At 48.1% G+C, this 139,708-nt stretch overlaps 1 protein-coding gene and 1 long non-coding RNA gene across 2 annotated transcripts; both read left to right on the forward strand.

Annotated features, from left to right (window-relative positions):
- Positions 1–1,806: 1,806 nt before the first annotated feature.
- Positions 1,807–10,892, forward strand: LOC119444210 (uncharacterized). Its single transcript, XR_005190514.2, has 4 exons — positions 1,807–1,889; positions 4,810–4,904; positions 8,202–8,373; positions 10,407–10,892. It is a non-coding gene; the product is annotated as an uncharacterized LOC119444210 (long non-coding RNA).
- A 15,335-nt stretch (positions 10,893–26,227) lies between these two features.
- On the forward strand, positions 26,228–52,580 carry LOC119445262 (ubiquitin-like modifier-activating enzyme 1). Its single transcript, XM_037709580.2, has 14 exons — positions 26,228–26,326; positions 29,319–29,392; positions 32,870–33,038; positions 34,734–34,868; positions 36,976–37,082; positions 37,181–37,271; positions 39,821–39,953; positions 40,085–40,182; positions 40,326–40,472; positions 41,528–41,698; positions 43,487–43,591; positions 44,526–44,606; positions 45,552–45,704; positions 52,323–52,580. Exons 1-14 carry the CDS (start codon positions 26,228–26,230, stop codon positions 52,578–52,580), a joined length of 1,821 nt encoding a protein of 606 aa, XP_037565508.2.
- Positions 52,581–139,708: the final 87,128 nt, after the last annotated feature.

Consider the following 139,708-nt stretch of genomic DNA (forward strand, 5'->3'; position numbering starts at 1 on the left):
TTAATGTTTCCACAAAACCGGCCGGAATACGCAGTTTCAAATAGATAAACATGGTGGTACTGCAGGCCCAATCTTTGTAGGAAGGGAGAGTGTACAGAAATCAATGTACCATTAGATGCAATTAGTTCAATGGATTATTTATTCCATTGTTGTAAACTCCTAAGCAGCAGTTCAAAAAAAATTAAAGCCTGTCGCTAAAGTGAGACAATGACGTCACTAAATTCCGGTACATTCTGCTGCGAAGTCACTATAATTGTCGTTAAATGTCTCAGTGAATTTTAGGTGCCGTAGATGTTTTGGAACACTAAAATATTCCACTTCCATTCCACCCTTCGGAAGTGGATGTACGGCGAAGCAGTTGCGGACGTTAGACGACGCCACACAAGCACCACCATCACAAGTGACGTACGTGATGCGCGCACTGACGTGAGCAGAAGTGCAGCGTACATCCTCATTCGTCTAGGCTGTCCGCCAAGCGCAAGTACGCTATTGAACTAAATTAATGTTTAAGCCTCAGAAAATGCGTAAAGTACGATTTGAACACAACGTGCAGACATGATAGCTTCGGATGGTTTTTCGAATATACGAGAAAACATAATACGCAGAAACTGAAAGACAACGCCCTTTTCCAGCTGTTATTTGAGCTCTGTCTGAGTGGCCGCTGGGTGGCGGTACCGTTAGCACAGCGTAAATCCTCATTGTTGTAGGCACTCCGCCTGGTGCAAGTGCGTTTTTGAACTAATTGAATTTCTCAAAGTAAAATGTATCAGAAAATTCGTAAAGTACGACATACGCACAAACTGCAGACGTGAAAGCATCGGATTGTGATTCCATTATACGACTAAACATAATTCTGTTAGGCGGAAACTCAAACACAAGCCCCTTTTCTAGCTGCCTTTTTTTTTTTTTTTTTGGAAGAGCTGGCCACGAAAAATAACGGCCAGCTAGAGGCTAACAGCTTCACTGTTATATAACAGCTTACGTGGCGTTAATAATATACCGAACGTTTCAGGTTTGTCTTGGTTCCATGTGGGTGAGAAATAAACAGTGAATTTACAGCAGGGCTAGTCGGCGTATAGTTTACGATATAAATACTGATAATGTCACAAGAAATTCTGCGTTCACCTTTAGATTTTGAGGTTGCAAATGGTGGCAGGATTCAAAAGAACACGAGTAATATGATTTTCCTAGGATGAAAAGGCACTTGGTTGGCACATGAAAGGGAACATGAAAAGTCGCTAAAATTTCGCCAATCGTTCTTTCACGTCGCTAAGAAAAGTCACCGGTCGATAAAAAGAAAATATTGTCGCTTAACAGTCAAGAAAGTCGCTAAATCTAGAAACAAGATTGCTAAAATGGCAACACTGCAGAGGACATGGTGCGATGATTACGTAATCTATCATGTTACAAGTGGGCTGCGTATTACGTTTGGCCCAAAGGCTACTTTAGAACCGCCGCTGATGCCAAGTTGCGATGGCGTTGCGCTGGTAAGATCGAGGTCGGGGTTTCGATCCCGACCACGGCAGCCGCATTTCGATGGAGGCTAAATGCGAAAAAGCTCGTGCGCTTACATTTAGGTGCATGTTAAAGAGCCCCAGGGGGTCAAATTAATCCGGAGGCCCCCCATTATACGGTGTGCCTCGTAATAAGATCGTGGTTGTGGCAAGCGAAGCACAACCCAATTTTTTTTTTCAAAGGTTTAGTGGTGTACTCATGCGTGGCATGTGTGTGCTATGCAGAAGTCGAGTGAATTCAACGCGCGCAGCTTAGCCTAATGCACTGTCCTTTCGATTCTCCCGCAACAGTTTCGTGACCTTGAGTTTTCCCTGTGGACAAGCCTTGACATTCAAGGCGAGCTCACCCTTCAGAACTTCCTCGAGCATTTCAAGGTACGTAGGGGGGATTGATAGATTGATTTATCGATTTATTGATTATGTGTTTGAGTCTCACAAATGTTTATGCCAGATAATAAGGGCGCGATTACCATGCCAGAAGCTATAGATTTGAAGGATAGTTAACGAAATGTCAATCATTCCGCATTGAAGACCTATCAGATACACCTGGAAGAAAGGTGGCCTTAAGGGACGGAAGTACGTAAGAGAAACATAACTTTGTAAGGTATGACAGTACTTTTGAAGTATGATAGCTCGTTAGCAAGAACCACGGATCTTAAGCACCTTGAATGGGCGCCGAAGAAAGGTATAAAGAACGAGAAGGTAAAGAACAAAGCTTGTACGACGAAGCGACCCCGATACATAGCTTCATCAATTCGGGCCCTCTAAACCTGCTGTTTGTTGTAGCTCATACGAAGTATGCGAAGGCTACCAAAATAGTTTTAAGTGCGAAGCACTTTAGGGGCCCGGGCTGTCGGCGTGCAATGTGATCTCATGTCGTCGTGTTCATGCGCAAAAACAAGTTCTCAAAACAGCGAACAAGTGCAAAGTTGATCTAAACCAGTTCAAAGTAGACACGATTCAGAATAATTTAAAACATAGGAATAATCAAGCATTAAGCGCATTAATTAACAGGAACTCGTGAAAATCGTGTAATGTGATCTCACGTCGTCGTGGTCACGCGCAAACTAAGTTTTCAACACAGGGCCAAAACAAGTGCAGAATTGATCAAGACCGGTTCAGAATAAACTAACGTGATTTAGAATAATTGGAAAGATAGGAATAGTCATGAATTAATGGAATTCACAGATATTCGTTAAAATCGCTTCCATCATCAGTAAAGGTTTTGGCTCCATGTGCGTGTAGGTTTGACTCTATGTGCGCGGTGGTTTCCCACCAGCTGTGCCTTAGGTGTCAAAAACAGATGATGGATTGCTAAACACAAGATAAACACAGGATAAAACACGATAAACACAAGAAAAACACAAGGCAAACACCTGCGAATTGCTGTTTCGCACTTCCCCAGCTTTCACGATGAGTGGAAATGCATTTCCGCCGAGTTTACAAAGGCCCCTGTCCCGGACCGGTACCCATTTTTTTTACAGCGAAAGCTGTATATGGCTTGGCGAAACAAAAAAACCGTTCGTCCCATGTTTCGCTAAAGGTCTGCATTGGTTGCGCCGTTGGTGACGTCATTCTCTGCGTCGTACCTGCTCTGCCCGCAACGCCGGCTCCTCGGCTCGCCATTCGATATCTCGAGTTAGCTCGGCGTCGTGGTTAGCAGCATCCACCCGCCATTGGCACTTGCGTTCCACTTCGCGATTTCAACGTGGACGTTTCGTCGCAGCCGAAGCCAAAGTACCGCTCGAGAAACTCCCGCCGAAAGCGGGCGTTGGCCCCGACGATCGCGTTGCCGCCATTGCCACGTTGACGCTGCTCTGTCCGCAACGCCGCCTCATCGGCTCGCCGTTGTCGCATGCGTTCGATGTCTCGAGTTAGCTCGGCGTCGTGGTTAGCAGCATCCGCCCGCCATTAGTGCTTGCGTTCCACGAGAAAAAAACGGCTAACCAAGAATTGAGAAACGCTTCAATACAGCGTCGGGATTAACCCACTGCAAACACCGGGGTCGCACGTTTCAGCTTCGCTGGTTAACCATCTGTACGGACATCTTGGGCGGTGTTTTTTCTTTATTATTTTGCTGTGCATTGGACTAAAGATAAGAGATAGCACCTAGGTCTCTTGCCAGAAGGCCACAAAAGAAACGTTTTCGAAAACATGCATGCAAACTAAACTAAATCCTACACATGTTTGTTTTCATTGCTGCATCAGGTGCCGCCTAATAGCATCTGACATATACTGTATATGCCGTGCTTATTCTAGTTCGTGCCTAAAATTATTAGCGCTTATATCTAACTGTCCTGACGACAACGTGCTATAACCAGTAGGCATGTGCCAATAAGTATTTTAGATATTCGGTGCGATAGCGTCAGAGGAAAGGATGGATAAGAGGTGTCAGTCCACAGCTACAGCAGTGCAATGTGGGATCTTGTAGTAAAGCAGGTTTATTTCGAACATCTGAAGTTTAAAAGATATCGGTGTACGTGAAACACTTCGGCTAATTTTGCATTCTCTCTCGGGTGAAATTAATTTCTCTACGGAACCAAGCAAGCACATTGCCTTGTGCCTATAGCAGCAGAAATACATAGCCGCTAAGTACCAGCAGCGACAGAGATGTTGACGATCAGCCTGTAAGTTATGGCAAATTGGTTGATTCAAGTTCTGAACGCTAAGCAAGAAAATGAAGATGCAAAAAAAAAGGGGGGGGGGGGTGGAAGGAGGGGGGGGGGGGGACTTCAGGTTAAGTGAACAACGCAGATTTCTTTTTCCTTGCTGAAAATAAATGGGCATATTGAGAGTGTCACATAATTGGTGGCAAAATTAACCTTGAAAATAACCACATTCTTGTCCACGTTGCGTTCACTGACACGATTATATATGCTAACCCTCGATTGGTTAGAAGAATCAAGGGGACACCATCGCAAATTTTGTGTGTTCGTACGCTATCTGCCACTTGACTTACCTCCCGCATTGTCTCATCACTGTTTCTACCTTGGATTACGCAGCGATAAAGATCTGGTCACCGTGCTTTACATTTTCATTGTACTTGCAGCGTATATATGTTTTTGTATGAGAAATTAATTTATCAGTGTCAGTGCTATCTATCTACATTGTAGTTCCTTTACTTGTACACCTTCGCGATGAATGTACAGCTTGCGGGGCGGGACATAGTGGCAGCAGCACCATCGAGAGGTGTTCCAGGGTCTATAACCTTATCGTCTATTTGTCACAGCCTTCCTTTGTGCTTTTGACCAGTGAGAAGTGGCACAATGTATGTGTTCTACTTCATTTCTTGCAGAACGAGTTCGAAGTCGAAATCGTCATACTGTCGGAGGGATCCCGCTTGTTGTACGCCAACTTCATGGCCCCACCGGCGAAACGTCTTAGGATGACGTAAGTACAGCCGTTTTATTTTTAACGTGATAGGGCCCGGTGTCGGACAAAATCCGGCGTCGGCGTCCGCCGTCAGCGGTGTTGTCATTGAGAAAAATCATCCTGAACCACAACCACGCAGGCCCTCAAGGTGGCGCATAGGCGTTACTGAACTAATTGCATTTCTCAAAGTAAAATGTGTCAGAAAATTAGTAAAGTACGACTTACGCACAACCTAGGGACCTAATAGCGTCAGATTGTAATTTTGATATACGAGTCAACGTAATTTTGTTGCGCGGAAGCTCACACACAAACCCCTTTTTGCTTGCGATGAGTCATTGCTTGTAGCCCCTGCCTTACGGGAGTATGAGCCATTTCTCTGCCATGTGCAGCCACCGGGATCGGCCAGCCGCTGTTTGCTGTCGACGTTACGCCACGGAGAAAGCTGCGCTGTAAAAAGAAACAGAGCTGGCCAAGCCATGTAATGTGTAGGGCAGATAATCGGTGGGCCATTAGAGTTACTGAATGGATGCATCCATTCTGTGACAGCAGAAAGTTAGGTGGGGGATGACATGATTTAATTAGCAAGCGCAAGCTGGAATCAGCTAGCGCAAGACTATCGCGTTCCACTCTTAAATGCGAAGCTTAAGCATCTTCCAAGTTTTTTTATCAGTGTAACTTGTCCATGCGAGATTAGCGACGCTGAGTTCGGGAAGTGGAGTGGTACTCCAATATGGAGACATGGTCACGTGATTTTGTTTTATTGCGATAGCAATTATATGGACACTCCAAAGCAGATTTCTGCCGTCGCCGTCGCCGTCGCCGTCGTCGTGAGGTTCCGTATGACGTCAATGGAGATGAAATCGTCGCCGCGCGCCGCCGAACGCTGTATGTGCGAGTGAAAGGGCGCGAGGGACGCGCGCTTTCACGGGGAGTGAACGCACGGCGGAGAACAAACGCGCGTTCTGTGCCGTGCTCCCTTAAGGGCTGCAGAAGTAGGCGTCTCTTTCCTCCTTTACAATCACCATGTATGTAGAGCAAACGCGCCTTCTGACGCACGAAAGGCCGTGGGGGGGGGGGGGGGGGGAAGGGAGGGGACGTTTAGCTGCGGCACCAAGTACCTATTTATATCAGAGGCTCCGGCAACAGTCACCAACGCCGCACGCATTTTGTGCGAACGTGGGCAAAACGCCGACGGCGTCGACAACAGTTCTGCGTGTTGCCGGTGCTGCTGCATGTCCAAGTTTATACAGCTGATAAAGCTACTATCATTACTCCGTATAGCTCTCTACAAATTTGCTATCGCAATTGATGCTTCGCCTTTCAGGTGAAACTGCGACAACTTTTTTATTGCGATAGCAATTATATGGACACTCAAAGAGGATTTCTGCCGTCGCCGTCGCCGTGAGGTTCCGTATGACGTTAACGGCGATGAAATCGTCTCCGCGCGCCGGACGCTGTATGTGCGAGTGAAAGGGCGCGAGAGACGCGCGCTTTCACGGGGAGCGAACGCACGGCGGAGAACAAACGCGCGTTCTGCGCTGTGCTCCCTGAAGGACTGCAGAATTAAGCGTCTCTTTCCTCCTTTACAATCACCATATATAGAGCAAACGCGACTTCTTCCTTCGCGCCTTCTTTCGCTCCCACTTACCCCTCCCCGTTGGCGCTGAGCCGTGCTCCCTCAAGGGCTGCAGAAGATAGCGCCAACCTTTCCCTTTCCCTCAAGAACCACTTATCTTCGCGCAAAAGGCCGTGGGGGGAGTCATTTTCCTTAATAAACCACTACTACTACTACTACTACTACTACTACTACTACTACTACTACTACTACTACTACTACTACGGGAGGGAGGGAGGGAGGGAGGGAGGGAGGGAAGCGACGTTTAGCTGCGGCACCAAATGCGTATCTATATAAAAAAATGTCACAGTTTCGCCCTAAGGGCGAAGCAATGAATGCGATAGCAACACAGCAATGTCATACGAAGTAAGGTGAGCGGCTTTGGTAGCAATATGAATTGTAGTAAACATGAGCTGATTAAGTAAGCAGGTGTGCTGCGGCGTAAGTAGACCGACATGAAGAGAAACTCGATGACCACGAGGAGGCGCGTGTGAAACGGTGGTGTTGATGAGAAGCGCTTCCCGTGGGCAGCGCGTGCGAAGGGACACACCTGTAGCGCTGCACTGCCGATCCGGGCAGCATTGCATGTGTAGCGTGCGTTGGAAAATGTGGCCCGACTATTACTAACTGAATGAACAAGCGTGGTGTGAGCGCGCACAAACAAACATGAATATATCACACTGAATGACTGCAGACAACGACTGTCAAAACGCTGGCAACAAGCGCATACGCCGCAGCGGGCGAAGGTACGTGCGGTCTATCGCTTCAACGGAAACTGAGCGGCGAATGCACAGCGCATAAAGGTCAGAGCTGTGTGGAGATAAGAGACGGTGCGGGCGAGCGACGAGCCCCCCCCCTCCCCCCTCCCCCGCTCCCTCCGGCGCAGGCTTCCCGCTTCCTTGCTTGCGCGTGGGAGATTGAGTGCGTTCGCTCTCCGTGATAGCGCGCGTCCCCGCACGCTTCCGCTCGGGCATACGGCGCACGGCGAAGATTTTATCTATAGGGAACCTCACGGCGACGGCGACGCCGACGGCAGAAATCCGGTTGAAGTGTCCATATAATTGCTATCGCAATAAAACGTTGCGAGGCGAGATGGTGGTAAAGACTTCCGACGCTGCTCGACAAGTTTTCCGTTCTGATCTCGTCGAAAACCTCCGAGCCGCCCACAGAGGCCCTGGCAACAGTAACCTTTGTCCTTTAATGTCCTTTGTAAATATAAAGAAACAGACCTTTCTTGTTTACTGAGTTTACCCACTAAAAAGGATCGAAGCTCGTATTCGTAAGAAAGTTCCTCCCCTTAAAAGGTCCGTAAGAACAATGATGGATCGGTCGTGATGGCAAACATGAAGAGCTTTTAGGAATGCAAGATCCAAGCCGTTTGTGTACGATACAGGGACATTGGTGCATCACTCGTAATATAGTGTCGATGACGTTGCACCTGCGAGGAGCCTATGGTCTTTTGTATACAGGATTGGTAGCGTTCGCTAACTATCTGTGTGCTCTTTGTAAAGCTTCTTAATGTTATCGACCACCATAACAATGAACACACTTTGGGAATGAAAAGGTCCAATTTGGGCCCGGCACGATACCAGCGCGCTAGCTGTTTGGAAACTTTAACTACATCTCGGAGCACTGCCTTCACATGTTGCCAGAGTATACCCTGCATTTTCAAGTCAGTGTCTTTTTTTTTCTTTTCGCAGCATGAGCGAAGTGGTGCAGGACGTGTCGAAGGAAAAGATCGACCCGGGCAAGCGCGCCCTGATGTTTCAGCTCATGTGCAACGATTTGGACGGAAAAGAAGTAGAGCTGCCCCAAGTACGCTACTTGCTGCCCAAGCAAGACCAAGAGGCTGCAGACCCTCCAGTCTGAACGGTATGCTCGCCTAATTGAAATTTTTGCATGCCTTGCCATGAACTCTGACGTTAGGGTAAGATGCGTTTCGCGGCCGGGAGAAATTTAATAGTTCGGATAAAAGCTAAAGGTAATAAAAGCAATCCTAGAATTAGTACTCGTCACTGAACATGAAAGTGACACTCGAACATAAAAATCAGCGTCTAAAACCTGTCCATAAAACCGATTAAGAGAAACTGCACAGAAAAAGGCAGAGATGCAAAACAGTAACGAAGATAAGGACAAGTTAGTAAGGATAACATCAGCGCTCTCCTGTTGAAAAGGCGTTAACTTGGTGAAGGGATTTATTATGCAGAGCCGATAGAATGAGGATGGCAAAAACAAGATTGGTGGATGCAGAGGGACGGTGGGAAAAAGAGTTGAGCTGTGTACAGTGACGTCTGCATAAAGGCGAACAGCGTGTTCATTCGGGCTAATTTGTACGTCTTGCCAAGCAGCAAAATTCTCAACAGCGCGACACCAGGACATAGAAAAGAGACAAAGGACAGAGTATTGTGTCCTGTGATTCTTTGTGACCTGTGTCACGCTGTCTAAAATTCTGTTGTTTGCATGAAGGCTGTCGGCGTGACGCAGAGAAGCTGTAATCTGGGAACACTCAAACAGCTTTTGTCCTGCGGTAAAACTTAACAGGGTGTCCGAGAGTTATCGCGATGCAACCTGGTTCACCACAAACTCCTTCTCGTGACTTGACTCTGCGTATTCAACTAGTACATGAACACTGCATGAAATATTTATGCTGAACTTCATAAAAGTTCGCGCCAGTGGTTGAAACAGGAAGCACGCTATAGCTTCTTCGCTTTCAAAAGCTGGGTATACTGATCTAGGCACATTGTTCAAGATTTTTCGCGCTGCACCATTACAACTTCTAACTTACGCTTTGCTTGGAAGGTGTGGTTCTGAGGGACTGCATCAAGAGACTGCCTTACCACTTCTTTTGAGTATTTGTGTATTTGTAATGCACACGCATACACAAATGCCCAATAAAGTTGATGGGAAAGCGGGGCGTTGGTATTCAATTGGTCGAGCATCGCACGCGTAATACGAGAAATGTGAGTTTAGTTTCTAACTGCGGCAAGTTTTTTTCGTCCATTTTGACTTTCCTTTATTTTATAATTTCTACATTTCAAGTGAAACAAGGAATTTCTCATATGCTTACCTTGGATTCATTGCGTGTTGGCTTCATGTGGTTGTGAGCATTAGGTGTTGCGTTTTAAAGTAATTTTGCAGACATAGGATGCAGTCGCAAGGCTGGGATTAATTGGAGGTCGCTCGGAGAGGTCTTCGTCCTGCGGCGCACATAAATTATGGTGGTGATGAAGCTGCCGTAGCGTAAATGTCAGTATCAGGCGGCGCGGTAAAGACCACTGTTCAAACTTCTCACTATCACGAAACGAACACCCGTGTTTTTAAAACAGCCTCTACTAAACGCTCTTCCTCGATTTCATGATGCTGACAGTGATGTTTTCTGACAGATTCTCCATTGAAACGGTTTGGTTAAAATAGTCGGTTAGTCTGCGTTATCTAACGAGGATTTACGTTGTCTACTGCAGCTTATTTAGAGTTTCGCCTATCTGTTCTTTATCTTGTAAAGTTATGCATGCGTTTAACGACCCCGGCCACTGACCCTTGAATGGAGCACAGCGCTGTCCCTCAGCTTAAGAAGAAACTGCACCACAAAAACAATGTTGTGTGATGGCTACGACAAGGAGTTGCTTTGGAAACGCACCTTTGACACGGTGATTTACGGTTGTGGTCACAATTACCTGGCTACAAAAGTTTTTATCAATGATTTACGTGGTGCGTCATGAAACCCAGTGACACTTACAGTTGAACTACCAGCACCACAGGCGCTGCCGTTCCCTTTCTTGTGTCTATGGGAAGTGTGGGGCAGAGAATCGTTTTAGAATACAGAAGTGACAGTATTGGTTTCACCGCTACAGGGACATTTTAAGCCTTTGTTCGTTCTTTTACAATTCTAAACATCTTTTTTCCAGGCGCAGAAGCCACTGGCGAAGCCATTTCCACCACGCCACTTCACATCCCGCATCGATGACTTCTTGAAAGCCAAAGCCAGCAATAAGCCCCTTCCATCTCATCGATGTCCGCGTCACCTGTAATTGGAAGTTCTCCACTAAGGCCCCCGCCCCTTCGTATTCAAATTGATACAAATCACATCAGTGAAACCCGAGCATGTGGTTCGCTTTGTTGAGTGTCTGCTTCTACCAGCGCGTGCATACTTATTCACATTTTTTATTTGCTGCTGTTACTGATGCTGATAAAGCGTGAGCCAAAAGCCCCCAAAAACAGCGCTTACAGAAATTGACAGCTTGCGTATACACAATGACGCCCCACGAATCCTCTTTAACCTTTGGCGTTAAAGTAAATACTAGACATTTTATTGGAGCGCTTTTCACTTGTTAATATACCGTCGAATATGGCTTTCATTGCCTAGACGCGTATAATATGTCGATTGAACCTGAAATAAAGCGAATTGAACTAAAAGTTCACTACGTGTCACTTAGAGAATAAGGTTACCATCATCAGGCAAAGCCATGCCTTTAGCCTCAGTGCCACTGGACATTTTTATAAATGTCCAAATAAACTACTATGCTAATAAACTAGAGCTATTGAAATAGATCCACCAGTGGGAGTAGAGAGGGCGTGTCATCGCCTGCCATTGACGCTTGTATTTTTACGACGCAATATAACACGGCGATTCGACGTCTTCTAGGTTATGCAAGTGTCAAGATGAAGTCAACGCGGCATTTAGGATCCTTCTATTCAAGTGCACGCACTCTAATGCAACTTTTATTGCGATAGCAATTATATGGACACTCAAAAGCAGATTTCTGCCGTCGCCGTCGCCGTCGCCGTTGCCATGAGGTTCCGTATGACGTCAATGGAGATGAAATCGTCGCCGCGCGCCGAACGCTGTATGTGCAAGTGAAAGGGCGCGAGGGGCGCGCGCTTTCTTGGGGAGTGAACGCACGGCGGAGAACAAACGCGCGTTCTGCGCCGTGCTCGCTTAAAGGGCAACTCCGGCGATTTTTCGATGTCAACGGATGTCGATGAAATTCGCTGGGTCTGTTCCTCTGAATACCTCCGTCATGTCCTAAATAAAGCAGGCTTGAGAGTTGCACAGATTTTTTACAAATGAATTTAATTTATTGCCTCGAGCACCCTACCTTACCCCCTCCTCAGTTATAGGCCACATTGTGTATGACGTCAGGAATGGTCCACGCAGAGCATGCCGGGATCATGCAGACGACAGCGACGAGAGCGTGCAGGAGTCGACGATCGTGAGCTAGCGCTTGGCGTGAGATGTTGCTGTCGCGAGAAGTTGCATTCCCTGCGGACGGGCAAGTGATGCGGGGTGGCAAGCGGTGTTGCGTTGTTGGCTGCACGAACTTCAGCCCTCGCCATCCGCAAACACAGTTTGAGCCGATGCCGATCGCGTTCAACCGAGGTTAAGCCTATCACAGTGGCCAAGTTCGTGCGTCTGCTGCTTGCGGACCAGACCCACTGATATGAAGCTAATTAAGCTATTAGGATGAGGAAAGCTGCTTCTGAAGTTCAGTTTTGCTACGGATTTGAAATAAACCATTCCTCATTTCGTACAGTGCACACGCAAAAAGCTAAAAGCGACAACACGACGCGCAATCAACATCCGTATACGTTGCCGTTCTCGAATGCGGCCAGTCGCACTCGCCGGCGCTTCCCTAAATGAAATGTGACTACGCAAATCCATGGGTCTATTATTACCCATTGTTATGCTGACATTATTTAGCTTACGAGGTGCACTGTTTGCCTGGTATCCCAAATGGGCAGTAAGCGGAGGCCCCTTCGGTACAGCATGCGTAAACAACCGTCTCGTTCAGCTGCCAACGATGTCATACTTCATGACATCGGCGTTTCCGCGAGAAAACTATACATTCTCTAAATGAACGATCATACGCGCAATGTCCCAATCTATGTCTACTTTACGGAACACCAATTGTGTGCATGAAGAGAGTACGAAGAATAAATAAGCAGGCTGCACAACGCTTCCCTACTATACGCGGTCTCCCGCTCGCTGTTTCCGAAGGTGCGTGGTCGCACGTATCAGCGCGACCCAGAGTGATGTAACGGTGCTTACATGCACAAAATCGACGTGTTTTGATATGTTCTGACATTAATTGATGTCACCGATGAGCGGCTATCTCAAGCGAACGACGTACGAGTGGTCGCTGTACCTGCAGATGTAAACAAATGCACCGGTCGGTGCTTTGGACTGTCAGCGGCGTTCTTGTGGGATACAAATGCGGAAAGTCGTGCTCCACATCTTACAGTGAGCATGCGAAGCGGTTCCCTGGGAGGGGTAAAATACCTAAAATAGCAAGCAGCACGTATATGAGTGGTTAGGGCTACCCTTGGTCTTCATGTCGCAGGGCGATATGTTGCGCATGGGTGCTGGCTCTAGTGGTGGAGGACGGCGATTCGTGGCTATTGAATTCTTCTGAATCATAACTGCCACTGTTTGACAGATCCGAATAGGTGGTGCAGCTTACATGCAATGTCACCCGAAGGTCCCCGAAGGTCCGGCGCGGTCACGAATAAGCTGAGCGTCTGCTCTTCGCCGGTTTCGTTCACCCCGCGGGCGAGACCGGCATGCGTTGCGCGCCTTCCCCGCCGGGGATACATTCGTGACGTCACACGCAGAGGTTCGCTCGGCTGCTTGCTCAGGTTTCGGTTTCGTTTTTGCGCTTTTTTGCTTATTTAAAATTATTTTCGAATTTGCGGAACAATTCTCCTATCAGGTGCGTCACAGGAGGGTCTCGGGAACCTAAATATTTTATTAGCTCGACATGGTCAAAAAATCGCCGGAGCTGCCCTTTAAGGGCTGCAGAAGTAGGCGTCTCTTTCCTCCTTTACAATCACCATATATGTAGAGCAAACGCGCCTTCTTCCGACGGGCGAGAGGCCGTGGGGGAGGGGGGGGAGGGAAGGGAGGCGACGTTTAGCTGCGGCACCAAGTGCCTATTTATATCAGAGGCTCCGGCAACAGTCACCAACGCCGCACGCATTTTGAGCGAACGCGGGCAAAACGCCGACGGCGTCGACAACAGTTCTGCGTGTTGCCGGTGCTGCTGCATGTCCAAGTTTATACAGCTGATAAAGCTAATATCATTACTCCGTATAGCTCTCTACAAATTCGCTATCGCAATTGATGCTTCGCCTTTCAGGTGAAACTGCGACAACTTTTTGAAATAAACGTCCCGAGGAAGCTCCAGCAACTGCGCGAGCTCAAATTTCCCTATTCCAATACATGCGAAACACAGAACTACTCATTAGACAACCACTAAACTTACAGCTAATGAAATTTGTTTGCTTAAGAGAGGAAGCTGATGAACTGAGATGAGTTCTGCCACATTTTTTTTTTTTTTTTTGTCTGCTCTTCAGTGTGCAGCGCCCGCACCGAGGACTCGGGCCATTAGGCCTATGTTGGTGTCCTTGGACAGAGGAAAACGAAGTCTCTCGAGCAGCAGCACCAATAAAGCAGACTGGCTTTTACCCTGGCAAGGGTAAAAGCACAGTGATGACCTTGAATGGCGGAACATAACACTTCCAACGCAGAAACCGCGTCCACCTCGTCCTTTCCACTGGCCGTTTAAGCGGCCATGGTTCGGCTTCCTCCTATCTGGGCGCGACATCCCGAAGTCTGGTTCGTAGAAGCTGAAGGACTGTTCCGCCTACACCCTACCACTTCTCAACATGCTCGTTTGGCCCACATCTAGTAGTTACTCTCTAGCGACGGTCGCGCTGGAAGTGTACTCCAATCCACTCCACACAAATGAGTACGACATTCTCAAGGCAATCGTTCTCGAGCGCACCATGCTGTCCGAATGTTATCATCATCAGCCTATATTTATATCCGTTGTAGGACGAAGGCCTCTCCCAGCGATCTCCAATTTTTAAATATGGAGTTTTACGTGCCAAAACCACGATCCGATTATGAGGCACGCCGTAGTGAGGGACTCCGGAAGTTTGGACCACCTGGGGTTCTTTAACGTGCACCTAAATCTAAGTACACGGGTGTTTTCGCATTTCGCCCCCATCGAAATGCAGCCGCCGTGGCCGGGTTTCGATCCCGCGACCTCGTGCTCAGCAGCCCAACACCATAGCCACTGAGCAACCACGGCGGGTAATCTCCAATTGCCCTTTGTTGCGCTAGCTGATTCCAACTTGCGCCTGCAAATTTCCTAACGTCATCCCCCCACCTTATTTTCTGCCGTCCTCGACTGCACTTCCCTTCCCTTGGTCCACCCTACGCATTAAATGGTCTGCCCAGCTCCATTTACCCTTTAATGGCAACTAGAATATCGGCTATCCCCGTTTGCTCTCTTATCTACACCACTCTATTCGTGCCTCTTAACGTTACGCTTAACATTTTACAGCGAAGCTGTTATAGGATAGGTTCCAGGAGATTGCGTCCATAGAAAACGGGAAGTGTAGTGCACAACAATTTCAGACACGTCGCGCAACCTCGTGGAGTCGTATGAAAACGCCGGGTTGGCGGCGTTTTCAAACTAAGGATTATAAAAACTGTGTATTATAACTTGGTTTTCGCCGGATCTTACGTTTGCTTATTCTTTACGTGACGTAGGTCACACTGGCGACCACGTGAGCGCGTTAGCGCTTGTGTGTGTGCCGCGGTTGGCGTAGCCGTTTTTAATAAAACGCTTTTACGGTACGGTGATCGCGACTGTGTACGTTCCCCCTGCAACGCCTACGAAAGACATCGAAACGTTCATGATAGACGTTCAATTGTGCGATGCCCAACGACGATACGCCCACTCGCATCCTGGGGCCAGTATTCACTGCAGCTGGTCCACCATAGTCGCAGCTTCGCTGGCTATGGCTATCTTCACAGTAGTGGAAGGGTTTTGAATTTTTTTGTTCCATCGCCCTTTACGCGGACCTTAACTGTCCGAACGTAAACGTCTCAAACAGCTTATTTCCGAGGAGGAACTCGTTGACCGCCGACCTACACAACTGCGTCACTTGCAAGCCGTTTTAAGAAACCGAGCAGCAACTTGTGAACCACCAGCTCCTGCAGGAGCTTTTCCTGCAGCGTCTACCAGCGTCCGTTCCATCCTAGCCATGGTGTCTGACCTCTCGATGTCGGCTTTGGCTTCCACTCTTACAAAATTCTGGAGGTTGCCGGACACTCTTCCGTCACACCAGCTGTCTCATCGGCACGTGTTCCTGACGTTCCTGTGGTTTCGCCGCACTGCCCATCTCAGTCTGCCTCACCTAACGATATCATGGCACTGCGCCAAGGCTTCAACAGCCTTTGACAACTTTTTGTTTCTGTGCTTCCACAAACCCAACCAAAATGAGCTTTGGATCCTCCAGGCGATCTAACACACGTCACACCAACTGACGCACTCGATCCCCGTTCCCGAACCATTCACTCAGCCCGCAACGCGGCACTCAATTTTACTGGTACGATCAGCGTTTCGGAGCTGCACACACTCATGCGCCTGGCCGAAAACGAAGAAAGGGACCAGTAATGGTGACGAGTGGTTATCTCGACACTCCAATCGCCTTTTTTACATCGCCAACACCCCCACCGGAGTCAAGTTTCTTCACGATGCTGGCGTCAAGGTTTGTGTCCTGCACACAAATTTTGTCGACCGTAACCTTTCCCCCATCCGTCATCTTCAAGTGGCGCATGCTACGAGCATTCCTTGTACCGATGCACATCGCTGCTTGTAACTTGCGCCAATCGTTCCATTCGAACGTGATTAAGTCAGCTCAGTTCTGCATCATATATATTACACCACCTAGGTGTTTGATAGGCCATTAACCGGTACATTCAAAGCAAAACCAACCAATAAACCTTTTCTAACATTTAGTGGCATTCGAATATCCGTAAATCAAGCTTGAAGTGTTTTGAAATGTAATTTTAATGTTCGATGCAATGAGTAAATGTCCCTTGCAGACGCAAAGAAAGCAATGGCGTCTGCGTAGACACACACTTGTGCTTTATCGCACAGTGGAAGTGAACTTAATAATACGTTAAATAAGAGATGAGAAAGATCAAAATACTGAAGTACCTCCCTTAACTGATTATATTCTGACGTCGAAAAGCCACGTTGGGAGCAATAAAAGTCCCTGTTTATTTAAAATTCAAATATGCAATTTGTAATATAACGAGGAAAACTCTGGTTGTTAGGACATTGAGAAGGATGACATCTTCTAGACTGTAGTGTAGTTTACCAAAATCTGTGCGTCATGCGATGATGTATAGCCATTCAACAATTTCCCCCTCTCTTGCTGAAGAGGCGCGCCCTAAGCGCGCTCCCGATTGCAGCGCCAACACAGCGTTGCGCAAGACACGCAAAATAAACACAGATTGCATCTCTGCGTTCGTTGCGTGCGGACGCGACTACTATAGCTTGGCGACCCGGACGTGAGACGCTGGTCGTGGCAGCCTCCGCTAGGCTCCTGGCAAGCTCGCCGCCTCTTGAGTAGGAACGACGGCACGGCTAGTTCGCCGCCGTCACGTTGATTCCTACATTGGTGACCCGGACGAAGAACGCCGGCCACGAGACCACGGCGCTCACCAGACCACGGCGCTCACCGGCCACGGTTTCAGCACACCGGTCACGGTACGAGCACGCCGACCACGGTCTGGCGCACCGGCCACGGTACGAGCACGCCGGCCACGGTACGAGCACGCCGGCCACGGTACGAGCCCATAGTACGACCACGCCATCCACGGTACGAGCACACCGGCCACGGTAAAAGCACGCCAGCCACGGTACGAGACGCCGGCCACGGTACGAGCCCACGGGACGAGCACGCCGGCCACTGTACGAGCACACGGGCCACGGTACGAGTACCCCGCTCACAATACGTGCATGCCGGCCATGGTACGAAACCGCCTCAGTGAGACGCCGGCCACGGAGCGACACCGCTTCGGTGCGACGCCGGCCTCGGTACGACACCGGCCTCTTCAATAGCCGGGGGCCCATGTAGGAACACCAGCAACGGTTGCCCGCGTTCGCACCGAACGCGCGCGGCTTCCGTGATTTTTGCTGGTGCCTCTGGCGGCGGCTCGGAGCTCTTCGTCCAGATCAGAACCGGACACTCATCGCTCGCAACGCCCGAACGCCATTGGTTGACGAACTTCCCCTCGTGAAACATCTTTGTCTTCCATGGGGGGGGAGCCTTGTAGGGGCGCGCCCTAAGCGCGCTCCCGATTGCAGCGCCAACACAGCGTTGTGCAAGACGCGCAAAATAAACACAGACTGCATCTCTGCGGTCGTTGCGTGCGGACGTGGTCGCCCGTCGACGGGGGAGCGGTGGCGGGCGACGCGACTACTATAGACCTTTTCACAAACCGACGTTAGAGCAGCGCCATTTGCCGACGCGGGCGACGTCTAGCGTCAGAACATGTTATGCCGCCATTTTGGACTGTGCGCCTTGCGAGAGCAGGCCAGCCGCACTTCGGTTGTGTGACCTTCGCCGCGCATTATTTCGATTGTTTTCTTCCGTTTCGCCTGTCTTGTGCGGCTTGACTTGTTACATGTTTCACGTACTCGCATGAGCGCTCAGTGTGGTGTGCCATGGCAACAGCAAGCCCAGCCAGTGGATGTGGTGTTTCGTCGTTGGTAGCGGCGGCAGCCGCGTCTGCTTCGTCGAGACCTGGCGTGCTAATCAGCTGTATATTTCATTGTTATTGCTGGACACATGTGACCGTATCGTCGATTGAATCTGATCACCATTAGGTTTCGCGGTTGAGGGTTGCCTCATTTAGCGAAAGCAGGCGCGTACGTAGCTGTCGGGCAATGCTTAGAACCAGGCGCCGGCGGCCCGACGACGCGTGTCAGTGGTTGGTAGATATGCGGTGGTTACTCCATACGCTTCCGACGCAACTGAACAGCTCAATCATGCAAAATTTATTGGATCTGGTGTGGTGCAGTGTGCTTATAACCAAATGTCAAAGCATAAGCGTGGCGATCGAGCAGTGCGGTACCTGCAGCGAACCGACGCGCGACAGTGATCACAGATGCCAGCGCAACTGATACAGCCCAGGCGCTAGATTTTTATTTTCTATCAATCCCAATAGGGATTATAACAGGACTTGTTATAAAGATATATTTGTTTACCTATATTTTACGTTTGTTTACCTGGAATGGCTTTTCTTTCGAATGTCTGAATTTGGAACAAGCTTCGCTCACGGTGAACCTTAACGTATAGATCGTGCGCGAAGTTTGCATTGAAGATATCGCGTACGGCAAGAATTGTTCGTGTGCGCTATCTCTGAAGCGAAATAAGCCAATAATATTGCAGCGTTAGGGCCATCTCTGCTCTTTCTCTAGTTTCTGTGTAATGTTCATAATAAAGCAATGTCGAGTCTTAACAATTGTCGAATCAATACATATGCATATGACTGTAAACCACTACTGACCGTGAGTGAAAAGCGCTTAGTGATCAGCGAAGCGGTCACTGCACGCACGTAAGTATTTCACCTGATTGACTGTGCGAATAATTAATTTTTTTAGTTACTGTTAGTCTTGCAAGCATGATGCTATTGTCCGCGCGTACCCATGCGAATACAATTTTTTACGTTCTAACTTGCGCGGGCTCATTTAGCGCGTTTCTACACCATGCACAGTTAGCGCATTACGGTTCCCGAACTCTAGCACTGGCGCTAGGCCGCGCTGATGAGGTAGACACGTTCGTTTTTGCATTCTCTTGCTGCCCAAGCACATAGACAAAGCTCGAAGATGGGTGAGCTCGATGCAGCACCACACTGTTGAAGTTATTAACTTTATGGGCAGGGCCGCGCAGGGTGCGTGTGAACGCAGAGACAATGTTTTGGTGGACACAGGGTATGCATACATCTTCCATAGGACATGATTTTTCCAGATCGTTGCGAAGTGTATTTACCGACTAGTTCTCTCGCAGAGTTCTTCAATTTGTCTTATACCGGTGTCACACGGCCACTTTTTATAGCGATCGAGACTGATCTGGATCGTAATGTTCGACCGCGATTGGCTCCCTTCCGCAGATTGAGCAAAGAAGCCAATCGCGACCAAGAAATTCGACCCAGATCGGCCTCGATTACGATCAAAAGTGCGCCGTGTGGCCCCTGTATTAGGCACTGGAATGAAGTCGTGTTTGAAAGAATAACAAATCTAGCCTCTGCCACTACATACGAGAAAATATTGCATCGATGAGCTGACAATTCTCGCAACCTATTGGGAAATGTGCCGAAAAAGGTTTGCCACAATGCGTTATTTTACTGATCTGTGCATTGGTTCACATTAGACTGAAATGCTTAGTCCTCAGGTGATGCAGGAAACCGGCGAAATGTGAACATATCACATTGGCAGTGGTCTCACGGAGTGCTGTGTTGTGGACACACTTAGTCCCCAAAATCTTTATTTTCCGGTGGTTGTTTGTGCACCCATAAACTGCACAGTGCTGGCCTGTAGCCTTTTGATGAGTATATATGCCATTATTTACGAGCGTAAGTCATTCGTGACAAAAATAAACGGAAACATCGAAGGAAAGCTACCACTCCGCAATGCAAGCGCAAGGCAAGCTCACAGTCCAGACCGAAGAGGCAACACTGACACATACTCTGCACGCCAGACCGTCGGAAGCGCCCTCGTGAAAACGTCTATAGCTTAGCGACCCGGACGTGAGACGCTGGTCGTGGCAGCCTCCGCTCGGCTCGCCGCCTCTTGAGTAGGAACGACGGCACGGCTAGTTCGCCGCCGTCACGTTAATTCCTACAAATTGAATCTTGGTTCATGAATCATACATGAAGGATGGCGGGAGTAAAAGCTGCATAATAGCAGCTTGACTAGCTCCCACTACCTACAAAAGGGCTGCAAAGCAGTGACATCTAATAGTAAACAAAACATAATATACCAAACAGGATATATGCTAACTTTCACAATAACAATGATTCAGAATTATTACAAAAAAGTTGTCGCAGTTTCACCTGAAAGGCGAAGCATCAATTGCGATAGCAAATTTGAAGAGAGCTATACGGAGTAATGATAGCAGCTTTATCAGCTGTATAAACTTGGCCATGCAGAAGCACCGGCAACACGCAGAACTGTTGTCGACGCCGTCGGCGTTTTGCCCGCGTTCGCACAAAATGCGTACGGCGTTGGTGACAGTTGCCGGAGCCTCTGATATAAATAGGCACTTGATGCCGCAGCTAAACGTCGCCTCCCTTCCCTCCCCCTCTAGCCCCCCTCCCCGCCATTGCCTTTCGCGCGTCGGAAGAAGGCGCGTTTGTTCTACAGTGATTGTAAAGGAGGAAAGAGACGCCTACTTCTGCAGCCCTTAAGGGAGCACGGCGCAGAACGCGCGTTTTTTCTTCGCCGTGCGTTCACTCCCCGTGAAAGCGCGCTTCCCTCGCGCCCTTTCACTCGCACATACAGCGTTCGGCGCGCGGCGACGATTTCATCTCCACTGACGTCATACGGAACCTCACGGCAACGACGACGGCGACGCCGACGGCAGAAATCTGATTTGGAGTGTCCATATAATTGCTATCGCAATAATAAATAAAAGTTTGTTCCTCCTCCTTGAAGTCTTGTAAGCTTATCAACGCTTGTTTGTGTTGTGTCAGTAAGCATAGGATACAGTAGTGAGCATAGGATAGAAATAACGAATGGTAAATGATAAGTATTGTTTCAACGGAAGTAGATAATGGTTGCGATAAATTATACCAAGTATACGTGCAGTTTTTGTTACTACCTGCTGTACATGTGTGTCCCATAACATGTTATTCGAAAACTTAGAGGGAATATACTTACAGGAAACCCTTACGCGTATTGGAATTAGTCTTTCTGCACTTGATATATTGTGTTTTGGTGCGAGCTGTCTGGGTCGTGCCCGAAATAAAGTCTGTCACTTTCTGCACGACTATAGATATTTGTTGTAGGGAAGTTGAAGTGTTAAACGCCTAGTTATTACCATTTTATTCACATTTACTTCACACACATTGACATTTTATTCACATTCACATTTCACATTTCACATTCACATTTATTCACATTTTATTTGTGTTTTTCTTTATCTCGGACGGTTCCATCAAAAATCGACATGTTCACTTTTCAATTTCTTTTCTTCCATTCCTTTTTGAAAAACTGTTAATAGAGAGGGCATGGCACTTGGCTGACAAGCATGATGCCTAAAACGCCGTTACTGCTGTTGCAGATGCTGCCGTGGTTCCTCGTCGGAATGTCGGAGAGGGACAATGGATGCCTCTTTTTCGTCGTCGATGCGCAACCTTGCAGAAATGCAAGCTTGGAGTGCGCATTTTCCGGACTCGCTGCCACGGGTGTGACGTCACCAGCGACCAGTCTACAAAAGGAGCAACGCGAGAACATCGGCTTCAGAGGGCATGGCACTTGGCTGACAAGCATGATGCCTAAAACGCCGTTACTGCTGTTGCAGATGCTGCCGTGGTTCCTCGTCGGAATGTCGGAGAGGGACAATGGATGCCTCTTTTTCGTCGTCGATGCGCAACCTTGCAGAAATGCAAGCTTGGAGTGCGCATTTTCCGGACTCGCTGCCACGGGTGTGACGTCACCAGCGACCAGTCTACAAAAGGAGCAACGCGAGAACATCGGCTTCAGAGGGCATGGCACTTGGCTGACAAGCATGATGCCTAAAACGCCGTTACTGCTGTTGCAGGTTAGTTACTACTCTACGTATCGCAGTGATAATAGATGCTTGTTCGTCCTGCCATGCCCTCGTAGATGTTGTGCTATTTTGGTGGATTGCTGGTCAATACTGCTGTTGCTGCTGATGGCCGGGGATGTTGAGGAAAATCCAGGCCCAAAAACTGCTGAAATCTTGCAGGAAATTCTGGGAAATCAAAATGCATTGGATCGCAAGATAGATGATATCAAGAAAGAAATTGCAGAAGTGAATGCTAAAACTGATAAGATGCAAAGTGTGCTAGCCATGTTCGACGAAATGAAAACTAGAATAGATAAATTGGAGACCACCGTACGAAAACAGTCTGAAAAGTTAATCGATTATGAAAATAGAAGCAGACGAAATAATCTTGTGGTGTTTGGTCTTACTGAAAGCGCGAACGAGTCTGCACAAGTGTTAAATAAACGCGTTGTAAATGACATTTTTTCTAAAGTTCTTGGCATAGAAATCACTACAGTGGAAAGAATTCACCGAATTGGCAAAGTAAATCCTGATAGACCAAGGCCTGTGATCTTGAAATTTTATGACTACAAGGAAAAGAATACCGTCCTCAAAAGCTGCGCAAAGCTAAAGGGAACTTCAATCAGGATAAGTAATGACTATGCGAAGGAAACTGTGCTGATACGAAAGAAGTTATGGGAAAGTGCTGCCTTGGACAGGGACGCAGGCGCAAAAGTAGTTCTTGTGCACGATAAACTTCGGATAAACGATCAGTTATACGCATGGGATGACGTCAGAAACAAGCGCTACTTGCTCTCGGGCAAACGTGATACTGATCAAATGAAGCGAAGTGAGCGTGTTGTATCAAGTAAGTCAAATGGATCTGATAGCTCATGCAGCTCATTTGAGACACCAAAAAAATAGCTAAGATTGCTCTCGTTTAATGCGCGCAGTATAGTAAACAAGACTACGCATCTTGAGTATTTATTGCTTTTGCACGACCCTCACATAACCACCATAACCGAAACATGGTTGCATGGAAATGTACCGAATGATTGCATTGTTCCTCCCAGTTACAACATATTTAGAAAAGACAGAGACTCACGTGGAGGTGGGGTGTGTATAATAGTTAAAAGTTCTCTGAATGCTTCGTTGATTGATTGTGAAGTACCAGAAACTCTCTGGTGTAAAATAACTCGTGAAAGTACTGTTTTTCTTATCGGAGTTGTATATCGGCCACCCTCAAGCTCCCCTGAGTTTCTCGAAAACCTGAATAAGTTTTTATATTCTCATGTAAATAGGAACACTAGGTTGGTAATGACTGGAGATTTTAACCTACCGCATATAGACTGGAAAAATTTTTCGTATAGTGGTGTGGATTCAGTAAGTGCTGAAAAAATACTAGACATTATGTTTACGTACAATTTGAAACAAATCGTGCTTGAAGATACTAGAATTACACCGACGTCAAGGTCAGTACTAGACTTGGTGTTCCTATCAAATAAAATAAATGATTACAGTGTGACGGTAGAAGATGGTATATCGGATCACAGGATGATCTGTCTCGATGTGCCTATCCGAGCAACTAGAAAAGTGAAGAGCTATGTTCCAGTAAAAATTAAGGACTATGCTAGGGCTGATGACACTTCGATTCTTGATTTTTTGGAGATTCAATTTGATACTTTCAAGAGTACCGCTGGTCTAAAAACAGTAGAAGAATTATGGCAAGAATTCAAATGTGTTATAAGTCATTGCATAGACAAATATGTTCCATCGCGGGTTAAAAAAACAAAGCAGACAAGTCCTTGGATCACTCGAGATATAATTCATATGAAAAGAAGAATTAAGAGATGGCGTAAAAGGAACACGTCGCCAGTGGTCTTGGCTAATCTAAAAACTGAACTCAAGCGTACTTTGGCTAAATCTAAACAAACATTCTTTGAAAAAAACCTCAGCGATTTCCTTAGGTCCTCACCACAAAAATTTTGGCGATATTTTAGCGACAGGAAAGAAATGGTTGACGAAATTCATGTTGGAAGCAACATTATAAGAGAAAAGGATAAAATAGCAAGCAATCTTAACAATTTTTTCCAATCTGTATTTACCGTCCCAGAAACTACTGTGAGTATAGAAGAAGCCTTACATATTCCCCCTACTGTTCCAATGGAAACACTTGAAATCAACCAGCAAGGGATATTTCAGCAACTACTCAAATTAGATACGAAAAAATCGAGTGGACCCGATAATATACCTGCTGTATTCCTCAAACGATACGCAGAATGGATGTCACATTATCTAACTATCATCTTTCGAAAATCATATACAACTTGCTCACTGCCGCAAGACTGGCGCACCGCGTTCGTGATACCTGTATTTAAAGGAGGTAACCGAAGACAGGCAACAAATTACCGTCCAGTGTCACTTACTTCAGTTACTTGCAAAGTCTTCGAACATATAATAGCAAAACACATACTCAGGTTTCTAGATCAGAACAACTTACTATATCCTTATCAACATGGCTTCAGGACCGGGTTATCAACTGTTACACAGTTAATAGAAACAATTCACGACTTTGCAGGTGCAGTAGATATAAGACAACAGGTTGATGTGGTTTGCGTGGATTTTGCGAAAGCTTTTGATAAAGTGCCTCATGTCGAATTAATCTTCAAATTACACAATGCAGGAATAAATGAATGTGTAATAAAATGGATTGAAGCATATTTAACAAACCGTACGCAGGTAGTTAAACTGGATGACTATGTATCAGATTCATTAGCTGTACTCTCAGGAGTGCCCCAAGGCTCAGTATTGGGACCACTACTGTTTCTCCTTTATATCAATGACATCAGTAGTGTGGCAGAAGAGGGTGTTCAGGTTAAGCTCTTCGCAGACGACTGCTTAATTTACACCACAATTACTAAACTAGATGACCAGCTTAAAATTCAGAAATGTTTGCAAAATTTAGATGATTGGTGTAAGAAATGGAAAATGGAAATAAATTATTCCAAATCTACATATACACACATCAGTAAAAAGAAAGCTATCTATTCCTTTTCTTACAGCATTGCCGGACACTTGTTGGAGAATGCGCACCAGTTCAAGTATTTAGGGGTAACAATAACACGAAATTTGACATGGAACCAACATATAGATAACGTCTGCATGACAGCCTATCAAAAGTTGTACTTTCTGAGAAAAAAACTAGAACATGCATCGCGTAATGTAAAACTTATTGCATACACCACCTTCATCAGGACGATACTAGAATATTCAGCCGTTGTTTGGAGCCCCCATCAAGTGACGCTTAAGAGGAAGTTGGAAAGGATACAGAGACTGGCGGCACGTTTTATTTGTTCGACGTACCGAAGGAAGGAATCGGTCACGCTGATGTTACAGCGTTGCAACTTGGATCTTCTAGAGGTTCGTCGAAAGAAATTTAGGCTGAAGGTACTTTATCAAATAATGCAGGATCAACTTAAGATTGATAAGCTCAAATATCTACATGCTCCAGGCAAAAGAAACCCGCGAACTAACCACGACTACGTCATAAAGCCGTTCCAAACTAACAGTGATACATTTCGATACTCATTTTTTCCGGATGCGATAGAAATGTGGAACCAATTGCCAAACGCTATTGTTAGCCTAAAAGATGTCACCGACTTTGAAAACGCTGTTGAGGCGTATTTACGGGAGTTACCAATTTAGTTTGAAGTGCCAAGTGATATGTGCGACTTGGTGTTCATTGTACGTATTTTGTAAATGACATGTGTGTGCTGACCAGTATTCAAGTGAACATCTTATTCACTGTGAATTGACTTTGCGTACACTGACATTGTGCATATTTCTTGTGTGTAATTGTATTGTCCTCTCTGTTATGACCCTCTATGAGGGTTGACAGTATTAATAAATAAATAAATACATGGCATTAAGTTAGCCGGATAAGTGACATTACATTTTATTTCCATTGCGATCTTGGCCAATCTCCCCTAGTGGGTGCGTGCCATATATAAAAGGTAACAATAACAAGAGCAAAAGTTCGCGAGCGTGGATCTTGGCGTGGACGGCGTGGGCACAGCTTCAGGGTGGGGGGCGGGAAGCCGGGTGACCGAGTGTACAAGTCGCCAGGCCGAGTTCTATGGCGGCTGCCATTGGCGAGGAAGAGGACCCCACCCCTCCGGCAAAACGACGCAGGAGCGACGATGATTCCGACATCGACGCGTTTGAAAAGGCCAGTGTGAGTGCACGCTATTCGTCTATATTAGGCTTGGCTCGGGCGCAGCTCTTCGGGCTCAATAAAGGTGTTCGGAGCATTGGAGTCATTGTCAGGGTTGGTACGCGTTAAGCAGAACTGCGCGGCATCTTCAGGAGAGGGTTACGCCGACCTATGGTATTGTATAGTTGCTGGTACCCTCACATTATAATCTGAAATATTGTCACTTACGTGTGACTGTGCGCTTTAAAGAGAACTAAATCTTGCGACACAATTTTGGTTATGTTGTCAACACGGCAATTACAATTAGGTGACTTTCATATAGGTCAAATGTTACCTTTCCGCCCCTTGATCTACCTGAAAGCTCCGTGAGGTATTGATTTTTTCGAAAGCCGTTAGCAACGGAGACGGTGCATTCAGATTTGCGTGACCGGACCGAGCCGCTCCGATATGTACGCGTTTCTACAGTTTATCAGTCCTATTCTTCTGCTGCTGTGTTCTAAACCTCGCATAAAATTTATGGCAGCAAGATTTGGCCATTTAATTTACTGCTACGCTTGCAAACGTCCACCAATCGAACATACTTGTTGAAAATACAGCATCCATAGTGTTGGGAGCCATTTTAATTGGCTTCATAAATAATGGGGAAAAAAAGGTGGGGGGGGGGGGGGGAATAAGAACTTGCATTTTGCGACCAAAATATGAAGCCTATGGTCACTATGAAACATATGGCCTCAATGAGTGCAGACCACTGCTGCTTCGCTGTGGTCTCAGAGCCCACGCTCCCAATACAGCCAATTTAGGCAGCCTTTCTTTAGCTTTTGAATAATAGAGAGCGTTCTAGAATGTCATTTTCAAAGCTACTTTCTTAACTTTGAAATAACTAAAATGTCGGCAATTGGTCTGTCGCGTCACTAGAAAAGTCGCTGGTCGCTAGACAGACCCAAAAATCGCTACATCTAGCGACAATATCGCTAAAATGGGAACACGGCACGGTTCAGGGCCTTGAGGAGGAGGATGCTGGAGCGTTCGCCGGATTTGCGGAGAAAGAAGAGGGTGGGGCGAACGGTTCAGAGGTAGCGCTCACCGGTGTGTTTGGTGGGCTGTGCGAAGAGGGGGAAAATCACGCGTCATTCTGCACCTGTGAAGGTGGCTACCAGCGAAGCAGTTTAGCACGCGACATAGAGGTGACACAGAATTTAAATCAAATGTATGAGGAAATTTTGTTTCTGATGAGCGGTGATGGCGGTCATCCCGAAGACACGCGTGCACACACAGTTATTTTGATCGGCGGCATACACTCGCCTGGAAGACTACCGCCACCTCGGGGATCTGGAGGAAACTGAAACATGTGACGGGACTGCTATTCCGGGAGAGCGGAAGGAAACTAGGCACGCAGGCACTTGGAACGATGACAAAGAGAGGAAAGGGAAGTGCGAGCGTACACATGGCCGACGTGGGTCGCACGGCGGCAAATGTTAGAGAAACCCGCAGTATCTACCTGAGAGTCTACTGATCTTGAAAATGGTGCCTATTTATATCTAATCTACTGAAAATGCATATGCAAGTGATGAGACGTATAAGCTTTCGCATAGACTGAAGCGATCTTGGATCAAATTTGGGAGCCGAGTTTTTGCAGATGCAGATCTGTTGATGGACACAAAATATGACACCCTAGCCATAGGCATCTTCGCTGTAAAAATGTAAGGTCTGCACAACGTGACGAAGAAAATAATGAAAAACCATGTAATTATGTAGCACTGCATTATATCTAATGCCTCAGTTTTAGTGCTCATAAATACATATATACCATGTACGTCAACCTTCTCTTATTTTGCGTCGATTTTGGCTGCTAAGCCTTTTTTATGAAGCGACACTAATCGAATGCTAGAAAAGTATTTTGATTCAGCTGTCCAGGGTGCTCAATATGCAATGCCAGTTGCTTCCGTTGGATAAAAGTAGGAACGCCAAGACATTTATGATGTAGTTGTCGGTGACAATGTGCGCACGACGAAAAATGTAACGTCTTTACCTTCCTTCGCGCCATGTGGCACGACCTTCTGCAGCTCGCAGCCACTGCAATTTCTCGTGAAACAATAGGCCTCGGATATTTTGAAGGAAAGTGAAAGGTTTCGGAGGACGAAGCAATGAGGCGAACTTGAAATGCCGTAAGTTTGGGCATGTTGGTGTTTCATTTCTGCATCTAGCGCTCAACACAAGACGAGGAAAGAGTGAAAACCGACGAAGACAGGCGCTATAGCACTTGTCTTTATCGGTTATCACTCTGCCATTGCCTTGTGTTGAGCCCTAGATGGCAGCAATGAAGCGAATTGGCTAGCACAAGCTTATTCGTTGTTCCTCTGCGAAAGCTTTCACCATAGTCTACCTCGCCGATCATGCTCTCCGAGGCGTAGCTATGTTCGTGGTACACAATGCAGCCGGGTATGGGGTGCGTGCAGAACCGAGGTGTGAATCCAGGAGGAAAGGAGAGGACAACGTACGGCCACCGCGACACCATCGAGTGGGCATGAAAAATTATAAGAGGCTATGGTACTAAGCGTAACATGGCTGTAGTCAAAGCGTATTTAGATGTCACTCGCGCTAACGTCGCCTGCGACCTTCTTCAGAACTTGCGTCTAATTAAAAAAAAAAACAAATTGGAAAAAACCCTCGCAAAAGTGATATATGACATTCACTTGCATCTCAATACAAAATATACTGCCAACAAGAACTCAACATAAACACAACAGAATTCCTATAACGTAATTTGCAAGGAAAAACAGCGGAAGGGCGATATCAGAAGCACAAAACATGATGAAGTTAAAATAGAAAAACCTTACCACTTGCATGAGTGCATCTGTTTTTACCAGAGTGTGAAAACTTCCTTGAGTTGAAACTTGAGCTGTAGTTTATTGAATCGCGATTCATTGCCTCCATTTTCCTTTGCTCTCATTAAATTGTTGGTTTTCTTTTGTGAAGTCGATTCTGGGTAACCTCAGCGGTTTTTTATGCACAGGAACATGGTAAAAACTCGGACTCATCAGGACAGAACCCGCCCTATATCGACGAGAGCCTGTATTCCAGACAACTGTGAGTCAACTCGCCGCGACTATATACGTACAGTTCATGTGCTTGTGACACTAACAGTCCGAATAAGTAAAGTCAGTGTCTTCGAAGCAATTTACAAAAATGCGATAGCATGTGTCGACGGGCAGAGGAAGGCGAGCTGATCCTGGCGCCTGTGCAATACAGTGTGGATGGACCGATCCTGATATATTCCAGTGGACTACGTATGTAAACACCATGGTTTTAACGCGATAGCGTTGTACATGTAAAACATGATCTTAGGCATTGTAGAGGGACGATGTCCTCGTCGGGAGGAGCAACTGGCGGTGTGTTTGAGAGCGCTGGAGCGGGAAAGGAGGAGATGAGCGGTTTGACGTACAGACACGTGAGTAGTGGATTGCGCAATGTTTTCCGCCACACTGTTGTGTATCGAGGTGGCCCTAGTAAATTAAATGTTGATGGCCTCTCATCGCATCGCATGATAGAACGTATTACAGCTGCTCAGGCGGATTTATCAGAGCGCCCAGCTGTCACTTTAGGTCTATAGGGTCCAAAGGGCCGTCAAGTTGCATCCCACAGTATGAAATTCTCACAGCACGCCGCTTTTATCGGGCAGAGCGTGCAGGATGTAAACGTAACACTGTTCATACATCATGGCTCTCGGTATGCTACGCGTTATTTGGGAGCAAGGAGTGCTGGGTAAAACATGTTTAAGTACCGGCGGTGTTCCAACAGTGAAAGTCTCGAAGCACATCAGATTTAAATTTCTCCCATAAAATAAGCGCTTCCTTATCGAATGGTCCACCGAATATTTTCTGGCTTTCTCAGAATGAGGAAAAGATCATGGAGTGGAAAGGCAGAAATAAACTTTTCTCTTTAATACAAGTTTTGCGATACGCAAGTCTGTTAAATTGGAAAGCTTGTGAGCTAAAAACGTCGCCAGGATTTCACGTTGACTTGCAACGGGCACTGGCACTGTGCTCAAGTGAGCCGGTTCACGACATTCATCGACCTTTTGCGCATAAAGGACACAAAGAACAATGCGTGTCCAATCGTTCTTTCTTGTGTCCGTGACCGTTATTGCCAACATTGTACACACTTATGGCATGCCAAAAGGCCCGATTAGCTACCTTTGCCATGGCAAGCAAACACCAATACTTGTAGTGATCCCGTATATTCGGTCATAATGAAATATTTGAAGAAGCCGATTTTTATATTCTTGAATGTAGTACTTCGATTAGAAACAAAACAATCATTTCAAATTCAAATATTCAAATATTCGCACGCTCAGCGATAAGTACGCGTAAGTACATCATAATTTCAGGACAACTGCTTCGTGATACGGGTAAAACACCAATGGAAAACACTTGTGTGTCTTGCACTGTTCGTCTAAATTAAGTGAGGCTTTATACACCTTTCCGCCCGCCAAGGACAATTCTTCGGCAAGCCCCCAGGCTCGAGGCCTGGGAGCGTGCGATCAAGCCGGATAACCCCGAATGACAAGTCAGGCTGGCAGAGTGTGCTAACCGCGTCGCGGCCACACGGCCACCACGCTAGCTCCTCTGCCAGGGTCTCACCTACTAATTCACGCCTCCAATAAAGTGTACTTCTCTCTCTTCACCTCGCTGCTGGCTTACGGCTGTCACGTGCAACTTACCGCGCGCCGCTACGGCTACCTCGTACATAGGACCTCGTAGGGTTCAGAACGCCTCTAGTGTTCGCACGTATATAGTTCACATCTTGAGGCTCAATTTGTTGGGTAACGCCCTAGGTTCAAAACTGCTGACGATGTCCTCGCTTCCTAATGTTTGATATAGGGCAGTAGCGCACCCAGGATCTCTGCCAAGGGGGGCGGGGGGTTGACAGTTTGCCTTCGTTTGCCAATACCATCTAAACAGCGCTAATTTCAATTTCTTCACGGGAAATTGTCAAAAAATGCGCTTCTTGCGCAAGTTTGCGAGTGTGCAGACGCTTGCGCGTCTTACTTCTTAGTTGCAGTACTCAACGGCGCAAGGAAAGACAAGGGGTTAAACAAAATCCCCCCCCCCCCCCCCCCGTCGGTGCGCCACTGATATGGGTATCATATTTTATCGTCGGCATTTGACAATATGGCGGTGATAATCACAAGAAATATGCCATATGGCGATAACATGGCGACAGTGACGACGCTGACGCGGCTGAAAATTCCTTTTGACAGCCATAGCTGCAAAAGCGTGACATAGAGGTGTACCGAAAGTGAAGCCGAACAGGCGGCATCTTGGAAGCCTCTCCTACCTAAAGCCGCAGCTTCTATAGCAGCATAAAGAATTCTCTTGACGCTTCGATAGAGTTCTGATTCACAAAAACCAGGATGTATGTATCTTATGTATGTAAACCTGCTTAAAATCCCTTTGGGGATTGCAGCATCTGTAAAAAAATAATAATTTTTCGACATATGTTTTTCTGTCACAGATTTTAATCTAATGTCTGAACCGATAGGTACGAATTTTATTCACGAGGAAACTAATATGCAACCAGAGTAAAACGGTTCTTTATTTTTAGTCAACATAAAATTTCTCTCTCGAAAAACAAGGGCATGCGCTTCAGTGCGACCATCTTCTTAATTCGCGTAAGAATATAATTGTCACTTAGTTCACGGGACATTACAGCTGGCTGCAAGAGCTGCCGCGCTAGATATTACAACCACGGAGGTGGTTGAGGCTTCCATTAAGACGCAGCATTGTGAACAGTCAGAGCAGTAATCGTATTAAGGCGCTCTGTAACACGCGCAGACACAAAAAAAGAAAAAAAAGTATAATTAACACCGGCGTAAAATACATCACAACTCCGAGTAGCCTCATGTCATTATGAAGGCTTCCTATTCAAGTAGTTTCTACACAACTATGCCCGTTTTCAACAAAATAATTCTTCAATGAAAACGGAATCTGACAGTGTCATCATTATCATCATCACCATCATCATCATCAGCAGCAGCAGCAGCAGCAGCCTATATTTATGTCCACTGCAGGACGAAGGCCTCTCCCTGCAATCTCTAATTACCCCTGTCTTGCGCTAGCTGATTCCAACTTGTGCCTGCAAATTTCCTAACTTCATCACCCCACCTAGTTTTCTGCCATCCTCGACTGCGCTTCCCTTCTCTTGGTACCACTGTCGTTGAAAAGAGAAGTGTGCAATCATTGCATTCTACCGGTGCTAACATATGGGGCAGAAACGTGGAGCTTAACAAAGGATCTCGAGAACAAGTTAAGGACCGCACAAAGAGCGATGGAACGAAAAATGTTAGGCCTAACGTTAAGATAAAGGAAGAGAGCGGTGTGGATCGGAGAACAAACGGGGATAGCCGATGTTCTAGTTGACATTGTAGACGGAAACATTGTAATTATTTGTCAGTTCTATGACAAATCCTAACAGTATCATAGAATTGACAAATAATTACAACGTTTCCGTCTACATTAATAGACTAAAAATATTAACTGAGGCGAAATACACTTTGCTTTGCAGCTACGTGCTCGGGCGCGACGCCATGGTGCGGATGGCCCAATCGGACGTGCTCATTTCGGGCCTGGGCGGCCTAGGAGTAGAGGTAGCGAAGAACATCGTTCTAGCTGGCGTTAGGTCGGTCACTCTGCACGATGAGATGGTGTGCACCCGGGTCGATCTCTCATCGCAGGTGAGGACATTCGCGAATTAACACGTCCTATAGCTCGCTCGTAGCAGATGTCGCCACTGCTCGAGTGCAATGAAGCTTGAATTTCCCGAGCAGCCGTTCTTTGCCGAAACATTGGAGTGTGAGTGCGGCACTGCTTACTGCCGGGCCGCTATGACAACACACTGGTAAATAATTAGAACACATCTGCGATATATTTTCGATGACTTCCGACGTGCCGCCACCATCGGTTATCGGCGCGTTTATCTATACCTTTGCACGACAGGTGCGCTGTTATCACGGCCGGAAATGCGTACCACCGACTTTAACCAATCTAGTGCTTAACTTCGTGGGGCACATTTCAACCGGGATTGCAATGCGATCATCTCACAGCATGTTATCATCGACAATTTTTTTCCCCCAAGTGGCCACAAAAGGCAAAAAGTGACTGTCACTAGTCTGTTTCGGTAGTAGGATGATTTAGCTACACCACAATCAGCTACCATTACCGCTACCTCTTCGGCTCCGTACCGACTGCACTAACTATCGGCACCTCACTATACTTGCGCAAATTGTGCCACATCGCACTTGCGCAGGCTGCACCTGGCCGAGGTACTAATCACAGCTGCAAAGCTACGTTCAGACTACGATCGTAGCATTCACAAAGCAATCATTTACTGTATATAGCGGGCGCTAGTAACACTGCGATCGTAAACGCAGCAGGTCGTTCACGTTGCGAACTGCGCACCGTTACATATCAGTACCTGCCAATCAACCTTCAAGGGGGTCAGTCGATGGCTGCGCAGTCGGGGGGTCGCACAAACAAGTTTGAACACTCACGCACCATACAGGTAAATTACAAAAGCGTGAGCACGGCCGCTGCACGCATAGCCATTGCTCTCAAAAGCCCACGTGACTTTGTAGGCCAGTCGTTGTCATAATCGGGCATGCCGGAAGTCCCCTGAGTGGTAAAGGAAAATCGAAACTCCGTCTTAACTGTTGTATCTTGATCAGACGTAAAAGTAGCGAGCCAATCAAGTACGCTTGCGCCTGCTTCGATTGTTGCGCTTTTTATACTTTATGTATGACTGCAGTATAAAAAAATTGCGTTGCGTTTGCGTTTGTTTCTTGCGAAATGTCTGGGCACTGCGTACGTAGTCTGGCCGTAACCTGAAGTGTTATATCGTAAGACATTTACCAATAAGCGCAGCGTCGGCGTGCATATCTCGCACCGCGTAATAACCCGCGAAGAAATAAACGACTTCGCTACATTTTGCATAGCAGCAACTTGGCAGTGGCAGCAATTACGAAAGCATTTCAGTTTGTACCACAACGAACCAATCGCGCCTAAAACGGGCATGTCAGCTTCACGCTGAAAGCCTGTGGAAAATACGTCCCGGTGGCTTAATCATTTTCGCCGAAACGCACGCATCGCGCGTGGATATTGCTGGCACTAAGAACATGTTGCTGGGCTAGTGGGTGCCTTAAAATAAATAAGTAGATTTTTGCAGAAAATACACGACCACGAACGAAATGCACACATAGACAGAACTGGTGCTGAAGAAGTATATGGTCCATCAAACAGGCACTGTCCCATTTAGATGTCCATTCATTTTGTGGCCCTCTGTTTCACGCAAGGATCTACTTATTTACAACATTCAAACTATAGCTGCGTTGTGAGCGGCTTCGACTGTGCTCATCTTGGTCTGTATCTTCCAGTACTACCTGAACAAGGACACATTGGGCCAGAATCGAGCCGAGGCTTGCGAAGCCCCATTGGCACGACTCAACAAGTACGTGCGAGTCACGACCTACACTAAGCCCCTGACCCAAGAATTCTTGAAGCGGTTCAACGTGAGTGATCTTGAGTTAACGTTTCTACTTCTGCTGCGTGTAGTAAGCGAAGTCATGCCGAAAGCTTTACAATGTCACGTGTTTAAACGCGAGGGCTTGAGCTTGGCATACGATCCTTTAGGATCCTTCCGTGATCCTGAACTTCGTCATTTTTGAAACGGCGCAAAAGGGACGAAAGACACGGGTAGAATCATACAGGACGCATGAAATTGACGTTGACCAATTCGCCAAAATGTGCGTTTTGCTGTAAATACTGACTCGTAAGCACAGCACTATACCCGCGGACAACTTTCTGTGACAATGAAGGGAAAGCTACGGGCGCGTGGCTGCTGCACATGTGTTACCGCGCCAAGCAGTCCGGCAGCGTTTGACAGTGTTTTTGGTTGCTCGGAACAGACGCTGAATCGACGCAGCTTCCACGTGCGTGCGACGGTTTCGCGTTTGCCCAGACGCGGAAGGGAAAAGACACAAAATAGTAAACTTTTACACTCAATGGTGTGCTGTTTCTTGCTTAACTGTTGCTAATAAGGTGTTTATGTTTTCTCTTCCCTAACCTAAACGAACGTGGATTAACACGCGGTACACTTTTCAGAAGCGCTCTCACTTGTGCGCACTTTGCCTCCGTAGCTTTCCCTTCATCGCCACAGAAAGTTGTCCGCCAGTATAATTACTAGCGTCTGAAAAAAACTGCTCACAACCGTCCACCCGGATGCCAGAGTGGCAAGCGGCAATGGTCCCAGGCCACTTCCAGAGTGTGGTCTTACCAGGAGGGAACGCGCAACGTTGCTTCGACTGCGCACGGGCTGTGTCTGGACGGCGGCGCGGCTGCACGCCAAGGGACGCTCCACCTCACCGGCCTGCGAACGTTGTGGCGACCCCGAGACCCTCGAGCACCTTCTCAGTGCTTGCCCAGAGCTGGTACATTACCGCTCAAGGGTCATCACTGCCTACAGGCAACAGGGTCTACCCGCTGCGACAACCAGCGACCTCCTGTTCCCTTCGCCTTCTCACCTCCATAGCCTTTTGGAGTTTGTGGAATTGAACGGGATCACCGCCCATCGCTAAGCGCTCGCCCTCAGCGCAGGCCATCGCCTCCATCACCAGCCTCCTACATGATTGGACGAGACTCTTGCTGCTTATCCTTCTCTTGCCTTTCTTTCAACATCTTTATCTCCTTGTTCCCCTTCCCCTGACGCTGCACCGTGCTCCCTATTGGGCAGCAGAAATAAGCGCCATTTCTTCTTCAATAAAATCACTACTACTACTACTACCCGCCGTGGTTGCTTGGTGGCTATGGTGTTGGGCTGATAAGCACGAGGTCACGGGATCGAATCCCAGCCATGGCGGCCGCAATTCGGTGGGGGCGAAATGGGAAAACACCCGTGTATTTAGATTTAGGTGCACGTTAAAGAACCCCAGGTGGTCCAAATTATTCCGGAGTCTCCCACTACGGCGTGCCTCATAATCAGATCGTGGTTTTGGCACGTAAAACCCCCTAATTTAATTCATAAACACTATAAATTATAGGAAAAAGAATTCAAAGAAAAGTTTCCATAGTGTGCATATATAATTGACCTGTCCGGTATTGCTAATTACGCATTTGGTGCCGCAGCTAAACGTCGCCTCCCCTCCCCCTCCCCCCCCCCCCCCCACGGGCTTTCGCGCGACAGAAGAAGTCACGTTTGCTCTCTCTCTGTATATATATATATATATATATATATATATATATATATATATATATATATATTTGTAAAGGAGGAAAGAGACGCTTAATTCTGCAGCCCTTCAGGGAGCACGGCGCAGAACGCGCGTTTGCTCTCCGCCGCGCGTTCACTCCCCGTGAAAGAGCGCGTCCCTCGCGCGCTCTCACCTGCTCATACAGCATACGGCGCGCGGCGACGATTGCATCGCCGTTGACGTCATACGGAACCTCATGGCAACGGCGACGCGGACGGCAGAAATACGCTTTGAGTGTCCATATAATTGCTATCGCAATAAAAAGAATTCAAGGGAAAGTTTCCAAAGTGTGCATATTTAATTTACTTGTCCGGTGTTGTTCGCCATTGTTTTTTCGTCTCCTTTTAAAAATTCGCCCGTTGCCTCCCAGGTGGTGGTGCTGACAGAGACTCCGCTCGAAGACCAGGAATACATCTCTGACGTCACCCGTGACAACAACATCGCTCTCATCGTGGCCGACACCCGGGGACTCGCTGGGTGCGTAACCGCAGCCGAGTTCTTTATCGCACGGCAAGACGCCGCCTCTGAAGCGCAGATTATGCGAAAGTTGTGCATGGGTCTTTGCCATCTTGCAGGCAGATATTCTGCGACTTCGGTGACAACTTCCACGTGACAGACACCAACGGGGAGCAGCCGATGTCTGTATCGATTGGCTCCATCACCAAGGTATTCCAGTGAGCCGAATTCACGGAGGACTCTCAAATCAACTTTCCTAAGGGAGGGTTGGCGATTCGCGATTTGAGCTGTCGTTAATGCGTGTTTATTTGAACAGTATTCCTATTGGTTCCCGTTCAATTAACGAACATTCGACGTTCTTCTTCGTTTGATTGTTGTTGGACATACTCAATAGAAAATACAACTCAACTTTCAAAATAGATATTTTTTTAAGTTCCAGTATCTTTTAGCTTTGATCACCCGTGCACTCATAAACTAATCGTGATCAAATCGGTCTTTTTCACACTCACTGCGCTTTTTCACAGCGCGAGTGCTACTTGTATTTTCTGACACTAGAATTCTGTCAGACTGGATCAAATTTTATTTATATAGGACTGGTGACTAATTAGTGACTCTGTACAGATATTAATTGATGCTACATCGAGAGAAATCAATGCAGTGCCGAGGCTCATGTCGCAAATGAATGCGTTAAATACGTTGTTTTCGCGGAGGAGGCCCGAGATGTATTCACTGATGTTTCATTGTCTTTTTGCCTTGAGTATGGAGATATTTACGGTTTTCTTCGTGCCTCATTTAGCAGTATACAGAAAAACATGTTGGTATAGTAAAACATGTTGCACATCACTCAAAGCTGAACATTTCTGTAGCTAGCAGCACACTTTGAATTCTACTAGAATGTTTATGATATTTTTATTTTAAATGCAGAAAAAAAATTACGTTAAGCCTCTTAAGAGCCAATGTAACAAAATCTCAAATATCCGAGGCAAGAATAAAGAACGAAGAAAGACAGCAGAAAGTATATGTCAAGAAAGCACTACACAAGTCACAAGCACAGAAGTACATTCCCCATATACAAGCACCAGTGGCAGAAGCGAGGGAAAGCCCGTGGGATGGTAACCTTCACAGAGAAAGGGAGAGTCCGCGACAGGCCTTTGATGCATACGTAAGAGAGGCTGAGCTAAATTCGGCCAACCTATAAAAAGTCGCAGTTTCACCCAAAAGACGAAGAATCTATTGCGATAGCGAACTAGTGGACAGCCATACGAAAGTAATATTAGTAGTTTTATCGGCCGTGTAAACTTGTAAACATGGGCATACTAAGTAAATTAACAAGCATGGTGTCACGCACGCACAAGTAAACATGAACGCATCTCACTCGATGACCGCGGAAACTCGCTGTCAAAACGCTGTAGTGAGTAAGCGCGGCTACAGCAGCTAGCGAAATGACCTTCGTGCTGTTTCGCTTCAACGCGAACTAAGCCGCGAAAACACAGCGCAGGGAGGAAGGACTCTGCCCCCGCCGCAGGTGGCTTTCAAGATGCAACCGCCCGGGCGGGACCGCGCGGCCTAGTACGCGGCCTCCCCCCTTGCTACCCACCGGAGCGTTGCGCGCGATTGGAAGACGGCGCGCTTCCTTCCCGCTTCCCGCTCTTGCGTGCGCGAGATTGAGCCGCGATCGCCGGCTCACCCGCGCACGCTTTCGCCCGCACATAGAGCATACGGCGCGCGTCGACGATTTTATCGCCTGTAGACTTCATACGGAACCTCACGGCGACGGCGGAAATGCGCCTGGAGTATCCATATAACTGCGATCGCAATAAAATATTCTGAAGTACTCTAGGAGGACTCAACCAAATGCATGTTGTTGGCTACTGTATGGAAAAAATCACACTATTTCTTTTTATTCTGCCTAATTGCATAAGATTAGTCAGCTGATTTCGCACGTATTACCTTTACAGGGTAATACTTGTAATGAAATAATTGTTGAAGTTGGGGTGGTGTAAGGAGAGTTTGGGAGATAGGAGACAAAGCTTACGTCTGTTCTATTCGGGCCGAATATGGGGGATGTATGCTATGAGCATCCCCTTTGGGGCGGTGGGTTGCTCCACGAAGCTCTTTTTCTTATTTTGCTTAATGTTTTACCTCCCTCTTCTTTTTTTAACCGATCAAAAATTCCCGGCATGAAAAATTCTCCAACCATTATTGGGAACATTGCCTCCGTTGTTTGTGGTCTCCCTACTTTTCTGCTACCAAACCTCCAGTCACCTTTTACTAGTCCCCGTTGCGCAAGTTGATGTTCCCAACGCTAGCTTTGAACCCCAGGGCTAAACCTAAACCGACGCTTGGATAGATATCTTCACATTCTAATAAAACATGTTTCGTTCTTTCCCTTGCTATACCGCAGCAAGCACATGCTTCTTCTTCCTTGGCGTACCTAGCTTTGTAACTACGCTTTCTAGGGCATCCTTATATCGCTTCGAAACGTAAAGAGCTTCCATTTGAGATATCATAACTTCTTTCTTTCCTCATTTAGTTGTTACTTCTTAGGTAGTTATTTATAGCCGGTTTCTTTTCTATTGCCGCCACCCCGGAAACTGTCTCAGCTTCTCTGACTTTGCGTTTAATTATAGAACCACAGAATGCCAGTCAACTGCTCCTGTAGTTAAGTACCAAACTTTTCTTGCGTGTACTGGCTCAATGTGCTAGTTTCTTGTGCTTAAGCTCATCATACACGTACTTTGCTCCGTATGTCCCTATAGGCAAAAGAAGGCGTGGTGACTTGCCTGGATCTAATGCGGCATGGTTTCGAAGATAACGACTATGTCAGCTTCTCCGAAGTCAAGGGCATGACCGAGATCAACAACTGCCCACCGATGAGAGTCAAGGTGCTAAGTGAGTGGTGCCTCCGCACGTTTCTAAAGCACTGTCGCTTGCGGCTTCAGCAGCATCGCTTAGCATTTGCTTTAGTTACTTTTACATTACCACCACCGTTGCCTTTTCTGGTTTGGTTTACATTCATCCAGGTCCGGCAATGTTCACCGTGGGTGACACAACGCAGTTCGGTGATTACACCTCAGGCGGCGTTTCAACGCAAGTGAAAATGCCGAAGGACGTACAGTTCGTGAGTAGTCTTTAGTGTCGCAGTCAGCGGATTTCCAGCTTAGCTTGAGCTGCTATCGTCGACGGGATGTTTTACCTCGCCCAAATGCTCGTCAGATGGCGCCACAAGGTTGCCACATATGCCTCTATTTTGCACATTTGCAGAAATCTTTCAAGGAATCCGTGAGGAACCCAGACTTCGTTGTGTCGGACTTCGCCAAGATGAATCGCCCTGCCCATCTTCAATTGGGTTTTCAAGCTCTTCATGCTTTCGAAAAGTTGCACTCACGCCTGCCGTGGCCTTGGAACAAGGTACGTAAGCAAGCATTAAAGCCTGGAAACGCATTGTATACTAAAGTTTAAAATGCCGGTGGTGTCTGGCACATCCACGACATGCGAACAGCAAATTACAGCGTGTCTAAACAGTAAATAATTGATATTATATAGTGTCTTTGTTCACTTAAATGCAGTTTTTTTTTAGTATACAGAATTAGGCTGTGCGGACGATGAGGCGTGAACCGTCACGTCACTCACGGAGTCCGGTTAAGGGCGTGATAGTTGCGCTCTTGGGCAGTTCAATATTGGTTTTCTCACTGAAATTGGCCGGAAATCACTACGCTGCATAAATTAGCAGCGTCAACGTTTGTGTGTCTGGAAACTCTTAGGAACTCGTCGGATGACGGACTTCAAGTTTTGCGTTACGATCAATTGTCTGGCTCTTGCGCGTATAAAGTTAATTGGTTTCATTTCCATAATTGTTTGTCTAATTACTACCACGATCGACTCTTTTTTAAAATATACGCCGCTGTGATAAAAGCAATCCCGGCTAGATATCCTTATTATAGGATCGTCCCTATTTAAAGAAAATCGAACGTGTTCCTTGAATCACTCTATATAAATTACATGCACGGAATCACGAAGAAAGCAAAACAAACGTCGACCAAGATGAAAAAATGATTGAAAACTTGACGTTACGGCTCCCACGTGGAGAAAATTTTTGAATCAGCGTCGTTATCTAGAGTCAATACATGTCCAGACAATTACAGGAACTCTGAGTACGAAAGACTGAAGTCTTAACGCGATCTGCACCCGCACCCTGTATATGTATGGGCTCAACTGCGTATAACCTCGCATATAACCGAATATATCCTCGTATAACCGTATATAACCTGTTTCCCCCTCATTGTGAACAAAGCTCTAGTGTTTGGGGCCGACATTGAATTTGTTAATAATTTATTTATTTCGGTCAGCGTCTGTTCTTTTTTCCCCCGACCACACGAGATATTGTCAGACTCTCGACTTCATGTGCGAGATCACCTAGGCAGGTGTGCATGAGCGCAACGTTGTGAAATCACTGGCAATTGCAGGATGACGCAGCAATGGTGGTCCAATTGGCCATGGAAAAGAACGAACGGCTGGCCACACCGCTGGAGAAAGTGGACCAGGAACTAATCACGACGCTATCCTACGTATCTGCCGGCTCCTTGTGTCCCATGCAGGCGGTTATCGGAAGCGTCGCAGCACAAGAGGTGATAAAGGTAGGCTTCTGGCACATTGTTCGGCGCTTATTACAGCGTAAGCTCTTATGGGCTCATTCCAATAGCCGTTTCCGGTCGCGATGATGCCGCCGCCGCCCCGTAGCCGCTATCGCATGCGAAAAAAAGTAACCGCTCTCCGCCGGGATTGAACCCAGGCCCGCTGCGTGGGAGGTGGCTACTCTACCACTGAGCCACACAAGCGCTTGCTGTCCAAGATCGGGAAAGGCGCTAGCCATCGGCGATGGAACGCGTCGGCTTGCACGCGCGACGGCGTCTCAAGCAGGCCGCGTCGGACGCGTTGCAATGGATAAATTACATGCACGGAATCACGAAGAAAGCAAAACAAACGTCGACCAAGATGAAAAAATGATTGAAAACTTGACGTTACGGCTCCCACGTGGAGAAAATGTTTGAATCAGCGTCTTTATCTAGAGTCAATACATGTCCAGACAATTACAGGAACTCTGAGTACGAAAGACTGAAGTCTTAACGCGATCTGCACCCGCACCCTGTATATGTATGGGCTCAACAGCGTATAACCTCGCATATAACCGAATATATCCTCGTATAACCGTACAGCCGTAGTTGCATTGTAGGATGCTTGGCTGGGCCGAACGGCACCTTTTTTTTTTTTTAGGGGCGAAGCTCCTTAGGGTGTGGGTCTGTCCCTCCTCTGTAGTAGTAGTAGTAGTAGTAGTCGTAGTAGGTAGCCACGTCTACTTTTATGAGAAAAAAAATTCCGAAAGTTGTGTCCGTAGCGCGGAATCGAACCAGGGACCCCTCGCTTCCGAACGCGCGGCGCTAACCACTACGCCACGATGCGCACATGGACACACGCAACACGATGACAATATATACCCAACATTAACGAAAGACTGCGCGTTTCTAACGCGTTTGTGCTAGCGCGTTACGGCCCGTGTAAGAAGCTGGTGTAAGACGCTGTGGCCTCTCCGCCTTACCCCCGTATTCATAAACGCTCCTCGACTTGAACTTGACTTGCCACCGCCTTGGGCAGCGCGTTCGAAACGCGTTGAAGGCGGTGGCAAGTCAAGTTCAAGTCGAGGAGCGTTTATGAATACGGGGGTTATACTCTCTCAGCAGTCATGTGATGGCGTCGGCAAACGCGGTGCACGTTCCGGCATGTGTAAACGGCTGCGTAAGACGCTGTGGCTTCTCCCCCTTATACTAGAGAGTACTGCACGTTTCTAACGCGTTTGTGCTAGCGTCCCCTTAAGCGGGAGATGGTGCAATTATAATGAAGGGCGCTGTTATAAAATAGGAATGACGTCACATATGGCGCGTGTCATTGGTGGAAGTCAATCGTTCGATTTAGTGCGGCGAGACTGAGCGAATTACACGGAAGATTCACGGTTTACCGATGATTCCCTCCGGAGCTTCGCCCACTCATCATTCACCCCGTGGATATGCGGTGTTTTTTTTTTTTTTTTTTTTTTTTATCCAGCGACCGTGGTAGTACTGTCGAAACGCTCGTCTAGCTTACGCTGTGACTGTGCTGCGTGTGCTGCGCTGGCCTGGGATTTTTTGTTCTCTCAATTTTCTTTGACTTCTGTCCAATTCACTTTTATTTGGAATCGGTAACCTTCGATACTCAAGTGCACCGTGCAGCAACTGCTCAGCAGTTGCTGCCCGGGCTAAGATAAGTCCCCTTGTCAAAACGTTTCTTTCAGAGACATTTCTTTTTCTAGCACTGTTACTCAACATTTAACGCGTGTAGTACTTATTCAGATCTGTATTTTTATGCTTTGTTGCCCTGTTGCCCTTGGATAGGCATGTAGCGGAAAGTTCAGCCCTATCCAACAATGGTTCTACTTTGACGCTTTTGAGTGCCTCCCCCATGAGAGTGACGTTTCGGAACCAGACGCCAACGCCATGGTAAGCTTTTGAACTTCGTTTAATGTTGGTGGAGCCTTCCGTGGCACTTACACTTAAGCCAGATAATAGTCTCCTGTACGTTTCAGTGCCTGCCCGGTGGCTCTGTATTGCATGGAACCTAGTGGTCCAGTACGGCACCGTATTCGCAATCATTTTATGCCAACTGTTAAGAGCATGCATGGAAAACTTGGAGAGGACACGGATCCGATCCTCGGCTTCCGCATGGCGCAGGACGAAGGATAATTGACGTGACCCTAACCATGTCTCACATACTGTGACCAACTACCGGGAAAGTGCCGCCCTCTCAGTGACAGCCGCTGGGCTGGCATCGAAAAAAAATGCAGCATACTATGGCCAGACCTGCCTTCAGTCAGGTGGACAGTGCGGCGAGTTTGTTGACATTGCTTTTGCTTGCAGCCCAGAATTAGGTGACGTGCGGCACACGAGACAAAAGCATACAAGACAGGCTCGTTTACGAAGTTGAAGCGCAAGTGTGTATGTCACTCACATCTAATTAGAGTCGTGTGGAAATCGCTCAATGTGATGTGCTGACTGCACCAAATAACTAGAGTGTGCTTCCGGCGCTGATGCCCCTGGTGACCCAACTTGTGTGCTTGTGACTTGTGTTATATGTGTGTGCCGCGTTTAGTATTTTATTCTTGTTTTCGCCTTTTCTTATTTCCTGCATATCGTTAGGATCTTCGGCATAGCCGCCCATAAAGCGGCCTACCTTACTTCACTTTACTGTAGGACGAACATACAGGCAGACCATGTCCTGTAGGCTTCTATGACGTGTGCTTACGTCCATTTTTCTCTTCAAGCAAGATAAAGCCCTACCTTACTTGCTGCTCTGCATCCACGAAGACAAAGAAACGTGCTTAAGTGAATGCATCCTTGTATTAGACTGACGCCAAGTGTGTACTTTATTTTGCAGGAGCGCTCGCGGTACGCGGGGCAAGCCCGCGTCTTCGGCGCTAATGTGCAGCGCCTGCTGATGACTCAGACATACTTTGTGGTGAGCGTTGCTTGATGCACGATTGATGCTTGAAATCACTTTTTTCGTATATACACTGAGGGCAAATATGGACCTCGTCCAGGCATTTCAGGGGCTTTTAGTCACCGACCTTTGACATCTTTTATTTCCATATGGTTATGTTCAGAAAGCATCAGAGAGAGAAAGATGCAAAAGAACCATCTGGGGGAAGACCGTCAAGGTCACGAGATAGCCTGCTGGTAGATCTGATATCGTACGCTGCTGCAGAAACACTTATTCGTTAGCGCTAATGGTTTTTTGTAAGACGCGTGGGTGATGTTAATTATGGACGCGTCGGGCAGCACTCGGCAGGTTCTTCAGCCTCATCACGCAACGAGACATCGGGCAAAAAATGATGTTCCACATCCGCATCCGCCCACCATGGCTTTTAGAGGTGCTGGTTAACACTCCCGGGCTAGATCTAGTATGAATAAGTACCCAATTTAGTGGACGGGTTAATAGCCGTCGCCGTGGCACAATGGCACACGGCAACGCACGTGTAATGAGGAGGTTGTGATTTCTGCGCCTTCTGGCGACAAGCTATCTTTTAGTCTACTTTTATTTTCGTTTTCTTTCATTATTTTCTGCATTTCCATATCAACCACAGCTAATTTCCCCGATGCTTTCCTTGGCGTCATTGTCTGTTGGCTTTATATGGTCATGGTTAACCAAAATCGAGCCCCTCGGTTTCCTTTCTTCACACACACACACACACACACGCACACGCACACGCACACGCACACGCACACACACACACACACACACACACACACACACACACACACACACGCACGCGCGCGCACACACACACACACACACACACACACACACACACACACACACACACACACACGCATGGGGTGTCCCTTTAAGCGTGATTTAAAAACGCTTATCACAGCACTGGTGCGTCTATTGCCCCACGCATAGGTGGGAGCTGGAGCCGTGGGCTGCGAACTTCTCAAGAACTTCGCCATGATGGGCATTGGAGTGGACAGTGGCTGCATATATGTCACCGACATGGACGTCATTGAGCGGTCCAACCTGAACGGGCACTTCCTCTTGCGGTCCCAAGACGTGGGCGTGAGTGTTTCCTAGAGTTTTCTGCAGATTGGTTGTGTTTAGTAAAACGCTCTAGGAGTGCAAAAAGTTATCCTGTTCTTGGTATAACTTTCGTTGAGCGTGTGTGTGTGTGGAAACGTCAAAGAGACTTTTCTTTCTTTTTAGTGAACTATTGTTTTTTAAACTCATCTCTGTTTTTAAAACTACATAGGCCCCATTGCTCCCGTACCCAATAATCACATATGATTTATAGGAGCCTGCGAGTTCCTATAAAGAAACCGGGGGAAGATGAAGAAGAATAAATAACGACGAGGGAAGGGGAGTATATATTCATACGAGAATATTGTGCATTTAGGTTATGTGGTATATGGATGTAAATGTTGCATATGAATCGAGATGTGCTGACCAATTTTCATGAATTGACGCGAGAAAGTTGGTGAATGCGCACCTGTTCGCTTTACAGGCACGTACAAGCTGGTGTCACGTCTTCCACGCATTGTGGAAAACGCGACGCTTGCTGATGGTGGTTGTGTTATATACGTAGCTTGCATGTGACGTCACATCTGCCGGCTCGTTCGTGCGGTGGCCGTGTTGATGAACTACTGCAACATCCATGACACCGCCATGCCCGCGATGGCCGCGGAAAAGGGGCAGTGGTGGTGCGACGCGCGCTTTCCAGCATTTCGCTCAGAATGCCGCCAACCTCGACTAAACAGTGTTTCCATGCTGAGCACTTCCCGCAGTGTTCACGCTACTACGACGACAAAATGCGGCACGGATGGGTCGATCCGTATATAGACGTTTATACCGGAAGTGGACACGACTGCTGATGTCAGCGTCTTCCGGGAGATGTTAACATTTACATACTTTTTATTCAGCGTGCGAATAAACTTTGTGAGTGCGTTGTGCTCTCGTGCCCTCGTGCTTTCGTAGTGTATGGTGCTAAGAGCTGCAAACTGAACCTGGCAACGTTTAACGCGCAACACCGCTCGAGTTAATCTATCATGGATCTTTAAGGACTGTCGTGGCTTACCTGGGACCTCCGTGTTAACTGGTGGTTTGTTCGAGTGCTAAGAGAAGCGAAAACGCCGTCGAGGACGACAGAGTATTACGTGGCGTGATGAGATTAGAAAATTTGTAGCCATTTAGGATGAAATTGGCTGACGTAAGACAGGGTTAATTGAGATCGCTTGAAAATGCCTTCGTCCTGCAGTAGACATAAAAAAAATTACGAAGATACCATTGAAAGTGATTATTTAAATAAGCGAATAGCCACGCCTGCCTTCGACAAGCCTTCACAACAACCATTCGCTAGACGGTATTCTCTTCCTTCGGCATTATGTGCAGCGTATAGCGCAGGACGAAACGGCGCGTATTGACGAGATACTTGACAAGAGAGTACGACGACGAATGCGCACCTCAACCGTCAAGGCCGTTTCACATGGTGCGATTTTGCACTGCGATTATCGCACCGGAAGTGCGATTTCCGTCGCATGCGACGAAAATCGCAGTCGCAGGGCCGTTTCTGCGATTTTCGGCTGCGACCAACCGGTTGGTCGCAGCGTCGCAACGTCGCAGCAATCGCTGCGATTTTTCCGTCGAAATTGCGCCGAGAGGTATTTCGCGGTCTGTTTTGGAAAATGGCGGCGGTCGCTCAACGCAACGTTTATAGATACTTTTTTGTCTATAAATATTGGATCAACGAGCCTCGAACAGTGCAACTAATTGAGTGGAGCCTTGGATTACGCAATCGGTACGTAACATCAGCACCGACACGCGAATAGTGCAGATAAAAACTCGTAGGTCAGATTCGGTTCTGTGATTTCTACGAGTTTGTTGACACGCTACGTTGCTAATCTGGCGACGCTGTTTTTTAGGTTAGCTTCGGGTGCTGATAGTACGTACTTTTGCGTGATTTTCCGTTATTCACACGCGCTGCGAGTTGGTAAATACTACGAGGTGTCCCTCACGGGAAGGCATGGCCTTCGGATGTCGTCCCAATTTTCTGGTTCTGGAGACAACTCGCGATATACGAAAACGCCACAGTTTTATCGCCGTATGCTTTTACGGACGGAACAATTTAAAGAATATGCAACTACGGACAAATGCTGTGGTCGCGCGTATAGCCTGACCAAATGCTTGGTCACGCTATACGCGCGACCATTTAGTTGCAGTTGGTTGGTTAGGGCTTTCATGCGCATTTTCCCCAATGAATTATCTCATTTCAAGGTTCTGTTACTTCCGCTGCGAGACGCAAAGCGAACGTGCAAACTGGATATCGTAATGAATGTTCTACAATAGCATATTTCACGCTTTGACTGGGAATAAGCAGTATTGCCAATTTATTTTCGAAGCAATACTTAGTTTTTTTCTCATTTTTCTGATGCATCATTTTTCTCCTGAATAAAAAAACCAATAAACCTTCAGTGTGTTGCAGACTTTATATCCTTACTGCATCTGTATTAACCCTCACATTAAAAGGTAATTGCACATTTCGCTTACTTCAATGCATCGAATTACTTTTGTTTATGCTGGTTGTAACATATCGCAGTACTCTAAGAAACTACTTAGCCATAAACATCCTTGCCTTTTCTTGCTTCTCTGTCTCTACTTCCTGTAAAACACATGCAATAATGCGAAAAGCAGGCGAACACCTTGTTTTTATAAGCAGTAGATAACTCATTAAACAAAAGCAGATCAAAATTGTGCAGTGAAGTCAGCCGGTTGCATTCCTTCGTATGAATGACTAGTATCTTTTCAAGTGTGGGTGGGTCTTGCATGTCCACAGCTCATAAAGTGAGGCGTAGGTATAGCCCATCAAGATGGAGGCAATGTTGCTAATGAGTCTGCACTTACATGTATTACTGCATAAACTCGTATAACCATATCCCATCATTACTCAATCGAGCTTGCTCAGTCATATTCACCAAAATTCTACTTATCCGAGCTTGCTCCGACTCATATTCACCAAAATTGTACTTGGCCGAGCTTGATCTGACTAATATTCACAAAGATGCTACTCAGGCAAGCTTGCACCGAGTCATATTCACCAAATATCTACTTAGCCAAGCTTGCTCCGACTTATATTCATCAAAATTCTACTCAGGTGAGCTTGCACTGAGTCATATTCACCAAAAATCTACTTGCCGAGCTTGCTTTGACTCATATTCACTAAAATTATACTTGGATCAGCTTTCCCCGACTACCACATGACAATATTCACTCAAAGTTTACTCAACTGAGCTTGCTACTCGTATTCACCAAAATTCGACTCAGTCAGGCTGAAACGAACTCAGACTAACGGTTAGTTCGAAGTCTTAGTGAGCCGACATTTGAGTGAGTTCACCGTGCTATGTATACATTACATTATGTGACCTGTGCGGTGAATAAGCAAACATTGTCTATGAGTATGTGTTGCATCGGGTGAAATAAGGACAACTGTCAACACTGCAGTTAGTTTTCTAGAGTTCAACTGACCGTTGCGTGAAAGCTTCGCCTCATGTCGATTCAAGCAAGTGCATTGGATCTGCATCATATTTTTTGACAATCCTGCTGTCTGTCCTAACCATTACTGGGTGGCCACATTTTGTACATTTCAACACAAAGTTTAATAAATGACTGTAGTGCAATATATTAAAAAAAAGATTCTTGCATCACTGCACGTATAACAATCAGAACATGACACAAACACATGCACATAAGATGCACACAAACGATAAATACATAAACAGATGAAATCAGCTAGCCACCACCTATTGAAAAAAAAAAGGACAGGACTACGTATAACCATTCCCCTTGCCAGGTACATGGGCTATAGGAGAAACACACGTGCAACCTAGCAGTTACCTCGAGGTAGTAGCTATGGACGCTTTTGCATTCGCAGCTGGCCACTCAACCACTCAAGTGTGTTCAGTGTGCACTTGTACTTAGGCACACTTTTTATTGTCTGTATCTCAAAAATTTAATGTGGCTCCTCAAAATTTTGAGAATGTTTGGATTCTGAGGCTTGCAAAGGTAAATATTTTTATTCCATTTTCGTTCAAGGTGAAGGCTCATACAAAAGATTAGAGATATTGTCAGTGCCCCTCACTTTCTCTCAGAACATAAGTGGTCTGTTATTGAGATACTAGCAGCTTTTCAATAGCAAGAAAGGGAATCAGCTTCCCCTGTTTTCAGCATTGGGTTAATGCAGGCACTTCAGGGAGGCATAAAGTTTTGCTATAACAATAGGTTCGGGAATACCAGATTAGACTGTACCTTGACACTTTCCTTGCACTTTCTTATTTTGGTCAAATAACCCAGTTTGAAATGGCTCCAGTTAGCATGCTCTAACATTGGTCTAATATAGGTTAAGAACATGACTAGCTTAACAGACTGGGATGCTGGCTTTCATTTCCAGGAAAGGAATCATAGCACCTGCTCCAGTTGCATATGTTTTTGGTTATCAGGGGTATTCAGGGATATCAGGGTCATTATTATCAGGGATATCAGGTGTTATCAGGGATAACGTGCTGAAGCAGCTAGAAGCACACACATGCCATTAGCGGATAGTTTCGATAGCTTCTTACCTTACACTTGCCACCATGAATACAAAATTTTAGCGTTCGATTTTATTATTAAACAAACAAACGTACTCCTAACAAGGTATTTTAATGTTAGCCGTGTGGCTACGCGGCTGCGCTACGTACTGCAGCATATTAACTTAAGCTTCTTGATACAGATTCACAGCACACTAACAGCGCAAGAAACAGGACGAGAAAATAGACGACGCCCATGTCTGCCAGCATGATACGATTCTACGTACACAAGTGACTGCAGCTCCTAAAAAAAATGTGGTGTCGGCTTTTACTCCTTTCGAAATATTCAGAGAGCACTTGTATGAATAATTACAGCACAGGCGCCGAGACGGACGAGCCAGGCTGGCACTAAGATAAACGTTCACAACACAAACTCCATTGCACGTTCAGTAATTACACACAGATCATTTGCGGCTTTGTTCAGGGGCAGACGTGAGCTTTTGGGTTGGTGCTTGCTGCTAAGTTTTGTGCAAGAATATTGCTAGGAGCAGGAACCACTAATGCGCAATCACGAGCAATACACACACACATCCGTTTTTCAGAAGCTGACGTTAATCACGGGTAGCGCGAGGGTCTCTGCGTTGACATGACGACTCCGCCGAATCCCGAATACTGCATATGCGATGACAACAGCTATAGGGGCTTGTTGATAGGTCCTCTTGTAATTTGTTTAACCGCAGGTAGAACGACACAGGCATAAAACACACACGAGACAGCACACAACGCTGAACGACGACCTGCGAACAGCTGTTTACGTCCGCCATTTCTCCTCGTATTGAACTTCACAAACCGCTGTTGCGCACTCCAAAACAAACTAAACTTTGAAGCGTTTTTAAATTACAAAACGCACGTATTATTTGATCCTAATAAAGAGAGGTCAATTATATTATAACGCGCACGTCTTTTTCATTACATTAAATGAATTTCGCGGCGTGTGCGACAAAATCTGGCAGCAAGCAACCCTGGGCGTCGCATAATCGCATTGTTGACATCGCACCATGTGAAATGGCCGTTGCGAATTTCGCATCTGCGAAAATCGCAGCTGCGATAATCGCAGTGCAAAATCGCACCATGTGAAACAGCCTTCAGTTCAGGCGGCGGAAAAACGCGACAGAGCGCCACCATGCACCAACCACAAAGCTCGCGCGTGGGAGAGCACATCCGCTTCGCAATGCAACCCTCTCCCACCGCTGTCCTTTCTCATCTGCGACGCCATGTCAGACGTGATGGAGTCGCTGGCGCGGGCCAATCGGCGAGCGCTCTCTCCTCGGACCTCAGGCGCTAGCGCGTTCCCCTTTTCTTCCAGTGAGACACGCGGCCGCCAGCCACGACCATGCGAAACGGTAGCTAGAGGAAGCTATTCGCTTTATTAGACTGATGATGCGCTCTCGTTTTTCATTTTTTGTAATCATTCGCTGAATGTTTCTCTCCTTTCATCGGTCAAACAAACTTACTAATGATACTAGCAGTTGTTGACGAGCTTCTGCATGCCTTTGGCACAGCAGTGTCATGACTCATGAATACGCATAGCGTACGCTTGTACTGCATGAGATCAATCCCACGCAACCCTTAAAATATTCTTCAGAGACGCCGCGCCTTGTATTATCTGCATAGCGTTGGTTTGGCGGGCTCAGGCAGTCCGTATAAGGGATGTTCAAATGTCCTAAAATATGCCTTTTTTATCGTTTAATTGGGTCTAAAAACTTATTACTCAACGTTTCTAGACGTATTGGCCAAATATAACTTTTATGGTCAGGGCAATAACATTGATAGACTCACGGAGGCGTGCTTAACTATTGAATTCAAGACCATTGACATGGACATACTCAAGTTGGACTCTATAAAACGAGTGTGCGTGTGTGTGTGTGGAAGGGGGGGGGGGGGGGTACTTGTTTGACTTCAACGATGTTGAGGCGACTTGGTTTTTCGTAATTTCATTCTAGCTAGTAACAGCTTTTAATCGACGTGACGCTTCTGTCAATTCTAAGCCCTACGTTGTGCAACAGACGGTCTCTGGTTTGTTTCTGACATTTTCTCTCTTCTTTCGGCCTTACGCGCGCAGGCCATGAAGTCCATCATGGCCGCGCAAACCCTGGTCGAAATGAACCCCGAAATCAATATCCACGTCCGCGTGGATAGAGTGGGTCCGGACACGGAGCACATATACAACGACGACTTCTTCGAATATTTGGACGGCGTCGCCATCGCGGTGGACAACGTCGACGCGCGTAAGTGCCCGTCTCCTAGTCGTTCACGCGCAGGATGTCCAGAAATGTTGGATGTTGCCACATCTGTCGAACTTCATGACCTAACTGAATGAGCAGCATCTTCAAAAAATTATATTTCAAAAGGCCGCCTGAATTTCAACAACTTTCAGTTTTCAGCGTCGGTAGGGTACGCCCCATTATTAACATAGGTATATACGGCACTTGGTCGTAACGTCTTTGCTGCGTTATGTATAAGTGTTTTGGTCAGTATTTCTAAAACACTACTATAAGGCAGCCGCAAAGTTACGAATATGTGCCATAATTACGCATTTATTAGACGGGCGTAACACACTCTTCTGTACGATCGCTAACTGAATCTGTTGAAATTCGGGTAAAGGCCTTTGAAATGACGGCTGCACGCTCGCACACAGCAGAAGACACAGCGGCCCATGCACTTGCCGCAGGAAATGCAACCCTCTCGTATGAGGGAGCAAGGCCACGAAAGGTTCGAAAAAAAAAGCATTACGCGTTTTTGCGCGTATTTAAGTTTTCTAGCGCAAAGACGCAGCGAACAAGCTATTGCTATGGGAGTAGGGTATAGCCTGGTCACACGTGCATTTTCACGCGTATAAGCCGTCCTTGACTTGTGAAACGAACTTGGCCCCGACGAGGACGAGGCCATCTACGCTTAACGGAAATTAACAATTAATGATGTCTTCTCCGATCGCCCCCCAACTTTCGTACTGGTGTGGTGTGTCTCAATGATGCGTTTTCGAAGACTGGTCCATTCAGTGGCGCGATGAGAGACCGTTGCTCCAAACGGCCACTGTACCTGTCGTACTTAACATCTTTTATTGCGATAGCAATTATATGGACACTTCAACCGGATTTCTGCCGTCGCCGTCGCCGTAAGGTTCCCTATAGATAAAATCTTCGCCGCGCGCCGTATGCCCAAGCGGAAGCGTGCGGGGACGCGCGCTATCACGGAGAGCGAACGCACTCAATCACCCACGCGCAAGCAAGGATCGAAGCGGGAAGCCAGCGCCGGAGGTAGCGCGGGGGGGGGGGGGGCACTTCTACTCTGCCAACGACCGCGCTCGTCGTTCGCTCGCCCGCACAGTCTCTTATCTCCACACGGCTCTGACCTTTATGCGCCGTGCATTCGCCGCTCAGTTTCCGTTGAAGCGATAGACCGCACGTACCTTCGCCCGCTGCGCGGCGTATGTGCTCGCTGCCAGCGTTTTGAAAGTCGTTGTCTGCAGTCATTCAGTGTGATCTATTCGTGTTTGTTTGTGCGCGCTCACACCACGCTTGTTCATTCAGTTAGTAATAGTCGGGCCACATTTTCCAACGCACGCTACACATGTAATGCTGCCCGGATCGGCAGTGCAGCGCTACAGGTGTGTCCCTTCGCACGCGCTGCCCACGGGAAGCGCTTCTCATCAACACCACCGTTTCACACGCGCCTTCTCGTGGTCATCGAGTCTCTCTTCATGTCGGTCTACTTACGCCGCAGCACACCTGCTTACTTAATCAGCTCATGTTTACTACAATTCATATTGCTACCAAAGCCGCTCACCTTACTTCGTATGACATTGCTGTGATGCTATCGCATTCATTGCTTCGCCCTTAGGGCGAAACTGTGACATTTTTTTTTTCTGATCTTACTTTACTTTTTACTTAATTTCTTCGCAAGCACACGCACACGCGGGGGGGGGGGGGGGGGGGGGGGGGGGCTATGTCTTTGATATACATGTACAGAGTCTGCTTAAACTACCGATATTTATTATCGATCACGTCACGGAGAGGAAAGCAGAAGCTTGCCCCCCCCCCCCCCCCCCGGTCGGGCCGGTGAACCGGGCCCCCCGAAAAAAATTTCTGGCTACACCCCTGATAATGTATGACAAGACATCGCATATAGCGGTGCATACATATTTTAAGGGAATTACTTTTAGGTCGTCATATCCAGCAGATACATCGTTCTTTAAAGAAAAGATAAATGTAGCTACTTCTTGAGGTGTTGTTGGTGCGAGTGCTATAGAATTCAGTAATGGAGTGGTGAGGCTCATAAAACTATCAACCGAAGTTTGCGTAACAATATTTTGTGAACCGACCTTAATGAAATAGTCATTCAGGGCGTTTGATAGCTCAAGGCCAGTTAATTTACCATTAGCTGTGGTTATTTCACTAAGTTGTGTGCATTTAGTTTTGTTTTTCAAGTTATTAACCGCTCGCCAAACTTTACGACTATCATTCTGAATTCGAGAAAAATGGCTTATGTAATAATTAGATTTAGCATTTCTCAAGTCTTTGTTCAGTTTATTTTTAAATTGTTTAAATTGAGAAAGCAGAGCTAGATCTCTGCTATGGAGAGACTCATGATACATTTTATTTTTCTTTCTTATCCTTGCATAAAGTGATTTGTTCATCCAAAGCTTCTTAGACTTCTTGACATTAATTTTTCTGTCTATTTGTGGGAAAGCTGCGTTATATTGGGTTAAGAAGATATCAATAAATTCAGAATATGCTGTATTAACTTCAGATATATCGTATATAGATTCCCAATTGGTATCTTCGATTAGATTACGAAACTCGTTGAGAGCAACATCATTAAAATCTCTGGTCATATGCGTAACGGTATTTGTTACTCGGTTTAATCTGAGAGGTATAAAACAAAATATCGGCAAATGGTCACTAATATCTAAGGATAATAGTCCGGATTCAGTGTGTGGAAGCTGAACATTTGAGACACAGATATCTAACAAAGTAGCTGTGTTGCAAGTTATTCGAGTAGGCAGAGTAATATAGTTTATACAGGCGTAAGAAGAGATGAGGCTCTGCAATTCCCTTGAATGAGAATCATCTGATAATAGGTCTATGTTTAAATCACCCATTACAATGAAAGGTAGTTTAGTAGAGTCAAGGAAAGTGAGAAGGCTTTCCAAGAACTTTCCATAGCGTTCAATAATTCGTTTGCAGCATCTAATATACAATGGAATTGGCAATGCAGTTATTATTCATGCATTTGATCCCTCGACAAATTCTATAAGGAGGAGGCCGCGCTGCAACCTGAGCCCCCCCCCCCCCCCGAACAAAATTTCTGGCTACGCCACTGGGGGGGATGTATAGTGAAGTAATTGTTACTATCTTATTAAAGAGTACTGCACGGACAGCAACTGCCTCTAGGGGCGTTTTAAGCTGTATTTGCCGGCAAGCAACACCTTTATCTACTACTATGGCCACACCGCCCGACGAGGCAAGGGCGTCGTTGCGGTCTTTTCGGTAAATGGCATACTGCCGGAGAAAGTTCGTGTGTGAAGGATTGAGATGTGTTTCTTGGACACACAGCACCCGTGGATTGTACTTATGTAGGACTTCCTTAATGTCATCTAGATTGTGGAGTAAACCCCTAGCATTCCACTGTAGAATCTGTGTATCCATTTTATGTCTGTTTTGTGCCGTGTGTCTAAGAAAGATACATTAGGCTAGCTCACGAGGCCTTTCCAGGCCCCGTGATGGGGGTTTTGCCTTTCTTCCCGACGCGCTCGAGGGAGCTGCGCCATTCTTTGGGCGTCTGAGACGCCGGTGGTTTGCTTGTATCCATAACCTCGTCTGAGGCGGTGGATAGTGCCCGCTGAGCGGACACGTTCGCGGGAGTTTCGGGCCTATCTGCACGGGCAGTGGCCCTGGGTGGGTCCAACCCTCATGTGCTCGGGTCCGTGGTGTCGCAACACACCAAACGCCTGCTTACGCAGACGCCCCTGCGGGGGAGCTGTAGGGAATGCAACTGGGTGTTCGCTAATGGACTGTGCCCAATTCATGCTGCGAAATCTGTAACGCTAAAGGGAAGACGTGTGTGGGAGTTCACTGCAAAAATAGTGATTCGCATATTAGCGAATGGAATCAACTTGTGCTGCTACATAAGGACTGCCTGTGTTGCTTCCCTTCGCGATGCACGGCTTTCATCGAGTATTAAAAAAAAAGATGATTCATCCGCCAGCGCTGTCTAACTAACCTTCAAATTTAGAAATGACTTCAACTCCGGAACGTCGGCACTTAAGAGTGAGTACCGCTCAAGTAGCGCCACTTATTGGCATAGTAAGTTTAATCACACATCCACCACACATCCACCCCTGCTCGCACGCAAACTTACGCCCACCCTATCGCCAACATATCAATAATAAGTGAATGGGCGCACACTTGAATCAATGTACCGAAGCATGAGTGACGGCGACTATACCGACAAGACACGAATGTTGCAAGCTGGATGTTTCGTGACGGTCCGCAGAGTAAGAGAGGGACTAGCGATAATACGTCTTTGCGACGAGCAACCGCAAACTACAGAACATTTACATTCCAAGCTTTGTGCGCAGAAAGAACAAATCTATCGCAGCAGAGCACACCCGCGAGCGATTAGGCTGGAAATAAGTACTGAGGAACCGAGGAACTTTACCGAGTCAGAAACATGACAAGCCGCTGTTTCAAAATGTTTGCCAAATAAATAACGAAGAGCACACTGGTCCCGATTTAATTCATAAGCGGAAAGTTTGGACAGCTTGGAATATATTCCTAGTCCTGCTTTTAGTACAAGCACCGTATGTATACACTGCTCGCACTGTTTGGACAAGGCGTAATGAGCTCTGAAAGCACTTACACGTTCTCTAAAGCTGTCGCCAAAGCTTCGTGTCGTGCACGCAGTCACCGTCTACGATACGCGTCGAAACAGGTTTGCTGCGCCGCACGAGCGTCACGCGCTTCCATTGTAAACGGGGAGGCAACGGAGGCAGCTGAGGCAAGCAATGGACGCGTCACCACGTGATCAAACATGGCAGCGCCCACGGGAGCGCCGCGAAAAGGGTCAATAAGTAACCGCGCCCAGGCTCGGCTCCAGGGGGGATGTCCGGATGTCCTGACCCCCCCCCCCCCCCCCTCAGATTTCTGTATCGCCCCCTCGCTGACAGGGGGACGGCCCTGTCGCAAAAAAAAAAATATGGCCACCAGCATTCTTCAAAAGTATTTTTCGCGAGTACCAGTGGTATCAGCCATGTAGAAGTAAAGCTAGCTCGCTCACAAGCTTAGTTGTATTCCGTAGGAGTGTGGTGTCGCGAAGTTGCCGTAGTTATTTTTTCTCATGAACACCTTGGACCTCCTGGCGCCTGCCGTGCCTTACTCGTCCCGTCGGTGGCGTCGAATGAACGAGGGGACGTCCCTTTTGCCAAACACGCCGAGGTCCGCTCGAGCGCCTTCGCGCCTGATTAACTTAGTTTCCCCTTGGGGTGTCAACGGTTGCCTCATTGGCTGTCATCGGTTCCGCGACCAACCTGCTTAATGAAAGAGATCTCTCGCTGAAGTGTTCATATATAAATAATAACAACTAACAGCTAAACTAAGAACTACGCATAGGCAACTTTTTTTTTAACTGTAGCACTCATTGTGATCACAGTTGCACGTTGACAATATCCAGTACGAGCACAGTACCGTTCGTACGCTACAAGTTTTTCATTGTAACTTCACAGTTTTATTGTCGTACATTAAACATAGGAACCTCAAGCCCGCCGGATCCGTTTATCTGAGTGGGGGTTCTCGCGGAGCGGGGCGAAGCCTCGAGCCGGGCTGCGAAGGGAGCAGATGCGCGCCTTGCGTAAGAGGATGACGTCGCGTAGGAAACAAAACATGAAGACGCTGGCTCGCGCTCTCGACTACTAGGCCACATCGTTATTCTTGTAGGTGGCGTCGTGAGTCTTCATACGCGGTGATTCGCATATCGTAAACAACCAGCGTAGTGGTTGCTGTGTTCGAGCGGAGCGTTACGCCCGTATTCAAGAACGTTCCTCTAGTCAACACACCACCACGACTCAAGAGAAGATGGCACCGCCATCCCTCCACAGAAATGGTCACTGAGTTTCATGATCATTCACGGGAATTCTTGAAAATTGTCGCGTCTTTATCAGTCGAGAAGCGGCGCTGTGCTCAACAAGGTGGAGTGGAGTAAGTGCTTCGAGTCGAGGGCTGCTAGAGAATACGGGAGTTAGTCCTCCAAAGCAAACGAAGGTGTCTCACCCGAACACAAAGAATCTTCTTAAGGAAATCAAGGTGTCCCAACAGAACTCCAAAGACGGACCTGTGCTTACGAATTTATAACGAACCTGTAAAAGATCATCCCAAATTTTATTTTAAGAAACAATACAGGCTAGATATACCGGGTGTTCAAAATTAAGCTTTATGGCTTTCTTAAAATTATGCACTGGGAGGCACATGCAGACCACCTGCGAAAATAAGTTATGTGGCCAGGCGGACACAAAGTGAGATGATAATTATCGCTGTCAGCAGCCCGATTAACCAAAATTGAATAATTAACTTTTTATTGACTGCAATAGGTGTGTATGTTTCAAAAGTTAGAGGCAGTCGTTTTTCTACACAGTTTCACTTGGAAGAATTCTTGCGTGTCTGTGCTCCGAGATATCCAACTCCAAATTTTAATTGTCGTTCGCATGATTACGCATACAAGAGAGTGAGGATCGGCGCAACGCTCCTCCCTGGTGTGACGCGGCTGTTGCGTGCGGCGTTTAGTCTGACAACGGGGCGGAGGCATTGGCAAAGATAACTGTCCACCTTCCCCTCACGGCTGGCGAAATGAAAAAAAAAAAAAATTAAGAACCCGTAACCGCTGTCGTAACGCGCGACCGCGCAGCCTGTAAAGATGGCGGCAGCTGCCATGCCGAGATAATGGCGCGAGCGGAGAAGCCGGAGGGCAGTACGCGTGCGTAATGGTGACTAGACAACCGGGCATCGTCCTTGTCTGGGCTACGCAAATAAAATGACTGCTGATTTCCAAGTATTGTAAGTTTTATTGAAATCAAGAGCAACAACTGCACCATCAACAGCAGAAACCTTTTTAGCTATGCTAACGAATATTTCATGCTGCCGTTTTAGGTTTGGTGTTGTCATGCACAAATCTCATGACAACATTTCACCCATCAAGATGTCAATGCCCTAAAAATGTCCAAAATGCCTCCCTTCCACAGCAACGCAAAGCATAAATCGCTCTCGCGTCGACTCGATTATTCTGCGCAGTACGACAATTGAAATTTGGAGTCGGATATCTCGGAGCACGGAGACGCTAGAATAAATAATTCTTCCGACTGATACTGTTTAGAAACACGACTGCCTCTAAGTTTTCAATACAAACATACCCACTTACTGCAGTCAATCAAAAATAATTGCTCAATTTTAGTTAATTGGGCTGCTCACAGCGATAATTATCATCTCACTTTGTGCCCCCCTAGCCACATAACTTATTTACACAGGTGGTCTTCGCGTGCCTCCCAGTGCCTAATTTTAAGAAAAGCATAAAGCTTAGTTTTGAACACCCTGTATTATCAGGCACAGCCGCCAAGCACATGGCTGTATTGGGTAACGTCCTTTTCCTATAAGCTCGGAGAAACCAATACCTGGATTAGCTATAGGGCTTCTTCCTCTTTCTGGGGTTTTACGTGCAAAAACCAGTTCTGATTATGAGGCACGCCGTAGTGGAAGGCTCCGGGTTAATTTTGACCACCTGGAGTTCTTTAACCTGCACTACAACGCAAGAACACGGGCGTTTTTGCATTTCGCCTCCATCGAAATGCGGGCGCCGCGGCCGGGATTTGATCCCGCGATCGCGTTCTCAACGCCTGAGCTAACTGCGCCACCACGGAGGGCTACAGGTGTTGCTCTAGCCGTATAAAACGCGGGTTTATCGTGAGTGAGCAAAAACGGTAAATTTCGGCAAATAAGAAAGGCTACTATCATCATCATCATCGACAGAAGCTGACCCCCACCCCTCAGAAAAAACCTGGATCCGCCCCTGAGCGCACCAGGACCCACTTTGGGCTCGGGGTCTTACTCCCATTCTTTTTTTAACACGAAAGTGTTTTATGCCGGGGTCCACCAAGACTTCACTGACGTATTTCCGTCACGGAAATACGTCAGCTTACAATGTACACGAACATAATACAAAGAAAGAAACCAGAAGAAAAAGTTCCACAAACATGGAAAATTTGGAAATCGAACCCACGACCTCTCGGTCCGCGACGATAGATCGCCGAGCGTTTAACCCATTGCGCCACAAACGCATTTGCAGAGAGCTACACAGACGCGCCTTATATATCTAACACTCCTCCATGTACCCGCGCTCTTGCTCGGGGCGGTGCCGCCGCCTACGAGCAGAAAAGAGAAGTACTGCATTATGACACTAACGCGCACCGACAGTGAACGCTTCGGTGGTCTCAGCACTACGACGCATCGATGCCAGCATTCGAAGGGACGCTGGCATCAAGAAGCACTACCAACGCCACCTAGGTGGCGTTCACCGTACTCAGCACAGCGGAGCGTGGCCTCCGCAATTAGCTCTGAAAATGTTTCTGAAGTTGATCGCGGAGGCTGCAATTACGACGCGCTGTACGCGCTGATTTGACTCGGTGACGATTCAGTTACGTGCTTTGTCTTGCGCGTTGTATTAGTGTGTCAGTTACGTGCTTCGTCTTTCGCGTTGTGCTAGCGTGTGCAGCGTAGTGCAGCTTCCATATGCACGACGGTTGCTCATGGTCATCGACGTTGGTAGTCGTGATGGAGGAGACGTGCCACCAGGCGTCAGCGTGGGTGCATCAACGCCTAAGGGCGCTTTAGCCACAAAACACCAATAGACATTATATATCAATGTGCAATAAACATTACACTACTTCTGTGAAGACACGTTTCACTTTCGTGTTCTATACCGATTCCTATATAAGAGGGATCAACCACATTTTTTTTATACTTCCTCCAGCCTGAAGACCATTTTCGAAAATGATGATCCTTGGACCATGGCCGTATGCGTCGATGGCACAGAAAGCCACGAAAGCCTTGTTGCACTACCTGAAATCGACAGGTCTTGGCGACCGTCTGTAGACTTCGTGCGAAGTTTCAAATGTGCGCGAAACTGTGCTCTCTCTATTCCCTTTCTCTTTTCATCCCTATACCCCTTTTCCCCAGTGCAGAGTAGCAAACCGGACGTGCGTCTTGTTAACCTCCCCGCCTTTCCTCTCTTCTGTTTCTCTCTCTCTCTCTCTCCAGCCTGAATTCTATAACCTAGAAATGTCTTTTATCGCTAACTATTGCATAAGTTCCATTTTGTTGAATTCATGTATAACACGATTTTTGTTCCTTTTCATTGTTTAACATTTTGTAACCCCCATCACGCAATACTCCTCTTCGGAGCCAGTGAGGACCTTGAATAAGTTCTGACATACTTGGCCCACTTCCCCATGGATCGATTCTCCTCTCAGAGGAGGATTCGGTCTCAAGTCTAACTTTTGGAAATGAACCTCTAATGTAAGCACAAACAAAAACTCATCTCGCAGGAAAAACGAAATGGTAGTAAAGCTGAGCGTGAGAAACGTGAAGCAGGTAGAAAACTGTGCCCGGCGCGATAGTTAACCAATAAGCCATGGCCATGGAGCGTGTCATCTACCCGTGTTTCTTGCATGTCGGCGCCACGATCGCCCAACCCTATAGATATTTGTATTGCTCTCTGACCATAGCGATGTTAGTACAGCGTACTGTAAAAAACCCTCTACTCCCAGGCTGAAACCGATGCCCGGGAGTCAGGTGTCTCACGGTGTAGCGCGATGTAAGCTTAAGTACATCAAAGATCAAATCCACCGGCTCAGATAACGGCGCAGAGAATGGAGGGGGAGAGGGGGCGGAGGGCATTTCGTGCACGCACACACGTACAGGCGCGCTGCCGGCTCAGTCAGCTAAAACATAGCCTTCGAGATTTGTTTCTACTCGATCAGAGCCCCTCTGGAACGTTGATTAGGGCGCCATTTATAGCCCAAACAAAGCCAAGTCGCAGATTTTCAGTAGCCCAAATATAGCCACATAGCCAACTCGTCCAAGTCGACGCCAAAATTTTTTTTTCTGTAGCCCAATTTGGATATATATAGCCAAACCTGGCAACACTGCGCCGTCGGCGTTTTGCCCGCGTTCGCACCGAACGCGCGCGGCGTTGGTGACTGTTGCCGGTGCCTCTGGGGCGCCTACCATCGCGCCTCACCTAAGCTGCTTCGCATTATCGAGCGCGGAGCCGCAGGTGTTGCCATTCGTTACGCAATCCGAAGAGGAGAGGAGCGTCGGAGAGGAGAGAAGATGAGACAAGGAGAGGAGAGGAGGGGGAGGAGGATGCGCATGCGCAGTAGGGGTGCGGACGCACGGCGGTTGGATGGATGGAGGGAGGGAGTGACATAGCCCCGAGCATACGATGCTTCGCATCTAAAACAGACACGAAAAAAAAAGGGCTACGAGTACAAGCGCTCTCCTCGGCGCCTCTTTTTTGTTTCGTGTCCATTTTTTGTGCTGGTCGTATCAATATGGGTATAGCATCCGGCGCTTCGCGTGAAATCCGAAATGATTTAGTGACGCGCGAAAGTAGGTCAGCGTGGTGAGGAGATAACATGAGGGAGAGGGCCTCGCCTCGACGGACCAGATCAACACCACCTAAACAAGTCAAGGTGGTGTTGATCAGATAGGGCGACGCGACGCCGCCTGCAGAATCCGTTCTCTGGTTGCTTGCGGTCCGCACGTTCCTTGTCCGCGCAAGCTCTCGCTTGCGCTCTAACTGAAGTTGTATCGTCCCGCCGGTATGTATCACCTGCCGACACCGGGCCGATGGACGCGCGCCGTTGCTGCTTTATCTGGGTGGCACACCGAACACGTGGTCATCCCTAAATTTCGGTACATATCCGGCAGCCTGCCGAACCCCCCTCCTCTCCGCTACATCACTGTCAGGTGACACATACCCAGTGAGCCAAGTTGGCCTGAAAGGAAAACAGTTAGATCCGAACGTAGGTAGAAGGAGCAAGGCATGGCGTGAGCGTGGAAGATACGAGAGAAGGGGTAGTGTGTTCAGGAAAGGCCCGTGGCTAACGTTCCTCTTGTAAACGTCGCCAGGTGGCGCCACTTCAGCATGGGCTGTATGCATGGAGGAAAGAAACAAAACAGGAGAGGCCCTGACGTCACGTTTTTGAAGCCGGAAGTGCAGCCATGTTGGTGTGCCATCTGCCTTTGCACCTCCAATCAGGGGTTCTGCAGCTCGCCGGAGCAGATGAGCGCGAACGTTGAACTTGCATTGTTACGAGCCTCCGGAAGTGTGTGCTGCCGACGCGCGTCAGAACAAAGCCTACGAAACTTCTGCACCAGTTTTAGTGAAGCAGACGCACTCCTCTGCTTTTCCGTGGTACGTTGAAGAAGACGACGAAGACCCGCTCCGTGATTGAGTGTATCTGTTGCTGGCTGACACTCACAAACCCAAAACAACTCTCAAGCTTACGCACCACGTGCCAAAGTCAGCATTTCTCTCGAACAAAGGTGCTGCGAGAAAGACACCGGTGGAAAAATCTTATTTCACTTTTCAGAGACCGAGAGCAGCAGAGAAAGCTTCAGGAGCGCGGTTGCTATGGCAACGTTGACATTTGGGGTATCCGTCCCAGTGCTCCTTTGCGAAAAACAGCACGTGACTTCCGCCACCCCTTCTCCAATACGTCCGTGCTGGCCGGGGCCTCTCCTGGGTTTCCTTCCTCCATAGCTGTACGGAAGCCGCTTTTACAGCGAAGCTGTTTATGGTTAGCCTTCCGTGCTTTTTGTTCTGCGTGTACAAAAATGTGGGCCGATCCTGGTGAGTGTGCAGAAATATCCCAAGCGCAACGGCACATACCCCTGTGAACTCCGGGTGGTGGGCTCCGGGACCTGTAACGCGCCCTTCAACTACCGTTGTCACACCTGGAACACAAAGAGGTCCCAGGGACAAGGATAACAACAGAGTTTTTTATTCGCATGTTATAGCAAAAATAAAAAGATGAGAAAGAATCCCAAGGAACTGAAAAGTAGATGCAGCGAGAGCGAGCACAAAAAGTCAATGCAGAGTTCACCAATGGGAGATGGAACAAGGTGAGTGAAGTCACAAAGAAAAAGAACACAAAGGGCCATTGCAGGGTCCATTCAGTCAGCAAAGGCTAGCGAGAAGCCACGTGATGGTGATATATCTCACGTGAAGCGGTGATGATCAGATCTTAGCCCAAAAGGCCGACCCGCGTCAGCCATGTCTACGTTCACACCGCCCTCTCTTTGTCGGCGTTCCCAGCGCTTGCGTATCTAGTTTCCGTCCCCTCTCCCATGGTGGCGGTGCCGCCGAAATATCACGAGTGTCTAGTTTCCTCTGGCTCCTCGGGGCGGCGTTCCCGTCGTCCACGCGAATGTGTATAAAAAAACCAGAAAGACAACTTGACGTTCTCCATTTTGAATTTCACTTTTCTGTCGTCGTAATGGGGAGGCCGCGTATACGACATCCCGCGAGCGACGTCCCGCATGCGCTTGGCGTTTTGTGTGCGATCTTCAGCGGTGGTGTTCGCCTCCCGCCTGTTCCTGCCGTCGTTCTTCGTAGGCGCGTTGCTCCTCGGGAGTTCGGACTATACGCGAATATGATGGAATAAATATAACAGAGGTGATACGAGAATGTGTGCGCGTACCTTCATCACGATGACCATCGATCAAGACAATAAATGTGTTCATGCCTTTGTTCAAATGTCGGTATCACCTCTGTGTCGTGCGCTAAACAGCTTCGCTGGTAATCCACCTTCATAGAGTGGAATGGCTCATGATTTTTCCCCCGACACTCTCTGCTACAACCACTTGTTGCGCCGATTGCGCTAGTGAATATTTGTCGTTTTAATGCGGTAGCATTATTTGGGTACTTGACGCACTTTCCGGGAGCTATATATGTTTGTATCTAGCCGTTTTCCCGCCTACCTGGGTAGTGAGTGGTCGAATGGGTAGCACATCGGGCTGCTGCGCTGAGGTAACAGGCTTCGAAACCAACCATCGGACCGGTCACTGAGTATGTGCAACGTGTGCCGCTCTTGAAGGAAACTTTCACGCAGACATGAATCATACCGGACAGTTCGAAGAAACTCTTTGACCCCGACTGTGCCACTCGGTCTTCGCTGGTCTCCAATGAATCTCTTTGATGCCAAGTTGGGCATGTGGCAGTAGGTGTTCACGTCTTTCACGCCAACTTGGGTAACTGAGAGTGTACCTGGGAATGTGCCGCTCTGCAGTGACGAAGAAGATCCCTTTAATTTATCCGACACTGAGTGTAAATAAGCCCACGTCACAAGGGTTCCTCAAGGACCGCAACCTTAGCAGGCTATATAGCAGGCTGCGCCACAAATGCACTGGGTATGTGGCACTTTTCAATTAACGCCTTTCACGCCAACGCTTTAGCGGGCTGCGCCGTGAATTCACATGTGCGGCTCTCCAATGAATCTCTCGCCAACTTGGATCACTGAACATGTGCCACTGAGTGTGCGGCCAAGCGAGGGAGCAATTCTCAGCGACGCAGGCACCGGCGCGCCGCGCTTCTCGTCTCTGAGGTGGAGTATTGCGTGTGGGGGGTCCGCAAGGCTACAATATTGAAAAGATGCAGAAGTCAACTCGTTGCATAAAACTTAGCAGTATGAAATCAACTGTCATACAATAGTTAGGGGTAGAAGTCACAATTGTTGGTTACACATCCTTGGGTTGCGGAAAATCAACAACTGTGGAAATGCACTTGCGATTCTTACAATTAGGTGTGACACATGAAGAAACGTATCAAGAAAAACCTACTCCTTCCTATGCAGACGTAACTGAGACACTAAGAAATTTAAAAGAATGCCTTATTTAAACTACATATACTAAAAAATCAGAAACAGCACAAACATCGACGCAAACGCGAGCCGCACACAACCAGTACAAGTACAGCGTACTAGTACACTGTAGTACAAGTGACAACAGGAATGAGCGACGGATGTTGGCGGCGGCATTACTGTCGCGTGGGCTGGCGTCCAAGTGCCGGACCTTTCCACGCTGGCAACCTCATGTCAATGCATGGCGCGCGCCGTTCCTGAACGCACCACCCCCTTCTAGTACGCTGTACCCGAAGCGTCGAGCGGAACAAGAACGTCTTCGTCACGCTGCGAAGCGCGGCGCGGAACGCGAGTGTTTGTTGGCTCGTAAACGATGATGATGATTTATTGGAATCCCCTTCGAGACGGGGTGGTGACAAATAGTCCCCTAGCCTGCTTGAGTTACTCAGGTATGCTATACTGGCTTTTCATTCTGGCATTTTAGAGCGGAGCTCTTAGGCGCCCGTTTATGAGTTGAGCGTCGGCATTCCTCGGCGTAACCCAGCGAAAGAGCACAGCGAAGTATGAAAGAGCGAACGCGGGGAATGAAAGACTGCGAGAGCGAAGACAGCGCGAGGAGGAGGGTGCAGCGGAAGGAGGAAGGCGAAGGATGAGAAGGTATGGCGAAAGGGTGAGAAGGAAAATTGAGTGCCGGCAGCGACCAGGCATGCGGTAAGCGCAGAAACAAAGCGCTGGCGTGCACTGGTCCACTGCGCATGCGATGCTTCGCCTGCGCCGCCGCCGGTAGAGAATGCGCTGCGCGCGAGGAACAATGACGCAAATGCGCAATGCAAGTGCTACGTAGTCGTGTGGCTTGAACTTGGATGCCTGGTTTACAATGTCCGGGATCTTCTTTCTGGGGTTTTACGTGCCAAAACCAGTTCTGATTATGAGGCACGCCGTAGTGGAGGGCTCCGGATTAATTTCGACCAGCTGGGGTTCTTTAACGTGCACTACAACGCAAGTACACGGGCGTTTTTGCATTTAGGCTGTCGTGACCATGTGCCCATATTATAAATAGGTCGTCTATGTGTCGTAGGTATGTGTGGGGCTTGTCTGTACAGCGCGATAGGAAATCTGTTTCTACAGTCTCCCTAAATATGTTCGCTAGGCTGGTGCAAAAGGCGTACCTATACTTGTCGCATGTATTTAACGCGATAAGGGCCCCGTGTCGCAGAAAATCCGGCGTCGGCGTTAAGCATCGGCGTCTGGCGGAAATAATCATGTCGAACCACATCATCTCGAAGCACCTCGACCACACAGACCCTCCGCGTGGCGCAAGGCGTTAGTGAACAAAAATTAAATTTTTCGAAGTAAAATACGTCAGAAAAATCGTAAAGTACGACTTAACCACAACCTACAGGCGTGATAGCGTCTGATTGTACTTTGAATATACGAGAAAAAAGCCTGATAAGCATCCAGGGATCCTTGAATGCTATCGCGTTCCAGCCTTAAAGGCGAAGCTTAAGCGCCCTCCAATTCTGATAGTGTTTCGCTGTACTTTGGTTCTAGCCAACATTGAGGGGAATGTTGAAAACCGAGCCTTTTTAAATTTTGGACACGCGCGCGCCTCGGGGCAACAGCAAACAATAAAATAATAAAAAGGTCCTAAGGCCTTCACAATTTGATATAAGACGGCTTAAAAGTCATGTTCATGACTATGACTTCTCCCATCATCCTTTAGTGTTCCCTTCACTTAGTACACACGTCCGAACCCATTTCAGTGGTTTTCAGTGTTAATCTTTTTTCGCTGAGTCATTGTCATTTTTGCTGAGTCATGCTCATGACTATGACATTTACCATTATCGTTTAGTGTTTCCTTTACTTAGTACCCATGTCCGAACCCATTCTAGTTACATACCAAGGTAACGAAACGACCATGAGAGCACCAAGACGTAGGCGACTGTTTTACGACCTGCATGACACACATGCCATGATATTATTGCGATAGCAATTATACGGACACTCCAAGCGGATTTCTGCCGTCGGCGTCGGTGTCGCCGTCGCCGTGAGGTTCCGTATAAAGTCCAACGGCGATGAAATCGTCGCCGCGCGCTGTATGCTGTATGTGCGAGTGAAAGCGCACGAGGGACGCGCGCTTTCACGGGGAGCGAACGCACGGCGCAGAGCAAACGCGACTTCTTCCGTCGCGCGAAAGGCCGTAGGGACACGGGATAGGGGAGGCGACGTTTATCTACGGCACCAAATGCGTATGTATATAAAAACGCTGCGAGGCGAGAAGGGTGGTAAAGACTTCCGACGCTGCTCGACGAGTTTACCAAACGCATTGCTGTTACTCTACTCAAGTCATTCTTTCAACTCATGTGTTTTTGTTACTCGCGCATTGACCGGCTGACCGGCTCTTCTAAAACCAGAAACGCACGCCGCTTACGACACCCCTGAAGGCTTCCTCACCTCTCGCTCCAACACCCGCTTATGTCCTTTTCACAAGTGTCTCAAGTGTCGGTGCCGTTGAAGGTGTCACAAAAAAAAAAAAAAACCGTCTCGCGCAAGTGAAGGAAAACGGCGGGAAAGGCCGCTGGTGAAACACGTGAGGCGTGCGCCCAGGGAAGGAAAGGGCGTTGCGTCGGTTCTCCTTTTCAGTGCAGTTGGCGCTGAGCCATGCTCCCTCGAGGGCTGCAGAAGATAGCGCCAACCTTTCCTTTCTCATAGCGAACCGCTCAATAGTTTGCAGTGCACGCTCGGCAAACGGATAGGAAGGCTTCGCGTAGTTTGGACGGCGGAGGAACAGGCCGCTTTCGACGAGAAACGTCGGCAGCAGGCTCGCCGTGCGGATTCTGCGTTCAAGGCAGCCCAGGTTCGGTTACAGCGGCAGGCAGCGGATCCCGCGTTAAAAACCCGTCTTACCGAAGCCCAGCGTCAATGAAGGGCGGCGAACCCCGAGGCCAGAGAACGCGCGACACCCAATTTTGAGGGTACGACAAGCTTCGCGTGCCCCCCTGTTCCCGGTAGGGGAAGGGCCGACGGATATTTTATGGCCTTCCCGACTCTGACAATTCAGAAAGCTGCGCCCAATCCGAAGAAGTGGTCATACGGCATTGTCGAGACCTCCGAGGTTTTGCCTTAGACCCAAAAGAAACAGAAAGTGCCCACCGTCTTAGCCGCCACTCTATCGGGCACAATCGCCCTATTATCGTTAAGCTTTGTTTTTACAAAACGAAAGAAGCCATTCCTTCTAACGCGCGAAAACTATAAGGAACAAATTACAGCATTGCACAGGACTATTCCCGTTCTGTCAGAGACGCGCGTAGGCATTTGATCGTGTTCGCCAAAACGAAATCAGCCCGTTTTTCTCTACGTTTCAAAACCCTTTTAATTGGTTCGAAAAAATATACTTACGACAAGGTCTCGCAAAGTAAGTTGCATAGCAATCCACTCAGAATAATAAGAAAACGCATCCCTGCAAGATTTCTCGAGCTAATCTTACAATTTCTGTAATCTTTACTTATATACGTAGCTTCCTGCCGAAGCGGAAACTCGTGTCCAACATTGTTTTGTCATCTGCCATTAACGTACTTATATTAACAAAAACATGGCGATATTAGCGACGCCGAAGTTCTTGCCGATTTGACTAACTTCAACCTTCATCGCAAAGACCATCGCGACGCACGCGGAGGTGCAGTACTTGCGGCGGTGAATCAACAACCACCATCGTCAGTATTTCATATCGATTCAGATATCGAAATGTAATAGGTAATTTGCCGCGCTGCACCGCGAACCGTACTTTTAGGCGTCTGTTATACTCTGCCTCAAACAAACCCCAACTTTCCCTGCAAATTTAACAATATTCTAAGCATCCTTACGGGAGCACATCAGAATCCAGACATCGTTCTGTTCACCCGTCCCCGCGAGGACGACGGGCTGTCAAGAGAGCCCACCTCCCGGTCCAGTCGTGGACGCGGCCCGCAGACCCTTAGGGGGACTTGCTCTTCTCAGGACCAAATGAAGTTCAGTTCATCGTTCTGTTTGGCGATTTTATGTATCCTAGTATATATTTGCCGAACTACTTCAACAAGCAACCCAGACGCAACCAATTGATGACTGTCTTAACTTTTATCTCTCGCAGCTAATATCTGAACGCGTGTTACGCAGAACTCGGCAAACATTTTAGATTTGATACTAACCAACAATCCCGACGGCATGTCATCTAACATATCTCAGGGAAATAAGCGGCCACAAGGTCGCCCATGCAACCTTTAGCTTCGTTCCGCTAACACGTGAAATTTATAAGAAAGCCGTTCGTCTTTAAGGTAAGGCCAATTACCAAGCCATTAATAATGAGCTAATCAGTTTCTTTGCTATATTCGAAACAGCTTTTACCAAGCATTCTGTACAAGAAAATTGGTTGTTTTGTACGAACAATGTACGCGAATCAATTAAGAAATATATACCGGTATGCAGCTTCCGTGCTAATACAGACAAGTCATGGTTCAATCAATCACTAAAACGACTATAGAATAAGAAAAAAAAAACGTTCTTTCCGAGCTGCAAAACTGCGACAGAGCACAAGTATGTGGGACAAATACTATTCAGTGGAAGCCGCATATCTCGCAGCAATAAGCAACGCCAAGTACAACTTTTTTTCACAATGACCGTCCTAACGTGTTAACACGTAATCCATCACAGTTTTGGCGCGTGGTGAACACGGAACATAAACGTACAATTACATTTGCTGACGAACAGAATGGGGTTGTAAGTGACGCAGAAATGCAAGTGTGTGACATGCCTTCATCCTCACAAAGCACTACCACTAGTGAACTAAGCCCGACATTGTATTTTCCACAAATGGTGTATTAATAATACTCAGATTGAACATCTCAAGATCTCATCGTCAGCTGGCTTCGATGAAATTAATTCCACGTCCTTTACTAAATACTAAGAACATTTCTGCAAACTACCTGTGTCTTTTGTATTCTCAGTCCCTTTCAACAGGTCACATAACTGATGACTGGAAAGTGGGAAAGGTCATTGTCGTCGAACATCTTTAACAAGTATACCCTGTAAAATCATGGAACATGTCATTTATTCACAAATCATGAACTTCCTAGACTCGAACAATATCTTTAATTCTTCCCAACACGGTTCTCGCAAACGTTTATCCTGTGAAACTCAGCTAGCTTTCTCCATGATGTATATTTAAATTTGCACCATAATCAACAAACTGATGCCATCTTATATTTCGCGAAGGCTTTCGATGAAGTGTCTTATCAGCTTCTAATTAAACTTTCTGGCCTAAACGTACATCCTCTTGGTCTTAACTGGATTGAAGCTTTTCTGAGCAATCGTTCCCAATCTGTCTAATAAAGATAGATTGGGCTAATCTGAGCACATTTCTAACCCTTTCCCGTCCGATGTCCCCCAAGTGTCGGTACTGGGGCCCCTGATGTTCCTAATATACATAAATGACTTGCTTTTACGTGTGACATGTCAGATCAGTATGTTTGCGGACGATCGACTGCGTCATTTATCGTACTATCACTAACCCTTCTGAGCAGCAAGCTCTTCAAAATGATCTTAACTGTATTCAAGTATGGTGTGACCAGTGGTTCATGACAATTAGCGCCACTAAATGTAACTCAGTATATTTTTCACGTCATCGTAACCCCTTTTCCTTACGCTGTCGGTAACGGTATTGTTGAGAGTGTCGAAACATATAAGTACTTAGGAGTAACATTGTTATATTATCTAACATTGTGCGCACATATCACTAAAATAGTATCGTCTGCTGATAAAACACTCGGCTTTCCGAAACGTCATTTACGTCACGCTCCTGCACATTTAAAGTTGCAGACTTGCAAATCCATCATCAGACCAAAACTTGAGTACTCCGCTGAAATCTGGAGCCCGCATCAGGTGTACCTTATAAATACACTTGAAGCAGTGCAAAATCGAGCAGCCCGATTTATTCATTCATCCTATTCGTATCACACCAGTGTATCGTCCTTGAAAGCAGAATCGTCTCTATTGGCTCTCGCACTCCGTCGCCGCATTGCATCTCTAGCCCTGTTCCATAAGTCAGCACCCGCGACCGTCCATCATCCCACCAGCCCGCATCTCTCAATTCGTCCGGCCACGCAGCCGCACATTCTCCGCCTCATTTTTTCCACGAGCGGCATCCGATTGGAATGACCTTTCCCATAACATTGCCGCTATCACCTGCCCGACAATATTTCTTTAAAATGTTACAGACTACCTGTCGCGGAATTAACATGTGGTTACCTTTGTTTAAAAAAAATTGCATATCCACCCGTCATGTAACACACCCTAGGGGGTCCTTAAGGTAATACAATGAAAAAAAAAGGCTCCGGGGGGACGGTAGGGAGGGGGGGGGGGGGGGGGGGGGTTCTACTTCGGGCGGCTCCGGCGAAGGTCAATGCAGCACGAAGGTCAGCACGAAGGTCAATTAGCTCGCTCCTGCTGTCGCGCTTCCTCACTCCGACGTTTTGACAGCGAGTTTCCGCGGTCTTCGAGTGAGGTGTGTTCATATTTGCTTGAGCACGTGTGACACCATGCTTGTTCATTTACTTAGTATGCCTATGTTTATACGGCCGATAACACTACTGTCCTTACTTCGTATAGCTGTCCACTAATTTGCTATCGCAATCGATGCTTCGCCTTTCGAGCAAAATTGCGACTTTTTTCTTTGTCTACGGCTGTCGTATAAGCTTGCAAGTATAGGCTTCAATTTCAATGTTCTGGGCTACGTCCGAGAACGAAGATTAGGATCGAGCACAGCGCGACTTGATGCATATGTGACGACAATGCAGCTGGCAGTCTTCGGGTGTTTCCGGCACGCCACACTGCCAACGTTAAAGGGCTATATATTACAAAAAGCTTTGCAAGCATGTTTTCATGCGCATCCCCTTCTCACCCAGGGATGTGCACTGAAACAGCGACGTCAAAATAGCCATCAATGATTAATTGGGTGGAAGGATCACTTCGCGTCAAGTGTTGAAGAAAGAGCGAGGCCTACATACCTTGAGAACTGGACGCTAACCCCAGCCTCATTGAGCAAGCCAGGCGTCCTTCCAGCATGAGATGATGGCGATGGCCTCAAATTCACTGCCGCATACCCACTACCCCGTCGGATCAGTCGGGCGGCAAAATTTAAAATGATCATCATCAGCCTATATTTATGTCCACTGCAGGACGAAGGCCTCTCCCTGCGATCTCCAATTACCCCTGCCTTGCGCTAGCTGGTTCCAATTTAAAATAATGTAGCAATAATAATCACAGATCTGTAGGAATAAACAAGAATAACAAATAAGGAAAAGTACTGGGAACACTAATGAAACATGAAAGTCAAGAGATGATAAAGAAGTTACAGTGACGTTTCACTTCGCGAGTGACGCGCAAGGTGCACACACGAAGCTATCGGCACTCGGTGCGCCTAGACATCGCAGATCGCTTTCAAGATAGGGCTCGCACTGCCGCGCCATACGCACCGGAGTGGGTGTCGGCGGCGGGGCCCGGCGGCAACACTCGAATTGCTAGTAGATACAGCGCTTGACCGCTGGCGCCACGCTGCGCCGCTCGCGCGTACCGCGTTTCTAGGTGGTTTCTTTCGCCGAGGGCGCTCAAACGCAATCATATGGTCCGCATGAATGCAAGCCATGAAAGCGTGGCTGTATGCCTGAATGCGTGCATGAATGCGTGCAAGAACACATAATGGATGCCACGGATGTTCTCGACGCGACCGGAGATGTTCCATCTGCCGCGGAGACCAGTTGTGCCAGCAAGTCTCGTCTAGATGTTAAAGACAATGTCATCGCAGAACCGCCCAAGGACAAGGAAGGTAGCAAAGTGACAGATGATCAGTCCAAGCAACAGTGCAATGAGACGCCCGTAATCACACAGCCAGTTCCTGCCCAGCAAGCTAAAGAGGCAGCCGATAATGAATCATCTGCTACACCCAAGCTTCTCGACACGTGCCCTGTGCTGGTAGAGGACAGACGAAGTAACGCGGATGCATCAATTACGGAGCGCCGCGCGACAAACACATCAGAAACAAGCACGGACAGCGACACGACCACAAGAAAAGCACGTCGCCGCAAGACATCGAAACACTCAGGAAAGTGCCGACGATCACGGTCCAGGAGGCCTGGTGGGGTTCGGAGGGAGCCTCACCGTTGCCCTCAAGAACCGACCACATAGATTAGGTCCGTACAGTGGTTAGTCACCATGGCGCTGACAAAGCAACTTCTCTTCGCAACTTTGAATGTACGGGGCCTTAGGTCTTTGCAGAAACAGGCACAGCTTCGCCGGCTTTTATCTAGGCATCGCCTCGACTTCGTCGCCGTGCAGGAGACGAAGATTGAGAGTGATGACGAAACAGAAAGGGCCTTGTGACCTTTTCTGTCTGAGTATAATGTCTGCGTTTCACACGCCCTTGGTTTATCCGCGGGCTGCTTCCTGTTTCTGAAAAAGAGCAGCCTACTTTGTTCAGCATTTAGTTACCACGTGGACGCTGAAGGCCGATACATATACTGCGATTTTGTGTTGCAGGGTGTGCCATGGCGAATAGTTTACCTCTACGCATTTAATGACGCTGCCAAACGAATTCTTTTATTTGATACTATGTGTAATCTACTGGACTGTGAACGCTGCATTGTGTTAATGGGAGATTTCAATTGTGTATGTGATCCAAGTGATCGAACCGGGATTAACATTCAGCGAGACAGGAGCGGTGAAGTTTTGTCTAACGTGATAGAGAATGCAGGGCTCATAGATATAGGAGCGTCGGGACAGGGTTCTTGCTCTTATACGCGAATTCAAGGTCACTCTTACGCCCGCCTTGATCGAATTTATGTCTCTTCATCACTCCTCTCCCGAGGACTGTCTTATAGTACTATCCCAGTTTCATTCTCTGATCAATGTATGGTTATCGCAAAGATTGGTGAGAAATCTATAACCAATTTCCGACCACAGTGGGCACTCTGGAAACTTGAACTCTGAGCTCCTAAATGATCAGGAATTTATCAATCGTGTGCGTATGGCACTAACAACTTGTTTTTCTACAGACTTGCCATTATTTGCTGCTTGGGAACTCTTTAAGCAAGAGGTCCGCACACTGGCTATAGAAATTGGGTCAGTGAAATCATTTTATAGAAAGAATGAAGAAAAAATGCTTCTCAAGAGCCTAAGTAGCATTTACGAGATGGAATGCGAAATGCCAGGCACTTACATAGAAGATATGGAAAATATTAAATGTGAGTTACAAAAGTATGACGCACTGCGTTACCGAGGTGCACGAGTTCGATCTCGAAACAGCCGTGCTTTGCACTGTGAACAGCCAACACGTCAAGCTTTACTTGATGAGCGACGTCACAGTATTTCAAAAGTAATTTCGGAAATATACTCCAAAGGTAGTCTTGTAACAAATACGAATGACATAATTTCACAATTTGAAAGTTACTACAATGCTTTGTTTAGTGCACCTCCCGAAGATCATGATGCAAAAGTCTTAGAGAGTTTTGTGTCTCTAGTAAAACCTTTACAGAATGAGGAGTGTGCATTCATCAGTGGTACTGTTACCATTCAAGAAATTGAGCTAGCTATTGATCAGCTGCCTTTATCGAAAACCCCTGGCCCTGATGGACTTTCAAGCGAATTTTACAAAGCGTTCAAAGGGATTATCAGTTCCATATTATTGGATATATTTATTACAAGTTTAGAGGTGGACGCCCTTCCACAATCTTTTTGCAAAACCCACAGTTTTAATCCCAAAAAGCTCAGATAAGGAAAAACTGCGTTCTGTTGAAAGCTACAGACCAATCACGTTGTCAAACGTTGATTATAAAATCTTTGCAAAAATTTTATCTAATAGATTACAATTTGCGATGTCGATTCTCATTGGTTCCCATCAGACGTGCGGAATTAGAGGTCGATCAATTCAGACCAACATACATATCGCCCGTACACTTCTTGAGTACTGTTACGGTTCCACTGAGCAGCTTGCAATGCTCCAAGTAGACCTTGCTAAAGCTTTCTATCGAGTCAGTCATTCCTATTTATTTTCTCTTCTGGAACACGCCAATGTTGGCTCCATTGTGCTTAAAGGCGTTAGTCTTTGCTACACCCATTGTTCTACTCGTTTAGTTATTAATGGTCATCTCTCCAAACCCGTTGCTATCTGCTCTTCGGTAAAACAAGGATGCCCGATGTCCCCACTACTCTTCGCCCTTTACCTGGAACCACTATGCTTAAGCGTAATTCAGTCAAGTTCCATCCATGGCTTCAACATACTGGGTAATGAGGTTAAGGTGTTAGCTTACGCAGATGATCTAGCGTTTTTCTGCACAGACAAGCCCAGTGTTGAAAAGGTTGTAGCTACAATAGAGAAATTTGGCAGCGTATCAGGAGCACAAATGAACTCCTCGAAAAGCTTAGGCTTATGGTTCGGCTCCTGGTGTTATAAGCCAGAACAGTTTGCAGGCATTAAGTGGACTCATGTTCCGCCAACGTATCTTGGCGTGCCGCTAGACGCATATAAATTAAGCGCACACTATTGGAAAGAACGGGTTTCGGCCTTGCAAAGTTACCCTCAGACATTCGTTCCATACTGACTTTCTATTTTCGGAAGGGCTGAAGCCTGCAATAAGTTTTTGGCAACTAAAATTTACTACGTATTGCAAGTTATTCACTGTGCCAGGCTCTACATCCAACGCTTTCACCGAATTTTTGCTACTTTCATATATGGTCTTCCACTTTCGAGCCCATGAGGCGAGACAATGTTTTTAGACCAGTTAGTGAGGGTGGGCTCGGCTTAGTAAATCTTTACGTGCGGCAAATAGTGTCTCGTTTCTTCTTTTTTCGCGATACTTCGCATCCTATAATTCGGTCATTCATGCAAGTCACACTTGTTGATGCTTTACCTGATTTAGTTGTTTCTTCAAATTTTTCTTCGCCCTTATGCTTGTTGGGGTTCATGCAGGAGGTTTATTTGGCGGTTCGTTTCCTGACAGTTCGGTTTTCCACTGAATACTTGTACTCCGTGTCGCGTAAAAGGTTATACAAATATTTACTGTCCATGCTATTTCCGCCTCCATTTTACCGATCACTATACATTGAATGGCCAGGCCACGATGTACTAAAGCGAGTTCGTAAAATGTATATATCCCCATGCTGCAAAACATTCTTTTACAAACTTCATAGTGAAACATTACCGGTAAAAACATGGTCACAGAAAAAGGGTATATTTGTGACTTCTGTTAATTGTCGTCTTTGTGATGTGCCAGAGACAATTGAACACTGTTTTATTGGCTGCAAAGATGCCATTCTATTTTGGGACATCCTCCAACGGACTCTAAAAAAAGACTTTGAAATCAACCCCCATAGAGTGCGATATCTGCTGCCGACCTCTGATGACAGCGTACCTCTCGACGTGTTCTTTCTCATGGGAATGCACAGTCTGTGGAAGACGCGAATGATGGACCGCAACGCCGAACCGGTTGTACCTACAAGAGTAAATTTCATCCAGATGACTGCTGTTGTGCCGTGCTACGTGCCTATGATCGAGGCGACGGGAGCTCCCACGTCTGCGCGACCAATCAAGAATTGAACGCGCGGGGAGACTTTAAAAAGCACCCATCTTTGCCGCGGCGAAGCAACAGGCGCGTGTCATTTCAAGCGGCACCAGGTCTTACCCCCGTGGAAAGAAGAATACGACGCGGGTGACGCCAGAAACCGCCCGTCTGTCGACGAGTCGCCAAGGGGACGCGACGACACAATACGGCGACGTCAGCAACCGTCCCCTCTGGCTCCTGTCGACGAGGAGCCCATTGTTAAGCGAGAGAGTCGCCACCGGCCGCCTCGTCGGTCTGGTGCGCTCTTACCAGCTCTTATTGCTTTTACTAGCTATCACCAGCTAAGGGCAGCTATTACAAGCTATTACCTGCTATTCCTGCTATATCTGTACATATTTGTGCATATTGTATAAAGCTTTCGTTTCATCTTCACCTGCTTCAAGACTCAGTCTCTCGTCCCGGACCCCGAGTCGCAATACTGTGCACCTAAAGCATGTTTATGATGGACTTGATGTTCAACCGGACTGGTACCCCATTTTGGTGAGGTGCTTAGCCTTACCACCCTTTTAAGGTGGAACAGTGCCTCTTCTGTTTTTCTGTGTGTGACTCATTGTACCCACCATTCTATGACTATGCACAATTAGTGAATGTTTTATTGGATGACATGTTAATGTATTAAATACCATGAAAGAAAAAAAGAAAGTGGCTGTATGGCTGAGTGATTACGGTGCTCGCTTCGGGATCATGCGTACGCGGGTTCGAATCCAGCCCTGGCTAGAATTTTTTTTTTAACACGAAAGTGTTTTATGCCGGGGTCCACCAAGACTTCACTGACGTATTTCCGTCACGGAAATACGTCAGCTTACAATGTACACGAACATAATACAAAGAAAGAAAGCAGAAGAAAAAGTTCCACAAACATGGAAAATTTGGAAATCGAACCCACGACCTCTCGGTCCGCGACGATAGATCGCCGAGCGTTTAACCCATTGCGCCACAAACGCATTTGCAGAGAGCTACACAGACGCGCCTTATATATCCAACACTCCTCCGTGTACCCGCGCTCTTGCTCGGGGCGGTGCCGCCGCCTACGAGCAGAAAAGAGAAGTACTGCATTATGACACTAACGCGCACCGACAGTGAACGCTTCGGTGGTCTCAGCACTACGACGCCTCGATGCCAGCATTCGAAGGGACGCTGGCATCAAGAAGCACTACCAACGCCACCTAGGTGGCGTTCACCGTACTCAGCACAGCGGAGCGTGGCCTCCGCAATTAGCTCTGAAAATGTTTCTGAAGTTGATCGCGGAGGCTGCAATTACGACGCGCTGTACGCGCTGATTTGACTCGGTGACGATTCAGTTACGTGCTTTGTCTTGCGCGTTGTATTAGTGTGTCAGTTACGTGCTTCGTCTTTCGCGTTGTGCTAGCGTGTGCAGCGTAGTGCAGCTTCCATATGCACGACGGTTGCTCATGGTCATCGACGTTGGTAGTCGTGATGGAGGAGACGTGCCACCAGGCGTCAGCGTGGGTGCATCAACGCCTAAGGGCGCTTTAGCCACAAAACACCAATAGACATTATATATCAATGTGCAATAAACATTACACTACTTCTGTGAAGACACGTTTCACTTTCGTGTTCTATACCGATTCCTATATAAGAGGGATCAACCACGTTTTTTTAATATCGCGCTTTTCCTTTTTTTTTTTTTTCCCCTCTCTGCCGGGCTTTGGGGTGTTGCGGAGCCACCCGGCTCGCTCCTGCGCGCTCAGGAGCGGGCCGCTCTTTTGAAGACCGAGGGAGCCGTGGTTCAGTAAGTGAGCGGCGGTTCTTTCGGATTGAGGAAGCCGGTTCTCTCTCCTTGAATAAGCCGTGCCGAACCGTTCCGTCAGAGCTGGGTCTTTCTGCTGGATTTCGATGTTTTTCGATTTCTGACCGACGAATGGTGGCCGGTGTGGGCCGACTCGCGCTACTGGTACTCGCTCGCAGTGTGTGGTGTGCGCAGCAGTCCCCTTGGTTTTTTGTGCGTCTTATGGTGTGGCACCCGATGCCACCGAGGGGAGAAGAAAAGAAGTCTTATTTGGCAAAGGACGGTACCGTTCGCTGCCTGGTGCTGTTCGAACGATGTCGCAAGACTCTCACCGATCGCACATCGTGCGCTGGTCCAATAACACTTCGAAGATGGTCTTCCGTGTCTTTAAAGGGCCCCTAAAAGACCTCAGATATTTTTGAACATTTCAAGTAAACGCGCAGCAGGGGGAATCTGGTGATGTCAACTGCGGAAACGATGTCCATTGGTAGAACGAGAACCGACGACTTCCGGTTAGTCTGCTAGCAGGTACGCGCGCTTTCTGCTCTTCCTCATCGTGTTGCTCGTTTGTGCGCCCTTGCGAATCGGTAATTACAGCCCGCAACGCAAGTGCCAAATCGCTCGCGTTCCAACACAGTCTTGCTTAGCGGTCTGATTAGCTGAGCGAACAGAGTGCGACAGTATTGGCCTTTCCAGACGTGCGCGCAACACAGGGTCTATAGCGGTACGCTTCGCATAACACGGGCCGGCACCGCAGCAACAGCGGTTAGCCGAGAAGCGCTGAGTCCACGTTACCGGCACGGTAACTCACCGCACGCCGTTTGCCAATCGCGGGCCGCCGTTCGACAGCGGTTGTTGCTCGCGAACGGCGAGATTTCCTTGCCGTAAGTAGAGGATGAGAGCGGGACTCATTTGTGTGGCAGATTCACCGCCACTGATCGCTCGACGGCGCCGATATCGTCGCTAGGCCTTTTCTGGTTCCCTTCAAAGCTAAACCGGACGGCGCTTCGAAATGAAATACCGACGCTCACAAGCCGCAATATTTTCTTATCGTTGTTATCGCTCTTCGCAATACTTGTACACAAAGAAGAAAAATACGCTTATATTAGCGGCGCCGTCGGCTGCGATGCGAGCACAGCCGAGCCCGGCGTCTCCTGGCTGCAGCTGATGTTTTCGTTGCCGGTGGCGGAGGCGCGCGGTCGTCGATTGGGCCATTGATGGTGCAGCGGGCGGGGCGCCGGCCGAACTGCCGTCTACTTTGGACACCTCTCGCGCGGCAGACGTTCTACGGCACTGGCGGACGGTTCGCCGTCGGTATGTGTGCCGCTAGCGTGGACGTGACCGGAAGTATGCGGTGTTTCGAGAAGCGCGTTGGCGATGACGTTTGTCACATGACCTTTCGAGAAGCACTCGACGAGGAGGGGAGACCAGCCGATGAGGAGAGTAGCGAAGGAAAGAGCGAAACGAACGAGGGCCGTTTTTCGATCATCAAACGCGTGTAACTCCGCTATTACGGCACCATTTCGAAAAATTCTCGCGGCTACGTGTTCGTTGTAGACTCGTGCACAACTGCAACACCACAATAAAATTTCGACCTCTGGGTGGTTTAGGGGCACTTTAACGACAAGAGGTGAACGCACAGTTTACGTCCTGGTCTTCATTTGTGCTAATTATTGTCGTCATGAAAATGTCGCCCATGACATCCACTTCAGTGCATTTTCTGAGCGTGTATCATTAGCACGTCAATAAAACGAGGCCAATGATCTGTTATGTTGTAATAGAACTTCAAACTTCATTTCTTTTTTTCTTTTTTGTCCTGGTGTATGATGGCATGATCGCCAGTATCGCGCGTGCACTCAAGAGAAAAAAAAACGAAAGGTACGTGCGGCAGTTTTGTGGATCCTTCGTATGATTTTTGTAGTGTACTTCAAGAAATGATTTCTACATTCATATTGCATGGTGTTACAGCTTACTCATATTATAGTGAACATACGTATGTGAATAAATGAATAAAGTTGAAACATAATGTACACTCATTTTGTGTTCTTCGTTTGAGAAAAGTTGATTTTAAAGTACCACAAAAACGGACAAGCTTCTGTAATGACGATGAAGTTACATATTTTTTTCTGAAAAAAAGTACGTCGCATTCTGCCTGTCACAGTATCATAAGCATTTTATCCCCAATATCAGAAAAGAAAGCTTCATTACAACTAAAAATTCACGCTTTTAATATATGTAAAAATATTATCTAAACATAGCGAAAATACCAATAACACAGTTATTAAATTATGCATATATCGTTTTTTTTTCAAAGCCACATAACTAGAATATGCATAACACAGGCTACACGCTTAAGTGAACTGGTGAGCCGTTCAAATGAACCGGTTCATTTCAGTGAGCTGAGCCGTTCCGAGCCGCTCACTGCAGTGAGCCGTTTTGCCCATCTCTACTTCTCACCCGTCGGGGAAAAAATGGGAGTTTCTCATCACGTTTCGTCACCCGTCGGCGGTAGGGGCGACCCTGACCCTTGTTAAAGCCCCTTTAGACCCTTGTAGGGTGCCTCGATGCCAGCGCAGCCGTTCAGGGTGGAGACAACCCCGCTGGCGCCGCCATATTGAATCACACGAGCTCAGACTCGGCTACGCTTGCGTTCATAAATAATTTTACTCGCGGCGCGCTTCCAAGCGTTTGCCTTGATGAGGATTTTTTTATCGGTATCGCATCTGCACATCTTTATAACCAATAGCCGTTTACTCGTCGAAGGTCGAAGACGTAAATGTATGGCGCCGGGAACATGCCCCAAGTTGCCTAATTCAATCACATTTAATATACCGTGTGTATGTTTGAAATACGCACTATTTTTCTTGCGCTTCGATGCTTGGTATATAAGGTTTGCGACCCCCTGTGTGTGGAAGTTTTTCGCTGTTGTATGTTGGTTTACACGTCACGCCTCCTTTACCGTAGCCATGGCCACTCACGCACGGCGGTTAGTTTCCCTTGCGTTGCGCGTGCTCTTCGCGTTCGTTGCAATTATTTGACAATATCTACGCGCAATTTAGCTTTTTTTTCCACAAAACTGTGTGCTGACAGGATTAAGCTGGTGTAAAAATAACTGCGATGTAAAAATAAAGTTTAGTTAGTGCTGTAGAGAAACATGTAACGTAACTTGTCTGTGTCAATCTTGCGTAGTACACACATGAAACCAAACGATGCACAAAATACATTTACTTAGTAATGTCTAGTACAGTCAATCATGAAAGAGATATGTAGATGAAAAATTATATGTACTGTGTGGCGCCTGAAGGTTGTGTTGAAAGACGAGATAAAAAAAAATTCGCAAGGTAGGCTCGACACACACAAAGCGGGATAGGGATAGTTTAATTTATTCATTACAAGGGGGGGGGGGGGGGGGGGATTTCAAGTGAGCACATAATAATAATATAATAATCTTTATTTCTCTCTTTCCACAGAATACAGAATGAGAGCGGACGTAAGGGTAAAAGCCGCATGCAGCGGCTTGAGAGAACCCCATTACGCCCCACATGACAGTATGGCGAGGAAACAGCTTAGTTATGACAAACGCAGAGGAATACTGAAAACATTGGAATACATTCTGAATTTGCAAACGTACAAGGGCAAAAATACTTGCAGTAGGGATCAGTAAGAAAATATACGTACAATATTGAGAACAGCCTTAGTGCGTTAACATTGTGTGATTTAACAAACAATAACGCAACATGCAAAAAAAAGAAACACAGAATGAAACACCATCCATTAGTGCAGGAGCGGCAAAACACTAATTAATTTATTTTTGGATAATTCTTCCAATGAGATGTTATTTCGTTCAAGTGTGTTGAGGTAACAGGGAAGTTTATAGGCGCTTGATTGAAATCGGTAGACTGTCCGACAGAACGGTGTAGACCAAGCCGTGCAACGGCGTACATTGTACATGGGCACATGGCTTTGAAGGTTGAATAGCGTCAACACATCTGCGTTGTTTGTTCTAATAGCATTCTTGTACATAAGAATTAACCTGAAGGCATAAAGATTAGGCACTTGAATTATGTTAAACTCGGAATAATAGTTTTCTGTGTGGGCATACCATGGTATGTTAGCAACCAACCTTATCGCACGTTTCTGAGTAACAATAATCTTGGATAAATTTTGCTTCGTACTTGTGCCCCAGACAGTGTGGCAATAGTTAAGTATTGGAACTAAGAATGCGTTGTAGATTAACAGTTTAATTCTTGTTGATAGTACATACCGTTGACGACTTTAGACCCTTTAGACCCTTGTAGGGTGCCTCGATGCCAGCATCGAGGCACCCTACAAGGGTCTAAACCCATTCACTTTGTTCATTTTTGATCGTATGTTACCAATGTTCGAATGGTTATTTATAAAATGTTCTATACTCTCCATCGATGTGTTTGGCTGATGCGACGTGTTCGATGGTAGCTGATGTATTCTGGCTGGATATCTTGATTAATATTACCCGCGGTTGCGTTTTCTTGTTTGTATTCTTGTTTTTGATTTATATTGTGTGTAATAAGGTATAAATCAAAAACAAGAACACAAACAAGAAAACGCAACCGCGGGTAATATTAATCAAGATATCTAGCCAGAATACATCAGCTACCATCGAACACGTCGCATCAGCCAAACACATCGATGGCGAGTATAGAACATTTTATAAATAACCATTAGAACACTGATAACTACATTGAAAAAATAACACTGCATACATATCGCATACAAAAACCGTAAATGAAACTAAGACAGTCAAATACAGATTAGCAATGTTTTTCACTTCGAAAATATAGTCCATGATGATTCTAAGGCTGTTGACTTTAACAGACGGCGCCCATCCTGTCGATTTCCCTCGTACTGGTCCTCTTCAAAGTGTTTCTAAGTACAAGTAAAACAACAAAAGTGATTATTGATATGAAAAGTTGCCTTGTAAATACAGCTAGAGAACCCATTACAGTGCTTAAAAATAAATTTCCGCAGAAGTAATGCTGTATTACCTCGCTTCACACGCTTCACACTTCGCACAGGCTACAACAGACACCATGCCAGAAAGCGCCGAAACATTTTGGTCCCATGATGCCCCTTAACTCTACCACACCTGGGCATACCGTGCACAGGCATTTAAAGACCGTCACAGTATACTCCGATCGGGAATGAGCACGAATGACCATCAGCTAACGAGCACCACGCTACAAATATATTCGTCTAAAAAATCAGCTATATAACGTAACAACCTGTGATCCGCAAGATATCTGCTGAGAAACCAGAGAAAATCCCAATGCTTAGCTTGCCACGTACACAACAGCCGCTCTACCAGAAGAAGCACTGCGTTCTTTAGTCCCAAATAACCAGTAGCGAAAGAAGAAACTGAGAAAAAAAAATAGAAACAAGAGACACACACGATGTGTGCTTCCCGTGATAAAGTAAAATATGGTTTACATGACGATTTGTAGCTAATGTAAGACTATTTCGCGGCGAAGCATTTTCATCAGTCCTTAAAATAAGGGTACTACTCGCATACACTGCGCCAATCAAAACGAAAAAAGCCTATGCGCCGCGCGCTCGCAAACCATAGGCTACTCAGACAGCATCGGTGCAGTGCTTAGTTCGTGAGTGAACGTAGGTACGTGAGCGAGGATCAGAGAATATTTTCTTATTTAAATGAAAAACACGGTGCGATAGTCTAAACTTTCTTGACACCAGTGGCGCAACGACGGGGGGGGGGGGGGGGGGGGGGGGGGTTGTAACCCCCCTTGAGGCCGACTTAACCCCCCCCCCCCTTTTGTTTAACCCCTTTTCTTTCCTTACGCATTTGAGTGCTGCAACTAAGATGCAAGACGCGCAATCGGCTGCACACTCGCAAAAAGCGCATTTTTTGACAATTTCCCATGAAGAAATCGAAGTTAGTGCTGTTTAGATGGTATTGGCAAACTGTCAACACCCCCCCCCCCCCCCCCCCCCCGGCAGAGATCCTGGGTGCACTACTGCTTGACACTTACCTCGCAAATGTAGGAGCTATCCGTTGCCTTCCAGTGATACCGCTTTACTTGGGCTTCCCATCTCTTCCTTCGCTCTGGGTCCCAGGGGAAGCGTAAACAACGAAGCCCTTTACGCGTCGATCCGGTGCACTTGGGAACACAACAGCCCGTCATGTTGACTCGATGCACTTGACAGGCTTGTCATTCATGCGGCTAAACACTGTCCAGCAAGTAGAAGCGTCAGCGAAGCACCCGCGTGCACTGTGTCTCGATCTAAGCACCGGCACCAAGCAATCGCAACCGCTCGCTGATGGCGTCGCAGCGAGAAAGCGGCGGCGCGGGGCCGGTCAAAGGATGGCACCACCCTGAACGGCGGCGCTGGCATCGAGGCACCCTAGCCGATACTCAAGGGGCTTTAGCCGATACGCGGCGGCAGCGCCGCTTCTAGCACTGGCGGCTGCCGGATATCGTAGTGTAAATAATTCACAAACAAAACAATGCCTCCATGACGTCACTGATGAGGTCAGAAGGTAGAGCGCCACCCTAAACGGTGGCGCTGGCATCGAGGCACCCTAGACCCTTGCTCCCCTGCTCCGCGTGCATGCGCTTGCCTTAGCGCTCGCACGATCGTTTTCCCGCGCATTTATTCGGTTCTCTGTCAGTGCTGTTCAGTATGAAGTAATTTGTGGGCGCCTGAAGACGGTCGTACAGCCTTTAGTACGCGCAGCCACAGCCAAGCCTTGGCGCCGTTCATTGCACATCGGTATATAACTGCTTTGTGATGGTGTATTGCTGCGTTCCGTATTGCAAGTCCCGTTCCGGAAAAACACCCGGTGTTTCTTTTCACCAGTTTCCAAGCAATGAATTTCTAGCCTGAGTTTCTAGCGCTTTTGGACAAAATAGTGTTTTCTTTTTTTTTTTTCGATAAAGCCTCCGAACACCTGCCACGCAGGAAGAGCAGTCCAGCCCAATTTACAACGCGCTCCCATGTTGAGCTGCCCTGAAGGTGTTGACGACAGCCATGCGAGACGATCCGCAAATCTTACTGCCGAGAAGTTTCCGAGAATACTCCTTGTAAATCACTCAAACCAACGGACTGACAAAAACGACAAGCCTTCGGCCTATGTACACTAGCCGCCAAGAAAACACTTTAGATTGTAATTGTGAATAAGACACATTTGTGAGCTACTGTGTCCGCAAGGGTTTCCGCCTGAAAGTTACGGCAACCATTATAACACCCTTGTCACACGGCACTTGTAATGTCATTCGTAGCGAATGAGATTAAGTGTTAATGCCATTTTTGTTGATTCTACACGGGCATAGTGAATGACATTCGCAGCTAATGGCATTCGCCAATTGAATGAGTTTCCCGAACTCAATCACGCGCGACTTGTGTAATCTCGGCGAAAGGGGCGACGAAGGGGCAACACAGCGGCCACTGGTGAAAGTGCGGGAGAACACATGAACATACATCTTCCCTCATCTGCTTTAAAGGGCGTTCTCCAAATCACTTAAGAAATGTAAGCAATCACACTGCTAGCACAGGAAGGGCGAGGGAACGCAATTTAATATGGTATGACATAAGCTGTCGCTAATTTCACTTGAAATGCTTGGTACACTTAATGTAGAATCTACATATGTGATTTCATTGAGCAGCCTCTTCAAAACAATTCCTGCAATAATTTTATAGTTCCCCTCATTATGTTTGTTTTTATGATCCGGATACAGTGTTATAGTTGCATATGTTGTCTACATATCGCTTTCATAAGTCATAATAAAATTTAGCATGTCTTTAACATTGTAGCTTACTTGTGCTGTTTCATTACAAGCTGCAAAAATTTGAAAGAATGCGTAGGCCTCCCCACTTATCTAGCAAGCACACCTAGAGGGAAGTCTTCAGTGCTATACCTCAGTGCTACCTCTGGTGCTACCAAGTGAAGAGCAAATGCATATACGGGGTGTCCCAGCTAACTTTAGCCAGAGTTTTAAAATATGTCGATGGATTCTAACGCGACTAAACCCATGTTGCTTACTATTGTATGGCGTAAGTCACTATTTTTTGTATTCGGCTTAATTGCATAATTAGTTAAGATTAATGAACCAACTTCTGAAGCAACGAAGTTAGGAAAGAGCGGTTTGCAAAACTTCCGACTAAACAGTTTCTTTCTATTAAGTATTAGTATTTTCCCGCTTATTGCAGATGCCCTCAAAATACAAAAAAAATACCATGTGACATGCGTGATTGCAGTGCCCCCAAACGTTCCGCGTACAAACGAACATAGCATTTAGCAGGGTGTTGCCGCTTAAAAGGCGACAGGGCACCGACGCAGGCGTTGGCTGCGCGGTTTACGCCAGCAACCGTTATCGCTTGCGCTGCGATAACGCTTGCCCTGTCGCGTTTTAAGCGGCAGCACACCCTGCTAAATGTTATGTTCGTTTGTACGCGGTACGTTTGGTAGCACTGCAATCACGGCGCGCAAGCGAGCATGTCACGAGGTAATTTTTGTTTTTCGCAGGCATCTGTAGTAAGAGGGGAAAAAAAACTAATACCTAATAAATAGAAAGTTAGAAACTGTTTAATTGGACGGTTTGTAGACCGCTCTCCAACTTAATAATTTGAATTTTGTTTGCTTCGTTGCATGAGAAGTTGGTTATTTAATATCAGCTAATTATTTAATTGATCCGAATACAAAAGATAGCGTGATTTACTGAAAACAATAGTCCGTAACATGCATTTGGTCGCGTCGTCTTAGTGTGCAGCGGCATATTTTTAACTCTGGCTAAAGTTAGCTGGGACACCCTGTATATGCCAGCGATAGTATGTGGGCAAGTCTTTCTGCTGAAGCCACTGCATTTGCATTCAAAACATTTCAACTACCAACGTAGTGCAGGATACGTGTCCATGCACTTCGACAAAATGGAGCACCAGTGCAAATATCTGGGCGTACTTGTCCAGGGCAGCAAGTGTCTACATTAAGAACATTTCAAGTACCAGCATGTACGACTTTCCATTGCAAGAGGGACTGAATAATGTTAAGTGGTGCGCTCCCAAGCTGTTCATCAGTGTAATTCTGCCTGGACTGTATGCCAAATATTTTTGGATGTGAAAGTTGGAATTCTATCAGTCATCTTCCTCGGCCGCCTTTTATATATGGCGCACTCCGGCGCGTGCGCCTCGTGCTGCGAGGTTATAAAAAAAGGGAGGAAATTAAAAGCTGCACCTGCCATCGGTCCGAACGGCTCTCAGATCTTCCGCTCGCTGACACACGTTGTAGTGGACCTAACCTCGGTCGCTATAACGTGGTGACCGTACGGCGAGCACGACGTCATGGCCGATGCCACCAACGAGAGACCAGCGCAGAGGGCCTCGCCACGTAGTAGATTCACCTGCCATCCTTTTGGCCACAAAATCCTGCAACCTGATTTACTCAGGTGGAGGCCATCTTCGACCTTCGGCACATTACCCCGCAGCGTGCGTGGTTTCTCCATGCTGTCTCGGTACTCTCTACAGACCGGGGTGGTTGAGGAGATTCAAGAAGTTGTGGACTCACCCCACGACACCACACCCTATTACCAATTCAAATCGACGATGCAGGATCGCAAGTCCGTGTCTGCGCGCAGGCGGCTTCAGCAGCTTCTCAACGAACAGGAGCTCGTCGACCGTCGGAACTTCTACGTCGAATGCAGCGGCTTCTTAGTTACTGTAGGCTGGACGCAGACAGCCCGCTGCTGCGTCAACTGTTCCTTCAGCGCCTGTCGCAGAATCGGGTGGTCGCCTTGGCTGCCACACAAGAAGACATGTCCCTCGACAATCATGCCGAGCTGGCCGACCGCATCGCCAACAATTCAGCAAGAGGTGCTGTAGCAACAACGACCGTTCCGCTGCAGCACCTCGAAGATCGTCAGTCTCGCCTTGAGTAAAAGACCCGAGAACCGTTCGGACCGATGGCAGAAGCCGAAGAAGCTGTCTTGTTCTTCCTTTTTTTTTAACCTTGCAGTACGAGACACGCGTCGGAGTTCGCCGTATACAAACGCGACAGGGAAACAGCGCGAAAAGGCGAAGGACGAGAAGGGGAACACACATCAGCTCTGATGTGTGTTACTGTTTTTGTCCTTCGTCCTTTCGCGCTGTTCCTCTGTCGAGTATGTACCGACTAGCCCAAGCCTCTAGTTTCACTTAACTTGGGCCAAACTTCAAAAATGTGCAAAGCCTACGTAGCTGGACAGAACCAAGGTAATGTTTGCGTCGCTTGAGATTATATTTTGCATTCCGCCCAATTATATAATTGGTCTTCATTAATTAATCAACTCCTCAGTTGTAGTAAAGTGTCAATGAGATAAGTGTGAAAATACGCGCAAACTGGCTCGAGCGGCAGTTCTAAGTGTGTTCGAGGCTTCTATCACATTCGGAAAAACGCTTTTACCTAGCACGTATTGAGCAACAGAAAGCTGTATCGGGAGGTTTTCATGTTGCTCTACAATTCTCTCATTGACACTTATCTAATTATAATAATTGAGAAGTTGAAGTAATGAAGACTAGTTATCTAATTAGGTGGAATGCAAAAAATAATCTGAGCATCTCCAAGCGGCGACAAACATTGCCTTGGTTCTGTCCAGCTACGTGGCATTTGCATATTTAAAGTTTGGGCCAAGTTACGTGGAACACCCTGCATGAAAAGCGGCTATGGAAGATGAAGATGGCTGCTAGAGGGCCAACTGGTAAAGCTCGGGGTTTCATGTGCAAAAGCTTGTGATTCAGGGTGCTTTTTTTTTTTTTACTTTAGGAAACAGGAGATGTCTGTAAAGTGCAACATGGCAGTGTACAGACGTATTCAGTGGTTTGCAGATGCACGGCCGGTCTGGAGCGCGCACGTCCAGACCGGCCGTGGCAGATACTTAATTGCGACCTTATGCTTTTTTTTTTTCCAGAGTGGTACATATGTGCCACTTGTACAATGCTTTTCATATAAACCGAGAATTACTTCCTTGGTTACTTGAAGCTTCCAGTGCAATAGTTTTCATTTCCATGTTTATATAGGTTTCTAATATGAGGCTTATACATCCATGTCTCGTGCACTAGAATGCTCAGATTATTTTATGTAGCATTACTCAGTCTCATCGTACACTGCAATACAATGGTGCACACTTGTGACACTGATTTCCCCGTTTTAGTATTCTATACTATTTTTACTTGATTGTTGCTTTTTGGTTTTATGGTTCTTTTAATTTACACCTTTACATTATTTGACGTATCCCGAGGCAGTATTTTTTTATTTTAGCATGTTCGCAGTGTTTGTTTTTGATAGTATGCGGCGTTATTCCTTTTTGTGTTCTTTTCAAGCTTCTAGATTATTGGTAACATTGCTTGTAGGCAGCCACCATGCGTTTAAATCTCACGTTTCTCAGTCTGCTTCTTGCAGTTGCTGTGATATCAATCTCTAAATAACTTTAGTCTGTTCATCTGACTGCATGGGCTGTTTACTTAGCTAAATAAGGAACTTTACGAATTTGTTTGTATATTGTAGTCATTGTTTATCAGTTTCTAGTTCATTAGGAATTGTATCTGCGAACTTTAGTCATTGTTGGTGTACTTTAATTTGAATTTACTTTGTATTTTTTTATACATTTTGCTGAAATCTTGCACTTTTTCAATAAAGTTTTGCTTTGTCGTACTGTCCTCATTTCAAAAGCCCTAGCCTGGACGTTTGTCCAGACGCGCCCATTTTTTCTTAGCGGGATTTCATTCCCATTTTGGTTGTAAACATCGCTGCTGCATACCAAAGACAGCATTCTAGATGCACTTTCGTGGACAAGTTAATTTTTATGTGACTTGGTAGAGGATGCGTCGGCGTCAATAGGCAACAGTACTTGGCACTGCACCAGTAGCTCTTTTGCACTCGACACCGACGCATCGACTCATCTGGAACCCGCGAAAATTAACTTCAGATTATCGTAAACATTTCAAGACCATTTCTAGACCAGCCTTTTGATAACGTCTTAAAACGTTTAGAAATTGGATATAAATAGCTTTGGGAAAGGGCTTATTTGTTTATTTCCCCATCCTACTTCTAGACAAGCTTTTCGAATACGTCTTTACGACATGCTATAGATCATCTCAGAATAGTAATTAAGCCGGACATTAGCCGATATATACGACGTATTGCCGACAAAGTTGTCTAACTGATCTCTTCTTTAAACCGTTTTTATCGACTCGGATAAACGCTACGAAAACGTTATGGATCTCTCTTGTGCTACCTGGGTGTAGAGGCGAAACGTGTGAAAGCGGTGAATGGGCGGCATTACAAACAAAAGCAATTCGCTTTTACATACATGGCGTAGAAAATACCCCACTCATCCCAAACAGTAACATCAAATATGAAAACATATGATTTCCAAGCGTTCCCCCATTTCCGGGCATTATTTCCTGCACTTTGGCAGCACAAACACACGAGCAACTTCGCGTTTCCAAAACTTGGCCACGGGCGACCCGACGGTACGCTACATACAGAGACGGACGTACGCAACAGAGGCTCCCAGCCGGACCATGCTAGACGTTCGCAGAATACCTTCTATTCGCACTCAAGACAAATGCGTGGATGCAAAGCCTGTTTTCAGTCCTTTAGAAGGCGGAATTTTTGAATGACAAGTTTCTGATATGTTCCTCGGCGTTATCTTTCGCGCGTTCATCCGGCGCCAGCAACACACTCCCATATGTTATCACTCTTGGCAATCGCCCATCGCGTTTTCAACAGGCGCGGGTACCGAAAGAAAGTATATGTTGTTGCGGGGCCACAAAAAACGTCACAAACTTCTCCCTCATTACACGCCAAACTAACTATCACCACGGCCGAGCTGCTTATCACTAACTGCGTCACAGCGCGCTGTGCGGCCAGCGTGCCTCAAAAGTACCCCAGAAAGTAACGAAATTACTTTTCAGTAATGTCTGGCGTCAGAGAAAGCGGCACAAACTTCTAGCACGATGCACTAGACTACGCACCACGGCCGAGTTAGTTCTCGCTAACTGCGACGTGGCGCCCTGTGCGGCCAGTGTGCTTCAAAAAGCGAAATAAGTTGCAATAATCCCCTAGGAAGCGTCGGAAACATTTCCCAGCACAATTCATTAACTCAAATTAACTGCGCCATAGGATGGCCGAGTTGTTTTTCGCTAACTGCGTCTTAAGTCTCGGTCCCGCGCTGTAAGCCTAATTGCGTCGTAGACTGTGAAACAAGATTTCTCACCTTGCCGTAGTCCAATAGTGCAGTGGTGTCTTGGCCCAGTGCAGAGGGAACGCAAGAATACGCCGAGAGCCCAATAAACCAGGTTACATTTAAAAAGAAAAAGGAGACAGACGGGTCGCCGCGCGCGCAGCCGTCCTCGCTGGCTTCGGGGGAGTGTCTGGCGGATGACGCATGCATCTGGTGCGTCATTGGCCTGTCGCTAGGTAAGGCAAGACAAATGAATCGCAAAGTTTAAGTTAATTTATACGCAAATCGTTGTAGTTTTTGCGGCAAAGAGTTTAAAAAAATGAATCGATGTCTGTGAACTTAATTTCACTTTCTTTTTTTCGATGCTCGCGGCAGCTAACGTTCGGCATAAATAGTATAGCGTGACGTATGGTGACGTGTTTCCTGTTGCCTGTTTTTGCCGAGTGTCCCCTCTTGTTGAATTTCTTTCTCTATGACAGCTGCGTGGGTGCAAAGCCTGTTTTTCAGCCCTTTAGAAGGCGGAATTTTTGAATGACAAGTTTCTGATATGTTCCTCGGCGTTATCTTTCGCGCGGTCATCCGGCGCCAGCAACACACTCCCATATGTTATCACTCTTGGCAATCGCCCATCGCGTTTTCAACAGGCGTGAGTACCGAAAGAAGGTACATGTTGTTGCGGGGCCACAAAATACGTCACAAACTTGTCCCTCTAATGGTATCTTCGACTGGTCGCATCCACCCCCGAAGCAGAGTCGTGCAGATCCGGCGTTCCCCGAACTCAGAGGTAGAGGACAAGTGCGCAAGCCGAACGTGTGACTTGCTCTCGGATGAGGAAATGGCAGATGCGAAACCACGCGACTACTGCTAACGTCCGATGTTTTGCCTATCCAAAGCTAAACCGACGGATGCGCCGGTGGGACGACCGTTCGTTGAGCCGCCAGCATGCTGTGGCCTATAGGTTGCCTAGGTTACGGTGGACCATCGCCAAGAACGGCGACGCTGTGCTGTGATGACGTTGCTGGAAACGCTCTCATCTCGACGACTGCTCCGACGACAGAGCGCGGAGCGCCTCAGAGCGCTCGACGCGGGAGGAGAGCGATCGAAAAGAACCAGCCGAACGCAAGGCGCGCACCCTCTTTCAACCAGCCGAAGACAACGCCGCTCGAGAGAGCGATCTAGAGCGCTCCAAGGCGACCAGTCGAAGATGCCATAAGATTCATTACACGCCAAACTAACTGTGTCACCACGGCCGAACTGCTTATCGCTGCGTCACAGCGCACTGTGCGGCCAGCGTGCCTCAAAAGTACCCCAAAACGGAACGCAATTACTTTTCAGTAATGTCTGGCGTCAGCGAAAGCTGCGCAAACTTCTCCTAGCGAGATGCACTATATAGACTACACACCACGGCCGAGTTGGTTCTCGCTAGCTAACTGCTTCACAGCGCCCTGTGTGGCCAGTGTGCCTCAACAGAATAAAAATAAGTTACAATAATCCCCTAGGAAGCGTCGGAAACATGCCCCAGCACGATTCATTAACTCGAATTAACTGCGCCAGGACGGCCGAGCTGTTTTTCGCTAACTGCGTCTTAAGTCTCGGTCCCGTGCCGTAAGCCTAATTGCGTCGTAGAGTGTGAAACAAAATTTCTCACCTTGCCGTAGTCCAATAGTGCAGTGGTGTCTTGTCCCAGTGCAGAAGGAACGCAAGAATACGCCGGGAGCTCAAGAAACCAGGCTACATTAAAAAAAAAAAAAAAAAAAAAAAAAAAGGAGACAGACGGGTCACCGCGGGCGAGCGCTCAAACGCGCGCGCAGCCGCCCTCGCTCGCTTCGGGGGTGTCTGGCGGATGACGCATGTATCTGGTGCGTCATTGGCCTGTCGCTAGGTAAGTCAAGAAAAATAAGTCGCAACGTTTAAGTTCATTTATACGCAAAACGTTTTAGTTTTCGCGGCAAAGAAATTAAAAAATAATTCAATGTCTGTTAACTTAATTTCACTTCCTTGTTTTCGATGCTTGCGGCAGCTAACGTTCGGCATCAATACTAACTATAGCGTGACGTATGGTGACGTGTTTCCTGTTGCCAGTTTTTGCTGAGTGTCCCCTCTTCTTGAATTTCTTTCTCTATGGTTGCTGGCTCACGGGAAACCCAAACGCAGACTGGGCCGACCAGCGGCCGTTTATTCCTCGAAGACTCGCCCCAACAGATGTCATCCTCTCATTGGTTCCGCGCACACGCGTGAGCGGACGTGCTGCGACATCTGGCCGAACCAGCGTATAACATATTCAAACATCATCACGCTAGCTCCCACAGAGGGCAACACTTATATACCACAGTGGGCCATATTGACCCTTTTCGCGGCGATCCCGTGGGCGCCGCCATGTTTGATCACGTGGTGACGCGTCCATTGCTTGCCTCAACTGCCTCCGTTGCCTGACTTGCCTCCATGTTTACAATGGATGTGTATGACGCCGGTGCGGCTTAGCAAACCTCCGTTTCGGGAGATATTGTAGACGGCGACCAGGTGGACGACACGAAGCCTTGGCCACAGCTTCAGAGAACATGCAAAAGCACTTTCGGAACTGATTAAGCTAAGTCCAAACGGCGCAAGCAGCGTATACGGTAATTCCAAACTTTCCGCTCATGAAATGAATCAGGATTAGTGTGTTTTGCTCTTCGTTTTATTGCGATAGCAATTATATGGACACTCAAAAAGCAGATTTCTGCCGTCGCCGTCGCCGTCGCCGTGAGGTTCCGTATGACGTCAATGGAGATGAAATCGTCGCCGCGCGCCGAACGCTGTATGTGCGAGTGAAAGGCGCGAGGGGCGCGCGCTTTCACGGGGAGTGAACGCACGGCGGAGAACAAACGCGCGTTCTGCGCCGTGCTCGCTTAAGGGCTGCAGAAGTAGGCGTCTCTTTCCTCCTTTACAATCACCATATATATAGAGCAAACGCGCCTTCTTCCGACGCATGAGAGGCCGTGGGGGAGGGGGGAGGGGGAGGGAAGGGAGGCGACGTTTAGCTGCGGCACCAAGTGCCTATTTATATCAGAGGCTCCGGCAACAGTCACCAACGCCGCACGCATTTTGAGCGAACGCGGGCAAAACGCCGACGGCGTCGACAACAGTTCTGCGTGTTGCCGGTGGCGCTGCATGTCCAAGTTTATACAGCTGATAAAGCTACTATCATTACTCCGTATAGCTCTCTACAAATTTGCTATCGCAATTGATGCTTCGCCTTTTAGGTGAAACTGCGACAACTTTTTTATTTGGCAAATATTTTGAAGCAGCGGCCTGTCATATTTCTGACTCAGTAAAGTTTCTCGGTGCGGTCACTATCTGATTATTTTCTGCCTAATCGCTCGCTGTTGTGCTCAGTTTCGTTATGTTTGTTCTTGCTGCGCACAAGGCTTGAAACGTAGCTGTTCTGTACACTGCAATACCTTGCAGCAAAGATGTGTTATCGCTAGTAACTCGCTTACTCTCGTGGACCGTCGCGAATATTCAGCTTCGACCATTCGTGCGCTATCGGTGTAGTCCGCCATTTATTGTGCGTGTAAAGTGCACATATATTCAAGTGTGCGACCATTCACTTATTCTTCACACATTGGCGAAAGAGTGGATGTAAGTTTCCGTGCTGGTTGGGGTAGATGGGTTTAGATAATGTGCGCGAAACCTACTATGACAGGAAGCGGCGCTACTCCCTTTATCATTGTAGCGGTACTCACTCTTGCCGACGTACCGGGGCTGAAGGTTCGCGATACAACGCTGGAGGATGAGCAAATTTGTGTATCCTCGAGGAAAGTCATACATCTCGAAGTGCCAGAAACACGTACGGACAGTTGCAGCAGCGGTCCGCGAAGTTGGCCCCATATATTCATTACATTCCTTAATATGCCAGTCACTATCTTTGCAGCCAACTACTGCAAGCGTCTTCAATCCATATGATTCAAACCAGCATGAATGGAGCACAGTGCGTTAGCGAAAACTCAGTTGCATTTCTAACAGCTAGCAAGGTAGAAGCGGTAATGGTTTCGTATCCGTGCGCTGTCGCTGAGGCAACGTATGGCGCGCCGCCGTGAGCGCCATCTCGTTTCTCTAGAACAAACGAAAAGGGTCAATATGTTTGCGCGTAAAAGGATACAATACTAACGTGAATGTATCGCGCTGTTGAACCAGTTGGCATGGGAGTCCGTTCCTGATATATTCAAAATTTAATGGCACGTCACTTACGTTTCTGCGGCTAAAACCCTGTCAATTAAGCTGTGGAGTTCAACACGCCCAATATGCATCGTTGACTGTGAAGTACTCACAGCGAAGCATTGATTGTTGCATTCCGTGCTCATCCGCGCAGTGTCATAGCCCCCCGAGCTTAATACTCATAGCCCCGAGGCTTAATTCACACGTAAAGACCGCTAAAAGCGCACTCCAAGCTGGCGAAGTCGGTCCTCCTCAAGACAGTTTCCTTGCGGTGATAATCAATAGCGTTGTAGATATGGTGGCAAACAGCCTCATACGTCAAAAGCTCGTGCAGTGCTGCACCAAGGCACCGAAAATGGGAAGGAGAGCGCAATTCGGCAGGTTGAGGTCAATTTTGCATATCAGAGTAGGCGAATAAACGCAATACGTAGTGTAACAATAGCAATAGCCACAAGCCAATCGTCTCACGATAGGAGGTGCCTCGTTCAAGCGCTCTTGTAGCTGAAACGAGGGGGCCACTTCCTGGCGCGAGAAACGAGTATCCATTTTCTTAACGTGCAAGCTCAACATCTCTGCAATATCACCAGCCCTTCCCCTGTCGAGAAAATCGGGGTAAGCGAAGCTTGCGGCAAAACGACGCTGTCGCAGGCGTTCCGCTGCATTTTCCCTAAACTCAGGGTTGGCGGCTCTTCACTGACCTTTGGCCTTAACATCGTGCTCCGCAACTCGGGGTCCGCGGCTCTTTGCTGACGTTTCGCCTGGGCTTGGGAAGCCCTCACGCCAGAATCGGCACGTCGACGACGAACCCTTTCCCGAGCGAGTTCGCGGCGCCGTTGCTCAAACGCAGCCTGCTCCTCGGCGGAACACACCACGCGCGGCCTTCTCATCCGGTGACCTAAACTGATCTGAGGCGAGGGAAGCCCGGCATAGCGCGCTTCCAACCCCCTTTTCTTCCATTTCCCTCCCCGCGACACACCAAACGACCCTGATTGGTCGGATTCCTTTCTTTCCTTCATTCTTTCTTTCTTGTTCCTGGCTCATACTCGCATATGCAATGCGGGTATGCGCCACACGTGATTTTATTATCGTTAATCATGACGCAACTGACGAGCATGTGATGTTATTAATGTCATGATCTACCAGTCACGTTAGTCATACATTTGTACCCTTCCATGCCAACCAATTTTGGTATTTACCAAGTGAACGAGACGCGAGTTTTGGACAGGTTTTCGATTGGGTTTTAGCGTGACATCACCACCACCGCCGCCACCGACACTTGTGAGGCTCACCATCCAGAGATTCCATGGTTCTCCGTGGTGACCAGCGAAGTAGTCTAGACCCGTTCGATCGATTGCGGTTAGCGGCGTTGTAGCTAAAGCCATATCTAGAGCAGGGCATGCAAAGATACCAGTCTGCACAATAGACAGATTTAGTGCTGCGGTATGATGGTACGCAGCACGCAAGCGCTTTGCGGAACGTGGCAGCGCGTATCACGACAGCGTTTTTACTATAAGGAAAGCCTACGTACGTAAACCTACTGCGCCCTTTGTCTCGCGCTCTTTCTTTAGTCTCGCGCTCTCCCGAACAAACGAGAACCACGACAGCAGCACCTGAGGCTCCCCACGTACGTGCGCAAGAATTGGATGCGTGCGTACGCACCTGCCGCGTACGCATCACGTACCGTTCGTGCTGCGTTCTGCACATGCGCACTTTGCAGAACGTAGTGATCTTGCAACGTTCGCAGTACTAAAACTCTCTAATACTAGTTTCGCTTGGAAAGAAGGGGAGAGGCACACGGGGGATCTGGTCAATCTGCCTCTGTGGATGGCGCTGTCGCCGTTCCCGCTGTCTTTCGCACCTTGCCGCAACGCTTGCTTGCGAGGTGGAACATAGCCTCGAACCAGACCCCGCACACACTCAATTGCAGCAATCGCCACACAGGGCGGAAAATCAACCGCGGCGCGTTCCAGCATGAAGCGCGTAAGTGTTTTTAATTACTTTAATACTTTAATCCGTACTTTTAAAGCGAAGCTTTATATGGCTAGGCGAAATCGCCTCTCCACAGAAAACTATCATCATCAGCATTGGCACGAGCGCCGTCGTCTGCTTCCGCAGCTGGCTCGTGCTCGGCACGCGCTCGTGCCACTGCTCCCGCGTTCGTCGTCATCGTCTGCTTTCACAGCTGGCTGCGTTGCCGCTAATCATTCCAGCGTAGAATTTCACTTCTCTTCTGTCGTCGTGATGGGGAGGCCGCGTTTACGGGCCTTGCTTGCTTGCTTCCTATACCATGATGCATACCCACTACGGGGGATTGGCCAAGACACCGGCGGTTAAACGGGTGGGGCGGGCGAAGAAAACTCGAGGGAATATTGTGAGGGAAAAGTTGAAATTATCCAATGACACAAACTAATGTTAGAGACTTTTTAGATGCGAAGCATCTTATGGTCGAGGCTATGTCACTCCCTCCCTCCCTCCGTCCCTCCATCCATCCGTCCACCGTGCGGCGTCCACACCCCCTACTGCGCATGCGCATCCTCCTCCCCCTCCTCTCCTCTCCTTGTCTCATCTCCTCTCCTCTCGGCATTCCTCCTCTCCTCTCCGACGCTCCTCTCCGGATTGCGCAACGAATGGCAACACCTGCGGCTCCGCGCGCGATAATTAGAAGCAGCTTAGGTTAGAGACGCGACGGTAGGCGCCCCAGAGGCACCGGCAACAGTCACCAACGTCGCGCGCGTTCGGTGCGAACGCGGGCAAAACGCCGACGGCGTCGACAACAGTTCTGCGCGTTGCTGGTGCTGCTGCTTGTCCAACTTTAAACAGCTGATAAAACTACCTTGAGTCGACCCCATGACTGCTTTGCATACTACTCAGGGTTCCCCTACGGGAAGATGGTGTAATTTTTTTTCTTATAGGAAAACGTGTGCTTTTGAAAGGAGAATAAGCTAGAATGTAATAAATTTTAATCAGTTTAATTTGAATTTTGCAAATTAATAAATAATAAATCAGCAAATTAACGTAAATTGGAATTTTGCAAATTTTGTAAAATAATAAACAATAAATCAGTAAATTGACTGGGTGTTCTCCTTGTGTCACTAAGGAACTCGCATACGGCCCTGCACACGTGGCTAAAACCCACTGTATATATAGATGCCCCAAATGATAGAATGTTTTCAGTGTTTACGGGCCTATGAGCCATTGCTTAAGGGGGTATGAGGCATTAATTGTCTTACCGTAACGGACAGATTTAATTTTGAAGCAATTTAATTTCGAAGAATCGCAAGCGGCAATGGTAGGCGAATGCTGCTAACCACGCCCGCCGCCGAGCAAACTCGAGACATCGACGGACTGCGGGCATACCGTCAGTGACGTCGTTCTTTCCGTCGCAGCCCAACGTGTGTGTAACCTCATAATTGAGAAATACTTTAATAAACCCTCGGGATTAACACAGTGATAAATAATGGGGCCGCACGTTTCAGCTTCGCTGGTTAACCATCTTCCCGGAGTGGAAGGGCCGAAGAATTTTTTTCTGCTATAGGGGCGCTCAACGCTGCTGAATATTTGATCTATAAATGTACATATAAAAGTTGTCGCAGTTTCACCTAAAAGGCGAAGCATCAATTGCGATAGCAAATTTGTAGAGAGCTATACGGAGTAATGATAGTAGCTTTATCAGCTGTATAAACTTGGACATGCAGCGGCACCGGCAACACGCAGAACTGTTGTCGACGCCGTCGGCGTTTTGCCCGCGTTCGCTCAAAATGCGTGCGGCGTTGGTGACTGTTGCCGGAGCCTCTGATATAAATAGGCACTTGGTGCCGCAGCTAAACGTCGCCTCCCTTCCCTCCCCCTCCCCCCTCCCCCACGGCCTCTCGCGCGTCGGAAGAAGGCGCGTTTGCTCTATATATATGGTGATTGTAAAGGAGGAAAGAGACGCCTACTTCTGCAGCCCTTAAGCGAGCACGGCGCAGAACGCGCGTTTGTTCTCCGCCGTGCGTTCACTCCCCGTGAAAGCGCGCGCCCCTCGCGCCTTTCACTCGCACATACAGCGTTCGGCGCGCGGCGACGATTTCATCTCCATTGAAGTCATACGGAACCTCACGGCGACGGCGACGGCGACGGCAGAAATCTGCTTTTGAGTGTCCATATAATTGCTATCGCAATAATAACCGACAAACATAGTTAATATGTCAATATTAGGTAGGCCATTCTTTTACAGCGCCGCTCTTAGGCGTTCCTGCAGTCAGCGTAGGCGTCCTACCCCGTAACCGAGCACACAGAAAGATGAGAAAGCGGGGGATGAAAAAAGCGGCTAGAGCGAAGACAGCGCGAGGAGGAGGGTATGGCGAAAGTGTGAGAAGAAGAGCGTGGTGCGGGGCTCTGCGGGGCGCGTCGTCTGTATGGAAACAAAGCGCGCTGCATGAGCAGAGGTTGACGGCGGCGGCTGCTGTGAACCGCGCGTCACGATTAGTAACGTGTTTGCAACTTGCCGCAGGAGACAGATTGTCCATGCCAGCCAATATATCGCGAAACGAAAACCCAGGTGCGCTCAAATTTCGTATTAGGGAGTATCGCAATCGTCGGTGATCTTTTTTTTTTTAATTGGGCGTCTGCTATTAAATGGCCCCTAAACCACCCAGAGGTCGAAATTTAGTTGTGGTGTTGCAGTTGTGCACGAGTCTACAACCAACTACGGGTGGGGGAGAGAAAAATCCGAGGGTAGGGCAGCGAGTTCGCGGCTCATTTTCCAGGCATTGTCTTTATAGGAGGCGTGAATTTTTCGAAATGGTGCCGTAATAGCGGAGTTACACGCGTTTGATGATCGAAAAACGGCCCTCGCTCGTTTCGCTCTTTCCTTCGCTACGGCTGGTCTCTCCTCCTCGCCGATTGCTGCTCCAAATGTCACGTGACATACGTCATCGCCAACGCGATTAAGGCACGTCCACGCTAGCCATGCTAGCGGCACATATGCGGACGACGATACAGCCTCCTGTCTGCCGCGCGAGAGGTGTCCAAAGTAGACGACAGTTCGGCCGGCTCCCCGCCCGCGCAACGGGCCAATCGACGACCGCGAAGCTGCGCGCCTCTGCCACCGGCAACGAAAACATCGGCTGCAGCTGAGTGCACGGCTACCGACGGGAGACGACCGGCTCGGCTGTGCTCGCATCGTAGCCGACGGCGCCGCTAATATCAGCGTATTTTTCTTCTTTGTGTACAATTATTGCGAAGAGCGATAACAACGATAATAAAATATTGCGACTTGTGAGCGTCGGTAATTCATTTCGAAGCGCCGTCCGCTTTAGCTTTGAAGGGAACCGGAAAAGGCCTAGCGACGATATTGGCGCCGTCGAGCGATCAGCGGCGGTGAGGCTGCCGCACAAATGAGTCCCGGTCTCATCCTCTCTACGTACGGCAAAGAAATCTCGTCGCTCGCCAGCAAAACCGCTGTCGAACGGCGGCCCGCGAATGGCAAACGGCGTGCGGCGAGTTAGCGTGCCGGTAACGTGGACGTGAACTCAGCGCTTCTCGACTACCCGCTGTTGCTGCAGTGCCGGCGCGTGTTATGCGAAGCGTGCCGCTATTGACCCTTTTCGCGGAGCAGTTTGTTTTAGAGAAACGAGATGGCGCTTACGACGGCGCGCCATTACGCGCCATACCTCTCCTCAGCGACCGCGCCCAAATACGAAACCATTACCGCTTCTACCTTGCTTCTGTGCGATCAGCTGTCGGAAATGCTACTGAGTTTTCGCTAACGCACTGTGCTCTATTCACTCTGCACTGTAAAATAATTTACACCCCTAAAAGTAAAAAAGGGTGTAAATGTGTCTATAACTCACACCCTTAGGGTGTTACTTATATAAATAACACCCTAAGGGTGTGAGTTATAGACACATTTACACCCTTTTTCACTTTTAGGGGTGTAAATTATTTTACAGTGTGGTTTGAATCCTGTGGATTGAAGACGTATGCAGTAGTTGGCTGCAAAAATAGTGACTGGCATATTATGGAATGTAATGAATATGTGTAGCCAAGTTCGCGGACCGCTGCTGCAATTGTCCGTACGTGTTTCCGGCACTTCGAGATGTACGGCTCTCCTCGAGGATACACAAATTTGCTCATCCGCCCGCGTTGTATTGCTAACCTTCAAAGAAAGGGCTTCAACCCCGGTACTTCGCCAAGAGTGAGTACTGCTCTTTAAACAATGATAACGGGAGTAGCGCCGCCTCCTGTCATAGTAGGTTTCGCGCGCAATATTTACACACATCTACCCCAACCAGCACGGAAACTTACATCCACTCTTTGGCCAACGTGTCAAGAATAAGTGAATGGGCGCACACTTGAATATATGCGCACTATATATGCACAGTAAGTGACGATACTACATCGATAGCGCACGAATGGTCGAAGCTGAATGTTTCGTGACGGTCCACAAGAGTAAGCGAGTTACTCGCGATAATACGCATTTGCTACAAGGTATTGCAATGTGCAGAACAGCTACGTTTCAAGCCTTGTGCGCAGCAAGAACAAATCTATCGGAACTGAGCACACCCGCGAGCGATTAGGGAGAAAATAATCAGATAGTGGCCGCACCGAGGAACTTCACTATGTCAGAAACTGACAAGCCGCTGTTTCAAAATATTTGCCAAATAAAATACAAAGAGCAAAACACACTAATGCTGATTCAATTCATGAGCGGAATGTTGATAGCTTGAAATACATATTTAGCCCCGCTTTTAGAACAAGCACAATGTACGCTGCTTGCGCCGTTTGGACATAGCTTAATCAGCTCCGAAAGCGCTTTTGCGTGTTCTCTGAAGCTGTGATCAAAACTTCGTATCGTTCACCCAGTCACCGTTTAAGATATCTCCCAAAACAGAGGTTTTCTAAGCCGCGCCGGTGTGATACACTTCCATTACAAACAAGAAGGCAACGGAGGCAGTTGAGGCAAGCAATGGACGCGTCAACACCTGATCAAACATGGCAGCGCCCACGGGATCACCGCGAAAAGGGTCAATAGGCTCCGCTCAATGAAGTTTGCTGCGATTGCTGCGCCATCTGTCGCAGCGCCGCCAACAATAATGAGACGGCCAAAGCACGCGGGGTCGATTCGTAGGCGCGGCGTCGATGGTGCTGTTCGGTCTTTTCTGGCGTTGAGACAATGTCATCCTTCAGCTCGACTAATTCTAATCCATCGACTGAAAGCGTACGGAAGAGGAACAAGTGTCGGTACTGCTGCGTAAGAGACTGCCACAGCCACGTGAAATTGTACCGATTAGGCCGCCCGTGGGAGCAAGAACGACGGAAAAGATGGATTGTTGCTGTTCGAAGAGTTAACTGTGAAAACAGCGTTTTCCTAGTGTCATTGTAACTATATGCTTTAAGGTCTAGCCAGGTCTAGCTGCTTGAGGCTCTGCAACTGTATTTGTGTGCTTAGCGCGGTTGGAAGTGTATGGAGCACGTTTTGCGCAGCAAGCTTGCGTAGCGCGAAATTTGTGCCTCAAATGCTCTTGTAGGCTGCATGCGAATCTTTGTTGATTTGCTTTCATGCGTGTAGTGCGGTAATTAACTGTTAAATTGCATTTTTCTGTGATACTTTCGGCGAAGTAAGTAAACTCGGTTTCCGTTGATTTTGGGGGTAGTGGTGGTGCGTGTAACATCTTAACTTCAAACGCCTTCACCAAGTGGCGCCTGCCGTGAGACTGCTCACTCTCGTCAGCGCTTTGTGGCGTGTTTGCCTTGTTTACCGTCTCGTGAAGAAGTCATTCGGTTACTACATGTGCGCCCTTGCTTGCGGCCGCATGCATAGGGCACTGTGTCGTCAGTATGAACTGCGTAGTATTCGCAACCATGCTCCTCTTGTTTTCTTCAGCGAGAACGACGGCTCGCCGTGGATGCCGAAGCAGACGAGCAGGATCTGCTCCAAACACTTCGTGAACGGCGCAAAAAGCAAGGAAACGTCGTACACTTGTTTCCCTTGCTGCGAGTGACACTTCGCCCTCAAGTCGGTGCCGTTGGTCTCCTTCACGTCGTAAACTTGGCCCGCCACATACAGCTTCTCTCCTTTGTCGAGTATAGGCGCATGAAAGTAATTTTTCATACAGCTTATCGGCTTAAAGCCGCAAAACAACACACGCGATATTTTGAACACACGCGATATTTTGAACGGGTCGGAGCGGCCGGCTTATTGTTACACATTCCTACCACCATTGGCGCTGCACGGCGTTTTGCTGAACGCAACTGAATGATGAAGCGATTAGCGTGTACGCCTTGACCGAAACGCATCTACGAGATTTGGAGCAGCCGCCTGTTATTGACAACTTTGTATGGGAAGGGTGAAACAGAATGACCGGGTCAAGGAAAGGCGGATGCGTAGGCGTACTAATTAGGCGAGGTCTGAAGTGGCGAAGGGTAAACGAGACATGTAAAGAGCATTTATGGATTAGTGGTACATGGCAAGGTAAAAAGACGTGGCTGGGAGTAGCTTACCTATGGACAGGTAGTGATAGCAGAGAAAAAAATAAGGAATTGGTCGATTGCATTAGAAACGATATTAATGAGTTCAGTAACTCGGGCCAGGTGATATTAGTGGGAGATATGAACGCGCACATGGACGATTTAGACGGATATACTGATTACAACGGCTCTCTAGTGCTGGATTTGTGTGATGAACAGAACCTTATAGTAGTTAACAGGGAGAATAAGTGTGATGGACAGGTAACGTGGCAATGCGGAAACAGGCAGTCATGTATCGACTACGCTTTAGTCTCAGAAATGGTCTACGAACAACTAGACCAAATGATAATAGACGAAAATGGAAAAAATAGCCTGGGAAGCGATCATAGACGTTTAGCATTAAAGTTTGGGCGAGATACCAGCGCAGAACATGAACCAATAGCCTCAGAGTTTTTAAAAATGAATGACGAGCAAATAACAGAGATCGCAAACAACATAGAGAAGAAAATTGAGGCTTTTCCTACAGCAGTCTGGGAATATAAGGAACTGGTGGACGTTATGCAGCATGAAATAAGGCGGACACGGCAAAACAATTGTTGGATTGGAAAGAGGAAACCACTTAAGTGGTGGAACAAGGAAATTAAACAAGCTATAGAAGAGCGTAAAGAGGCATCTAGGGTTCATCGAGAAGCCAAAAAGTTGGGATTACAAGAAGAAGAGGCGCTCCTTAGATGGAATACATACCGAGAAAAGAAAGGGGTCGCGAGTGAGCTCGTGCAAGAGAAAATTAAATGCGCAAGTGAACGTTGGGTGCATAACATTCACAAAAGAGACAAAGGCGCCCCAAAAAGATTCTGGAACCATATAAAAGCACTCGGAGCTCCAACTAGAAACTCGCAAACGGCAATAAGGTATGAAGACGGTAACATCTATGAAGGCGATGATGCGCTGCGGTACATCACAGACGTTATCAGGCATAACTTCGGTACGAGAAAAAGCGTAGTTCAGACAACAGATCCAGCAACAACAGAGAGGCCTGAGAGATCAAAATTTAGCATAGAAAGCTTTTATTGGAAAAAGGCAGCAGAAAATGTCCCTAACAACACGGCAGCAGGACCCGATGAAATCCCAATACAGCTAATCAAAAACCTCGGTCCAAAAAGCAAGGCACTGCTGACTAATGCCATAGAGCAAGTGATTAGAACAAATAATATTCCCGTTGGATGACGTGAAAGCAAGATGAATCTCATCTACAAAGGCAAAGGAGATAAGGATAAGACGAGCTCGTACAGGCCAGTTACAGTAACGTCGGTGATATATAGAATGGCAATGCAAGCCATAAAATTAGAACTGTCGAAGTGGGTGGAGGAAAACGATGTATTGGGGGAACTACAGAATGGGTTCAGGCCAGGCAGACGCTTAGAAGACAATATGTTTGTACTAACTCAGTGCATAGAGATTTCAGTAGCTCAGAAAAGACCTTTATGGGTAGCATTTCTAGATATTAAAGGAGCTTATGACAACGTAGACAGGGAATTGTTGTGGGATATTCTTCAATACGAAGGCATAGATGACGATTTCGTGGAGCTGCTGAGGGAGATATATCGAGACAACCAAGTACAAGTGGCATGGGAAGGCCGAAAAGTAAATGAAATGGTGGGAATTCACCAAGGATTGAAGCAAGGATGCCCTCTGTCACCATTGTTGTTCACGCTTTACGTCAAGGGCATAGAAAGACGACTGGAAAACAGCGAATTAGGTTTTGATTTATCCTACATCCGTAATGGACAAATGGTGCAACAGAAGGTCCCTGGACTGATGTACGCAGACGACATTGTGCTACTAGTGGACAATAAAAAAGATTTACAGATACTTGCGAATATCTGTGGGAACGCAGCGACAAATCTAAGCCTTAAGTTTAGCACAGAGAAATCAGGGATTATGATCTTTAATGAACACACGAGTAACTTCGTGGTGTCAATTCAACAGCAAGTAATACCCATAGTGAAGCAATATAAGTACCTCGGCGTACACATAAACGAAGGAAAGAATTACTCAAGCAACCACCAAGATAATCTGAAAATAAAGAGGAAGCAGAATGCAGCAATAATGAAGCACAGAGCACTGTGGGGCCACAATAAGTATGAGGTAGTGCGTGGAATCTGAAAAGGAGTAATGGTGCCAGCGCTAACATTCGCAAATGCCATTATATGCTTAAAATCGGATATATTGGCGGGTTTGGAAGTTGACCAAAGATCAGTAGGCCGGTTGGCTTTGGGAGCACACGGTAATACGACAAATGAGGCAGTGCATGGTGACATGGGTTGGGCCTCTTTTGAAGTCAGAGAAGCACAAAGCAAAATTAGTTTTGAAGAAAGGCTCAGGAACATGGATGAAAATAAATGGGCGGCTAAAGTGCACAAGTATCTCTACATGAAAAGCGTGGACACAGAATGGAGGAAGAGGTCAAGGAAGTTGGCAACCAAGTACAGGATAACCGAAACTGTAAATAGACAACCAGGTGTCATCAGAAAGAAAGTGAGATAAATAGAGACCGTGAATTGGATGCAAAGAATGGAAACGAAAAGGACAATGGAGATTTACAAGAATGAGAAGAAAGAAATTAGAAGGGAAAATCTGTACGATAACACAAGGAGCAGTGCCTTGCCATTTGAGGCTCGAGCCGGTTGCCTAAGGACGAAAACATATCGGAACAAATATTCGGAACTAGATGAGACATGTGTATGCTGCAGTAAAGATCCAGAGACCACTCAGCACATCCTAATGGAATGCGACGGGATCCACCCAGCGAGAACCGTAGGTAACGTGCAACTCCCAGAAGCGCTTGGGTTTAAAGTGGAAGGAAACATAAACAGTTAGAGATCAGCAAGAGACGATTAGAGTACTGGTGGAAAAAAAGCAGGGAAAAGATGGATACGACCTGATCTCTTAAAATCATAGGCAGCGGTACAAGGTAAATTTTTGAAAAAGAAAAATAATGAGAGGTATACAAAAATGCTAGATAAAGAACATGTATAGTATACCTGATTAAATCAAGCAGGCTAGGTGACTATTTGTCGCCGCCCCGTTTCAAAGGGGATGCCAATAAATCATCATCATCATCATCATCTGTATTCGGTTGTAGCGCCCTCTGTTTACTGAACGACGTCTGAAAAGGCCAACACTGTCGCACTCTGTTCGCGCAGCTAATGAGACTGCTACGCATGACTGTGTTGGAACACGAGCGATTTGGCACTTGCGTTGCGGGCTGTAATTACCTATGCGCAAGCGCGCACAAGCGAGCAACACGGCGAGGACGAGCAGGGAGCGCGCGTACCTGCTAGCAGACAAACCGGAAGTCGTAGGTTCTTGTTCGACCAATGAACATCGTTTCCGCCGTTGACATCACCAGATTCCCCTTGCTGACATCATGACGACCACTGGGGTTACCGGAAAGGCGAGGGGCGGAGGACGGCATTGTTTTTGGTTTTGTGGTGCGCCCGCCGCGCGTAGCGCTGCAGCGTTTGGCATCGTTGATCGTTCTGAACTCGATGCGCCTGTTTACTTGCAATGTTCAAAAAATATCTCAGGTGGTTTAGGGGCCCTTTAAAGCCTGTGCTTTATTAGTTGAATAAAGGTTTTAAAACCCCACTGACGTGCGATAAGCAGCATCCAATTGGTATCGATTGCAAGTCGAGCAGTTTATCCCGTTTATCGATTCAAATTGTATGGCGGTAATATTTGCGAACGGGGTGGTCGTTTGCTTTGAGCAGCACCATGCAGGTTTGTTTCAAAGCAGTTTTCTTTTGATAACAGTAATATATCAACCATTTTATGCGTCCAACATTCGATAGCCGCCACCAAGCGAATGTGTTTAAAGACGGTGAATTTTATCAGCTGCGGCGTTTCACTGGCATAACGGCTACCAACAAAAATAGATCGTTAGTGATCTGCCGCGTCTGGCAGCGTAATTACGTGTTGGTTGAAATAAATGTGCTAGCTGGCACGAAAATACATCGCTGGAACCGAGCACAGTCTGCTTAGAGGCTACCCACGAAAGTGGATTAACCTTGCAGCCTCTAGGCGTGTGCACAGTGAGCAAAAAAGCAGTGCTTCGCGTTCTCAACTTCGAATTTCTTTGCGTGCGAAGCGCATCATTTCTTAAAAGTGGAAAATAATTGTAATTATATTGTAACGTATATCGTAGACGGAGACTTGAAAAAACAGACGCTTCTCTTTAATGGCGGACCAGGAAGAAGAGCGTGCAGCCTACCCGCTTCGTCGTCTTTCATGGCCCAACCTTTGCGCGCGCCATCCCGCGGTGCGGGAGCCCCACATCATTGTGTCAATTGCCCCCCGTCCGAAAAGCGACCGTCTCGGTCGCGTCAAAAAGTTCTTTCAGCCACGATAATAAATGGAGGTCCTCAGGTGCATCTTGGCGTTCACGTACGCGCATAGTATGGTTTCAAGCGCACTACATGAACAACTTCAGCGTGAGGACGACGACGGAGCGAACCGGGGGCGGAACTGCAGGGGACGACTTGGTAGGGACTTCGAAGTTCGTAGGGACAACGAACTTCGCGCAACTTCCGCATACGACATGCGAGGCTGTGGCTGCCGTGTCTCGGGCTGTGGTGTCTCGCTTCGCTCGGGGACTTGGACTGCCTGCCTGATTTCCTCCCGGACGACCTCAGCCAGAGCGAGTCGCGGTACCGATGCCGGAGCCACCTGAAGCTTTTGGAGCTCTTCTCGAACAACAAGCCTAATGAGCTCCCGCAAGGCGTCGGTATTGTCAAACGGTATAGCGAGAGGGTCACGCGATAGGGTCGACACGTCGCGGTTGTACAGCCTTGTTCGCTGCTGCAGTGCCTTTTCCATTGATATGGCTTCCGCGAGAAACTCTGCAACGGACTTTGGTAGATTGCGTATTAGGCCACCGAATAACTCTTGCTTGACACCGCGCATCAAGTGCCTTAGCTTCTTTTCTTCCGGCATGGACGGATCCGCGCGTCGGAAAAGTCGGCACATATCTTCCACAAACATTGCGACGCTTTCGTTCGGCCGCTGTACTCTCGCCTGAATTGCAGATTCAGCTCGCTCCTTGCGATCGGGGCTGGCATATGTGCTGATTAGTTGCCGTCGGAATTCGTCCCATGTTGATAAGACCGCCTCACGGTTCTCAAACCATGTCCGCGCATAGTCCTCGAGGGCAAAGTAGGCATTGCGTAGCTTGCGCTCCGGTGTCCAGCCGTTGAATTCTGCGACACGCTCGAAGTGATCGAGCCAGTCCTCAACATCCTCGAAGGTGTCCCCATGGAAGGATTTGAGGATTAGCGGCTGGTTAAGGACGACCGCGGTCGGTGCGGTTGAGGAAGAAGATGGAACTGATGTACTCATCCTTCTGACTCTGTTGGGTAGAGGCTCGTACTCAGGTGGCAGTCCTTGAAGTCGACGGCTTGTCCGTACGTGAACAGGAGTCAGCTCGACCGGACTTCGTACTGAGCTTGTAGACGGGGTTCGATCTGGAAGCGGTAGCATGTACCCAGCACCTCCACCAGAAAAATGTAACGTAGATCGTAGACGGAGACTTGAAAAAACAGACGCTTCTCTTTAATGGCGGACCAGGAAGAAGAGCGTGCAGCCTACCCGCTTCGTCGTCTTTCATGGCCCAACCTTTGCGCGCGCCATCCCGCGGTGCGGGAGCCCCACATCATTGTGTCAATATTGTCATTGCTGTTCCAAGACAATTCAGACGAGGCTCTTGTTATTTTGTCACGTTGCTAAAATTCCTAACATGGAGTAATAATAAATAGTTTTGGCGGTTTCTGCATAAATGATACACAGCGATAAACTCACTGCACATTAGCGGCAAATGTACGTCCGGTAACACAGATTAATCGCATTTGAGACATAATGCCTGTGTTTATTACTAGTATATGGTAGAAATATTTGTCATCCAATCGAGGCTTGACTAACCACAGCCCACACAAGGACACCATTTAAATAAATGCACAAGCAAAACAGTGCTGTGTGTGTGTGCGTGCGTGCGTGCTTGCGTGCGTGTGTGTGTGTGTGTGTGTGTGTGTGTGTGTGTGTGTGTGTGTGTGTGTGTGTGTGTGTGTGTGTGTGTGTGTGTGTGTGTGTGTGTGTGTGTGTGTGTGTGTGTGTGTGTGTGTGTGTGTGTGTGTGTGTGTGTGTGTGTGTGTGTGTGTGTGTGTGTGTGTGTGTGTGTGTGTGTGTGTGTGTGTTTGTGTGTGTGAGCGCTTTTCTGTCATGGAGCGTTCTGTGCACTGCTCTTAGTCAGAGAAGAATCGCAAGCTCACTCACACTTCCACCATAATAATTGAGAGAGAGAGAGAAGTGACTATTTGCACCCGTCAAATAGATGACGGGGTAGAGGCTTCAGCTAGCCTAAACCCATACTCATCCTCCCTAACCGTCGACCGGGATCCCTTGGGACGCGGCGGTGGTCAGGGCGAGACCGATGACTTGTCGTTGAGCATTTTCTTCTTCGTTAATTGAGCCTCTTTTTTTAACGCGACAGCCTTAAGGACCCCGTGTCGCAGAAAATCCGGTGTCAGCGTCGGGGGATTGCCCGGCCAAGAAAATCATCCCCAACCACGCAGGCCCTCCGCGTTACGCGTGGTACAACCTTCAGACATGATAGCGTTGGATTGTAATTTGAATATACGAGAAAACATAATTATCTTACGCGGACACTCAAAGACAAGCCCCTTTTCCAGCATTTCTACCACTCATGCAGCGGCGCGCCGCGGCACGGCCCTCTGGATCGGCACAGCCGCACTGCCGCGCGCGCCGATCCAGGCGGCCGTGGCCGCGGTGTCCTCCTTGCAAAAATACCATCCAGATGGCGCTCGCCTCCTCGACACCCGGCACCCTACGGCAGTCTAAATACGGCAGCCTACAACAGCGTTGCATGTAGGCTCCCTACGGCAGTCGCATGCGGAGGCGGAGTTGGAGAAAAAGAAAGCTGCAGTTGCCGGGAAGCCTGATAAGCAACAGGGATCTTTGAATGCTATCGCGTTCCAACTCCTAAAGGCGAAGCTTAAGCGTCCTCCAATTTTTATTGCGATGGCAATTATTTGGACACTCCAAGCGAATTTCTGTTGTCGGCGTCGTCGTCGCCGTCAACGTCGCCGTGAGATTCCGTATGGGCACCCTGCACTATTCAGAGGGCGCTACGACGTTTTCATTTTTCACCCCAGCGTCGCCGACACCGGCCGCTAGAGAGGTGATGAAAATGATACGCCATTTCAAACGATAGCGGTCATTTCGTCGCTCGTCTGAGTGCTATGCCCTGCGCATGCGCACTTTCGACGTTTTCACAACTCGGACACTCTTGCCCCGTGATAAGGGATCGAAAGTGTCACGGCGAATATATGCAGCGGCCCTCCAGTTTTGCTTCGCCCACTCGCTAGGCTGTGTGTTCTGGCGCTGCTGTCTACTCTGCAAAGCTTTAGCGCAGGGTGCCTATAACGTCCAAGGGCGATAAAATCGTTGCCGCGCCATGAAAGCACGCGAGAGACGCGCGCTTTCACGGGGAGCGAACGCAGAGCTGAGAGTAAACGCGACGTCTTCCGTTGCGCGAAAGGCCGTGGGGGGATGGGAGGGAGGGGGGGGGCGAGTTTGTGATGCGGCACCAAATGCGTATCTTGCGACCGGGCGCAAGGGGAACTGGAATCTCGCACGCGAAAGGAGGAAAGCTGGAAGGCAGCGCAGGAGGGAGGGGGTGCGGCTTGTGATCTGAGGGCAGCTGCGTATTTGTACTTTGCGCGGCGGCGGGCGGTCGCGCGCACCGTATCTTGAAAGCGATCTGCAACACGGCTCCTACCTTTGTATGTGCTGTGATTTCGCCACTCAGTTTCCGTTGAAGCGATAGACCGCACGAACCTTCGCTCGCTGCTGCTGGCGCGCTTGCTCACGCCAGCGTTTTGACAGCGGCTGTGTGCGGTCATCGAGTGTGATCTATTCATCTTTGCTTAAGCGCGCTGACACCATGCTTGTTAATTGTTAGTAAGCGAATGTGTCCAAGTATATACAGCCGATAAAACCACTATTTACTCTGTATAGCTCTCTACTAATTTGCTATCGCAATTGATGCTGCGCCTTTCGGTCGAAACTGCGATTTTTATTCTTTCGACTCGAGCCTCCAAGACGCTGCTCATATTTGTTCACCCCTTTGGACTCTATTGTCTGTGGACGTACAAGTCAAAAGTGAATGTGTCGCCACTAGAAATAACATCAAGGGCCAGCATCCCTATAAGGTATGTTTCTGAATACTTCACCTAGAGCCGTGATTTGTTAATTTATTGGACCAACATTTGCTTCACCATTTTTCGCTTCTATGTTTGTCACGGCTTAATCATTTCTCTTTTCAGGAAGACGGAAAAAATAGTGATTAGTGGTCTGCAAGGTGCCCACGCCAAACCATAAGAAGCTCGACGGTCACCATAATGACGACAGGTCCTCTTGAACCATGTCGCTTACCATGAATGCTTGCAAGTTTACCAGATAGAGAGGTGTGAGCCATATCAGAAAAGCGGCAATCTGCAGTTTTGTATCATACCGAGCGATAATAATAAAATCTGACATACAGGCTTAACTTGCTTTTAAGGCCGTTTTATGGCAAATGAAGAAGGAACACATTGAATCCCAACTTGTTTCTTCTCTATAGTCATTGCTACCATAACGACCAGAATAGAAACAAGGTAGCAAGCTCCTACTTGTTAATGCACAAACACTGCCACCTGCTCTTTGCAAATCAGGTTTGTGGAAAATACCACCCACTATCACATGCTCCCTCACAACGACGATTTGTTACATGAAAATGCAAAGAATTATAAAAGGATCAAAAACGCTCAATGCAATTTTGAGGCAACGATACTTCATGGTGACGGAATCTCTGGCAGTCACACACGGTTCATTAACAGTTAGTATGAAATCAATAACTAGGCTATCCCTGCACTGCAAGATAAGAGAAAGCGAGAAAAGGCAATTTCACACAACCGGCCTACTCCACATTTCACAAACGTGACAAATAACTAAAAATAATGTTTCTTTCTTTTTTGTTCTCTTCAAACAGCACATGACAAACCTGAGCACAGTGTGTTCCCAGAAGGTTTAAGTATACTCGCAGAATAGTACGACCCATTCCACTCTGTGAAGGTGGATGACCAGCGAAGCTGTTTAGCACGTAGGCGTGTTGACAGAAGAGAAGTGAAATTCAAGGTGGGGAACGGCAACTTGTCTTTCTGTTTTAACACGAAAGTGTTTTATGCCGGGGTCAGCGATGAACTTCCTTTACAGGATGTAACGAATGTGACATTCGGCGCCAACGAGTAAAATAAGTTGGAATGCGAAAGCCTTATTTCTGTTTAAAGGCAGCGCTGTGAGGTACAGAAAATATCACGTGACGATTAGCAAAGTTAATTAATATTTGATTAGTGATTGGATTAAGGTAAAACTTCTTATTTCTGGGGTTTTACGTGTGAAAACCAGTTCTGATCCTGAGGCACACCGTAGTGGAGGGCTCCGAATTAATTTTGACCACGTGGGGCTCTTTAACGTGCACTACAACGCAAGCGAGCGTGCACTACAACGCAAGTTTACACAGCTGATAAAACTACTATCCTACGACCACCAGACCCAGCTCCAGGCCGTCCAGAGGGCTCACGAAAGGGCGGAGGCTTACGGGCACGGCCACTACATAAAAAAAAGAACCGCAAATCCACGAAGTGAATGAGTGGGCGAAGCACCGGCCGGGGGATCATTCGGGCAAAACGCCGGAAGCGTTCTCCGGAAGCCGGAAGTGGAACCGGAAGACGGAGCGTGGCCTACATATACTATATATATATATATGTGTGTGTGTGTGTGTGTGTGTGTTATTGTTTTGTTATTTGCCTATTTTATGTCCACTGCAGGACAAAGGCCTCTCCCTGCGATCTCCAATTATTTATATTATGAAGGAGGTTTATTGGGCGAACGACTGATGACGGGTCGAGGCACTATAGTGCCTAGAATATGTATATTCTAGACACTATAGTTGCACCGAGCACAATCTATAAGCTCGAGCTTCTGCGGCACGCGATGCTGTTGGCAATCCTGCTGCCTAAGTCCAGGCATTCTTCTTCATTACAATTGCCCCATCGGAAAAAGGAGCCATCCTGGCGACTTAGTTGAAGATGAGGGCACAGAATCATGACACGGCTTGAGCCGCTGTGTTGTCAGGTTTGGCTATATATAGCCAAACGGGACTAATTTCCCGTAGCGGGACTAATAGTCCCGTAGCTATAACGGGACTAAGTCCCGTATAGCTACGGGACTAATTTTTTGGCGTCGACTTGGACGACTTGGCTATGTGGCTATATTTGGGCTATTGAAAATCTGCGACCTGGCTGTGTTTGGGCTACAAGTGGCGCCCTAATCCACGCTCCAGAGGTGGCTCTGATCGCGTAGAAGCAAATCTCGAAGGCTGTGTTATAGCTGGCTGAGCCGGCGGCGTGGCTGTGCGTGTGTGCGTGCGCGAAATGACTCCCCCCCCCCCCCCCCCCCTCCCTCCCACCGCCTTTCCTTGCCTCATGATGCGCTGTTGTCTGAGCCGGTGGCTTTGATCTTTGATGCCCATAAACTTACAACCTGCATGACCGTTAGGCACACGAACCGCGGGCATTGGGATGAACCTGGGAGTAGTGGGTTTTTCACAGTACACTGTACTTATATATATCATGGCTATGCTTAGGAAGAGAGAGCAATAACATAGGGTCGGGACCGTCGGGCCATCGTGGCGCTGACATGAAAGAAAGGAAGCACGGGTGGATTACACGCTCCAGTGTGTTCATGGCCATGTCTTCCGGATGAAGTATCGCGCCGGGCACAACTTTGACCTACTCCACGTTTCAAGCGCGAAGCTTTACTGCCATTTTCCTTTTCCTGCTAGATGAATTTTATTGCGATAGCAATTATATGGACACTCCAAAGCAGATTTCTGCAGTCGGCGTCGCCGTCGCCGTGAGGTTCCGTATCAACGGCGATGAAATCGTCGCCGATAGATAAGTGGTTCTTGAGGGAAAGGGAAAGGATGGCGCTATCTTCTGCAGCCCTTGAGGGAGCACGGCTCAGCGCCAAATCTATCTATCGCGCTCCGGACGCTGTATGTGCGAGTGAAAGGGCACTAGGGACGCGCGCTTTCACGGGGAGCAAACGCACGTCGGAGAGCAAACGCGCGTTCTGCGCAGTGCGCCTGGCGCTGAGCCGTGCTCCCTCAAGGGCTGCAGAAGATAGCGCCAACCTTTCCCTTTCCCTCAAGAACCACTTATCATCCCTGAAGGGCGAGAAGGTGGGTAAGATTTCCGACGCTGCTCGACGAATGTCCCATTCTGATCTCGTCGAAAACCTCCGAGCCGCCCCCAGAGGCACCGGCAACAGTCACCAACGCCACGCGCGTTCGGTGCTAACGCGGGCAAAACGCCGACGGCGTCGACAACAGTTCTGCGCGTTGTTAGTGTTGCTGCATGTCGAAGTGTATACAGATGATAAAACTACTATCCTTACTCCGTATAGCTCTCCACTAATCTGCTATCGCAATTGATGCTTCGCCTTTCGGGCAAAACTGCGACAAATTTTTCTTCGTGCTTAGATTCGAGATTCATTTCGATAGGTTGAACCTAAGATCGGATCCTACTCAGAGAGGAGAATCCAAACATGGGGAAGTGGGTCAAGTATGCGAGAACGTATAAAAAAGAATGGGAGCAAAACCCCGAGCCAAAGGTGGGTTCTGGGGCTTTTGCGTCTAGATGGTTTGCCCGTAGCGTCATGGATGCAGATACTCATTCTGCTAATATCGAAACATGTTCGCCACAATGACATCAGTGCACCACGTCACATGATCTTCACCCACCGTGTTAGCTTAGCTTGTGAGGTGTCGTGCTGCTGGCTCGAGGACGCGGATTTGGTTCCCGGCCATGGCGGCCGCATTTCGATCAAGGCGAAAGGCAGGAACACCCGTGTACTTCGGTGTACGTTAAAGAACCTGAGGTGGCAGAAATTATCCGGAGTCCCCCACTGCGTCATGCCTCCCAATCATATTGCGGTCTTGGCACGTAAAACCCAAGCAATTATTAGAGTTTTATAACAGGGGCCTCAAACGTATTAGGGCCCCAAAGAAATAGCGTCGAAGCCACTGCGCATGCGCAAGACGGAAACTGTGTTTGGGTTTTGCGTCGGGCACACTATTTCATCGATTTAGCGGGAGCCCCAAAAGCTGCCCCAAAAGCTTTCGTCAACAAACATGGCGGCAGCCATCGAAGCGACGGCTCTAACCTATAGCACAAAACTGGGCTCGATTCGTGGTAATGCGTGAAGTTCGTAAGCTAGAAGAAGTGATTGTGGTTATCGTTTTCTATCAACTAACATGTGTAATGAAAACTGATTCATTATACGTCGCTGATTCCGAATTCCATTGTCGATTTCATGGCTCGTAGGCCTACAACGGATTGACTTGGCTAGGTGAAGGTGCGAAAAGTTGGTTACTCAAAACTAAGCGCAACAAGTTGCATGCTGCTAATAGAATAAGTACTAAAATTGTAATTAAAGGCGAAAACACGCCTTTAAAAAGTTTAAATTACGTTTCTTATCATAAAATGGTAGATTTTATTTTAATATTTATAACAGTTTTTCTTTGACGCCGTAGTGACGCTGCAAACACAACACGCTCTATCCGTTCACGTCTTTTTCCTGTGTTTGTCCGTTTGTACGCGCAACGCTTCCCGATACAAACACAACACGCTATCCGGAAACGCAACACGCCTGTTCCAAAACTCTTAATTCCTGCATGCCCAACGCTAACACCCGCAAAGCTCTTTGGGGTCTCAAACTTTAGGAAACCCTATTCTAAAACTTTATTAGCCATCAACATGGTTTGCTTTTTGACAGTAAGCGGTTTTCACAGCATTACCACAGTTATCAATTTGTTGTGCTCCTTGTGCGCCGTCGCGGCTTTTACCATTTCGAGTGAGTTAGTTCGGGACGTGCTCGTCGCCGAAAACGACTGCTCGCGTCTTACACTAGTGTGCCGGTTTGCGCAGTAATCTTTTAAAGCTCCACATACACCGATTCAGGCAGTGAGTGGCATCTGTTGCCTGTCCCTTTTCCAAATGCATGTTCTTGGCGTGCTAGAGACCTAATATGACGGCCAGGATGATGTAAATTGACACTAAATAGGTAGTGTGTGTCCCAGCTAATCCGGGCCAAGCTAATTGAAACACAAAAACAGGAAAATAAGAAAACAACATAGGACAATGGGACAAATAACGTAAGATATCATAGCGCGAAAGACTTGTTTTAGCTCATAAAAAAAAAGAAGCCGTGAGCACGTCGCCGTCGCAGATCGCTGGACAGCTGAACTTCTACGCCGTAGGCAGAGCTAACGTGAGAGATCGATGACGCTGAACATTATTTTGTGTTCACGACAGCTAAAAAGCAGAATTCGTAGTTAATATTACTGTGAATAGCTAAAGATAATAACTTAGTACTATTTGTCCTAAAATAACAGCACTGATTTCGCCTTCTGCAGCGATTCGCTGGAACTTAAGAGCTTCCGGGGCCAACCAAAAAGTGTTCTGTGCAAGCATGATGTCGCTGTTGTTGATGTAAAGGGCCGACCGTCACGGCGGCACGGATGTTACGACGGGTTGTGCAAGAAAGGATTGCCGTAGTAGAGTGTGAAAATGTATATATATATATATATATATATATATATATATATATATATATATATATATATACAAATAAAGGTGGCTATATTTGGCTACGAAATATTTTGCACTTTTTTTCTGTTTGGCTACATTTGGGCTACAACTTCTCTAGCTTTTGGCTACGCCGCCTCGTCGGACCTGGCAACACTGGCCGCTGGACGTGGACGACTTCGCGGTTGCGACGACGCATGTCAGAAGGCGGTGTCAGTGGCTCGATCAGGTAGTTGACGGGAGAAGTTTGCTGCAAAATGCGGTGTGGTCCATCGTATTTCGGAAGAAGTTTTGAAGCAAGTCCTGGTGTGCGGTTCGGTACGGACAGCCAAACGAGGTCTCCCGGTTGAAAAGTTGGGGTCGAGTTGCGGGCATCGTGTTTTGACTTTTGGCGACTCTGATCGTCCGAAGTGAAGCGGCGGGCCAACTGACGACATTCTTCAGCTTGTCTTGCGGCATCCAAGATTGGCCGGTATTCTGATGCGTCTGGGTGGTAGGGTAGAATGGTATCAATTGTATGGGAAGGATGATGGCCATAAAGAAGAGAGAAGGGGGAGAAACCGGTAGTGGCTTGCGTAGCAGTATTGTAGGCGTAGGTGACGAATGGAAGAACTAGGTCCCAATTGGAGTGGTCGGATGCGATGTACCTAGCGAGCATGTCACCAAGGGTGCGATTAAAGCGTTCCGTGGTACCATTGGTTTGGGGATGATAGGCGGTGCATGTGCGATGAACAATAGCGCATTCAGCAAGCAATTTCTCGACAACTTCAGACAGGAAGGCGCGGCCTCGATCGCTTAGGAGTTCACGAGGGCCTCCATGACGAAGCACAAAACGGCGCAGTATAAAAGTGGTGATTTCCTGCGCAGTAGCAGCTGGGAGGGCAGCAGTTTCTGCATAGCGTGTCAAGTGGTCAACGGCAACTATAATCCACCGGTTTCCGGATGTAGTCAAGGGAAGAGGCCCATATAGATCGACACCAACGCGATCAAAAGGTTGAGAAGGACATGGCAGGGGTTGGAGTTCACCGGCTGAGAGGTGCGGCGGATATTTGCGTTGCTGACATTCACGGCAAGAACGGACGAAGTTTCGAACGAAGGTGTACATACCCCGCCAGTAGTAGCGGTGCCGAAGTCGTTCGTACGTCTTGAAAACGCCGGCGTGGCCACACTGGGGGTCCGAGTGGAAAGAGGAACAGATCTCTGATCTCAAGGCTCTCGGGATGACTAACAGCCACGTACGTCCCTCAGGGGCATAGTTTCGCCGGTACAGGAGCTGATCACGGATCGCAAAATGCGGAACCTGGCGCCGAAGTGCTCTAGAAGCCGGAGCTGTTGGTGTATCCGAAAGAAGGTCTAAAAGTGATGCAGTCCAGGGGTCATTGTGTTGTTCGGCAGCAATAGTGTCGAAGTCAAAAGATGACAACGTGCGCTCACAGGGGGACTCACGAGTGACCTCTAGCGAAACTGGTAAGCGGGAAAGAGCGTCAGCGTCCGAATGCTTCCGCCCGGAACGATACACTACGCGTACGTCATACTCATGGATTCGCAGAGCCCAGCGAGCGAGGCGCCCAGATGGGTCTTTTAAATTCGAAAGCCAACACAGCGCATGGTGGTCGGTCACGGCGTCAAAAAAGCGGCCATATAAATAAGGGCGAAACTTGCCAAGTGCCCAGACGATGGCCAAGCACTCCTTTTCCGTGACGCTGTAATTGCCCTCCGCCTTGGTGAGCGTGCGGCACGCATAAGACACGACGTATTCTGCGTGGCCAGGATGACGCTGTGCAAGCACAGCACCAAGGCCTACACCACTTGCGTCGGTATGAACTTCAGTAGGCGCTTGAGGGTCAAAATGGCGAAGAATAGGTGGCGTCGTGAGAAGACGGCGCAAGGTGGAGAATGCATGGTCGCAGGCAGGGGACCACGATGAGAGGTCTTTGGCACCACGAAGCAGTTGCGTGACGGGTGATAGGATAGATGCGAAGTTTTGAACGAAGCGCCGGAAATAAGCCGATGAAACTGCGAAGTTCTTTCATTGTAGTGGGCTTAGGAAACGCAGAGACGGCCCGTAATTTCTCGGGATCTGGAAGAATGCCATCCTTAGACACAAAGTGGCCGAGGATCGTCAACTTGCGTGCGGCAAAGCGACATTTCTTCAGATTAAGCTGCAGACCGGCGTTGGTCAAGGAACTGAGTACGTGCTGAAGGCGGCGCAGGTGTGTTGCGAAATCAGGGGCGAAAACTACGATGTCGTCAAGGTAACATAGGCAAATCTTCCATTTAAGGCCGCGCAAAACATTGTCCATCATCCTTTCGAATGTAGCAGGAGCGTTGCAAAGTCCGAAAGGCATGACGGTGAACTCATATAGGCCATCTGGCGTAACGAAGGCAGTTTTGGGGCGATCGGCCTCCGCCATCGGGACCTGCCAGTAGCCTGACCGCAAGTCCAAGGAGGAGAAGAACTCGGCGCCTTGTAAGCAGTCCAGAGCATCATCAATGCGTGGCAGTGGGTAAACATCTTTCAGCGTGATCTTGTATAAGCGCCGAAAATCTACACAGAAGCGTATGGAACCGTCTTTCTTTGTGACAAGTACCACGGGAGAAGCCCACGGGCTCTGTGAAGGCTGAATCACACCTCGACGGAGCAGGTCGTCGACCTGGTCTGCAATGACGCGGCGTTCCGTAGCGGATACACGATACGGACGTTGGCGCAGCGGTGAGTGGGAGCCGGTGTCGATGTGGTGCTCGACTGTTGATGTGCGGCCTAATAATTCTTGGGCGAAGTCGAAAGAACTTCGGAAATGCTGCAGAAGGGCAAGAAGCTGGGATCGCTGCGAAGGTGTGAGAGCCTCGTCGATGAATGGGGTGAAGACATCTGTACATGTTGTGTCAGTAGCAAAAAGGGCGCTCAGGTCAAGAACAGTTGTAGAGGACGCCTCGTCGGGAACGGCGACAATCTGCATCGAATCGACGGTCTCGACATGGCCAAGACATTCGTGACGAAGCAATGTGAGTGGGGATGGAAGTGGGTTATAAACGGGCATTGTGCTGAAACCGGCGGCGAGGTCAAGAGTAGCAAAAGGCAGAGGAAGGGCTTTTCTGGCAAGGAAGAGATCGGACGGCGTGAAGAAGACCGTTCCGGAGCAGATAGCACCACATGAGAGCGGTACGAGTGCTGATGAGCCTGGTGGTATTCTGGTGTCTTCCTTGGCTACAAGTTTAGCGGGAGAATGAGGATCTATGAAGGCGAGGTCACTGAGTTGGAAGAATTCAACCTCAGCGCGAGCGCAATCGATGACAGCGTTGTGGCGAGACAGAAAATCCCATCCTAGAATTATTGCGTGGGAGCACGATGATAGTACTACAAACTCTACAGTGTACATAACGTCTTGAATATTCACGCGAGCCGTACACGCTGCGGTTGGTTCGATGGGTTGAGCACTTGCAGTCCGAAGTGACAATCCAGAAAGAGGCGTCGTCACCTTACGAAGTGATCGGCAAAATTTAGCATCCATAACGGAAACAGCTGCGCCGGTATCGAGTAGAGCGACTGTAGCGACACCTTCGACAAACACGTCAATAACATTGGCAGGCAAGGAACGAGGACTTGGGCATTTCGATTCTGGCGCAGTTCTTGCCTCGGGAACTGCGTCGTCTAGTTTCCCTTGTCGCTACATACGGGCCGCCGACGCATCGGTGAAAGCGACCGGCGTCGCGGGGATGGCGAGCGGCGATGGTCGAAACGAGGACGATCAATCGGAGTACGAGTTGGCAGTGGGTCGGATGGAGTGTAGTCAGCATTGGACTCGACCGGGTAACGAGGCGCCTGTAGATCATTGCCGATCGTTTGCACGCGGCGGCAGAACCTTGCGACGTGTCCGGGATATCTGCATGCGAAGCATATAGGCCGATTGTCGTGCGTGCGCCACGGGTTGGCAACAGGAGCGCCGACCCAAGAGACGGGAGGAGGAGGACGGCGCATCGGCTGCTGAAAAGCTGGTACCGGCTCGTGGCGTGGCCTGGCAGCTACCGCAGCATACGTGAGCGGAGCGGTCACAAGCGGCTGCTGGGGCGCAACCGGCAGTGCTTCAGCGACTTCCCCTTGAATAACGTTGCGCAGAGTGGAAGGCAATGGACTGACAGGCACCTGGGTGAAGAGTACCAGGGACAACTGTCGTGCGACTTCTTCGCGGACAAAGGCTTCGATCTGCGTGAGCAGCGACGCCTGGTCGGAACCAATGGCCATACTGGAGATAGACGCATCGGTTGCAGGAGAAGGCCTCGTCAAAGCTCGCTGCTTGCGTAGCTCGTCGTAGCTCTGACACAGGGTAATAACGTCGGTAACACTGTTCGGGCTCTAGGCCAGGAGCATTTGGAAAGCATCAACATCAATGCCTTTCATGATATGCTTAATTCGGTCCGCTTCCGACATGGTGGCATTGACGCGTTTGTACAAATCAACAACGTCTTCGATGTAACTGGTGAATGTTTCACCAGTTACCTGCGCGCGTGTGCGCAAGCGCTGCTCAGCTCGAAGCAAGACGACCCCCCCCCCCCCCCTCTTCAATGCCTGACGCGCGGCAGAAGCAGCGCGCTTCCGCCCCGCCTTTTCCCTCGCGCGCGCGAGATTGAGCAGCAAGTGTCGGCTGACCCTCGCAAGCTTGCACTCGCACACGCAGCGTACCGCCGGCACGCTGCGACGATTTTACAGTGTTTGGACTTCATACGGAACCTCACAACTACGTCCACGACCACGGCAGAAGTTCGCTTGGAGTGACCATATAAATGCTGTCGCAATATAATATATCCGCTCATCTCATTATACATTGTCTCACTCATGCCTGATCCTTGGATTATTACGACCTTAGTGAGTGGTTTCTATCTTGGCGTGCACAATCTGCTAGTGCGAAAAGTCATCACCGCGAGTGAGCTTGTACAAACAACGTGCCTCCATTTTTCCGCAAGCAAGGTGGACCGATATCACCTCTGCTTATCGTTTAAGCACTCACCACGTTCACACTCACTTCCACTCACAACCACTCACTCATGTTCACACTCACCTGCACTCACACTCACGTTCACACTCACGTCTACACACCCAGAAGCACTCACCCCGTTCACACTCACAGCACTCAGTCACGTTCACACTCAGCTCCACTCACACAGCACTCAGTCACGTTCACACTCAGCTCCACTCACACTCACAGGCACTCAGTCACGTTCACACTCACTTCCACTCACACTCACAAGCACTCACCACGTTCACACTCACTTCCACTCACCTCCACTCACACTCACCGGCACTCACTCGCATTCACACTCACTGGCACTCACTCTCACTCGCACTCATTTCCACTCACACTCACTGGCACTCACTCTCACTCGCACTCATTTCCACTCACACTCACTGGCACTCACTCTCACTCCCACTCACACTCACTGGCACTCACGCGCACTCGCACTCACTTCCACTCACAGTCACTGGCACTCACTCGCACTCGCACTCACTTCCACTCGCACTCACTGGCACTCACTCGCACTCGCACTCACCTCCACTCACACTCACTGACACTCACTCGCACTCACCTGCACTCACACTCACTGGCACTCACTCGCACTCACCTCAACTCACACTCACTCGCACTCGCACTCACGCCTTTGAAATGAGTGCGAGTGAGTGTGAGTGAGTGCACTCATGAGTGAGTGCGCCGACCTATGCCCCGACCACGGTGTAAGAATAAGGAGAGGTGCTGACACTCTCCCCCCAACGCGCGCGAAAGCGCCGCTCGCTCGCGTCCAGATTATGTTCGGCTTGGTTGCAGCTGGTTCGGCGCCGTCGTAGAGGGCGCTGCGGTATGCGGTCCCAGCCTCGGCGGCAATGATGATGATGAAAAACTTTATTGAATAAAAAAAAAGGGAGAGGCAAGGGAGCGGGTAGGGTGGGTCCCTAGTCCAGGACTCCAGTGGCCGTTGCCGTACGCTCAGCCTGGTCTAAGAGACCCTTCTGGGTCTCCAAGTCAGCTCGAGCGAGGACGGCCTCCCAGGGCTCCCTTAGTGAGGTCAGTATCAGGGGCGAGTTAATGTTCGGTGGCCTACATATACATTCCCACATAATGTGGGGAAGAGAAGGCCGCCCCCCGCACCAGGGGCATTGACCGGCATATACGGCTGGCCACATTGCGTGCCACAGTCGCAAGTGCGGAAAGGTGTGAGTTTGGATTTTTCGGTACTTCCGAGCGTCTCCTACTCCCAGCTGCGGATGCGGAAAAGCGTAAATTTGTCGTTCGCGACGCTGGTGCTCCAGGATGTCGTGCGGGGTGTGGTCCTTTGGTATTTTACTTGGGGCGTCGTCTGCTCGGTTCGCTAGTTCGCGAGCTAGTGCGTTCGCCCGTTCGTTTCCTGGGACTCCCGAGTGTCCCGGGCACCATGTAATGCCGTGTGATGCACGTAGTGTTTCGCCTAGTAGCTTGAGGGTTATGCGCGGAAGACGTCCGTTTATGAACATCCGGCATGCTGCTTGCGAATCTGTCAGGACCGCTATCGAGTTCCCGCTTGCGTCTGCTTGTCTGATTGCTAGAGCTATTGCAGTTGCTTCAGCTGTGCTCGTGCAATGGGTGCGCACTGAGGCCGAGATTTTGATGTTTGAGTGTGTGGAGTAGTTTACTGCCGTTAGAACGTGACCATGATGGGACTTTGCGACGTCCGTGTAAATGACATCACGGTGTCCACTGAACTTTTTAGTGAGTTGTCTCGCTCTAGCCGCGCGCCTTGCACCATGGTAGAGTGGACTCATGTTCCTCGGAATTGGGGAAACTATCAGCTGTTCTCGTAATGTCTCGGGAACAGAAACGAGATCTTCCTCGCAGTAATGGGGTCGAATAGGGAAATTTAAATCCGCAAGGACCCGTCTCCCTGCCTTAGAGCGGTCGAGGCGTTCCCTTTGCCCCAGCATAGTCGCTGCCCTCAGTTCCTCGTAAGTATTATGGAGTCCAAGCGCTTGTAATTTCTCGTTGGACGTGTTGGGTGGGAGTCCTAGTGCCGCTTTATACGCCATACGTATTATTACGTCCACTTCTTTGGTTTCGCTAGGGCTGAGCTCTTGATACGGCAGGCTATACGTGACCCTATTTAGTACAAACGCGTGCACTAGTCGGATGGCCTCCGCTTCGGTTAGACCTCTGCCTTTCCTCGTTACTCTGCTTATCATGCGAGCTATTTGTTTGGTGGTCGTTTTTAACGTTTTGATAGTGAAGTCCGCTCTGCGGTTTTCTTGTAGCCATAGGCCTAGGATCCGGATTCTTTGTTTTTCCTGGATTTCCCTGTTACCTAACCATAGGCTAACGCTTTGATCTTTCCGATAGTTTCGGCCGTGTAGCCTTACCCATTCTGATTTGTCTGGCGCGCAGGACATGCCGCTTTGTTCTGCAAAATCATTTACAGTTTCTATCGCTTCTTGTAAGACTTGTTCTTTATACCCTAGAGGGCCTGTTGTCGCCCACAGGGTAATGTCATCCGCATACAGCGAGAATTTTAAGTCTGGAATTGGCTCTAGCCGTCTTGCTAGTCTGTTCATGCCTAAATTGAATAAAAGGGGCGAGAGGATGGCCCCTTGAGGGGTACCCTTACCTGGCATGTCGAATTTATCTGACCTGATGTCTTCTATTCCTATCGTGGCTTTCCTGTCTGTGAGGAAGGAGCGTATATAATTGTACATTTTCTCCCCACATTCTACTCTTTCTAGTTCCTCAAGTATGAGCGTGTGCGACATGGTGTCGAATGCACTTTTGAGATCAAGCGCGACTACCATGTGCTCCCCTCCCGTAGGTATATTGCTTAGGACCTCCTCTTTAAGCCTGAGAAATACGTCCTGAGTTGATAGGTGTTGCCTAAAGCCGTACATGTAGTCTGATAGGAGGCTACGATCTTCTAGGTGATTCGTGAGCCTCGTGTGAATTACTTTTTCAAAGAGTTTCCCTAGGCATGATGTGAGGGATATCGGACGTAAGTTCTGCAGACTGCGAGCCTTGCCTGCTTTTGGGATGAGTATGACGGTGGCGTCTTTCCACTGTTGTGGAAGGTGCCCCGTCTCCCAGATCTGCTCGTTGAAATAGTGTACTAAGCGCTCAAGCTGCTCGTCACTTAAATTGCGGAGCATGGGATTGGTGACCCTATCTTCCCCTGGAGCTGAATTTTTCCTAAGGGCTTGTGCGGCAGCAAAAAGCTCTGCTTTAGTTAGAGGGGCATCTAGCGCATCGTTTTCTATACCTGAGTAACCGCGCGTGACATAATCGGGGTCTTTTGTTCCAAAGTATCGCTGCCTAAGTTCCTGAAGTAATTTGTCATTGTCGCCTTGGTATGTGCCGGTTAGTGTTCTGAGGGTTCGCGTAGTTGCGGTCTTTGTGTTTTCTGGATCTATCATACTTCTTAGGATGGCCCACGGTTTTCGCTGTCGATAGGGTCCCCCTAAGGGAATCAGTAAACTGGGCCCAGTTTTCTGCTTGTAGTTTACGTGCGTATTCGCTCGCCTGGGCCGAGATTTCTGCGATCCTTATTCTTAATTTTCTGTTTAGTCTTTGTCGATTCCATCTTTTGGTAAGTCCTCGTCTGCAGTCCCACAAATGTAGCAGGTGCGGGTCGACCACTGGGTTTTCCGTCGTTAATGTAATTTTTTTGGTAGAGGCTTCGTAGGCCTCTTTAAGGCCCTGCGCCCATTGCTCCGCATTTGCCGGCGGGTTTAAGGAAACTGGGTACTGGCGATATGCCGGCCAATCCGTCATAGATGCGGAACCGAGGTCGCGTTTGAGTTTGGGAGTGGCGGTGGAAAAGCTTATTATGAAATGGTCGCTCCCCAGGTTTTCCTGTAAGTTTTGCCAGTGACCATCTCTAACGTTCAGCGAAAAAGTGAGGTCTGGGTACGTGTCGGCGCTTACACTGTTCCCTGTCCTAGTAGGTGCCGAGGGCAGCGTTTCCAGCTGTAGGCCTGTATTTTCTACGGCGTGAAGGAGTAATTTGCCCTTCGGTGTATCTCTTCTGTATCCCCAGTTTGTGTGTGGAGCATTAAAGTCTCCCACGAGAACTAGTCTGTCTTTCCTCTCCATGTTTCCCATGGCGTGGGTAATTATAGACGCAAAATCCGTGCCTCTCTCTTTAGGTGGGCTATAGATATTGATTATTTGGGTTTTGGCGCGTCCTCTCTTAGTTGGAAAGAGTTCCACTATATGGTGTTGTTAGGAAGGTACCTAACGGTCGACGCGATCCATTTGCTAACCAGCGTCGCGATCCTGGGATAATCCGGGTTGTGATGTGTATAGTAGTCGCGCAATTTAACCGTGCATTTGCCAATTTCTTGCAGGCATATAATGTCCGGCTTAACAATCGCCTTGTCGATGTAGCACTGTAGGGCCGCCGCCTTTTTTTGGAAACTGCGGCAATTCCAGTGCCAAATTTCAACGATTTCGTGTGTTTTTGCCTGATTAGTGGTCATGGCCTGTGACACCCTCCGCATCCGTGGAGTCAGAGACTACTCCGTTTTTGGCTTTTCGAAGGGTAGGTGCATTTGGGCTACCTGCAGCGCGCTTACGATTCAAGTGTTTTTGATTGGTGGCTAGCTCGTCGACTTGCTCTTTTAATGTTTTAAAATCGTCGTATAATTGCTTCTGGAAATTTTGCATTCCCTGCATTTGGTGCATTATTTGCTGTAGCATCGCTTCTATCGGTTTTTGAGACGACGGGATATTTTCTTCCACTACTGTGGTTTTCGGTTGTTCTACTTTAGCCATTTGTTTAATCTGTCCTCTGAGGGCGGCCATTTCCTGTTTGACTTCTTCTAGGGTTTGTTTGAGCATGCGATTTTCTGCTAAGACTCTCTGGTACTCGGGATTTGATGTAATGGGAGCCCCGGTTTTGACCATCCCCGTCCAGCTCACCTTTGTGTGATCTGTGTTCTCCGACTTGTTCCCTGGAGCCCTGGGCTTAGGGTTGAGCTGCGGGTAGTGGGGTTTTGGGCGGGGGATATCTATGTCCTCGTCTCCTGTGCTCGATCTTGACCGGGACTGGGAGCGTGATGCCTTCTTAGACCTCTTTGGGTTGGCTGGATTTGATGTTCTGGTGTGGGATCTCGATCGTGATTCACCTCTGGCTTTTGTCTTGTGTTCTCTGTGTAGCGAAGGCCATTCCTCCTCTTCGTCCTCTGAGTCATCCGAGCTGAGCCATCTTGGTCCTGGTGGTGGCTGCTTGGGTGTGTCTTTCCAAGGGTTCTTACTACGTGTTTTGATGGAGGCACGGGGACGTGCTTGGGGCTTTAGTCTTCTCTTACATTCCTTGTCTCCTGTTAAATGTTCCCCACCACAAGAGTCACAGATGGGGAGGCATTCGTGGTCCGCCTGGGGTTCTTTCGTGCCACACGTGCGACAGACTGGCAGATCAGGCTGTGGGCATACGTCTGTGCGGTGCCCGGTCTGTCGGCACGCGTTACAAAATTGAATAGTGTTCTTATATGGGTAGCACGCCAACTCACCACCCATGTAATATACGTTTCGTGGTATGATGGATCCGTAAAAGGTAATGACTGCGGTTTTGGTATCGCCGAGCATTCGTGCTCTGAGTATCTCGACTCCTTGCGTGCGGATTCGTAGATTCGCCATCAGCGTTTCTGCAGGGGTGTGAGACGCTAGGCCGTGTATTACACCTTTGCCGGTGCCTTCCCCAGTGGCCACGTATGCATTAACGGCATGCATTCTTCCACTAACGTTTAGGCTCGTTATGCGACGGATGTGGTCTGCCGTAGTTTCGTCCGGCGTCGACACAATGAATATGTTGGACCCTGGTTTTAGTCTCAGGAGGAACTTGTCGCCACTTACTTGACCTCGGCAGGCTGTAATCACGGCTTCAGCGAGTTGTGGGCTTGTTAGGTTTTTCATTGGCAGTCCTTGATGCGGACGAAACACCACTTTAAAGTCCTCTTTCGGCAGCGGTGGTAGTTTCCGGAAAAAGGGTTTCCGTCTCGCGGTGGGTGTTGGCTTTGATTGATGCGGCTGGCTGGTCTTGCCTTTGCTTTCTTCGACGTTTTTCTTCAGTTTCTTGCCCTGCGCCAAGGCTTTCTTCTGGCGTAGCGTTAGCACTGTTTGCCAGCCGTCCTCGTCACCGGCTGGGTTTCTGGCTCGTTTTTGCATGGACGCTCGGGGGCCGCGTTGGCTACCTTGCTCCGGTGTATCGGCGTCTTGGTATTCCATGCTGTCGCGCTCAGGATCGGAGGCGTCAGCTAGCCGCATCGATGTCTTGCTATTCGTCGGGTTCCCCTGCGCCGCCGCAGCCGCAGCTGTCGAGGAGGGCGCCGTTGTCACCGTCTGTTGCAAGCACGCCATCAGCGTTCCCGCGTTGCAGCTGCTGCTTCCCTACTCGTTGGTAGGCTTAGCGGTGCTGCTGCGGGGTGGAAGTCTTCTTAGAGTCGTAGCGGCGTGAAAAAAAGTAAATGAAGTACACGTGGTCCTAGACACAGTGAAACATACAGAGGCAGGTTGCAGCATATCGCTATAGCATATACGGAGTCCCGACACGAACGCGTATGGCGAGTTCTGAACACACACACGAGGCCGCATTGTAGTCCAAGCTGAACAGGCGTATCGCATGAACAAAAAATGTGGTTGATCCCTCTTATATAGGAATCGGTATAGAACACGAAAGTGAAACGTGTCTTCACAGAAGTAGTGTAATGTTTATTGCACATTGATATATAATGTCTATTGGTGTTTTGTGGCTAAAGCGCCCTTAGGCGTTGATGCACCCACGCTGACGCCTGGTGGCACGTCTCCTCCATCACGACTACCAACGTCGATGACCATGAGCAACCGTCGTGCATATGGAAGCTGCACTACGCTGCACACGCTAGCACAACGCGAAAGACGAAGCACGTAACTGACACACTAATACAACGCGCAAGACAAAGCACGTAACTGAATCGTCACCGAGTCAAATCAGCACGTACAGCGCGTCGTAATTGCAGCCTCCGCGATCAACTTCAGAAACATTTTCAGAGCTAATTGCGGAGGCCACGCACCGCTGTGCTGAGTACGGTGAACGCCACCTAGGTGGCGTTGGTAGTGCTTCTTGATGCCAGCGTCCCTTCGAATGCTGGCATCGAGACGTCGTAGTGCTGAGACCACCGAAGCGTTCACTGTCGGTGCGCGTTAAGGCCGGAATACATGGAGCGAATAACCGGCGTCCGAGCGAAGAACTTCGTCGGGCGGCGAACGTCCGACGGCCGGCGTCAAGAAATTTGCCGTCCGCAGCCGATCTGCCTGTCCAAACATTTTCGTCGGGCGAACGCCGCCGCCGGAAGCGTCTAGCGCGCAGCGGTGGACGACAGCCAATCAGGAGGCACCAGTTCCGGTCGCAATGCATGCTGGTGTTTCGCGCGCGCGCTGCTTTTCGCGTCGTCTGCAATCGCGTTGGTGTTGCCGTGTCTGCATGTCTCTGCACCGATTGAGTAGTTCCTATTATGATCTCTCAGGAATCGCGTTGTATTTGTACATCCCATATCCGCTGATCTGCGAGGAAACAGACAAGCCGTGCAAGCTCTCTACAACAACCTTCAACAGAAATCTTCTGATCTCAGAGGCCACATGCTGTCGTCATGCCTATCTCCCGACTTCCCCGATAGATGGCGCTGGCATCGGATATTTCTTTCGCTAGGCTTAGACGCGTTCGAAACGAGAAGCGATCTCGAAAACTGCTCAAGGTTATCCATAATACTCTGTCGTCGAAGCGGCCTGAGACTAAGCGAAAGCCGTTTTCGCAGTCATTTGCTACCAACGAAGTGAATTCTACAAGGACAACGCCAAATTCAGTTCGAAGCGGGCGGCCGGGACCGCCGCCAACACGGCGGCCAACGCGCGGCGGCGTTCGCCGCATGTATCGCGACACAGCGAACATCCTGCGTCGTGTCGCCGCGTCGTTACTTGACGCGTGAAGTTCGTCGAGAAAGTTCGCTCCATGTATCCCGGGCTTTAGTGTCATAATGCAGTACTTCTCTTTTCTGCTCGTAGGCGGCGGCACCGCCCCGAGCAAGAGCGCGGGTACACGGAGGAGTGTTAGATATATAAGGCGCGTCTGTGTAGCTGTCTGCAAATGCGTTGTGGCGCAATGGGTTAAACGCTCGGCGATCTATCGTCGCGGACCGAGAGGTCGTGGGTTCGATTTCCAAATTTTGCATGTTTGTGGAACTTTTTCTTCTGGTTTCTTTCTTTGTATTATGTTCGTGTACATTGTAAGCTGACGTATTTCCGTGACGGAAATACGTCAGTGAAGTCTTGGTGGACCCCGGCATAAAACACTTTCGTGTTAAAACGGCCCCAGGTCCAAAACTGTGATGTCCTCTGGTGCCGCTTGACTTCGTCAATGCAATGATACCAATCTTTCCCGGGTGCTGAGGAGGTAACCCAGAAAAGCGCATCAAAACTGTGGAGCTCGATGCGGTGACGTCCGCACTAGTCGGCGTCCGCTCCGCGTTCCAGGCTCGGTGGAACTGTCTCGGCGGCAAGGCGCGTGCTGCCGCTGCTTCGTCTTCCTGCTTGCATGTGGGGTTGCGCTGTTTTGAAGGCACAATTTTTGTTCGCGTTCGTTTCATGAGCTTGTGCTTGGGTATTGTCGCCACGGGCCCTCGACGAAGGTGGCAGCGGCCTTCTGAGGGGCGTTTGAAATGGCTAGAAAGTGATTCGTTCCGAACTGCAATTCTGGATACCTGACTTGTGCGGAGCGTGTGCCTTTATTCAAAGCGCCGTCCGACAGCGGTCGTCTAGAGCAGTGGCGCCGTGCAAATCTGAGGGCAGACCGAACTCTAACGCCTACCGACCATGTCTGCACCAACCAATTTTCAGAGGATACGATATCGATGGCATATTGTCACGACGTCGAAAGCTCGAGGGACAAACGAAACGCACTTGTCGGGATGGTTTTAGGGGCAACGAAGTCTTTTGTGTAAATAAAGTTTTCTTTTTCTTCTATATACCAAAATGATAACAAGAACGGACGGTTTTAAAATAGCGCGCGCTAGTCACTGCTTCTTCTTCTTCTTCTTCTTCTTCTTGCTATGTTTTTCATAAGTGCCGATGTGTCTTATGCCGTCGTCATCGCCGCGCTAGACACGTGGCAATATTACGCGGAGCGCTCGATAGAAGGATCCCCACCTTATTTCCAAACTGTCCAAAGAACCTCACACGGTCAAATAAACCTCGAAAGCCGCTGCGGAAGAGAGAACCTCCTGTGTGCCGCAGTAGTTTGTGCAAATTTTGCTGCATGTAAAATATATATACTGGGTGGTTTATATCATGCACCAAGATTGGAAAATATGTAAATGTCACGTAGCTGGACAGAACCAAGGTAATGTTGTCTGCCGTCGCTTGGAGATACTCAGATAATTTTTTATTCCGCTTAGTTACATAATTATTTTCATAATTGATTAATCAACTCTTTTAATGCTATAATTGGATAAAAAGTATGAACAAGAGAATTGTACAGCAGCGTGGAAAACTCCCAATATAACTTTCTGTTGCTCAATACGTGATACATAAAGGTGTTTTCCGAGCGTGAACGAAACCCGCGAATACAGCAATATTGCCGCGCGACTGGCCGCTCGAGGCACTTTGCGTGTATTCGTGAGCTTCTTTCATGCTCGGAAAAAACACTTCTACGTAGCGCGTATTGAGCAATACAAAGCTGTATCGGGAGTCTTTGATGTTGCTCTACAATTTTCTCATTGACATTTTTAATATAATTATAATAATTTAGAAGTTGATCAATAAATACGACTAATTATCTAATTAGGCGAAATGTAAAAAATAACCGAGTATCTCCAAGGGACGGCAACAACATTACTATGGTTCTGTCCAGCTACGTGACATTTGCATATCTTGAAATATTTGTGCACCCTGTAAAATACTGCTGTTTTCTGTGCAGATGTGTGCCTGATTTTCAAATTTGTTCCATCCTGGCTACTGAATTTTTTTTTTACAATGCGCGTGCGGTGTATATTACACGCTTCCATGTTTTTATACATTTTTCCATTGTGGGAGTGTATGAGACCGCAAGCTTCTGGGATGGTTATCACCTATTAAAATTATCGAGCTGCTTCATGCACAAGTTTTTTCGTATTATGTCTATGCAAAAAAACAGGTCTATGGGATTATTGTGTGGTGGGTGTAAGTATATTTGTGGACAGGCTGTAGCATGCATTGTCAAACACGCTTACATTGGCACATTCTCATATGCAATTTAAGAAAAAGAAAGTCACCTCTTTTTTTAGATCTTGCAAGAGCCACTCAGTCCTGAGGACAATGGACGAAAGCCCAATGAAAATATACATGGTCTATGTTAGGTGGAATTGGAATAAAAAAGGCATTTGCACAAGTTTTCATCAGTAAACTGTAGTAGTGATGCTCTAATTCAAGATAGACGCCTACCTTCGTCCTGCCTAATAAATTCCCATTTGAAAGAGTTTTTACATAGCTGATGTGCATTCTCATCTTAAGTTCTAGCCATGAACAGCCACTTTGCTCTAGTACATTGCATATCGTAAGCTTGCGCCGTTTCATTTCTTAATTTATATCGCGGCCACATTGAATTCGCGCAACGATGATTGAACGGTTTTCTGAGTGTGAATGGAAGCAGCGATAAGCATGAAATACATTTTCTGGTGCAGTCACTATTTTTTTCTGATCGAGGGGTAGCACGTGGGCTAACACTTTCATTTTTTTATGCTTGGATGAACGGCTAGACCGGACGAAACAAATTGCGCGCGCGAGGGTAACTTCAGTGGGCTTTGAGTGCTGCCCGATTGATCCGTGTTGACGTCATCCACGTCCTGCACAAGGAACCTTCATGTTAGCGAAGCCTGGTACACTTATCACTCTAATGTGAAATAACGATTTTTGTTCGCGCTTTGAGATTTACGCACACTACGAACGAAACTTTAGCGGAGGCAGAGGAATGCCAAGCCGCCGGCGCCGCTAAGCTGGGACCGCTGGCCGCGGCGCCCTCTATCTGCTCGCAGCAGAGCTACTCGGTGCGCCCGCGCGCGGCCGAACATAATCTGGACGCTCGCTCGCGCGCAGTGTCAACACCTAAATATTCTTCCACCGTGGCCCCGACGGAACCAGCCGGCCTCCTACAACCTGTTCAGGTTCCCCGAACACCATTTTATCAAATCGGAATGGATATTTTGGGTCCACTTCCTACTTCTACTGCGGGAAATCGCTTTGTTCTCGTCGCAACGACTACCTGACACGTACGCTCAAACAAAGGCCATCCAGAGAGGCACAGCAGCCGAGGTGGCGCGATTTTTCATCGAGAATGTTGTGTTGCGACACGGCGCACCGCGCGTCGTAATAACCGACCGAGGAACCGCATTCACAGCTGCGCTTTTAGATCACGTCTTGCTGCTAAGTGGAACGGCTCATCGGAAGTCAACCGCCTACCATCCACAAACCACGGATTGACGGAGCGCCTCAACAAAACAATTGAAGACATGCTTTCAATGTACGTGGATGTCGAACATAAAAATTGGAATGACATCCTCCCTTATATCACGTTTGCGTACAACACGGCGAATTAAGAGACGACGCGCATGACTCCGTTCAGCCTTGTTCACGGCCGGGATGTACGAACGATGTTGGATGCAATGCTTCCACACCAGTGGCGTAGCCAGACATTTTGTTCGGGGAGGGGGGGCTCAGGTTGCAGCGCGGCCTCCTCCTTATAGAATTTGTCGAGGGATCAAATGCATGAATAATAACTGCATCGCCAACTTCATTGTATATTAGATGCTGCAAACGAATTATTGAACGCTATGCACTGTCCATTAAAATATGTATGTTTTAATAACAGAATATATTCGTATGCCCCAAAAATTGGGGCAGAAATAACTGATATCAATGCTTCCGTGTTTTTTTTTTTGTCTAATTAATAAGTAAAGAAAACATCACATGAACTTTAGAACTACTGACCCTTTTCGCGGAGCAGTTTGTTTTAGAGAAACGAGATGGCGCTCACGGCGGGGCACCATACCTCTCCTCAGGGACCGCGCACGAATACGAAACCATTACCGATTCTACCTTGCTTCTGTGCGATCAGCTGTCGGAAATGCAACTGAGTTTTCGCTAACACACTGTGCTCCAATCATGCTAGATTGAATAATGTGGATTGAAGACGTGTGCAGTAGTTGGCTGCAAAAATAGTGACTGGCATGTTAAGGAATAGAATGAATCTGTGTGGCGAAGTTCGCGGACCGCTGCTGCAAATGTCCGAACGTGTTACCGGCACTTCGTGATGTACGGCTTTCCTCAACGATACAGAAATTTGCTCATCAGCCAGCCTTGTATCGCTAACCTTCAAAGAAAGGGCTTCATCCCCAGAACGTCGGCAACAGTGAGTACCACTCGTTAAACAATGACAAAGGGAGTAGCGCCGCTTCCTGTCATAGCAAGTTTAGCGCACGTTATCATACACATCTGTCCAAATGGCAGGAAAACTTACTCCCACTCTATCGCCGACGTATCAAGAATAAGTGAATGGACGCACACTTTAATATATGCGCACTGTATACACACCAATAAATGACGGACTACACCTATGGCGCACCAATGGTCAAAGCTGAATGTTTCGTGACGGTCCGCAAGAGTAAGCAAGTTACTAGCTGTAATATGTGTTTGCTACAAGGTATTACAATGTACAAAACAGCTACATTTCAAGCCTTGTGCGCAGCAAGAACAAATCTATCGGATTCGGAACTGAGCCACCCGCGAGCGATTAGGCAGAAAATAATCAGATAGTGGCCGCACCGAGGAACTTCACTGAGTCAGAAACTGACAAGCGACTGGTTCAAAATATTTTGCCGAATAAAGACAAAGAGCAAAACACACTAATCCTGACTGAATTCATAATCGCAAAGCTTGGAATGCATATTTAGCCCCGCTTTTAGAAGAAGCACCATATAAACTGACCTGCGCCGTTTGGACATAGCTCAATCAGCTCCGAAAGCGCTTTTGCATGTTCTCTGAAGCTGTGATCAAAGCTTCGTGTCGTCCACCTAGTCACCGCCTACGATATCTCCGAAAACATAGGTTTTCTAAGCCGCGCCGGCGTCATACACTTCCATTGTAAACAAGGAGGCAACGGAGGCAGTTGAGGCAAGCAATGGACGCGTCACCACGTGATCAAATATGGCAGCGCCCCACGGGAATGCCGCGAAAAGGGTCAATATCAGTTCGAAACCAGCAAAGCACTGCATGCAGCTTATATGAAAAACGCAAAGGCCATGAAATGAATAAGTTGAAGACAATATTTGATGAATCTCTTGTCATTCAATAACCTTGTTTACATTTTTTCTACATATTGACACGTATAGATGTTTATCTTTCACCGGTGGCCGCTTTCCACCGGCTAACAAATGTTAAACGTTATCGCTCGGCGCAGGACGCGCCTGTATTGGAAGTTTCTAGAACGTTATCGATGCTTCTTTCCATTGCCTGTTTTCACCGACGCTTATGTTATCTGATTGTATGACCGACGCGAATTGTCTAGAACTTTCTGGAAGCCACGCGGGCATCAGGGATTAATCTGGAACCTTCGATGACTATGGTATAAAAGCCGACGCGTTTCGCCGCTGATCAGATTTTCGACGATCGCCGACTGTGTTCGCCGTTATCGTTGTGCTTTGAGTGTACCTTGCTTTTGTGGGCACAGGTTCGCCCAATAAACAACCAGTTTCGTTGTACACAGTTTTACGACTGTTTTCTTCAGCGTCACTACTACGTGACATCTGGTGGAGGTGCTTTTGTGTCCATGCAGCGGACACCCCCGCAAAGCCGCGACCCAAGCCCGAAACCGGAGGACGAGACCAACATCGCAAGGACCGCGAGCTAGCCGTAGGCAGCAAGGTCTTTTGCCAGAATACGGACTTCTTCCCGAGAAGACCACAGCGATCAAGGCCAGTCAACGACCTCAATGGCAGCCCCAGCGTCCCCCATCCTGCTGCAGCAACCTCGGGAGCCACCGACCTTCCGTGGATCATCAGCTGAAGACCCTGAAACTGGCTGGAGACGTACGAGAGGACCGCGACATTCAACAAATGGAGCGACGATGACAAGCTGCGGCATGTCTATTTTTCGTTGGATGACGCTGCTCGGACATGGTTGAGAACAGGGAGACCACCCTGGTGACTTGGGACCTATTTCGCGAGAACTTCGTGAGGACCTTCACGAGTGTCGTACGAAAAGAAAGGGCTGAAGTTCTCCTGGAAACCAGAGTTCAATTGCCGAACGAGAGCATCGCGATCTTCACGGAGGAGATGACTCGCCTCTTCCGCCACGCCGACCCCGACATGTCTGAAGAAAAGAGTTAGGTTCTTGATGCGGGGCGTCAAAGAGCATCTATTCACTGGATTGATGCGAACCCGCCCAAGACTGTGGCAGAATTTGTTTCGGAGGCGACAACCATCGAGAAGACGCTTGAATGCGAGCCAGACAAACAACCGCCGTGCGCTGACAAACTACGCCGAAGCTCAAGCTCTAGGCGCCGACGACCTGCACGAGACGATCAGAGCTGTTGTACGGGAAGAACTACAGAATTATTCCCAAGGTCGCAGCCTCAGGTGACTTCAATCGCCGACATAGTTAAAAGAGGTTCAGCGATCTCTGGAAGTGCCAGAAGCTCCGGCATCGCCTCAACTACAGCCGCAAGCGATGACCTACGCCGCCGTCGCCCGTCGTCACGGCCCCCTCCGCGCTCGCGCCAGGGCCCCGTAACGCCGCAGTTCCGTCGTCCACCGCCGCCGCCGCCAGCACGCCCGCCCGTCGCCCAGCGCAGCTACCAGCGGAAGACGGACATTTGGCGCGCCCCCGACCACCGCCCGCTCTGCTATCACTGCGGGGAAGTCGGCCATGTCTACCGCCGATGCCCATACCGCGAGATGGGCTACGAGGGTTCGCCGTCAACGCGCCACGTCCACAGCTTGGCGAGCGACCACGCGACATCGCTGACTACCTCGCCGGAGCCCAGTTCCAACCACGACGACCCTCACGCTCGCCGTCACCAGGACGTTACCTGTCGCCGCAGCGCCGACCATACACTGGCCCAGCGCGGGGCCGGTCCGTGAGCCCCTATCCGGAAACTAAAGGCAGCAACCGATGGAGGTGCGGTTGCTGTACGACGCAATACCGAAGATCCTCCGCCGCCACCGACGACGACAACTCACGCATCATCACAACGAGGTACCAGCACACCCCCTAGCAAGAGCCTTGACGACAACACTTCGCCGCCGAAAGAAGACCTACCGATGCGACGTAGCAGCAGCGAAGCAAGCCGACGTAGCCGTGATCCGACGCCACGACTTAACCGCAACGCCAGACGACGGTCTACCTGACTTAGACGAGGTAATCGAGGTCATAGCGTCACCGCTCTCGTCGACACTGGAGCTGACTATTCCGTCTTCAGGTGCCCGTTCGCCGCCAAGTTGAAGAAGGTGAGGACGGCCTGG

The sequence above is a fragment of the Dermacentor silvarum genome, chromosome 3 (genome assembly GCF_013339745.2).
Source record: "Dermacentor silvarum isolate Dsil-2018 chromosome 3, BIME_Dsil_1.4, whole genome shotgun sequence".
Lineage (NCBI taxonomy): Eukaryota > Metazoa > Arthropoda > Arachnida > Ixodida > Ixodidae > Dermacentor > Dermacentor silvarum.

Bases quoted from the DNA above. Each gene is read 5' to 3' on its own strand.
- LOC119445262 (XM_037709580.2), top strand. From the start codon at position 26,228: ATGGCGGCTGCCATTGGCGAGGAAGAGGACCCCACCCCTCCGGCAAAA. The intron at 26,327-29,318 runs GTGAGTGCACGC...TTTTATGCACAG, and splicing joins ACGCGTTTGAAAAGGCCAGT to GAACATGGTAAAAACTCGGA. The intron at 39,954-40,084 runs GTGAGTGGTGCC...ACATTCATCCAG, and splicing joins GATGAGAGTCAAGGTGCTAA to GTCCGGCAATGTTCACCGTG.